This window comes from Rhinatrema bivittatum, chromosome 16 (genome assembly GCF_901001135.1).
Source record: "Rhinatrema bivittatum chromosome 16, aRhiBiv1.1, whole genome shotgun sequence".
In the NCBI taxonomy this organism is placed as follows: Eukaryota; Metazoa; Chordata; class Amphibia; order Gymnophiona; family Rhinatrematidae; genus Rhinatrema; species Rhinatrema bivittatum.
Genome location: NC_042630.1, coordinates 48755008 through 48899186, shown reverse-complemented (window position 1 = coordinate 48899186; position 144179 = coordinate 48755008). Strand labels below are relative to the sequence as shown.

Below are 144179 nucleotides of genomic sequence, written 5' to 3'. Positions count from 1 at the left end.
GAGCCTGAAGGTGAAATAAAACATTTGTTCTTGTTTTCTTTTCTCTTATATATGACATGTATCACCTTGAAAGAGCAAACCTTCCTTGATGGCAGCAAAATAGATGATAAACTTGTAGAGAGCGCACCATCAGTTTATACAAACTTGTCTTTAAAGCTGTAGAATTACTTTCTTGGCTCAGAAGAAACAGAATGGATCTAGCTACAAGGGCTTCATTTGTATTTTAAGCTATCAATAGAGCCAAAGAATCAGATGACTGCAAATTCACAGTTTGCACAATTGAAAAATGCTGGTTCTGAAGATTCCTGAGAGAAGGAAGACATTGGTATAGGCTTTGAATTAAAATATGAGCTCTTCACTCACTTTCTTGGTGAGTGGCTTCTGCATTATTGGAATGAAAAGGCTGATGAGTTGGGAATGCTTAAGTTGGTTGCTGAATCCATTTGGGATATGAACCCCATGATGCAAAGACTTCACTGTGCATCTTTTTTTTAGATTAATGTTTATTACACCTACAACCCCTGTGGATTATTCATTCTTTTGTGGATATCTGATGTAAAACATCATTAATAAAGTTGTTTGGTATAAGTTTTCTCTAATTTCTACAGTGCAGAGGTGATCCAGAGATAGGCAGCCAAAATAATGTGGGGTCTATTCCAGAATTCTTATGAAACAGGGCTTAAGAATCCAAATATGTGTAACCTAGCAGAGAGAAGGAACAGAGGAGATATGACAGAGACATTCAAATACCTGAAAGATAATAATAATACTATGGAAACACATATTTTTCAATGGAAAGGAAGTTTAAGGACAAGAGTTCATGATGAGTTTCCAAGATTTTAACCCCAGGATCAACATCAGGAAATATTTTTTATGTAAAGGGTTGTGGATGCATGGAATGATGATCTGCATTGGATGGTGTAGACTAAATAGTAACAGGATACAGAAGGGCTTACAGGTCTATCTAACAAGCTATGAGTTTATCACGTTCAGGTCAATGTAACAAGGTGCCCTCTCTAAAGGTTATGTGGCACTGGGAGGCGAGATCTTTGGAATGTGGTGGAGAAGAAAGGAAGACGATGACAAAATTTCTTTGGAAAGGAATCATATCCTGCAAGCAGTCCAATTCTATATGTAGAAACTGATGGAACAGCTCCCCTATGAGGAAAGGCTGAATATGTTAAGACTGTTCAGCTTGGAGAAGAGACAGCTGAGGGGGATATGATAGAGGTCTTTAAGATCATGTGAGGTCTTGAATGAGTAGATGTAAGAATATAAGAACATAAGAACATGCCATACTGGGTCAGACCAAGGGTCCATCGAGCCCAACATCCTGTTTCCAACAGTGGCCATTCCAGGCCATAAGAACCTGGCAAGTACCCAAAAACTAAGTCTATTCCATGTTACTGTTGCTAGTAATAGCAGTGGCTATTTTCTAATTCAACTTAATTAAGATCAGGTAATGGACGTCTCATCCAAGAACTTATCCAATCCTTTTTTAAACACAGCTACACTAACAGCACTAACCACATCCTCTGGCAACAAATTCCAGAGTTTAATTGTGTGTTCAGTGAAAAAGAACTTTCTTTGATTAATTTTAAATGTTACACATGCTAACTTCATAGAGGGCCCACTAGTCTTTCTATTATCTGAAAGAGTAAATAACCGATTCACATCTACTTGTTCTAGACCTCTCATGATTTTAAACACCTCTATCATATCCTCCCTCAGCCGTCTCTTCTCCAAGTTGAAAAGTCCTAACCTCTTTAGTCTTTCCTCAAAGGTGAGCTGTTCCATTCCCCTTATCATTTTGGTCGTCCTTCTCTGTACCTTCTCTATCGCAACTATATCTTTTTTGAGATGCGGCGACCAGAATTGTACACAGTATTCAAGGTGCGGTCTCACTATGGAGCGATACAGAGGCATTATGACATTTTCCGTTTTCTTCACAATTCCCTTTCTAATAATTCCCAACATTCTGTTGCTTTTTTGACTGCTGCAGCACACTGAACCGATGATTTCAATGTGTTATCCACTATGATGCCTAGATCTCTTTCTTGGGTGGTAGAACCTAATATGGAACCCAACATTGTGTAATTATAGCATCGGTTATTTTTCCCTATATGCATCACCTTGCACTTATCCACATTAAATTTCATCTACCATTTGGATGCCCAATTTTCCAGTCTCATAAGGCCTTCCTGCAATTTATCACAATCTGCTTGTGATTTAACTACTCTGAACAATTTTGTATCATCTGCAAATTTGATTACCTCATTCATCATATTTTTTTCCAGATCACTTATAAATATATTGAAAAGTAAGGGTCCCAATACAGATCCCTGAGGCACTCCACTGCCCACTCCCTTCCACTGAGAAAATTGTCCAATTAATCCTACTCTCTGTTTCCTGTCTTTTAGCCAGTTTGCAATCCACAAAAGGACATCGCCACCTATCCCATGACTTTTTACTTTTCCTAGAAGCCTCTCAAGAGGAACTTTGTCAAACACCTTCTGAAAATCCAAGTACACTACATCTACCAGTTCACCTTTATCCACATGTTTATTAACTCCTTCAAAAAAGTAAAGCAGATTTGTGAGGCAAGACTTGCCTTGGGTAAAGCCATGCTGACTTTGTTCCATTAAACCATGTATTTCTATATGTTCTGTGATTTTGATATTTAGAACACTTTCCACTATTTTTCCTGGCACTGAAGTCAGGCTAACTAGTCTGTACTTTTCCGGATCACCCCTGGAGCCCTATTTAAATATTGGGGTTAAATTAGCTATCCTCCAGTTTTCAGGTACAATGGATGATTTTAATGATAGGTTACAAATTTTTACTAATAGGTCTGAAATTTCATTTTTCAGTTCCTTTAGAACTCTGGGGAGTATACCATCCAGTCCAGATGATTTACTACTCTTCAGTTTGTCAATCAGGCCTACCACACCCTCTAGGTTCACCGTCATTTGGTTCAGTCCATCTGAATCATTACCCATGAAAAACTTCTCCAGTACGGGGACCTTCCCAACATCCTCTTCAGTAAACACCAAAGCAAATAAATCATTTAATCTTTCCACAATGGCCTTATCTTCTCTAAGTACCCCTTTAACCTCTCGATCATCTAACGGTCCAACTGACTCCCTCACAGGCCTTCTGCTTTGGATATATTTTTAAAAGTTTTTGCCTCTACGGCCAACTTGTTTTCAAATTCTCTCTTAGCCTGTCTTATCAATGTCTTATATTTAACTTGCTAATGCTTATGCATTATGCTATTTTCTTCTGTTGAATCCTTCTTCCAGTTTTTTAATGAAGATCTTAGCTTCTTTCACCTCCCCTTTTAACCATGCATTCCATGAAGTTAGCAAGTAGCACATTTAAGACTAATCAGAGAAAATTATTTTTCACTCAATGCACAATTAAGCTCTGGAATTTGTTTCCAGAAGATGTGGTTAGTGCAGTTAGTGTAGCTGGGTACAAAAAATGTTTTGAATAAGTTCTTGGAGGAGAAGTCCATTAACGGCTATTAATCAAGTTTACTTAGGGAATAGCCACTATTAATTTCATCAGTAACATGGGATCTTCTTGGTGTTTGGGTAATTGCCAGGTTCTTGTGGCCTGGTTTGGCCTCTGTTGGAAACAGGATTCTGGGCTTGATGGACCCTTGGTCTGACCCAGCATGGCAATTTCTTATGTTCTTATGTTCTTATGCTAGAGGTGGTAACACGTTTTTTTTCACTCCTGTCTTTACAAAGCATATTCTCTCAGTACTCTGCTGTTGCATATGTTTTGAGATCTTCTACAGCTTAGTGTCATGACTCAAATTGGCCATAATCTTTGATAAATTTAGGTCTTGTAAGATAATAATTCCCAGAATTTCCAGGAATTCTATGCCATTGGAATGTGCTGTTGCATTATCTGCTACAATGAATATGCACTTCTGTTTCATATTCTGCCTCAGACAATTTACATCTGCTTCAGTGCAGCCTCATACTGGTAATGTTAATCCATTTGCTGCTATTAATTTCACTCAGCTTGAATCCTCTAAATTATATTTTTTCTCAAAATGGTAATGAAAATGGGTAGCTATGATGGTAGTCCCATCTGAGCCCATGACCATATAACACTTTGTTTCCATGAGCCCAATTAAGATATCTATGATGGGGCTCTTTGCAAGCATTCACCATTTCTTCTTCTCTAAATCTGTCATTGGAGAGGCTTTCCCAATTGAAGCCTAACTGTGGAAGTCAATGGAACGTCCTCTATTTCTATACCAGCTGATGACTGTACTTGTGGGCTTGTACTTTTAAAGGTCTGTAGTGATGTTGGTTTATTCTGTAGCTGTTGATTTTTTTTTGTTTGTTTTCACCATCTCTTGCAAAGTGGCCGTGCACTTTGTACCTATATAACATGATTTTCCTCCTTTCATTCTGGGAAGGTAGAAATCTATATACTGGATAGCTTGGTCGCTGATTATTATATCTATCATTGAAATTCCTAGGAGCATAGCTTTCCCTATAAGTAGTGTATTGCATTTTCTGATAGCTATTCTATTGCTGCTGTCATTGTTGTTGTTCCCACATCTCATCTCTGAAATGGTACATTTGGCAGTCTATGGGTCCCCCCACCCCACAGACTGTCGGACTCACCAGCAGGCACGAGCCACTATCACCAGTTCCCGACACAGCCAAGTCACATTCCCATCTTGTGCAGCAGGACACCACACTGTGGCACAGCAGGATGCTGCCATCAGTCTTCACAGTGGGACACCACTATCACTCACACCCAGCTTCTTGAACGCACGCTCACACCCGATGTTCCTCCTCTTAAAGGACCTTTGGCAGGAAAATGCTGGTGGCACACTTGGATGAAATCATGGGGTTTACCTATAAAAGGCCTTGGCTGCATCACCTCTGTGCTTTGGCAACAGGTCTCCTGCAGCCTCTGTAGCATGAATTGCCTCAATGTCTTCATCTGGTCTTCAGTTGGTCTTCAGTTCCAGTGTCAGGTTCTTCAGTTCTCATGATTCTTGACTTATTTGTCAGTGCTTGTGGTCAGTCTTCAGCTCTTTGTTCTTCAGTGTGCCTTGCCTCCTTTGTTGCTCTTCATACTCCTGCCTGCCTATCATCCCATCTTCTCTTGGACAGATCCTTGGCTTGCTTCCTGGACTTCTCTTCATTTCTACCTGCCACTGACCACTGCCTGTTATTGGATCTTCCTTGATTGCCACCTGCCTCTGACCACAGCCTGTTACTGGACATTCCAGATTGCCATCTGCCGTGAGCTGAGATTGCCTCACACTTCGGTTCAACATGAGTTCATCCATGGATTGCCAGCCCTTCAGCGGAGGCCCCAACCCAAGACCTGCTGGCCCTGGCATCCAAGGGCTCAACATAAGTGTAATGTGTTCTGGTATAGGCAAAGCTCCTGTTGGTCCTTTTCCTCATGCCAGCTGATGGTGGGCACCTACAGGGCTCCTCCCTGTAGGTTGCTCCAACTCTACCTCAATCCAATGGTCCATGTCCAAAATATGAAGTATTTTATCTTGCACTTTACTTAGGCTCATCATCATTTGACTCAACTCTTCCACATTTAATGCTGGCTCTTCACTAGAGGCTCTCACTTCTACTTCATTTCTTTCACAAACCAACAATTTAGGAGCTATCTTTTCTGTGGTGTACCCTTCATTTTGGGCTGCCCACAGAATGGCCAGTCACATTACTTCTGAAAATGTCCTCGCCAGAATTTAAAATAAATATTTTTTTCATTTCCCACCTAAGACTGCTGTCTCTTAAGCCCATGGCAAACCTTTAGCAATTTATCTAGGTCTTGTATGCAAAAAGGATCTCTTGCCAATGCTCTATTTAATCCTTCTGCAAGCTATATGCGTATGTACAGAGATCTTTTCCTGGAGCATGTCTATTATCATGAAACTCTTACCCTTACATTTGCAGGTACTTGATACCAGTATACATCTTGTAGCTAAAATAAAAGTTCTTCCATGTTCCTTGCTCTGCCATATTTGACAGCATCTCTCACTTGTCCTAATAGATAGTGTTATGTTATGGATGTGAACCCTGGGCTGAGGTGAGAGATGTCTCCACCCACAGGGAGGAACTGTTATTATTTGTGATAATTGTGGGTGGATCCTTGGGCCGGTGGCAAATGACCATGCCCTCGAGTGAAGATCCCGAGAGGGGCCACCAGTCAGGCTCAGAGTTGGGAGACAGACACACACTAGATATTTTATTAAACTGATATAGTGAACCACCAGAGGTGGCAGTAGTGAACTGGAAGAGCCCAGCTGGGCTGTAGTCCCTCAGGCACTGGAACAGCGATCCCAGGATGGCTGAGCTGTAGAGAAACTGAGTACAGAAGTACACACAGTATGCAGAGTTCAGGAACAGAACCTTGATGGTAACACTCATACAATAGTCTCTTGAAGCACCCCAGAGGCTGGAATGAAGTAGGCCCTCGAGGAACGAGTTAGAGATGTGAATCAGAACTGGAATCTGTTCCGATTCCGGGTCCGCTTCACATCGTTAATTTTTTTTTGTGAGGCCCGATTGCATTTTTATTTATCGGCTGCGCCCGAGCCGATAAACAAAAAACCCACCCGACCCTTTAAAACTGACCCCTTAGCTTCAATATTATACTCCAATAACATAACGACGGCTTTACGAGTAATTTGTTGTCAATATCTGGTATTAGGCTAGGCTTATGACAACAGCCTTAATCCATTTTCAATATCCGCAGGGTCGTCATTCAACAGGAAAACGTCCAGCCAATTAGGAAGTTTAAGCTTTCACAACCTTAAATCCATCTCAAACTCAAGCTACAGCGTGCTTAGTCGAAAATGTAACACAACCATGCTTCCTGCGTATGACGCCACTACCGTAACCAGGTCTCCTCTCAGAAGTCTTAATCCATTTTCAATATCCGCAGGGTCGTCATTCAACAGGAAAACGTCCAGCCAGTTAGGAAGTTTAAGCTTTCACAACCTTAAAACCATCTCAATCTCAAGCTACAGCATGCTTAGTCGAAAATGTAACACAACCATGCTTCCTGCATATGACGCCACTGCCGTAACCAGGTCTCCTCTCAGAAGTCTTCTACTAAACCAGAGGAACTCAGGTTATTATACTGCCAAACAAATATTTTATATTCAATTTTATTTAACAATGATTTCAAACATACATGTTATATAAGTCTTCTGAGAGGAGACCTGGTTACGGCAGTGGCGTCAAAAGCAGGAAGCATGGTTGTGTTACATTTTCGACTAAGCGCGCTGTAGCTTCAGTTTGAGATGGATTTAAGGTTGTGAAAGCTTAAACTTCCTAATTGGCTGGACGTTTTCCTGTTGAATGTTGAATGTTGTCATAAGTCTAGCCTAATACCAGATATTGACAACAAATTACTCGCAAAGCTGTCGTTATGTTATTGGAGTATAATATTGAATGTGGAACCAGTTTCATTCGTGCTAAAGTCCAGTGCTTTGTGCGATTGTCATTTACACAACAAACATCATTGATACTAAAGATCTCTAATTGATGTATGGACGTTATTAAACCTGTGCCACGGAGATGCCAGTACAAATATATTATTCGTGGAAGATCATAACTTTTCCCTGAAGAAGCCATATGGGAGGGGCAAAATGGGTATCTCATCGGATACTACACTGTCCATAATAGCATACTGTTGATATAGTATTATAAAATTGTTTGTTGAAAAATTGTAGGTACTTGGTACCTGTTATAACACATTGTAACTAAATTGGTATATTTGTATGCAATATTCTGGTATATGTTTACATTATATGTGGAGGTATAAGGATTGTTAGTTTATATGATGCATTTTCATGAGAGTTTGTGGTGTGGGGTATGCAATGTATGATTGGTGTGTATGGAAGTGAGATGTGAGTATTTTAATGTGGGAATTTCTTGTAGCACATAGCGGAACTTATATAACATGTATGTTTGAAATCATTGTTAAATAAAATTGAATATATAATATTTGTTTAGCAGTATAATTTGCCGAGTTCCTCTGGTTTAGTAGTCAATTGTTCACACAACACATCTTTAAGATTCACGGTCTGCCCCAAGACATAGTGTCCGATCGAGGTTCTCAGTTCACCGCCCGGTATTGGAGAGCCCTATGTAAAAGATTCAATGTGCAACTCAGCTTATCATCTGCGTTCCACCCCCAGAGCAATGGGCAGATGGAACGCACCAACTGGACCCTGAAAATGTTCCTTCGATCTTTTGTCAATGAGAGACAAGATAATTGGACCAAGATTCTGCCATGGACAGAATTCTCATAAAACATATGCATTCTGCCACAGGAAGTTCGCCCTTCCTTATAGTCTATGGGAAACAGTTGTGACTGCCACTGCCTCTGCCTCTTCCTAGCGTACTACCCACGGTGCAACTTTCCACCAAGCAACTACAATCCCTGTGGATGTCCATCCAGAGAAAACTTGCCAAAGCAGCCAAGGCCACCAAAAGATGGGCAGATCAGCATCGGCAGCCAGCGCCTGTCTTTCTTCCTGGAGACCGAGTTTGGCTCAGCACAAGGAACCTCCAGCTTCGAATTCCGTCCCGAAGGTTGGCCCCAAGATACTGTGGGCCCTTCCGTATTGCTGAGCGTGTGGGATCAGTATCATATCGTTTACGCCTACCCTCTTCCATGCACATACATAATGTGTTTCCTGTCTCCTTGTTGAAGCCCCTTATTCTCTCCAGGAATCACCGTCGAGTTCCTGATTCCACAGATCCAGCTGTACCTGATGAACTGACTTATCGAGTTTGGGAGGTCCTAGACGTCCGGTTCCACCACCGACACTGGGAGTATCTGCTTGCCTGGGTGGGCTGTGGTCCCGAGGACAACACATGGGAACCTGCCCGGAACATCTTGGATAAAGAGCTTCTGCGACAATTTCATCATCAACACCCAGGTAAACCTGGGCCTGCTAAGAGGGAGCGTAAGAGGGGAGGTACTGTTGTGGCCCGGTCACGGCACTCGCGACCGGGACCTTACCTCTTAGCACTGGGCATCGGGTTCAGTCTTGCTGTGGGGGTCCACTGGGTCCCGGGCCTGTTCGGCGGCGTTTCCGCAGGGGCGACGCCATCGGGACGCCTAAGTCAGCCGCCCTTCTCCTGGGTGCGCTCGTGCGCAAAGAGCCTGAACTTATAGGCCCTTTCCCGCCACTCAATGCTCCGCCCGCTTCCATGATGTCAGAGCTGGTGGGTATGTATGGCCGGAAACCTGTCTTGGATAGACACCTTGCAACGAGGTTACCTTGGGGTTCCTAGTAGCTGTGTGCCTCAGAGTTCGCTAACTTCTGTTAGTCTCTCACTTCAGTTCCAGCCTGGTTCCTGCTTCTGAGTCTTGCTTCAGTTCCAGCCAGGTTGCTGCTTCTGTGTCTTGCTTCAGTTTCAGCCTGGTTCCTTCTTCTGTGCTTTGCTTCAGTTCCAGCCTGGTTCCTGCTCTGAGTCTCACTTCAGTTCTAGCCTGGTTCCTGCTTGTGAGATAACATTAAGGGTTTAAAAATGTACTGATTAGAGAAGAGAAGAGAAAGGGAGATTTGATTGAGACATTCAAGTACTTCACATGGTCAATATTCAAAGGTTTTGCCCGAATAGGAATTAGCAGAAAAAACTTTCCTGTTTTAATTTTCCTCTTCCTCTTCCTCACCACTGACCCGCTACATTTTATCTGGGTGAATCAAAACCAACACAAATTTAACCAGAGAAAAAAAAAAGGGGGCCCCATAGGATTCCCCAGAACATTATAAAATCTTGGCTAATATTCATTAGAAATAAGAATTTGGGAGGCTACCCAGAGAGAGTATTCTCCCACAAGGGAGATTGGCCAGAGGGCTGCTAATTGGAGGAATCTGTGCGAGGCTGGAATCACCTGTGCCCCGGCGTGCTCCGTAGTGGTTCCCACCCCCAATGATGTCATCAATCGGGGCCCGAGGACCCAATATAACCAGCGAGCCTGAGGGAATAACTTGGAGGCTACCCGGAGAGAGTATTCTCCCGCAAGGGAGTTCAGCCAGAGGACTGCTTTTTGGAGGAATTTGTGTGAGGCTGGTATCACCTGTGCCCTGGCGTGCTCCAGAGTGGTTCCTGCCCCTGATGATGTCATCAATCTGGACTTTTGGAACCGATATAACCAGCGAGCCTGTTGCACGCAGCCGCGCGCCAAAGTGGCATACCACTTATTGCAAATTTTTCCTTTTTATATATCTGAGTTATATGGGAAGAAAGAGGGAAACAAAGGTCTGGACATCATCTCCGGGTCCTGTAGTAATGAGAGGCCCAATGGATTCACATGTGGAGCAATAGGTGAGTCAGTCAATGAGAAACTCTATTCTTGATATCTCATTTTCTTCAGGGTCTCCAGAGAGTCCAGGCCAGCCACCATTAACCCACATTGTCACTGATATTCCTTTATTAGTGGATAATTCTCAATTGATGACTGTTAATCTACAATCTGATATAGGAAATTTGGATAGACAACAGACTGCCTTAAAGGAACTTGGGCCTCAAGGTTCCGAGTGTTTAGATCCTAAGAAAGTAACCTTAGCAGATATATGGACTCTGCTTTTTTTTGTAATACTTTTTATTCATATACAACTAGATATCTCAGAGGACAAGAGTAATACAAGAATAACATCAAACATATTACGTAATTGGTTGTCCACTATACAAGGTGGACGTATGTATCGATTGTCCTATCGTCATTTCAACCATCAAAGAGATATCTGAAAAACAACATAACAAGGTCTACAAATCCCAAATCCCAAAGTATTGTCTCCACCCGTAGTCCCTTCCCAACCCATCCCCCCACCGATCCCCTTGTCAGCACCTTAGTTTTTCAGGGTAAACATAACAGTATCCATAACAGTAAAACAAATCATAACCATAAGAATGTCATGACACCAAACCAGTGCACATGGTTATCCGTACCTCTATAGAAAATAATCATAATACCTTTACAGAGTAACATTGCTAATTGGAGATTTAATTTCAGCTATTGCTACTCGGAGTAACAGACTGGCGTAGATTCTGTGGCAGTGATTTCAAGAATGGTTGCCAGATAGTAGGAAACAACAGCTGTTTTTTCTTGGAAAGTAATGGGATAGATTTCTGTTCCAGGAGGTATAAATCCAACATGGCATCCAACCATTCCTTCAGTGACGGATCCGTAGGCAATATCCAGTGTCGGAGAATGACCCGTAAAGTGATTAATCGGCTTTTATGCAGTAGATGAGAGTGGAGACTCGTGAGTCTGCCAGGTCAAATAGGAATCCCCAATATGCAGAAGGATGCTCCCAATGTCACCGTACTATATTGAGCCCCACCAAGCCACTAGAGAATGGAGTCCCAAAACTTGCGTATATGATCACAAGTCCACAGACAGTGTATAAGAGTAGCATTGGGTTGATTACATTTATGGCAGGTGTGAGTTGTAGAAATTCCAGCCAAAAAGGCTTTCCTTGGCCAGATAATAAGGCTGTGCAGAATCCGAAACTGCAATTCACGCATATAAGAACTCCTTGCGATTATCCTGATGAAATTCCAGCTCCGTTTAACATCCAAAGTCGTAATAGTTTGAGAAAGACAAAGAGACCAGTGAGCAGCTACCGCTGCATTTAGCCGATATGAGGTTGTGTCATGTAGAAAGTGATAACAAGATGAAATGGAAATAATTTTCTTGGAACATAAATGAAGAAAACGTTGAAAAGGTCCATTAGTTAGACTGCTAGGTGAGGAAGAAGATATTTTCGTAAGGTAACTGCAAATTTGTAGATAAGACAAGTAATCAGCTGCTGTAAATTGCATATATTGACAACAATGAGTAAAAGAATACATCACAGCAGTTTGCAGGTTTATAAAAGGAGTCAAAGAATTACAGGAGGAGTCAGACCGGGATCGCTGCAATAGCCTACTACGTGATCCCGCGGGAAAGTCCGGGTTTCCCGTCAATGGAAGACAATAAGATACCCTCCAGGGTAATTTCAAGTGGTGTCTCAAAAAACGCCAACAACTTCTCATAGACCGAAGTAAAATATTGTGCCTCATATGAGCAGATATCAAGTGGCCCGGTGCATGTATCAAAAATGCCAAATGTGTAGGTTGCAACAACGCCGTTTCCAGCGAACTAAGAATTGGATTGTTTTCATACCCTAACCACTCTCGCAGGGTAGGAAGCAGACACGCCATATTATAAAAACGAAGGTTAGCCACTCCCAATCCTCCTTCCTGTTTAGGTACCATCAATTTAGTATAAAGCATCCTGGCCTTCTTTGCTCCCCAATAGAACCTACTAAACAGTGTTTGTAACGTTTTCACATCCTTAGTTGTCAAAAATACCGGAAGCATTTGTAAAACATACAACAGTTTAGGAAGTAAAATCATTTGTACCAGGGCTATTCTACCTGAAATTGAAAGAGGAAATGTGTTCCAACTTTCTACTTTAGACAGAAAAGTGTGAAGGAGAGGAGTAATGTAACAGGAATACCAATGTCGGGGGTCTTGATGAATCTTAATCCCCAGGTATTTTATAGTATCTGAGGCCCATAGCAAGGGGAAATCAGGCCACTGGGGTTTAAGAGTTCCAGTAATATCCAATGCTTCAGATTTAGTGAGATTCAATTTTAAACCAGAAAATGTCCCGAAGGTCTGGATAATGTGCAATAGAGCTGGTAAAGAGGACTTAGCATTGGACACCAACATTAACATGTCGTCTGCAAAAAGCATCATTTTCTGCTCTATTTTCCCAGTAATCACACCTGGTACATCCGCCGATCTTTTGATTGTATGAATAAGAGGCTCTAAGGAAAGAATATAGAGAAGGGGCGACAGGGGACAGCCTTGTCGGGTTCCCCTGCCCAAGGAGAATATGGATGAAGTAGAATTATTAAGGCAAATAAACGCCTTGGGGTCTTTGTAAAGTATCATAATGGCATTAAGAAACGAGCCAGTGATCCCAAACTTCTGTAAAGCAGTAAATAGATACGACCACGCTACCCGGTCGAACGCTTTTTCAGCGTCAAAGCTGACCAGTAAGGGATCCGGTGTGCCTTGATGTCGACAGCTATCCAATGCCACCAACAGTCTTCTAATGTTGGAAAGCGGTCGCCGTCCCTGCACAAACCCGGTCTGTTCAGGTGATATTAAGTCTGGCAATATAAATTTGAGTCTGTTTGCTAGAATTTTTGCAAAAATTTTCACATCTTGATTCAGGAGCGAAACTGGTCGGTAAGAACCAGGATCTGTGGGGTCCCGACCAGGCTTAGGTAGAATGGTAATAGCTGCCACCTTCATTGTGTCAGGTAGGATGTTATGGGAGATCATATGATTAAATAAGTCAGTGAGAGAAGGGACAATATGGGTCACTATTGATTTATAAAACATGGAATTTATACCATCCGGCCCTGGTGATTTGTGTAGTTTGAGATCTGCTATTACCTTTGTGATTTCAATGGAGGTAATAGGTCTATTCAAACGTTCCCGTTGCTGGCTCGAAATTTGGGGTAAGGATAGGTTCTCCAAGAATCTAGTCTGGTTATCTGTATTGGGCTCGTCAGCAGAGTATAGAGACCTGTAAAAATCCTGGAAAATCTGACCCATTTCAGGTGTGGAGACTGCCAGAGTGCCATCAGAGCGCTTAATTGAGGTTATATATTTAGATGTCTGTTTAGCTTTCGTTAAGCGGGCCAATAATCGCCCTGGTTTGTCGCCATGCTCAAACAATCTATGTTTAAAAGCAAACATACTGCCTGTCGCTTTTTTGTGGATTAAATCATTAAGAAGTTTCTGCGTTTGTCGGAACCTGTCACGCCACAGGATAGTATTATGCGTATTCCACTGCTTTTTACAATAAGCGAGTTTGGATTCCAAATCTAAGATTTGTTTGTTTTGATTCCGTTTGTATTGGATGACATACTTTAAAATGTCTCCTCGGATGACAGCTTTGGCAGCCTCCCAGAAGAGCTGTGGCTGATCCTTATGGATCCGATTAAACTCTTCATAATGTAGCCACCGTTTTTCCAAAAACTGCGCAAAATCTTTGTCTGTGGCTAACCACTCAGGCATTCTCCACTGAAAAAGGGAGGGTAAAGTTGATGCAGAACCCAACACACAACTAACTGGACAATGATCCAAAATCACTAGTGGACAAATTTCGGAACTATCTATCAAAGAAAACACAGGTTCAGAGAGCAATATATAATCTATTCTGGTCTTTGTAGAGTGTGCCCTAGCATAATGGGTATAATCCCGTTCCAGAGGGTGGAGGGCTCTCCAGCCATCCACTAAATGGAGATTAGAACACAAAAAAGGCAGACCTTTATCAGGACCCATATCCGAAATTGGGCTAGTGGAGCTCCTGTCTAGTGTGTAGTCTAGGAGACAGTTAAAGTCGCCTGCTACTATCAAAGACTGTGGACCAAATTCAAGTAGTTTAGTAACTAGGGTGGTGAAAAAGGAATGTTGATATTTATTAGGGCCATAAATCGATGCCAGTGTGATTAAGTTCCCAAAAAGATATCCCTGAATAATCACAATACGCCCCTCTTCATCCTTCCATTGAGATGTCAGTTGGAAAGGAACAGACTTATGAATCAGAATGGCCACGCCATTACGCTTATGTGTGCCTGAAGAGAAATACATTTGATTGAATCCTTTTTTATGATTAATCTTAATGTGTTCTTTGTCTAACATATGGGTTTCCTATAGGAATATGATATCTCCCTTAGACTTATGACAATGGGCTAGTACTTTTTCCCTCTTGATAGGCGAGCCCATGCCTGCTACATTTCAAGTCAAATACTTTATTTTAGGAGTCATGAGGTAAAGTCAGGCGGTGAGAATGCCCTCTGCTAATATGCAAAACAGTAGACCTAGGACTGAAGGGATACCGTACCAAAGAGGTAACACATCCTATCGGCCAAAGAGAAAGGAGCCCTTTGAATAGAAACAGGTGACAGAGCCCTAGTAAAAGTAAAAGCATAAGGGAAACTAAAATCATGTCATACTTCGAACTATCCAGCAATAAAAATAACATAAAAAACACACAAAAAACAATCCCCTCGATAAGGTGCTGACCCTCCCCCCCTTCCCTCCACCCCCTCCCAACCCTGCTTACATCCCCTACCCTCCCAGCAAAATCCAAGTCATGCTCTGTAGATAGAGCAGGAGCCATTATTGTGTGTGTTCCGGTGGCAGGCCCAAATTGTAGGTAAAATGCCAAGGTACAGTTCCATATCAAATGCCTTCAGGTCCCAGCATAACAAACAAAAACCGCTTATATAACCAGCAACTTGTAAAAGAAAAGTCGCTAAATCAGCATAAAGTGAAACCTTCGTCTGTGTCAATGAGTCCTGTAGTCTATCACTCTGGGTCATGGGGAAGAAGGCTTTGGACAAACTTTTGCGCATCCGGCAGAGATTCAAATACTTGAGCTTGCCCGTTGTTCCAAATACAGAGCTTTGCAGGGTATTGTAATGAAAATCGTATCTGCTTCTCAGCCAACCGCATACAGATAGGGCTAAATTCTTTTCGTTTGGCGGCTACGCATGCAGAGAAATCTTGGAAAATACACACCTGCGCATTCTGCATTTGCAAATTCGGTGTCTTGCGAGAAATTTGCCAAATTCACTGTTTGTCAGCATAATTAAAGATTCGGGCAATAACCACCCGAGGACGGCTACTTTGCCCCGAACGCGCCCCAAGGCGGTGGGCCCTCTCAATTTGTAATGACGTCAGCCCCTGGTCGTTTAAGGCCTCCGGAATCCATTTCACCAAATGGGCAGCTAAATCGCTATCAGCAACCGATTCGGGGACACCGATAAAGCGTAAGTTATTACGGCGTGAGCGGTTTTCAAGCTCGTCGAGCTTATCTTCATGAGAACGAATCAGTTGCTCCAACTTGTGGAGTTTACCTTCCGCCGCCAAGGCCCCGTCTTCAGTTGCAGACATTCGCAGCTCCAGATTGTCGACACGAGGAGGGAGTTCCAAAAGTGCTGCTTGCATGGAATTTAGTTGCTCCGAAATTTTGTCAAGTTTAATCGCCAAAGCTTCATTCACTGCAGAAGTCACCGCTGCTGTGAGCACCATCAAAGCCGACTCGTCAGTCAGTGCAGAGGGCCCTTTGTCTGTTCCGGCGGCCATCTTGTCCTCCGCAGATTTTGTTTTTTCTTTATCTTTTTTAGCCAGTTTAGCAGGCATGGTTGCTGGCGATTTATGCATATATCGATCGATATTCATAAGCCCCGTCTCTGTAGCTGGTCGTATGTCCAAAATTAGTGCGGATGAGGGTTGATATGGTTAGAGTCAGCGGCCTGCCACCTGGAGCAGAGCTAGATGCGACCAGCCCAGATCACCACATCATGTGACTCCCCTCTGGACTCTGCTTTTTAATATGGAACAATCTTTATCCTCTTCAACATCCCAGTTTAGCAAATTTTCAAGCGAAGTTAAGAATACTTTAGAAGATTATGGATCAAATTTAAATAATTTAGAAGTTTCTTCTAGATCTACTATATCTCAAATTAATTCTCTACAGGCATCTAGTACTGCTTTAATGAAAGTGTCACAAAAACAATTGAAGAATTTAGAGAATGAAATTTGGATGAGGAATCTTCGTTTTCTAAATTTCCCAGTATCAAGATTACTTTCAGCTACTGAATTTTTTAGAAAATATATAGGTGCAGTATTATCCATATCATCTGTGAAAGGAATGGCTACATCTAAAATATATTATAGACCTTGTCTTAAGGTGAGCTCATTAGGTCAGGAAGAGGAGATGGACATTTTGCAGGGGGATAGTCCTAATCTGACCTCCTTTTTGGAGGCCTCCATTGATGACATCCCCACAAGGTCTACACTCTTTGTATCATTTTGTAGTGAGCAGGATACAAATTTGCTGTTTCAAAAATATTTTAAAGATAAAGATATTTCCTTTTGTGGTCAAAAAATTCAGGTATTCCCTGATGTTTCCAGAAACACTCAAATGAGGAGGAAACAAAACCAGGAGTTTTATACCTAAAAAGGGGGGGGGGGGTTATTTTTAAAATTCCCCTGTAAATGTCTGGTTATATATCAGAAAAATAGTTTATTTTTCAAGACCCTACTCATTTAGAGACATTCCTTGTAGATAAAGAGACTTGTTAAGTGGTCTATAATGTGATGTGTGGGGTACGAATGGTAAATGACTTAACTTAACTGTTTCTCTGCTGTATCTGGATGAGTTAGCCAAATAACTTTAGGCCTGTCTCATAGTAGATCTAAAGTTATCAGCTTGCATTTGGCCAGATAACTTAAGTCTTAACTGGCTATTTTTTTTAATTCTTTATTTATCAATTTTTTTTTAAACATTACAATGCGAAAAAAAAAGTTTACATCAATATATCAGCAAACTTAAGTTCCACTTGAACAGTTATAAAGAAACAAAAGGGTCATAGTATACACAATATGGAACAAAATCTATATACCCTCATGACTATATTAGGAGAGATATTTGCAGCCTATTTCATTTTTGCTAACAGACATTTTTCTTATAATTCAGTCACCATCCGGGATACATATACAAAGTAACACAATAACTATTGACAGATAAAGGCCTCTCTAGTCTATTCAGCAGTGATTATAAGTGCATTACCCAAAGTAAATGTGCATGGAACCCAAATCTAATCCCGTTGTCTCCCTTTTAGGGTTGCAGCTGCCGCTTCATGCAAGTTTTCCCATTCCAGGATGCACAATGGAGCCAAATCCCCGCAGCCTTTGGCTGAACTGTTGCTTCCCACATGTTTCCTTGCACTTTCATTGCATTCTCTTGCCACTAGAGATCCTGAGTGTTTATCACATGCTACTTTGAGGTCTGTCACTGTCCTTGTCATTTAACCTTCTCTGGGAGGACGTTCCAGGCATCCAAAACCTGGCATCAATAGGCCTGTTAGTGGTAAAGCTTTTCGGGTAAAATCACCCGGATAACTTTACTCATATACTCAGCAGAATGCAGCCCGTTATGCTTTCTGCTGAGTATACCCAGATAAGTCCAAGATATCTGGATAAAGTTATCCAGATAATTTTAAGTCTGCTCTCTGCACGATCAGACTTTCCCAGATAGCTTAGCTGGATAACGCTGAATATTCATGCTACCCAGCTATCTGGATGTTATCCCTGCCCCAGACGCCCATGGTGAGTCTGATTGCCCTGATCAGCTGTCATATAGTCCTTGCCACTCCTTCTAATGTTCTTTTGCTCAGACACAGAGAAAAACCAATATTTCCTATTACCTTTTCCTTTTTCTACTAGTGCTTCACACCTCCCCACAACCAAAAAATCAATTAAAATGTTGCTAGGGCCAATCCAGTGACTCAGTGCAAAGAGTTGTGCAATGCCATTCAGAAGTCTTTGATTTAGTGCCTGGGTTAGATTTCTGCTCTATAAGTCTTCCTGGGCTGGTGACACTGCAGTACCTGGTGGTTTCCCAGCACCATGCAATAGTAACAACTAGTGATGGGCAAAGGGCCAATGACTGAAAGTCTAGAGAGATCCCTTTGGCATGACCTCTGGCTAAGGATTATTAAAAAATGTCTGGGCTATATGAGTTGGGAGAGGGATTTTAAATGGGGAAATGGTTGTGAATGAAGTCCAATTGTGTAGCAGCTCAGTAGAGTCAAATTATCATTTAAGCTGGAAGTCCAAGTAGTAGAAAGAAACCATTGGGACATGAAAAATGCTCCTTTACTTCCTACATTTGTTTGTGTGGATAGTGACCATGTCAAAAGGACCCTTTTTAGTTCTTACTTGGGAAGGATTTTTAAAAGTGTTTAGTGTCTCACAAATGATGGCTTTCTCCTGACGGCTTTTTTGAGTGCCACTTTTAACTCTTTGCTTCTCAAGCTATAAATCAGGGGGTTTAACAATGGGAGAATGATTACACACAATGTGGTAGGCAGCTTGCTTGAATTCACATAGTCCCCTCTCTTGGGCTGCATATAAACTCCCATCAAAGTCCCATATAAGAGAATGATGACTGTGAGGTGGGAGGAGCAGGTGGAGAAGGCCTTGCTTTTCCCCTCTGTAGAACGTATTTTTAGTATGGCAGAGATGATGAACACATAGGATGTCAGGGTGAGCAGAAAAGGGGTGATTGCTGCAAACACCCCTTCTGCTACACTCATAGTATCAATGACAGAGATATCTGTGCAAGAAAGTTCCACAACTGCTGAGAGTTCACAGAAGAAATGATTGATTTCATTGGAGTCACAGAAATAAAACTGGGATGGAATGAAATAGTATGGCAATGTCTCCAAGAAACCTGCTATCCATGAGATTCCTGCCAGGACAACACAGGCTCTCTTATTCATAATAATAGTGTAATGCAGGGGATTGCATATTGCAACATAACGGTCATACGCCATGGCAGTAAGAAGCCAAAATTCTACTGCAGATGAGGACAGAATACAATACATCTGTATAAAACATTCATTGAATGATATGGTATTACTCTGTGTCAGGAGGATTGCTAGTAATTTTGGCACAGTGACTGTCAGGGAAGAGATGTCTAGGACAGACAAGTTGGCCAAGAAGAAATACATGGGGGTGTGCAGGTGTTGATCAGCACATACTATGCAGATAACGAGGCGGTTCCCCAGCACGGCCATCAGGTAGAGGAGAGAGAAGAGAGGGAGCTGCAGCTCTGGGAACTCTGAGAACCCCAGAAGCAGGAATTCTGTTACTCCACTGTGATTTCCTGTTTCCTTGTGGTACTGAAAGAAGGAACAAAAGACAGAATGAGGGAAAATAAATGAGTGCTTAAGATGTTTAGCTAAAATGTATCCAATAGTCTAATACATATAAAGCTGCTCATACTTGTGTTTGCAAATCAGTCTGCCATTTAGAGTTAGACCTGCCTTTCTTGTCTTACTGAGAGGGATACAGATTTGTCTTGTTATGAACTCCTGCGCGCGGCGTTCCCCACTAGCAGGCTCCGCTTACCTCAGCTGTTGCCGGTGTTTCAGAGCGGCACGGAGCTGCCGACATTCTCTAATGCGGCATGAGGCTGCCCATCGCGCTGCCTGCATTCCTCGCGGCACAGAGCCATTGAAGTCAGGGTCTTCCCCCGCGGCACGGAGCCGCGGCCTTGTCTTCCTCTCACAGCCGGATGCCGCCCACCTTCCGCTGCCTTACCGCAGCCGGAGCCATGGACTTCTTTGCCATCTGCAACGCGGATGGAGCTGCCATCAACGTTCTTGCCATGTTCGCAGCTGGAGGCCGCAAGCCCTGGCCTGGATTAGTGGCTGGATCTGACCCCAGGGCTTCCCTCAGTGGCTGGTGTCGCTGCCGTCTTCGGGGCCTTCCTCCAGGCCCAGCCCTGCATCTCTGGCATCTGATGTCGGTTCAGGCCACTGTCTGTGGTCCGGCACAAGTTCCTGCTTCTTTCCTTAGGCACCGGCGCGCGCCTCTTCACTACTTTTAAAGGGCCAGCCACAGGAAGTGTTGCTGGCTCCACCCTTGGACTAACTTCCTGCACCAGCCCTATAAAAATGCTGCTCCGTCACTTAGTCTTCGCCTTGCATCAGAGTTACTTCACTCTGGAGGCTCCTGCCTGCCAGAGCTCCGTCAGGTCTTCTGTCTTCGTGGAGCTCCTTGTCTCGTCTTCTTGTCTTGCCATGTCTTCGTTGTCTGAGGTCCTCGTCCAGGTGTCCTGATGTCTCGTCATAGATCTTCTGCTTCCTGATGTTCCAGGTTCCTTGGTGTCCTGCTCCTGTGTTTTCACTGCTCCTGAGCCTTCTGTGCTGCCGGCCGTGGATCTCCGAGTGACACGTTTTGTCTGTGGAGATGCCAGCAGCAGACTTCGGTCCTGTGCTCTTGAGCCATCATATCTTGCCAGCCGTTGGTGGAGCTTTGGATGACATCGGCTCCATCGTCGGAGTCCTGCCTCGACTGGATCTTCTCCTGCGCTTGTCCCGTTCTCCATGTGGTCTGTGACCAGCCTCCTCGGGCTTTGTAGGGCAAGCAGTGGGACAGGGTGGTCCGCGACCAGCCCATTGGGTCCACCCGTGAAGGTGGGCTGAGTAGGGCATCCTGAGAGACAGTGCCAATGTCCACTTTCCTAGTTTCTCGTCTCATCTGGACTTCAAGTTCTTCGTCATGTCCGTGATGCCGTTGCATCAATCCAAGTCTTCATCTGTGATGCCATTGCATCAACCCATGTCTTTGTCTGTGATGCCGTTGCATCAGCCCAAGTTCTTCGTCTGTGATGCCGTTGCATCAACCCATGTCTTCATCTGTGATACCATCGCATCAATCCTAGTCTGCCATGTCTACGTGTCAAGGCCTCCGTCTGCCCTCATCCTCAGGCCGGCCTGCTTCTCTATGCCGATCCTAAGCGGCAGGTCCGAAAGGGCTCGGAACGGTCGGAGGACTGTTCACCTTCCAACATCATGTTGTTGGCTCTGGGAGTTTGCAGGCCTGGCAGAGGGTAAGACCATGTCCTGCCATACTGGGACACACCATCAACCCTCGGTTCAGGCACACTAAAACCCCAGGATTGCTCCATAGCACCCCAATTCTCAACAGAATGCAAGGCATTCCGAGGCCGACAGCTATGTAACAGGTCTCCTGTAGGATTTAGTCACTTCAGTCCCTAAATACATGGATAGCAAATGTTGCTTACCTGATGTAACAGGTGTTCTCACAGGACAGCAGGATGTTAGTCCTCACAAATGGGTGACATCGAGGATGGAGCCCAACCACGGAAAACTTCCGTGCTGGGCCTGCCCCTACTGGGCAGGCCCAGCACGGCACTAACCCTGCAGCCAGCAGGGGTCTCCCTTCAGTCTTGTTTCAAAGCTACAGGCAGTGCCGAAAATAAAATAAAAATGAACTCAACACCACGGGGTGGCGGGCGGGTTTCGTGAGGACTAACATCCTGCTGACCTGTGAGAACACCTGTTACATCAGGTAAGCAAGATTTGCTTTCTCACAGGACAAGCAGGATGGTTGTCCTCACAAATGGGTGAGTACCGAGCTGAGGATGTCCGGACATGCACCAAATGTATCCAACGGCGTGCAACAGGCACAACAACTGGGGTGAAATTTGATAGAGGACATCCGCACCCTACCGGGAGGTGGAAGGGTGTTGGTACATCATGCTGGAAAAAGGTTACACAAGACAGACTGGCCGAAGATGGAATCCTGTCTTTCAGCTTTATCCAGGCAGTAATGAGCTGTAAATGTATGGAGGGAACTCCAGGTGGCAGCCTTGCAGATGTCAGGAAGCGGCACCGATCGAAGGTGTGCTACTGAAGTCGCCATGGCCCTCACAGAGTGTGCTTTGACACGGTCTTGGAAAGGAATGCCAGCTTGCTGATAGCAAAATGAGATGCAGTCCGCCAACCAGGAGGAAAGAGCCTGCTTACCCACAGGTTGCCCTAACTTGTTAGGATGGAAAGAGACGAATAATTGAGTGCTCTTCCTGTGGGCTACTGTACGGTCTAGATAGAAAGCTAGAGCACGTTTACAGTCAAGGGTATGCAGAGTCTGTTCCCCGGAGTTGGAGTGGGGCCTGGGAAAGAAGATAGGTAGTATGATGGATTGGTTTATATGAAACTCCGAAACTACCTTAGGTAAGAATTTAGGGTGAGTGCGGAGTACCGCCCGGTCCTGCAGGAGTTTAGTGTAAGGCGTATAGGTAACTAGGGCCTGTAATTCACTAACCCTGTGAGCTGAAGTGATAGCCAAAAGGAATAACACTTTCCATGTGAGATATTTTAGGTCACAGGAGTGAAGAGGTTCAAAAGGAGGTTTCATAAGGCGACCAAGAACCAGATTAAGGTCCCAAGAAGGGGCCGGAGGGCGTAAAGGTGGCTTCAAATGGAGCAAGCCTTTAAGAAAGCGTGTTACAAGGGGTTGTACTGAAATAGGGATACCCCCGATACCTTTATGGAAGGCGGCTACCGCACTGACATGCATTCTAATGGAAGAGGTCTTTAGACCTGATTCTGATAGATGCCAGAGATAGTCCAAGAATTTAGAAATTGGACAGGAAAGGGAATCAAGGGACTGAGAAGTGCACCATGATGTATACCTTTTCCATTTGTAGGAATAAGATTTTCTTGTGGAAGGCTTTCGTGAAGCGATCAGGACACGAGAAACTGAATCCGAAAGGTTAAAAGGCTGAAGGACTAACCTTTCAACATCCATGCCGTCAGGGACAAGGCTTGGAGGTTGGGATGGAGGAGGCATCCATCGTTTTGAGTGATCAGATGCGGGTCCTTTCCCAGAGGAATGTGCCTGCGGATGGAGAGATCCTGAAGTATGGGAAACCACACTTGGCGTGGCCAGTGCGGTGCTATCAGGATCATAGTTCCCCTGTCCTGACGTAGATTCACGAGAGTCTTCGACAGAAGAGGAAGTGGAGGGAATGCATAAAGCAGACCGGTTGTCCACGTGAGGGAGAATGCATCCCTCGGCCGAGAGTGCTGGCTCCGAATGAGAGAGCAGTAATTGTCCACTTTGTGGTTCTGAGGGGACGCAAAGAGGTCTATATGGGGATAACCCCATTTGTGAAACAGAGAGGTCGCTACCAAGGGATCGAGCGACCACTCGTGTGGTTGGAAGACACGGCTCAGCTGGTCTGCCAATACATTGTCTGCTCCCAGCAAGTAGGTGGCCCTGAGGTACATGGAGTGGGAGAGGGCTTCCGCCCAAATCTGCGCAGCTTCCTGACACAGAAGGAAGGAGCCTGTGCCTCCCTGCTTGTTTATGTACCACATGGCCACCTGGTTGTCCATCTGAATTAAGATTGTGTGGTTTGATAGGCAATCTTGAAAAGTCCTGAGAGCATACCGGATTGCTCTCAGTTCCAGGAAATTTATCTGGTGTTTGGCTTCCTCTGGTGACCAGAACCCTTGAGTTTGTAAATTGTTTACATGGGCTCCCCAATCGATGTTGGAAGCGTCGGTGGTGAGGATTACCTGAGGGTCTGGTGGAAGAAAAGGCAAGCCCTGTAGGAGGTTAAATTGATTTGTCCACCAGGCAAGAGACAGATGGAGTGCATCGGTGATGCGAACAATGGAGGACAGAGGCTGAACAGCTTGGGCCCATTGCAATCTCAGAGTCCATTGCATGACTCTCATGGCCAGGCGGACCATGGGAGTCACATAAACTGAGGAGGCCATGTGTCCCAGCAGAATGAGGAATTGGCGAGCTGTTGCTGTGCGTTGAGACTGCAAATGGCAAGCTAGGGACACAAGGATTTGAACTCGTTGATGAGGAAGGAAGGCTTTGGCCTGTAAGGTGTCCAAGTCTGCCCCAATGAAGGATAAGGTTTGAGATGGGACTAAATAGGATTTCTCATAATTGACAAGAAACCCTAGAGAAAGTAGAGTTTGAATTGTCAGGGTCAGGGAGGACCGAGCGATTTGCTGGGTTGGGGCCCTTCCTTCCTGAGGAACGCTGCAACCACCACGAGGAATTTGGTGAAGACCCGTGGTGCGGATGCCAGGCCGAAAGGTAGCACTCGGTATTGGTAGTGATTTTGGCCTACTAAAAAACGGAGGTATTTGCGATGAGATTGAGTTATCGCAATGTGAGTGTAGGCGTCTTTTAGGTCTAGAGAGCAGAGCCAGTCCCCTCTTTGCAGCAGAGGGAGAAGCGAGCCCAAGGTTACCATCTTGAACTTCTCTCTGTAAAGGTACTTGTTGAGGGCCCGTAGGTCCAGGATTGGTCGAAGTCCTCCTGACTTTTTTGGGATCAGAAAGTACCTGGAGTAGAACCCTAGTCCTTGTTGTGAGAGAGGAACGGGTTCTATAGTGTTTGACTGGAGGAGAAGGGATACTTCCTGCTCTAGAAGAACAGAGTGATCGGTGAGTCTCCACGCCTGCCGGGGTGGGGAGTCCGAAGGGAGAGACAGGAAGTTGAGGTGGTAACCCTGTGCAATTATCGCTATCACCCATTGATCTGTGGTGATATGGTGCCATTTTTGTAGAAAATGGCCTAACCGACCTCCTACTGGTATGGTTGAAAGAGGGATGTGGCATCTGCTCTCTAATTGAAAGTCAAAAACCCAATGCAGGGCCAGGTTGTGGAGCTGCTGCGGGCTTTTTTTTTCGAGACTGGCGAGGCTGATTTCTATGGTAAGGCCTCGCAGGCTTAGACTTGGCTAGTGGGGGATAATACTTCCGTGGACAGAAGAATGACTTTTTTGAGTCCTTCTTAAATGGTTGTTTGGAAGGCAAGTCAGAAGGAATAGATGAGAGCTGTTTAAGTGTCTCATGATGATCCTTTAGTTCAGCAACAATTTGCTGAATTTGCTCACCAAATAAATTATCCCCTAGGCAGGGCAAATCAGAGAGCCTGTCCTGAACTTCCGGGCGAAGGTCAGACGACTTAAGCCAAACCCAGCGTCTGGCAGAGATGGCCGTAGCAGAAAGTCTAGTGGAAGTATCAAAGATGTCATAAGCTGTTCTTATTTCATGCTTCCCAGCTTCAAACCCTTTATTTAGTAGGGACTGAAGCTGTGGCTGGAACTGCTCTGGCAAGGCATCTGAGTACTCCTGCATTTGTTTTAGGATGACCCTATTGTATTGGGTCATATATAATTGATAAGAAGCTATTCTGGAAATCAGCATAGCTCCTTGGTATACTTTCCTACCTATACTATCTAGGAATTTATTTTCCTTAGTAGGAGGTATGGAAGAATGTGGCTTTATTCGTTTAGCTTTCTTTTGAGCTGATTCTACCACAACAGAGTGATGGTCTAATTGTGGTTTCTGAAAGCCAGGTGCTGACTGTACGAGATAGGTAGAGTCAGCTTTTTTGTTTACTGGAGCAATAGATCCAGGGGATTCCCAATTCTTTTTTAGAAGGTCCAGAAAAACCTGATGAATTGGAATAGAGGTGATGACTTTAGGGGCATCCAAGAATTGGAGCAACTCCATCATCTGGTGCCTGTCATCTTGTTCTGATTGAAGCTGAAAAGGGACCAACTCCAACATTTCCTTCACAAAATTTATGAAAGAGAGGTCCTCAGGAGGGGAACGCTTTCTACTCTCCACAGGAGAGGGTGGTGAAGGCAAATCATCGGTGTCAGTAGAGGTAAGGTATCATCACCCCAGGTGCATAAGGATCAGGTTGCTGACCTGTAGGACCATGAGGGGGCTGTGTACCTGAAGGCCCCGGTTGAGGCTCCGAGAAATTTGAAGGAATTACCGGGGACATCGAGAATGTTCTCGATGGAATCGGTGCCGGCATCGGTACTGGTGTCGGCACCGAAGGAATCGGTGTCGGCATCGAAGGATTCGGTGCCGACATCGAAATTATTGGTGGAGCTGATGTGCGTATCGCCCCCGAGGAAAGTATCGGTGGCGAGGGACGACAAGGCACCGATGGAACTACCCCCGAAGGGGGAATCCGGAACGGTGTTTCTCCACCTGATGAGATCGGTGACCCAGGCATTGCCGGTGGAAGGGCCCTTGTAAGCGCTTCCATCCGAGCAAGCAGCGGTGCCAGTGCTGCTGGAATCAGGTCGGTGGCCGGTTCCACTCTCTGTGCCGGGGTCGGTGCCGAAGGAGTCTGGAACCATAGCATCGCCTTGTCGATAGCCTCCTGGACCAGCCGGTCCAGTTCTGCCCGGAGACCTTGAGTAACAAGACCTGGCTCTACGGGAGAGGGAGGCGGAGGCTGAGCCGGAGGGACCACCGTCACCGGTGGAATCGCGGCTCCCAAACCCCGGAGGGGTGAGGGTTGCCTTGGTGTCTGCGAGACAGGAGTGGACGGTGCCACTTCTGGTCGAGACTTCTTCGAAGGCGGCTCAGACAGTACTGAGGTCGATGACTTTGATTCCTCGACGGTCCGAGACTTATGACGTCGATGGCGATGTTTCTCTTTCCGATCCCCTCGATCTTCGGGGGAAGGGACAGGAGTCGATGGCCGTGAAGCCGATGGCGGACGGTCACCGGGAGGCTGTCGATGACGATGAGACTTCGACGGTGCCGGCTCCGATGACGTAGATGCAATCGATGGCGTCGGAGTGTGAGCATGGAAGAGGAGTCCCATCTTCTCCATTCTGGCCTTGCGACCTTTTGGTGTCATTAGGGCACATTTGGTGCAAGTTAAGACATCATGCTCACTCCCTAAACACAAAACACAGACTCTATGTGGGTCTGTGATGGACATAGTACGCGTACAGTCCGGGCACTGACGGAACCCCGACGCCATGGCCATAGGCCAAAAATTTAGCCGCGGGACGGTCGACTGCCAACAGGCCTCGAGGTTCAAACTTGACGGTAGTCGACAAAAAACAACGGCAAAAACTTACTGAAGTACCGCGGAGGGGCAATTTTTTCTTCAAGAAAGTAGTTGAAGAGATTCCTGTCAGGAATGTGGTAAGAGCTCCTTAACCACGTGGCAACTGCTACGCGGAAAAAAGAAGACTGAAGGGAGACCCCTGCTGGCTGCAGGGTTAGTGCCGTGCTGGGCATGCCCAGTAGGGGCCAGTCAAAGTTCCTGAAACTTTGACAGAAGTTTTCCGTGGTTGGGCTCCATCCTCGATGTCACCCATTTGTGAGGACAACCATCCTGCTTGTCCTGTGAGAAAAATATTACCAAACATTGTCTCTGTTGTGATCAGTGAAGGTAATTGAACCTCTCTGTTTTCCATCTGCCTGATATGATAAGGGACACATTTTACTATTTTTGTCATTCTGCCATTCTAGATTATTACTTTAGTAAATGTGGGAAGAATTACTTACAAGGTCCATATTCAAAAGATTTATCTGGAAAAGTTTAGGACTGTGGTTTTAAATAAACCTCATGCCTGCCTAAAACTTTCCCAGATAACAAAAAGATGGTGGGGGTTTCCTAGGGGTCAGGGCTGTTATTTACCCAGGTAGCATTGGTATTTACCTCTACCCAGCTATATGTAGCCAGGTCCTGGTGGCAACTAAGTCTAAAATCATCCAGGAATATTTATGTAGATAACTTTAAACCTAACAGTCTATATTCATCATAAAATCAACTGAGGTATAGAAAGAAAAAAAAAACCCCTGACGAGCAGCCACAGGTCCCCCTACCTTCCCAACCCCCAAGAAATGAATACAATTTGCAGTAGATGATACCCTGCTCCTTCCTGTAAAATAATAATTAAAAGGTGTAGTGGGAGTTGATGGGAACCCTTCTCCCATCCTGGAAGAATGATTATAATTCATCGTTTGGGCTAATTCCTCTTCCCATCTTAAAACAAAATTACAGTTCTCAAATTTCCTCCCAATTCCCTAAAATTGGCTAAAAGGCCCAGCAGGAGGAGAAGTGTCTCTCACATCCTTCTACCTGACCACTGTACAGCGGTCATTCCACTGCAGCTGAGCAGACAGCTGTGAACAGAGCAATCCCTGTACAGGACCGAAGTGAGTGAGTGGCAGAGTTACCTGGATAACGTGTTCTGGATAACTTTAGCTGAGTATATTCAGTGAGAGATTTGCCCCACTGAATATTCAGCTACAGCTGTCTGTATAACTTTACAGGGATATCTTTGCTGATTGCTGGCTTACTGAGGAAATTCAGCCTTTTACACTCACCAGACTCATATTTCCACCTTGATGCTACTAAGGTAGTTGGCCAATGGCCATTGTTAGATAATCCATCCACAATAAGTCCATGGGCCTCCCTAGATTGATGTTGATTAGGAGAGATTTGCATTTCCTCTAAAATTATAAGAACATAAAATCTGTGTGTGTGTGTGTGTGTGTGCGTGCATATACGAATGTATATATGTGAGTGTATATGGTATATGTATAGATATCTATATATTTATTTAAATGTTTCTATGTTGGTACCGTCTAAGGTAGTAATATCACTCTTATCCCACTCTCGTCATCTTTTAGTTATGATGGAGATAAGTAGAAAGTTTACTTTTGTATCCTTCTTGAAAGGCTAAGCTTGATTACTGTCTCTGTGCCTGTTCTTTAATAGGAGATCGTGTGCTAGGCACTGTTCCCATAGACACAAAACAACAAAAACCCTTTGGTACTTCTCAACTTAAAATTGTTCAGCAGGACACAGATAAAGTTAAACAGCAGAAGTGAAAAAAGGATAAATATACACTATTTAGGATATAAACAGTAATTAATAAAATATTAATATAAAGAATAGAATAAAAATAATGAAAACAGATTCCTATACCAACTAAAATATATTTTACTGTAGTATTACAATACAATGAACATTTTAAAAATACAAATCATAAACAGACCATGGAGAATTCACATGGAAAAGGTCTATTCTCAGTGCTAATCTTTATTGAGCTCTTCAAGAGATCTGTTATCCCAGGCAACCTTAAGCTAAAAGTTTCTGTTTGTGACTGTAGCTGTAATTCATGTCCCTGACACCATAGTCAGATATTACCTCCTGCACAGAGAGGTTGATATGCAGCAGTGGTAGAGAAGATGTGACTGCATATCTTGTAGAAAAGCTAACTACACAAAACATTTGTGTGCATAAAGTTCTTCACCGAACATTAGCTGGCTAGCACTGACTATCGCCCCCACCCTTAACTGTGTTTCGCTATAACACAGCAGCCTGGCTACTTCTTTTTTCCAGGTAAATGCATATACACAGCAAATTTCTGAAGACAGGTTTTAGCTGGATATGGCAGGAAGGGAAGATGAAATAGGAAATGTTATCCAGTTAGAGATAAGCTGTTAAAAGCCATTTGAAACTACATAAATCTTCTGAATATTGCCCCCCCCCCCCCTACCCACAGATTTTATCCTAAAATCATTCAATGGAATTATAAATATCTAGTTTTTAAATCTCTGATTTTACGTTCTCATAGCATTATTACAAAGTCCTGTATATTAATCTATTCTCTCAAAAAATTGCTGTAACATCACGATTTTAACAACAACGATTCTAAATCACCTCAAGTGAGAAAAATTTTTTTTGAAGTACCAGACCTCATAAACCGGCATAATTAGTAATGCTAAATTAGCATGTATTGAATTTACCCACGTTTATAATCATAGGTCATAGATATATATTTTTTTTTATGCTGACACTGGATCCGTGTTTCGGCTCGTGCCTTCGTCGGGGGCCGAAATAGATGATACTAGGAGCGGCATGAGATGGCGGCGTCTGCCGCCATCTCATGCCGTAACATCGGCAGACGCCGCCATCTCATGCCGCTCCTAGTATCATCTATTTCGGCCCCCGACGAAGGCACGAGCCGAAACACGGATCAGCATAAAAAAATATATATATCTATGACCTATGATTATAAACGTGGGCAAATTCAATACATGCTAATTTAGCATTACTAATTATGCCGGTTTATAAGGTCTGGTACTTCAAAAAAAATTTTCTCACTTGAGGTGATTTAGAATCATTGTTGTTAAAATCGTGATGTTACAGCAATTTTTTGAGAGATCTATATTCCGCTGTTATCACTTTGTATAATTTTTGAAGAGAGTCTTTCTTTGGTATTAATCTATTCTTCCATGATTCATCCAAACTGACAAGAAACAGCAGCTCCTTCCCATTAGCAGCACATCTGGTAGGATAAAGGTTCTCAATGGCAGGATCACAAGGTCAATTAGAACTTACAAGAGTTTTCCATTAAGGCAGCTCTTAAAAGATTCAGTGTAACTAGAATTTGCTGGGTTCCTATTTTCAAAAGGAACGTCTGCACTGCTGAATTTACTTGATTTACATTTTACCTTTTAGCCACTTCAAATTGGATTACATTCAAGTGCTATAGATATTTCCTGGTCCTTAGAGGGCTCATAATATGTTTGTACCTGAGGCATTTCTTCTATGCCATCTGAACAAATGTTATAATCAATTGCTGGGATTTTTGAAGTATAATCTTAAATTACTGCTACCAATTTAGAAATTAGAAAAGGGATTTTCTTTAAGTGTCATGACCTTTATTTTTATAAGCACAAACCCTGTTTTCATAATTTTATTTTTTAGAGATGCATTGCATCAGTGTTAGAGTGGCAGAATTGTTAATGTGATCCAAAACTGTTCACAATTGACTGAGGGAGAAACTTAGAAATACAGAGTGGAAGGAAATGGATGCCACTTTATATTTCAGACATTCTGGCTCAGGTTCACACTGGGTCAATTGTTAGTCATTAAGATTTTGCCATTGTTCTTTTTTTGATTTTTGCTTTATTCCGATTTAAAACATTTTTAAAACAGAAAGTAAGCACATTAATACTAAATACCAATCCAACAGAAAACATACAATCAAGTAAACAAAGCATGAATACCTAACTCATATCACGAGAATCAAATATCCCAGCCAAATGTAACAGGAGTAGAGGACAAAATTATTATAACAATCAATACACTGCTTCCTGATGGGCTTCCCTAACCTACCCAGCTAACTTAATTCTTAGAAAGATTCAAGGTGCCCTGCGTCAGAAAAAACAAAGCTATTACATTGATAAGAAATTAAACATTTCCATGGGGATTTAAGGAAGAAGGTAGTTTAAATGACAGAAATTGTTTCCTTCGTATCTGAGTACAAGCTGAAACATCCGGAAAAACCTGTATTTTCTGGCTACAAAACTGAACACTTTTATAAGAAAACTATTTTGAAAAGACGAGCTCCTTATCCCTCTCTAAGCTAGAAGATACCAACAGAGTAGCTCTTAGAGAAATATCATCAATAGCTGCTTCTAAGAAAGCAGAGAGAGCAGCCTCATTAGCCTTACCTTCAACAGTAACATTCATTTTCGTTTTGGAAATACAATACACATTTGTTGAAACTACTGGGATTTTACCACTTGAATACCCCAACATATCTAACAAAAATCTCTTGAACATTTCAAATACGGATAACAAGCGACTCATAGGGAAATTTAAGAATCAGAGGGATTTCCTCCTCAAAGCATTCTCAACATTCTCTGAGCGATTATGAATTACTGAGTTATCTTTCATATGAGCAGTTCTAAACCCCTGACCATTTGACATCTCATTTTAACCTTTAATAGTTATTTTTCAGTTGCTGGATTCTGCCTTTCCAATCCTGATTCAGTTCCAGTTTTTAATGAGATGATGAGGTCAATTTGTGAACTTCTACCCCAACGTTAATATAAAATAAGGATACATTTCTATTTGATCAGCACTCTAGGATATAACTATGCTTCACATTGGACAATGAAAAGAATCATGCAAGAATTAATTTAGAACTATATCCAAGGTAAAATCAGTTACTAATGATGAAGTTGGGGTAGAACATCCTTCAGGCTTATAGCTGTACTAAAGAATAATAATACTACAAGTATATTCACAACAAAATAATTTGCAAACTATTTCTGTAGATACATCATATTAGAGAACATTAGTACACTCTAAAGTCAAGAAAGGTTTGATCTCATCACTTACTTTCTTGGTCAATGGTCCCAGCATCTCTGGCGTGAATAATCTGAAAAGCTAAGGGTTTTTAAAGTGGTTGACAGGTCCACACTGACCTTGTTAGTTCTTTTCTAAATCTTAATTCTAATTGTGTGCACATAACTCCTCTTGAGGTTTCCTAGGGTGACAAGACAATGGTCTGAGCCAGAGAAATGTTCGTGCATAGGCATAATCATATACAGATGGAAAAAGGAGGCAATGCTTCCTCTGTACAGGTCACTAGTGCAACCTCATTGGGAATATTCTGTGCAATCCTGGAGATACAATCAGAATAGAAGATCTAATAACATGGAGCTGAGTCCATGCTAAAGCCCTATGAGAGGAAATTCATCATACGCAGAAGGAAAAAGGAGGCAATGCTTCCTCTGTACAGGTCACTAGTGCAACCTCATTGGGAATATTCTGTACAGTCCTGGAGTTACAATCAGAATAGAAGATCTAATAACATGGAGCTGGGTCCATGCTAAACCCCTATGAGAGGAAATTCATCATACGCAGAAGGAAAAAGGAGGCAATGCTTCCTCTGTACAGATCACTAGTGCAACCTCATTGGGAATATTCTGTACAGTCCTGGAGTTACAATCAGAATAGAAGATCTAATAACATGGAGCTGGGTCCATGCTAAAGCCCTATGAGAGGAAATTCATCATACACAGAAGGAAAAAGGAGGCAATGTTTCCTCTGTACAGGTCACTAGTGCAACCTCATTGGGAATATTCTGTACAATCCTGGAGATACAATCAGAATAGAAGATCTAATAACATGGAGCTGGGTCCATGCTAAAACCCTATGAGTTGAAATTAAGATTTAAACGTATTCAGTGGAGGTACGAACAGAAATGCAGATCTGATAAAGACGTACCTCAAATGTATAAATAAAGCAGAAAAAGATACATTATTCAGAAGAAGGAAAACACTTTAGAACAAAAGGTCATGGTAAGTTTCTCCAAGGGTGTTGCTACAGAATTAATTTTTCACAGAAAAGGTAGTGGATGAATAAGACAACCTCCCAGCAGAGGTAGTAAATAAAAAATGAAATATAATTCAGGAAAGCGTGAGACAGGCACAGTGGATCCCTTGTTAGATATTTGAATAGAAAGCCAGAGATGAGCTGGGTTATGAAACACTGCATTAGGAAGTACATTTAGCAGACCAAATGGGTGATATGGTGCTTATCTTTCATCATATTCAGGGTTAGGGATGTGCATCTGTTTTGAACAAATGCAAAAAATGCAATAAGTGAGGCCATTTTTGTTTCATTCCAAATGAAATGGACTGAAAATAGCTGTCTACAAAAATACCTGAAAATTATTGGGTATTTTCATATTTGTGGTATTTTAAAAAAAAATGGGCCTCCAGTAGCCATGGGAGGCCTTTCCGAGCCAAAAATCTGGCTGGACTGGTGCTGAGGCCTAATTTGTGTCAGGGCCTGCCCCAGGCTGCCCAGCACTAAGGCTCATACATAGTCCAGAGTTCAAACATTGGGGTTGCTCTCCCTCCCTTCCCTCCTTTAAAAGTGTTGCTGCCATTGAGTCCCCACTTACCTCTGTCCCAGATCTTCCAAAATGGACAAACACAATACCCAGTCCCGCCCGGTCCAGAATGCTTTAAAAAATGGCAGCACTGGCCTGTAGGGTGACCCAAAGTGATGTCACTTTTGTTTCTTCCTCTGGGGCAGCGGCTCCATTTTGCTGTCTGGCTGTCCATCTGTCTGGCCGTACAGTAAAATGGGGCCGGCCACACTGGAGCAAGCCGCCAAACTGATGTTACTTCAGCACCATCCTCCAGGTAGATGCTGCCATTTTTAAACATCAAGGACTGCTCTGGAGCAATGGGAATCTCTGCTGCCTGTTCTGGAGAATCCAGGATGACAGCAAGTTAAGAGCCCAGAGTGGAAGCTCCCTGGCGCCTACAATTTTAAAGGGTGGGAATGAGAGAGGGTGCCCCAGACACCGGGCTGGTCCTGTGGAGGGCCTTGGCATCAATTCAGCTTGGGGCAGGCCTCATTTAGAAGAAACAATGTTTAGAAGAAATCTTTAGAAGAAACAATGTCAAAAGCAGCCTCACACCTGAAAGCAATACAAAATTTGCTGAACAATCTAAAATTATGCTTAAATATGAGCAAAACAGAATGTATATTAATTACAAGAAAAAACTTTGGTATAACTTCCACTCCACCCTTCCAATTTGACAACATTCAAATTCAACTCAAAGACAACCTTAAAGACCTGGGTTTCTGGCTAGATAATGAGCTAAATCTTAAAAAGCACATCACAACAAAAACAAGAGAAGGCTTTTACAAAATTCAAATACTCAAACACCTAAAACCGCTGCTTCATCCCCAGGATTTCAGAACCGTTCTTCAAGCCCTCATCTTCTCCAGTTTGGACTACTGCAACTCCCTTCTGATAGGCCTCCCTAATTCAACATTAAGACCTCTGCAGTTACTCCAAAACGCAGCTGCCAGAGTCCTGTCTGGTAAAAGAAAATCCGACCATATATCCCCAGTACTTTACAACTTACAATGGCTACCAGTTAAAAAAAAGAATAGAGTACAAAGTACTCACAATCCTACACAAATCAATTCACAAAGCTGACTACTCTGCCCTGGACAATATTATACATCTACACAAATCCTCACGTATAACAAGATCTACATATAAAGTTCAGCTGGATGTCCCTTCTTTACCTCAAGCCAAATTATCCTCCACTAGAAATAGAGCCATCTCTATCGTCGGCCCAAAATTATGGAACGCACTACCGCAACACCTCAATTCGCAAGAAAACTTTAAATCTTTTAAAAAAGATCTTAAAGATTGGCTACTCTCACAGTCTTACAATGGCTGCTCACCCAATGACAACTGAACATAATCTTTTTCATATCCACCTTCACGTTCCTTTTTATGCCAGCAATCCCCTCCTTCTGTCTTTCGTCCTGTCTTGCAGAAACCTTTTTTCTCTTTAACGGTTTCAACCATCTACTTCAAGTGCTGCTTACACTCATAACTATTGTTCAGTGTATTGTTCAATGTATTTATTGACTTTTTAAGTTAATGTTCTGATTCATTCTCTGTCACACTGTTATGAATTTAAATGTAACTGGTTTGTTATAATGTAAACCGGAGTGAAGGCTATGTCAGCTGTACCTCGGTATATAAACAAATGCTAAATAGATAAAAATAGATTTTTATTTTTTTAATATTCTTATATTCCACTACTTCCTTTACCTTGTTCAGTGTGGATGTCAAAGATTACATTAATAAATAATTTAAAAAACATAACATAACACATCATACTGTTTAAAAGTAGTGCCAATATTAATCATTTAAAAAGGAAATAAAAGATTTCAAGATATTTATTACAGATGTTCTTTAATATACAGATGTTTCAGAATACTTAGGTTGCATAGAATAAATTATATGCAGATTTTAAAAGCCATGCATGTCCCAAAGCCAGGAGATCCATGCACAAATTAGGCTGGCATACACCAAGTGGATTTTATAAGCCGCCCATGGATGCGCATATCTAGCACCACATGCACAAGGAAAGGGATTGGAAAAAGGGGCGGGAAGTGGGTATAGTCTGGGCGTGGGGGTAGGCGAGTCAGGGGAAGGCCAAAGATATGCATGAAAAAGCTTACGTGCACAGGCGAGCACCGGGGTCCCCTGCCGCATATATTTACTTCTGCTATAAAGGGCGTGTAAGTAATAAAATAAAAACAATTAGGTCAGGCAGCGGGGTTCTAAGGGTCAAGGCTAACAGGGGGGGAAAGGGTGGCTATAAAATTAGTGGGGTTTGCAAGTCCTATTCCTAAATTGGGCAAACTGGGAATGAACTGGAAAAAATACCTATTGTTGTCGGTGTGCGACCCTTATAAAATTTCCCTGAGATGCGGTAGACGCAGGATTTGCAAGTACATGTACATGTCCTTTTGAAACTGTGCACAGACTGCACACATGTACGCAGATCCAGGCTATTTTATAACATGCACACATATAGGCGCATATGAAAATGGATGTGCACCTGGACACGAGCCGGCAAACACACGTACATGTGGACCCACACAGCTATTTCAAAGTTATCATCAAAGAGTTCACATTTTGTAGTCGATACATCACTCAAGGTGTACTATATTGTTCCTCTCCCTATATTTTGCACTTGTTTCACTCCCAAAATGTTTGGCATGGGATTTAAATTATTATTTTAAAAGTGAAATGTGATGTGCCTGTTGCACCCGTCGGTCGCAGACGGCTGCACCCTCTCTGTCTCACCTCTTTTCTTTTTCTTTCCTTTCCTCTGGGTAAGATGGCTGCCTCCGCCTCACCTCGCCAACCCCTCCGGCGTCCCTGGACCAGCATCGGCGATTGCGTTCACCATTCTTACACTGAGGTCTCTTAGGGCACGCGCGCGTGCATCACCCTCCCTTTTGAATACATCATGGCGGGAATCTTGGGGGCATCCCCACTGCATGATGTCACTACCTCCGGGTACTTAGCCTCCAATCTCCAATCCAGCTACGAGTTAGCATGGATTCCGGTCCAGCTAATTTTGACTTCATTCAGAGGCATTCTGCTCTGAGCTCTCACTCCTACCTACCCTCCAGGGTTACACTGATTCCACAAGGACGCTCTAGGTACCTGCTCCTTGGGGGCCTTGCCGCTCCTACCTACCTTCCAAGGTTTCACTGTTCCAGCAAGGACGCTCAAGGCCCCCACTCCTCGGGGGTCTTGCTTCACTACACTCTATTCTCCAGGTTACTCTGCATCTACAAGGATGCCTAAGGTACCCGCTCCCCGAGGGCCTTGCCTCGCTCCTGCCTAGTTCCTGGGTCGACTTACTTCTACAAAGGACATCCTGGCACTGGTGCTCCGGCATGCCTCACCGCTACCTTCGCGCTGCGGAAGTCATCTCTCCAACAGCTTTACCAGCCTTGTTAGTACCCTCACTCTTCAGTCTCTCTCTGCCTTGTCTCACCACAGAACAGATTCTTGATGTACTTCGCTCCGCGGACCACTACCGGAACTACCACTGCTGGCTACATCATGTATGACTGAGTTCTTGGCCTACCCCACTCAATGGACCACTACCAGACCCTCACTTTCTAGCATCGGGTGATACCTCCTCTGCACTTATTACATCATAGTGCCTGGACTGAACTCTGTCATCTGAGACAACTCCTTGGCTGAAGAGAGCGGAGTGCTCCACAGGCATTGCTCTATTGCTGTATAATAAAGCTTCCATTCTCTCTGTGTTGATTACTCTAGAGCCAGTCTATTGCTATATTTTCCCCATGGGAGGAGTCATCAGTATAGCAACCAAAGGCCCACAACCATGTCAAAACCACAACAGTGCCACACAGCATCTTGCAGGTATTATTACAATCGGGCCGATACAGTAAAGTCTGCGGGAGAGCGGGCGAATGCCCGCTCTCCCAGCGCACGCAGAGGCCACTCTCCTGTGCGCACAATTCAGTATGCAAATTAGGTCCGGTGGTAGAAACAGGTAAAAAGAGGTGCTAGGGACACTAGCGCATCCCTAGCACCTCTTTAGGGACAGGAGCGGCAGCTGTCAGCGGGTTTGACAGCCAACGTTCAATTTTGCCGGCGTTGGATCTCGAGCCCACTGACAGCTACGGGTTCGGAAACCGGATGCCGGCAAAATTGAGTGTCCGGGTTTCAACCCGCGAGCCGCTGGCCTACTTCAATTTTTTTTTATTTTTTTTCACTTTTTTTAACCTTCAGGACCTCCGACTTAATATCGCTATGATATTAAGTCGGAGGGTGCACAGAAAAGCAGTTTTTACTGCTTTTCTTTGCACTTCCCCGGCACCGGCAGAAATTAGCGCCTACCTTTGGGTAGGCGCTACTTTCTTAAAGTAAAATGTGTGGCTTGGCTGCACATTTTACTTACTGAATCGCGTGGGAATACCTAATAGGGCCATCAACATGCATTTGCATGTTGCGGGCGCTATTAGGTTCGGGAGGGTTGGACGTGCATTTTCAACCCCTTACTGAATAAGGGGTAATGCTAGCGCGTCTAAAACGCACGTCCAATGGTGGGTTAACAGTGGGCTCCAGCGGAGTGCACTGTACTGTATCGGCTTGAATGTTAGGCTCTGGTTGTGCTGATTCTAGATGTAACATCTTCTAGCATCTACAGATACTGCTGTCCATCCAACTTCCAGAATTTTAAACTCAGAAGAACCTTCCATTAATATTGGTTCCATTTTAAAGGCCACGCCCTCTTCCATTAACAAATCATTGTTATTTGCATGATGCCAAATTTCTGGGTGTCCAGGAAAGTAGGATCCTTTCAGAAATAATCAAAAGCTGATATGGACTTTAGACACAGCCATGAGTGCAGAGCTCCACAGAATGGAATCCAGTACTCTATGACCTCTCCCACAGATGGATACATTTAGTTAAAATGCAAGAGCAGCACCAGAAAATTTGTTGAACCCTGGCTGTGTTTCCAATTACAGAGAAGGGAGCCCTTGGTCTGAAAACTGCATTGGCGTCACCTCTACATTTCCAGGCAGCATTCACTAAATTTTAACCAAGTTTATCCACACTTCCCTCCAATTATGTTTCTGAAGTGTCACCATTATATCCATTGGATTACACTGTCAGGTCGATATAGTACAGTGCGTTCCGGTGGAGCGCACTGTTAGCCGGCATTTGGATGCACGTTTTCGACGCGCTAGCTTTACTCCTTATTCAGTAAGGGGTAATAGCTTGTCGAAAACGTGCGTCCAACCCCCCCGAGACTAATAGCACCCACAACATGCAAATGCATGTTGATGGTGTTACGCTCCTGCCCACAAGAAGCATGGGCAGGCTCTTAACTTCACAGCTAGCCGGGCTGCTGACGCTGCTTGCTTCCTCCCTGAGTCAGCTGGGGCTGCCTCCGCAGCTGTTCCTGCCTTCTCCCGACGTGCTGCTGCGATCCCGGGCCCTTTAGTCAGCAGGCCGTCTCTGCTGGTGCCTGTTACAGCCTGGGTCCTTGCCTGGCTGGGAAGCCATCCCTGCAGCTTGCTACAGCTCTCTACTCTGCCTGCAGTCTTACCTTTTCTCCTGGGGCTGTCTTCACGACATGGAGCCGTTCCTGCAGTCAGCCCTTCTCCTGCTTCAGTTCTTGCAGCTCTCTGTTCTCTCTGCCGGTGTCTGCAGCCAGCCTTACCTCTCTCTGCTTTTCCTGCTTCTGCCTTGCAGCTGGGAGCTGCTCCACTGACCTGCCTTCACCCAGCTCCAGCCCAGGGCTACTCCACCGCTTCCCTGGCCTTCCACGTGGCTGAGGACGCCACCAGCTTCCTGCTCTTCTCTCCAGCTCCCTAGGGCGCGGGCGCGCGCCTCTCTGCTCCTCTTCTAGGGCCAGCCAGGTGTGGCTCCCTGCTGACCCCTCCCTGGGCGTTGTCCACCTCAGCTCTACAAAGGGATTCAACGTTCAGTCTGTCTTTGCCTTCGCAAGGAGTTGGTCACTCCTGAGATCCTTCGCTCCAGGAAGTCGTCCGTGTTCCAGCACTTCTGCAAGGTCCTGTGTTTCTTGTTACCTGTCGGAGCTCCTCGTCCAGTCCTGATGTCTGCTTGCCGTTCCAGTCCCAAGGTCTGTCTTTTGATCCAGTACTTGTGTTCCAGTCCTGCTGTTCCAGATGTCCATGTTCCAGCCCTGAGGTGTGTCTCCTGTTCCAGTATCTGTGTTCCAGTCCTGATGTTCCCGCTGTTCCATATGTCCTTGTTCCAGCACTGAGGTCTGTCTTAATCCTTGTTCCTGATCCTGATGCTTTAACCTGCCTTGTGCTGCCAGGAGTGCAGCGTATCCTTGCCTTGTGCTGCCAGGAGTGCAGCGAACCTGCTTCCTCTTTCCTGTGCTCTCCCGCTCTCTGCGTGGTCCGCGACCAGCCTTCCAGGGCTGAGTAGGGCACGCTTGAGGCAGGGTGGTCCGCGACTCAGTCCCGCGGGTGGTCTGAGTAGGGCGCCCTGAGGGATGGTGCCCATGTCTTCCTTCAGCCCTCGTTCCTGACTCCACCTCTGTGCATCCAGTACCTCGACCTGAGTCCACGTCTGAGCCTGTCCACGTCTATGCATCCTACACCTCATTCCTGAGTCCACGTCTTTGCCTGAGTCCACGTCTAAGGATCCTGCATCTATGCCTGAGTCCACGTCTATGGATCCTGCACCTCGTCCTGAGTCCACGTCTATGCCTGAGTCTACGTCGTTCCTGAGTCTCGTCTGAATCCATGTTCCAGTCATCGCTGTCCTAGCCTCATCCGGCCTGCCGCTTCGTGCCGTACTCTGCGGCAGGTCTGAAAGGGCTGGGAACGGTCAGAGGACTGTTCACAAGACCAACATTGCGTTGTTGGGTCTTCCGTAGCGTGCAGGTCCGGAGGAGGGCCTGTCTCCATGTCACTCCAGCCCTGCTCCCGTCCAGCCCATGCTCGGGCATGCCACGCCTCCCGCGGCACCTCTTCAGAGCCTCTGGGGTCGAGCCGTGGCCCAAGGACACACATCACCCAGGAGTGGGATCGCTCTCCAAGTTCTCCACAACAGATGGCCCTTTTAGTCATTCCCACGCGATACAGTAAGTAAAATGTGCAGCCAAGCCGCACATTTTACTTTAAGAAATTAGTGCCTACCCAAAGGTAGGCATTAATTTCTGCTGGCACAGAGGAAGTGCACAGAAAATTAGTAAAAACTGCTTTTCTGTGCACCCTCCGACTTAATATCATGGCGATATTAAGTCGGAGGTCCCAAAAGTTAAAAAAAAGTGAAAAATGTAAAAAAAAAATTTTTAATGGGCCCGCGGCTTGCGGGTTGAAAACCGGACGCTCAATTTTGCTGGCGTACGGTTTCCGAACCCGTGGCTGTCAGCGGGTTTGAGAACCGATGCCGGCAAAATTGAGCATCGGCTGTCAAACTCGCTGACAGCTGCCGATCCTGTCCAAAAAGAGGCGCTAGGGACACGCTAGTGTCCCTAGTGCTTCTTTTTACCACGGGCCCTAATTTAAATAAATTAATTTACTGAATCGCGCGCATAGGAGAGTGGCCTGTGCGCGTGCCGGGAGAGCAGGTGCTCGCCCGCTCTCCCGCGATTTTTACTGTATCGGCCCATGTGACATCAATGTTGATATCATCTTCTTCCTGAAGAGCCTGGCCATCAGGAATACCATGATATACCACATTGTTTATAGAAGTGCAAACAGATTTTGGGAAACCTCCATAGCATAAAGGTGATGCATAAGCATTATGAGCAATTATTTCCTGATGAACGAAAGTATCTATTTTTTCAGGTGTCATGCTAACCTTGAAACTCTTCAGAGCTTGGAGTAAAATATGACCCTAAGCTTCTCAAAAGCTGAGTTACAAGCCCTTCTCACTAAACCATCTATTTTTGAAACTAATACTATTCTAACAGATAATGACCAGTGATCTATGCTGAATAAATTACTTTGACGTTCAGTACGCACTTATCTCCATGCATATACACTGTTAGAATATTGCAGACAACAAAGGATTCCACGCAGCCTTCCTATCTTAAAAGAACCTGATTTGTACAAGGAAGATCCAGACTTTATACAGGACTGGAATGCCGTGTTAAACAAATGCAGTTTGAATCTGATGATCCTTATTATTAAAAATGCTCAGAAAAAAAGATGAAGAAAATCAAGCAGAAATAACCACTTCATGACACTCCTAGATTTAAATATACTCAAGGAACTAATTTACAGAACCAGCTGGTTCATTCTGAGTCCTCTATATATCAGCGTTCTATTGTAACAGGCTCACACAATGCATGTGGCTCCTGTTCAGTGTGTTCCATAATGATTCAGACATCTGCTTTATTTTTCTCTAGATTAAACTTTAGTTTGGTTTTGAAATCTAATACTGACTGCTTATCTACAGGTATCATTTATCTTTTACAATGCCCATGTAACCTTTGGTATGTTGGGAAGACCAAACGATCCTTGAAAACTTGCCTTATAGAACATCGCTCCTGTTTAAATAAAGGGCATTTGACTGCACCATTAGTTGCTCATTGTCTAGAGCAATCACACTCTTTTGATTCATTAAAAGCTTGTGTCTTACAGCAATTTCACCCGACAAGGCGAGGTGGTTTCAATGCTGTTTTGTTGCAGGCAGAACAGCGCTGGATTTATCGCTTGAATACAGTACATCCTGCCAGATTAAATACGGCTTTAGATCTTCATGTTTTTCTGTGAATGTGTTCCTTTGTTGTCTGTTGCCTAGGCGCTATGACAATTGTACGTCATGACGTCACTACGCCATTGAGACGTGGGCTATTTAACTTTGATAACCGGTTTTATGCGGTCTCTGTCCCACTTTTGGATAATCTTTGTGAGACTCAGCGTCCGAGAAGAAAAGGTCAGCTCTTCAAAAAAAGAAGCTAACTTACAACATTTTTTCATTACACATCTGATTGAATGTTAATGTTTATTATATTTACAGAATCCCTTGATAAATATTATGACTCGCCCCTGAGGAAGCCACATGCCTCATAGCGAAACACCGGCCATTATGTTGGTTTAAGAGTTAGTGATTTCTATACAGGACAGAAGGACACATTAAAATAATTTTCTATAAACACTATTTTGACATCTTTTCAAGCTTTTTGCTGGTTAAAGCCACAAATGATTATTAGACCGGACATTTCTTTTGAGGATAAGAACACGTCATCAGACTTGCTGATGCGGCAACTTAAAAAAAATTGAGTTTTTCTTTGAATATGAATATATTCTAATTTGGATGGTAGAGCTATACTTGAATATTTCAGTAGCAGTTTCCTTTTGTTTTTCAAATACTTGATTTACAGAACCGAAGTAGTGTTCTTTTTCTGTATTTTGTAAAATATGACAAGCCAGTCAACAAGCCTGATGAATCCCTTGAATCTGGTTTTCATTCTTCTATGTCGTCTGCGCAGTCTGCTACAATCACTGTTGTCACATAGTTTGGCTTCTTTATGAGGATCTAAGGAAACCATAACTGGCCAAACTATACTGTATGTAGAACGTCTTTGCCTCTGCAAAAAGAAATATCTTCTTTGTTGAATGTTTAAGTGCCTATATAAGCAGATATGGCTGACTTGTGAGGAGAAAACTCTCTGACAGTTAGTCATACTGCCCTACAAGTTTCCTAGCTGTTGGCTGATCAAGGTACTGCCTTGAAGAATGTGGAACAAGAAGCCTGAGGCTTTCACAGTTTGGAAGGCCTGTGAAAATACCCAAAAAGTAATGGCTATAGACTTCTAGCAGCAATGTAAGCGGTGCTGGGTAGGCTACAATGCCAGGCTGGCTCAGGCTAAGCCTAGGCACTGGTTAGGCCTTGACACCAGGCTGACTTGAGGAAGCCTCAGGGCTGGGTAGACAAGCCCCAGGTACTGGGCCAACTTGGGGCAGGCACTTGTATTAGTAGTGGACTGGTTCTGGGAAGGTGGGAAAAGTAAAAGTTGCAGGAAATAAATGTAGTCAGAATTCTTGCACAGCCTGATGTATTTCTGGCCAGAAGAAACTTTCTAGCAACCAGTGAAGCATTCCTTGGCCTCTCAAATGACCTGCAAGAGGGTGAGCATGGGCCAGCATTAACATCCCTTTTTAAAACATTTTCAGAACCAATAACTACCTTTGTATTCCTTGTCCCTCCAGCCCTCCTTGTACTCTATATAATAAATCATTCTCCACCTCAAAATAAGGATATGAAAACAGAGCACTTTCATTCAACTTTTCCTGGCCTCTCACAATGGTCCCTTCCCTAATTATTTTGCTGGTGATTTTTCCACAAAGCACCAATTTCAAAGCCTCCTATATCACTACTGGATTCTGCTCTGCCCCATCATGAACTTCCCTGTAATCTTTTACAGTGTTTGCAATCATATCACAAAAGTGATCATTCGCTAGTAGCAATGGGTTAAAGCACCAAATCTAATTTGGCAGACCTCCATGAAAGAGCTTTAGAGGAAGATGAACAAGACTATGTTTGTAGACTAAACTGATCAAAATATCGAAGGAACCTGACAGTCACATCAGAGTCCTTGCATAAAGAAAAAAAATCAATCCAGTTATAAGACTTATGCCACTGGGAGAAACACATGCAGTCCCTTCCTGTAGGTATTGACAACTACACCCTTTCACATTAACCTAGCTTATTCATTAGGACATGAAGGCCTTCTTCTTGTCCTCTAGCCTGACCATACCTAGAGGACCTATCACTCCCCAGGTCCTCTAGGTATTCCAGTCCCCTCCCCCCAAGGACATAAGATAATAAGTTGAAATTTTCCAAAGACACCCACAAGCTGCTTATTGTACACTCTCTGTCCCTCATTTGGGTCATATATGCCAGCAAAAGCAAATTGCTCCCCATGCAAAAACATTTTACGGCTAAAGTCAGCTATCTACTCAGATATTTGAAGTTGTAGAGATCAATGTATCAGCATGCACACCCCCCTGCTCTTCAAATTGTAGGAGTTAAAAAACAGCTGTCCTACCCATTCCTGCTGTAATTTAGCATGCTCCAGGTCATTTAGATACATCTCCTGCAAAATAGCTATTTTCACATTTCTCTTAAAATAATCTAATATACACTTATGTTTAAGGAAATGCCTATTCCTCTCACATTGAGGGAGGTTAGATTCATCTCAATTCCAGATATGAATCATTAAACATAACATCTTATATTTCATAGTGGATTAACTACATTGGATTCATAAAACATCTCATACTATAACTACATATTCCCCCAAATCAACAGATCCAGACATGTTTCATTGATTCTCATGATTGGGATTTGACTATTCTGGGCTATGAGTTATTAGAAAGGACAGAGAACACAGAAAAGGAGGAGTAGCTCTTTATGTCAAAAACAGTATCCAAACAACTGAATTGCAAGGGATGTGGGGTTGAGAAGAAGCATTGTGGACCATCCAAAAAAAAGAAGATGGTGCTTCCATTTTACTGGTGTGATCTAAGGGTCACCAATTCAAATGGAAGAGCTGGACAGAGAATGCATCAAATACATCTAAAATGAGGGAAAGAAGGGTGAAGTGTTGGAGATTTAATCTACAGGATATAGACTGGAGTATCCCTTCTACAGAATCTAAAATAAGTTACTCCCTCTTCCTAGCCCCCTCACCCGGAATCTCTCCTCATCCTCCCTCCCCCCCGCTCCCCTTAGCTCCACCTTATGCCAGCATCTTAGCTGCCTCTGCTACTTGTAAATAATACCTGCAATGCTTGATCTCAAGCTCTGCTCCCCCCCCTCCCAAGTCGCATTCTCCCTCCCAATGCACTTTCTTAACACAAGTTATGTGTAAGCCCATACGATGTTCCCATGAACTCTCCCCTTACCCCCCCTTATGCCAGCAACCATAGCTGCCTCTACTAATTGTAAATATTAACTGCAATGTTTGGTATTAAGCTCTGCTTCTCCGTTCCAAGTTGCTTTCTCCCTGTTCAATGTACTCTCCTGTTACAAGTTATATGTAAACTAATATGATGTTCCCACAAATACCAGTATAAAAAAAACTGTTAAATAAATGTGTAAGGACTAATAGAGGAATTGTGGCATAAGAGTGTCTGGTAATTTCTGATGGCGAAGCATTGTGACAAGCTGATAGCTAAAGCAGAAGCTGGGTTGCTTAGAAAAATGAATATCCAGTAAGAACAAGGTGATAATGCCCTTGTACAGGTTCTTGGTGAGGTATCACCTGGAGTACTGTGTTCAGTTCTGGATCCCACATCTCAAAAACATGATAGAGACAGGATGGAGGTGGTCCAGAGAGGCTAACAGATCTGAATATGTATAAACTTGAAGAGAGAAGGTGCAGGGGAGATATGACACAGACCTTTAAATAACTAAAATATTTTAATGATGCATGAATTTCAAACCTTTCCAATGGAAAGGAAACAATAGAACAAGGGTTCATGAAATGAAATTCCATAGGGGACAACGCAGAACCAATGTCACTGAGAGGGTGGTGGATGCCTGGAATGCCCTTCTGGAGGAGGTGGTGAGGAAGAAAACTGTCAAAGAATTCAAAGGAGCGTGGGATAAACACTGTGAATCTCTAAAGGCTAGAGGATGGAAATTAGAAAAGCGTGCAGGTGGATAACTTTCTGCTGTGGCGTTTATTATCCTTAGAGAATACATGGAGATTACTACATTTAACCAATAAACATTGGATCTTTTAATGCCACTGTAATGCTGCTCCCCAATCAGATGGCAGGAGGGAAAAGATAAATTAGATTTAAATGATAACTGATGGCCCCAACTTCTATGGTCTGGGATACTGATATAGAGACATAAGGTAAAAAGCACAGGACTGCTTCTATGGCCAAGTCCATAAGCAAAGCACGACAAGCAGCAGTGTCTGAATTTTCAAGAAAGCTCATTACCCAGTAAAAAAATGTTGCTAGCTGCAATTTTTATGGATCATCACAAGGATGTGTTGGAGTGGCATTTAGCCATTTACTACCCTTAAGAGAAATGTGAGATTAACCTACACAGACTTATAGTTACTACTTTAAGAATCTTGCTAGGCAGATTGGATGGATCTTTTGGTCCTCTACTGCTGTCATTTCAATGTTTCTATATATTTTTATCATAAAGAGGCATTCCTGTATTTCCAGTTTTGTTCTCTATTCCCTCGAGTCCTAACATTATATTTGTATTTGGATTACCTCCACACACTGAGCTGAGGATTGCAAAGTGTTTCCATGATGAACCCTAAGGTCAATGACCTTCTTCCCTGTTAACAAACTTGCCACAGTAGTATGAAATTCTTTTTTCAAAACCTCTGTATCTCTGGCATCACATCAATGCCTGAATGTTAAAAGAAATTGCAATGGGATGTTTATTTGGTTTAACTTTATCACAGTTTAAAAATAAATGCTGATTCTTGTTGAGAAATCTGGAAGGCTTTTATCATTAAATTGTATTAACTTTCATCATCCCCAGCGCTGGTATTCAGACATGTTTATTTAAGAGATTTCAAATAATTGCCAAAAACAAGAACAGCTTTCTTTTTCCCCTGTTTCATTTTCCTAAGATGCTGACATATCATGAGGATCACGTGAGTCATTTTGAATCACATGTCAAGTCCTTCCTCTCTAAACCTGTTCTGTTTAATAAGATGGTTGGGTCAATGAGAAGGATCATAAAGGGACACTTTATGTCTCTACCTGAGGATGAAAGAGTCCAGAAATAACCTAGATAGAGAATATCATCCTTACCTGAAGCTTACAATCATTGCAAAGATAAACATGAAAGCACATTTACAACGAAAGTAGTTTTAAATTATGTCTGAAAATTCATCATATTGGATAATATTAATATAGATTCTAATCTATAGTAAATAAAGGTCTGATACCATCATTTACTTGCTTAGTCAATGGTTTCTGCATCTCTGGCATGAATTGTCCGATGATCTTGGAGTATTTATGTTGGTTGATATGTTATTTTGGGATATGATCCCTGGACATACCAAATCTAGTAAACTGTCTTCTGAATTGTATTATACTTATTATTAGGGATGTGAATCATTTTTATAACGAATTGAAATATCGTACGATAATTCTTAATTTGTTATATATCGATTAAAACAAGAAACAAACACTTTTCTCCCCGAATTTTCATGAAAATCATTTTTTCGGTTAGTGAGCGCTAACTCCTGTTAGCGAGCACTAAGCCGAAAAACAATTTTTTACTAAAAAAAATAATGCCGATCCGGGGGGCCACACAAACCCGAAAGCACAAACGATCAGGCATCCGATGCAATCCATACTTATTGTGCCTATAGAACTGTCCACATTTTGTGAAAATTCATGGTTTTCCACATATGAAATGGTTTAATATACTATCTGTGTTCTATATAAGTGATATTCTATAAGCTTTATTGGCTTGTGTCTAGTATAATGCAGAATTAATTTTATTATTATTGGTATTTGTAATGCATTGAAAGATGTAAACAACACTTTACAAAGATGCATTAGAGACAAACAATGCTCCTTGTAGCTTTCAATCCAATGAAGACAAAGAGACAAAAGTTACAGACAAAAAAATAATAATACAAATAAGACTTAAAATAATGAGACCTTGATTGAGAAGAATTAAACTTGTTGAGTTATTGGTGGAATTAAGTAAGAGAAAGGCAATGTTAATAAAGATATATAGGGTAAAGCTTCTTTGGTGTATGCATAAGAAAATACCAGTGGGGTAGGTGCTTTCTGAGGAGAAGCTCAGAGGTCATTGCACTTAGTTGGTTATAGTCATTGAGAGGGAGGGAGGGACAGTCTCAGGATTTTTTCATTCTTTCTCTGCTTTTGAGATCTCTCATGGCTCTCTGATTAATATACTGCTTCATTCATAAAATAATGATTTAGAATCTCATCTTGAGGGGGTCTGACACATTTCATCTGCAGATCGATGGATAAACTCCATCTAGTCAATTATGATTATCAATCACTATTTCAAAGTTTAGTAATGATCAATAGGAAACGTTTGTGACCTCAGTCCAATTTCCAATGAAAGAGATCACTTTAATATTTAGTTACATGTAGTCCAGTAGGTAGAAACTTAAACTGTGCATGTGGAAATGAGTTAGATATCCCAGTCATGGAGCAACAGATTCTTTACAAAGGGGCACAAAAAACAAATTTTACAAACATTTTAATTGAAATATTCTATCACCCACACACTGAGGTAGATTTTAAAAGAATACGTGATCGTGTACTTTTGTTCGCGCACCAGGCGCAAACAAAAGTACGGTGGATTTTATAAGATACGTGCGTAGCCGCGCGTATCTTATAAAATCCTGGATCGGCGCGCGCAAGGCTGCCGATTTTGGGCAGCCTGCGTGCGCCGAGCCGTGCAGCCTGCTTCCATTCCCTCCCCTCACCTTCCCTTCCCCTACCTAACCCCCCCCCCCCCCCCCCGGCCCTATCTAAAACCCCCCTTACCTTTGTTCCTCGATTTACTCCTGCTAGAAGCAGACGTAAATCTACGCGCGCCAGTGGACTGCTGGTGCGCCGTCATCCAACCCAGAGGCTGGTTCGGAGGCCTCGACTACGCCCCGTTCCTGCCCCCAAAACACCGCATCCCGCCCCCGAAACGCCGCGTCATTTGGCCCCACCCCCAACACGCCCCGACACGCCCCCTTAAAAAAGCCCCGGGACTTACGCGCGTCCCGGGGCTCTGCGCGCGCTGGCGGCCTATGCAAAATAGGCAAGCCGGCGCGGGAGGGCCCTGCACGCGTAAATAAGCCCGGATTTATGCGCGCAGGGCATTTAAAATCCACCCACTATGCTTGAGGCAAGTAGTGGAGTATGTGACTGGTGGAATTCTTCTGCCAAGGTCTGAGAAAATTAAGTGAAATTGCAAAGCAGAGTCAGTGTAAAGCACTTTATCTCTGTTCACAGTGACATATTCATCTTGGTCACTGAGAATGTACTAAGCTTTAGACAGTATGTTCATTTATGTTCCATAAACATAGTTCTGCTCAATGTGAGTTTACATCATATTTGTCAATTATTTAATCAGAGCAGTGAGCTAGATAAAATGTAGTCAGCTGTTCTCTTCATGGGAAGTTTGGCTAAAAGTCAAGTAAACTAAGCAGGTATTTGGGCTATGTAGTCTCCATCTCAAAAGACCAAACTTAACGGATTCGTGCAAGATGCAGACATTGACAAAGAGAGGAAAGAAGAAACTTCTGATAGTGAAAAAACGTCATAACATGATCATTAAAAGATAATTATATTATTGAAAGCTGTAAGAGAACAGATTATCTTCCAATGCCCTTGCATATTATTTTTCATCACCTATATTGGTCTTTGGCCTTCCAATACACAGGGAAAGAAGAACGTATATTTTTTTAATAAAGCAGAGAATAGAGAAGAAGCGCATCTTTATTTTGTATGAGATCTAGGAGAATCCTAATAATAGAGATCCAACTTGATGTTGTATAGCTATTTCTATATATCTATATCCATTTCTAAAAATATTTATATTTTTATATACATATGACCACAGTGCTTAGATAAAGAGTTAAACAATTAACCACCAAGCAGTATTCCAACATAGAACCAGATGTGCAGTGAAAGGAAGAACCACAAGAAGGAGCAAGAATTGCTAAGTGTGCGTCCCAGATGCACATTTTTTTTGCATCTGGAGTTCATGCTAATAGTCTCAATCACATGCATTTGCATGTGATTAGCGCTATTAGACTCACTCCATGTTGGACGTGCGTTGTAGAGGGATTAATTAGTGCCTATACAACCTGCGTCCAACTGCAGGTTAAACATTACACTCGGCTGAGTGCACTGTATTGCATCGGCCCCAATAGATGATTATTTTTTTTATATTATGATAACAGTGAGTTTACCATTCAGACTTTATGGGATGCATTTAAAGCCATTTACAGAGGGGATATAATTAGCTATATGGAAAGAACATGTAAAGAAGTTAATAAAGATATCATATCTTTAGAAGCAGAAATGTCTTGATTTAAATAAGAACACATTAAAACAGATAATAACTGTCTCCTGCCATCCTTATCTGAGTTGAATTCTCAGTATAATAAAATGTTTAATCAGATGGCAGGAGCTCTAAATATTACTCAGAAAATAGTAAAAGTGGTCATCAACTTGTATGATATCTGAAATACAAACAGGAATAAAGGAAGACCTCAGCTATTAAATCAGATGGGACAACACTTTTGATAAATGATGAGAAAATCACTGGCTGCTTTAATAAATGTTATCATTCCCTATATTCCTCAGTTTACCTCAAGATCCTGGCTTGATTTCTGATTTTTTATCCAAATTATATCATCCAATTCACATGAATGTTGATCGAGAGTTATTAGATTCCCCTATCAGTTTAGATGAATCAGGAAGACTATCTTCTCACTCCAGTGTGGAAAGGCACTGGGCTTAAAATGACCTTTCTGTGGAATTTTATAGGGCTTCCCCGGAAAAAATCCTGACAAGATTATTAGATTATAATAATAATCTGATTTTGAACACTACCCCTTCCTCTCAATGAAGCACAAATGATAGTTTTTCCTATACCAGGCAGAGATGAACAACTGCTTACTAATTATAGTCCCATCTCGCTATTGAATATTGACTATAAAATCCTGGCAAAACCTCTGTCCCACAGATTGGGAATAATCAGATTCATAATAGGGCATTATATAACTGATAATGCTTGGACATTTCTTAACGTTATTAATATCACCCAAACTGCGGAATAACCCATTGTCACATTTTCTTTGGATGTAGAAATGTCTTTTGATTAAGTTGAATGAGACTACTTATTTGTTGTAATGCACTAGTTTGGGTTTGGGGATTCAAGTCTCAAGAAGATGCGGATGCTATATAATAATCCATGCTCCTATTTGCTGATCAATGAGGCTTTATATTATCAGTTAAGGATTCAGTGGGAAACTAGGCAAGGTTCCCAGCTTTCATCATTTCTTACTTTCCTCCCTATGATAAAACCCATTTCTAAAAAGGATTCCATACGGGCACAGTTAATGTAAACTCATGATCCAGGCTCTGGGATCCCAATACTGATTGACATGGTGAGGTGTTTTTGAAAATCTTGGGATATCAAATCAATTGGCATAAATCAGAAGTCATGACACTAAATGTATTCAGACACAGTGATGTGCATCAGTCGTACAACTTTAATTAAGTATCAGATGTTTAAAGTATTTGGACATTTACTTTTACTCCAGTATTGCTATTACAATTTCCAAATGTGAAAATCACATATACGACTTTCTCAGCAACAATACTACACACTGGTCTACTTTATATTTCTCTTGGGTGGGGCAGGCTGGATGCAATAAAATGATTTTGACCCCACAGATTTGCTGAGTATGATACCCATTCTCTTCTCCTCAAAACTTTACAAGATGGATGCAATTTTAGCTCACTTCAGGGCTGATGCAATTTATTGGGTGATAAGTGTGGGGGGATAAGTGTGGGGTGATAAGTGTGGGGTTGGGCACACATTTTTTGAGTGCAAAAGGAACGCCAATGCGATATCTGGATTAGCGCATCCATAATGCTCGTGCAAAATCTGTGCATAGGGAATAGCACCAATGGCATGCGACTCTTATTTAAATGTGACAATTATCTATTGGTTCCTGATACAGTAACATGCGCCAAAATTTTGTGCGTCCTTAGTGAGCTTTTTTACGTTCTAAATTTTGCACCTGCCTTACCCTGGCGTTATTGTGTTGGAGCTAGTGGTAGCTGGTGGTTCATGAAGATTTCCTGAGGGTTTCCTGCTATTTCGATGGAAACTGTTTACTTTCTGGTCATGCTAACCTTCTTGCATCTGCGAGTAAGAATTAGGACAGCCACATGGGCGATAGCAAATAACTCTGCCAATGACAGAAGACCAGAGGACCATGTGGTGGAGCACAAGCACCCTTATAAAATATTTATTAAAAGCGATGTCCTGTTCTGGGGCCATCATAAGATACCCTGGACTTCGACGTCAGTAATGTCAAAAGGACACCTAAATGTTGAATGTCCATTACTAGAACAATAAATGCCAAAGTCCTTTTGGGTTAATTACTGCTTTAAGAAAACTGTCCCATGTTGACTAGTAACTGGAATAAAAAGGCCCGAAGAGAAAAAATGTAATTGTCAGCCCAGAGACAGAACAACAGAGGCTGAGAACGGCATGAGAGTCAGAATGAATGCAAGATAAGAAGGTGCCAAGACAGAAGCCACAAGAACAAAAGAAGTACTGAGTAAGCATAATATATGATGTCTGATAGGCGCATGAAGGAAAAGTACAAGCAAATGTAGGGGATGAGAGAGGGGAGGGGGGGGGGGGAAATGTGCGAGCCATGTTTAACAGTGTATAAAAGACTAATACAAATTCAAAATGATGAGTAACTGGCATTGCTCAGAAAGCAGTTCATTCTGTAAACTGGGCTCCGTTTACTCCCTTAAGGAAACACAATCTTGTTTCCTTCGGTTTCCGTATCAACTTTTGTATGTATAAAAAAAAACAAAACCTGCCAGCTATTATAGATTTCTAAGCTACTTAATAAATGTTGTTTTGAAACTAAAAGGCTGTTTCATTGCTGGATTTGTGCCCTGTCTGGGGAGGAAACCAGGTAGGGTAAGTTTCAAGATTCAACAGTCCAAGTAATGTATGAAAGCCCGATGCCTCAGTCCTCAGGCATCTTTAACTGACAAGGGCATTTTATGAATCCTGAATTTTTGGGTTTGTTTAAAAATGTGTGTTTTTGGAACCTGCCTGCCACACAACTGTGATAAGCTGAGGATGTGGTTGTTCTGTATTAAAAAGACACCAGATGGACCCTTGGTCTGACTAGTATGGCATGTCTTATGTTCCTTATGTTGTTATGCTTTCAAGTGCATCCCAGAGCCATCTGTAGACCCTGCAGGCAGTGGGTTATTCGGCCATACACAATTCTCCTTGGATTACCTGAGTCAGAAGTGATGCGAAGATACCATCTCAGGCCTAGTGCAACTGAGACACTGTATGAAGACCTGCACAATGATATTGATCCAATCACCTCTTGCAACCATTTGGTCCTGGGTTGGTGAACTTCTGTGTATCTTGCATTTTTTCATGATAGGAAGTTTCCAGAATACAGTAGGACTGGTTTGTAGGATGAATCAGTCCTCAGTCTCGCAACACTTTGGACAAGTCTTGAGGGCTATAATGAAATGTATTTGACAGTGTATTTATTTCCCAGTGGACCTAGGCAACTGCAGGAGATTCGGCGTAAATTCTTTGAGTTAGCTGGGATGCCCAATGTATTGTGGTGGTGCACTAATAAGGAGGTGCTACAGACAATAGTGCATCCCTAGCGCCTCCTTATTAGCTGTAGAAGTGGCTGTCAGCATGTTCGACAACCATCGCTCTATTTTACCTGTGTTGGTTTTCGAATCCACTGATAGCTACGGGATAGTAAAACGAATGCGGATAAAATTGAGCGTCCATTTAAACTTTTTTTTTTTTACTTTTCTTTTTTTAAGTTTTGGTTCCTCTGACTTAATATTGCTAGGATATTAAGTTGGAGGGTTAATTTCTGAGCGTACAATGTGTGGCTTGGTCACACATTTTACTTTCAGTATTCCAGGGACTAACTAATAACCTCATCAAAATGCATTTGCATGTGATGAGTGCTATTAGTTTTTTTTTTTTGGGGGGGGGTGTTGTCTGTGCGTTTTCAATGCGCTAAACCCCTTACTGTATAAGGGGTAATAGACATGCGTTGAAAATGTGCAGCCAATTGCAGGTTAAACGGTACGCTCAGTTGAATGTGCCTTACTGTATTGGCTTGCTTGTATTTTATGTATTGCTAAATGCATCACTAAATTAAATATAGCCAGATCTGTGCCAGTCAGATCAACCCCAAATGTCCTCTAACAGTCCCTAGTTTAAACCTCATCTCTGACCTCAAAACTAACCAAAGCTTTTAAAAAATGGCTTATTTGGGCAGACTACCAAAAGCATTTAGTGGCTGATATTGTTGACTTCCTGGTTACAGCTTTTTTCAGGGCCATATTTAACTCCTTACTTCTTAAGCTATAAATCAAGGGGTTTAACAGTGGGAGAGTGACTATGTACAGTGCAGTAGACAGCTTGTTCGATTTCATGGAGTCCCCTGACTTGGGACGAAGATAGACTCCTATCATAGTCCCATATAAGAGGATGATGACTGTGAGATGAGAGGAGCAGGTGGAGAAGGCCTTGCTTTTTCCCTCTGTAGAACGGATTTTCAGGATGGAGGAGATGATAAAAATGTAAGATGTCAGGGTTAGAAGAAATGGGGCATAGACTGCAAACACTGATTCTACAAATGTCATAGTTAGAATAACAGAGGTATCTGAGCAGGAAAGTTCCAGCAGTGCTGTGACATCACAGAAGAAGTGATCAATTACATTGGAGCCACAGAAAGAAAACTGGGATATAACAATAGTATGAGGGACTGGCCCTAATAAACCTGTTACTCCTGAGACCATTGCCAGAAGAGCACAGACCCTTTTATTCATGACAATGGTGTAACGCAGGGGATTGCATATTGCAATGTAACGGTCATAAGCCATGGTAGTGAGAAGCAGAAATTCTATCTCAGTACAAGTCAAAAAACAATATAACTGTATAATGCATGCATTGAATGATATGGTGTTTGTTTTTGTCAGGAGGATTGACAGTAACTTTGGCACAGTAACCATCAAGGAAGAGATATCAAGGAGTGACAGATTGGCCAAGAAGAAATACATGGGGGTGTGCAGGTGTCGATCAGCGCATACTATGCAGATAATGAGGAGGTTTCCCAGCATGGCCATCAGGTAGAGGAGTGAGAAGAGAGTGAAGAGAGGGAGCTGCAGCTCTGGGAACTCTGGGAACCCCAGAATCAGGAATTCTGTCACTCCAGTGTCATTTTCCATGTTCTTGTTTTCATGCTACATGGATGCTGAAATAGACAACATCCTATAAAAAAAAAAAAGGCAAAATTAAGTTTACACTGAAAACAAAGAGAGAGAAAAATATTTTCCTATAAATGCTGAAATAAAACATTGGATCATCCAAGTAAATGAAGTCATTCATTATACACTAAACAAACATGACAATCAACTACGGAACATCCTACAGAAGAAGCAAAAAGGATCCATATATCCCTCAAACAGAAAACACAGCGCAGGAAGAATCTAAAAAACCAAAGAAAAAACGTGAGTACAATCACTCAAACATGACATACAAGATTCTGAATACTTACGCCAAATGCACGCTCCTATCATTCATTATATTTAATAGAGATGTGAATCGTGTGCCAGATCGTCTTAACGATCAGATTCGGCTGGGGGGGGGGGAAATCTGATCGTTAAGATATATGAATTGGAATAGTTTCCGATTCCAATTCACATCGCTAATTCTTTTTTTAGGGAGGCCCGCGCAGCTAAAAAAAAAAAAAAAAAAAAACACCCGACCCTTTAAATCGACCCCCCCCCCCAAAAAAAAACCTTTTAAAATTACCTGGTGGTCCAGGGGAGCCTCGGGGAGAGATTTCCCGTTCCCAGGCATCAGCTGTTCTAAAAAAAAAAAAAATGGCACCGATGCCCCTTTGCCCTTACCATGTGACAGGGTATCCGTGCCATTGGCCGGCCCCTGTCACATGGTAGGAGCACTGGATGGCCAGCGCCATCTTTAAAGATGGCGCTGGCTATCTTTACTCATCAGCCCCTATTATAGAGTATAGAATAATAGGGGCTGATGAGTAAAGATGGCGCCAGCCATCCAGTGCTCCTACCATGTGACAGGGGCCGGCCAATGGCATGGATACCCTGTCACATGGTAAGGGCAAAGGGGCATCAGCGCCATTTTTTTTAGAACAGCTGATGCCTGGGAACGGGAAATCTCTCCCCAAGGCCCCCCTGGATCTCTCCTCTCCCCGAGGCCCCCCTGGACCACCAGGTAATTTTAAAAGGTTTTGGGGGGGGGGTCGATTTAAAGGGTCGGGTGGGTTTTTTGTTTTGTTTTTTTTTTTTTTAATCGGGCCATCGGCGCCATTTTAATTAGTGGCAGCCAAAATGGCCCGAGAGCGGGGAGATCGCGCTGGGACTCCCCCCACTGGACCACCAGGTAACAACATTTTGGGGGGATTCGGGAGGGTGGGGGAGGGTAAGGAATTGGTTTTAAAGGGTCGGGTGGGTTTATGGTTTGTTTTGGTGTGCCGGTTTTCCCACCCTCCCCAAAATAATTCCCGTGCCCTATTTAACGATACAATACAAATGCCCCTGACGATAAATCGGGGGCAATTGTATTGTATCGTGCACTCTAATGATTTAGAACGATTTTAAAATTATCTGACGATAATTTTAATCGTTCAAAAACGATTCACATCCCTAATATTTAACGCTCAATCCATAGTAAAAGAAATGCCCATTCTCACAGACAGCAAACCAGATTTCATAGCAATCACAGAAACCTGGATTAAGAACACGGACAACGTTCTAATTAACCAAATTGAAGACCCAAACTACAAAACGTTTTCAATCCCCAGACCAAAAAAAAAAAAAAAAGAGGTGGGGGCCTCATGTTAATCATAAAAAAAACCCCTCCAGATGAAACAAATCATCTGCAAGATATGTTCCCCTTTCGAAATTGCAATATTCAACTCTCCTAAATTAGATCGAAGCTGCTCTCCAGTAATTGAATTCACCATTTCCAATTTAACACTTACCAAACCAGTCATCCTGGAAGATTTCAACTTACATATAGACACACGTCCCCTCACACCCACATGCAAAACAATAACAGATACACTAGCAATTATGGGAATAGAACAAATCAAGGAACCAACACACAAAGCAGGACACAACCTCAATTTAATTTTTATCAACACCAACACCTGGGATACACAAACAAAATTAACCAAAATCCCCTGGTCATATCACTCCCTCATCCAAGCCTCCCTCATGTTCAGCATGAAACCCAACAAAACAGAAAACAAATTTAGAACCATCACATACCGCCCACCGTTTGATATAGAAGAACTGCAACTAAACTTCCAAGAAGAAATCAAGAACATTGACTATTCAAATTCCAAAACAGCCACAAACTCATGGCTCAACATGACCAAAGCATTAGCAGACAGAATAAACCCCACCATCACAAAGGCAATAAAAAACCCTAAACACCTAAATTGCTGGTACAACGATAGCATAAGATCAGCCAAACGTGAACTCAGAAGAAAAGAGAGATCATGGCGCAGGAACAGAAAACATCTATTACTCAATGCCTACAGAACTCATCTAGCAATGTATAAAAAACGTATCCATAATGCAAAAAAGGAATTGTACGCCATCAAAATAAATCAATATCAGCATAACCCCAGAATGCTTTTCACAATCATACAAAACCTCACCAAACCAACAAATGATCCAGGAACACCTTCCAACACAAACAAAAGCAATGATTTCACTGAAGATATAATTGAAAAAAATAAAAAAAAAAAATAAACAACTCCAGCAACAACTCCATCACTCACACCCAAACCTGGAAACTGTTACAGAAAATAACGTCAACTTGGTCCAATTTCGACCCTACCTCCTCACTTAAAATCCAAAATATAATTTAAAAAAATGAATCCAGCAAACCATCCCATTGGCAGTATCCCTATTCAGACAATAAACCACTGGAAACCACAATTTCCAAAGCAATAACAAACATAGTGAACTTTTCCCACTGAAGGAAAATATCCTGAATGCCTAAAATCTGCAATCATCAACCCATTAATAAAAAAGAACAACCTAGACCCAGAGAACATTCAAAATTACAGACCCATATAAACTAGAACAAGGGGGAAAGTCGACAGCCACTCAGCAGTGCATGGTTTGGAGAAATGTATCCTTGAAGGACACTAATAAAACAGGAGAGTTAGGGCATCCCAAGAGAGAGGTTCCATTAAAAGCAAACATAGTCCATATGCCTATATGTAAAAAAAATCACCAAAGCTAATGATTTCCGAATTATCCCAAACAACTGAAAAGCAGGTTGTTAAAACAAACAAAAAACACACTTTGAAATGTCTGTATGCCAATGCCAGAAGTCTAAGAAGTAAGATGGGAGAGTTAGAGTATATAGCAGCAAATGATGAGATTGACATAATTGGCATCACAGAGACTTGGTGGAAGGAGGATAACCAATGGGACAGTGCTATACCAGGGTACAAATTATATCGCAATGATAGGGAGGATCAACTTGGTGGGGGTGTGGCACTTTATGTCCGGGAGGGTATAGAGTCCAACAGGATAAAGATCATACAAGAGACTAAATGCTCAGTAGAATCTTTATGGGTAAAAATCCCATGTGTGTTGGGTAAGAGTATAGTGATAGTAGTATACTACCGTCCACCTGGACAAAATGGTCAGACAGATGATGAAATGCTAAGAGAAATCAGGGAAGCAAACCAATGTGGCAGTGCAATAATAATGGGAGATTTCAATTACCCCAATATTGACTGGGTAAATGTAACATCAGGACTTGCTAGAGACATAAAGTTCCTAGATGTAATAAATGATTGCTTTATAGAGCAATTTGTTCAGGAACCAACAAGAGAGGGAATTATTTTAGATTTAATTCTTAGTGAAATGCAGGATTTGCTGAGAGAGGTAATGGTGGTGGGGCCACTTGGCAACAGTGATCATAATGGGCCTCATTTTCCAAGCACTTTACCGCGTGCGATAAATACGCAAATCGCGTTAACAGCTGTTAACGCGATTTGCGAATGCAAATTAGTCATTTGGTATTCAGGGGGCGGAGTTGGGGCGGAGCATATGTAAGCGGGAACCTGTGTATCGTGTGCGGCGAAACAGCCGCAGTGGTTAGCGCGGCTGCTATCGCGGCTGAGAGAGAGAGAGAGAGAGAGAGAGAGCGAGAGCGCCTTACTATAGTGCCTATGCCCTACATAGGTATTTTGAATCCTATGGGAGGGCTACCTACTAACTACCTACTAACTCGGGGTGGGGATTAGGTATGAGCGTCGGGGTTGGGGGCCACTTTTGCATTCCACATGAGACCTACGGACAGAACAGTGGTCTCTAGTGCAGATTTGCTGGCCGTCGGAGTGAGGACGCTCACTCCAAGAGGAGATTTGGGCAACATTCTCTCCACCTAGCATGTTGTTGCCCAGGTAGAGTGTCCATCAAGCTAGGTAGAGAGAACGTTGTTGTTGTCTTTGGATCATTAAAACCTTTCAAGTATCTGAAAGTCTGTATCATATCGCCTCTGCTCCTCCTCCGTGTCAAAAGCTTTGCTGAAATCCAAGTATATGATATCGAGCGCACTTCCTCGATCCAATTCCTTGGTTACCCAGTCAAAAAAGTCAATCAGATTTGTCTGACAGGATCTTCCCCTGGTGAATCCATGTTGCCTCTGGTCCATCAATTCTCCGGACTGTAGATAGTTCACTATTCTCTCTTTCAGCAGTGACTCCATTACTTTTCCCACCACCGAAGTGAGGCTGACCGGTCTGTAGTTGCCAGCCTCCTCCCTGTTCCCACTCTTGTGAAGCGGGACCACCACCGCTCTTCTCCAATCACTCGGCACCACTCCCGTTTCTAGGGATCTATTGAACAGGTCACACAGCGGAGCCGCCAGAACATCTCTGAGCTCCCTCAATATCCTTGGATGAATCCCATCAGGCCCCATGGCCTGATGGGATTCATGGAAAGGATGGAAAGGAATACGACGAGTGACGTTATCAAATTTGGGGATGATACAAAATTCTTCAGAGTAGTTAAATCACAAGAGGACTGTGTTACATTACAGGAGGACCTTGCAAGACTGGAAGATTGGGCATCCAAATGGAAGATGAAATTTAATGTGGACAAGTGCAAGTTGTTGCATATAGGGAAAAATAACCCTTGCTGTAGTTACACGATGTTAGGTTCCATATTAGGAGCTACCACCCAGGAAAAAGATCTAGGCATCATAGTGGATAATACTTTCAAATCGTCGGCTCAGTGTGCTGCAGCAGTCATAAAAAGCAAACAGAATGTTAGGAATTATTAGGAAGGGAATGGTTAATAAAACAGAAAATGTCATAATGCCTCTATATCGCTCCATGGTGAGACAGCACCTTGAATACTGTGTACAATTCTGGTCGCCGCATCTCAAAAAAGATATAGGTGTGATGGAGAAGGTACAGAGAAGGCAACCAAAATGATAAAGGGGATGGAACAGCTCACCTATGAGGAAAGGCTGAAGAGATTAGGGCTGTTCAGCTTGGAGAAGAGACGGCCGAGAGGGGATATGCTAAAGGTCTTTAAGATCATGAGAGGTGTTGAATGAGTAGATGTGACTCGGTTATTTACACTTTCGAATAATAGAAAGACTAGGGGGCATTCCATGAAGTTAGCAAGTAGCACATTTAAGACTAATTGGAGAAAATTATTTTTCACTCAACGCACAATAAAGCTCTGGAATTTGTTGCCAGGGGATGTGATTAGTGCATTTAGTGTAGCTGGGTTCAAAAAAGGTTTTTCATAAGTTCTTGGAGCAGAAGTCTAATAACGGCTATTAATCAAGTTTACTTATGGAATAGCCACTGCTATTGATTGCATCAGTAGCATGGGATCTTCTTAGTGTTTGGGTAATTGTCAGATTCTTGTGGCCTGGTTTGGCCTCTGTTGGAAACAGGATGCTAGGCTTGATGGACCCTTGGTCTGACCCAGCATGGCAATTTCTTATGTTCGTACCTTTCTTTGTGAAAATCATTGAGAAAATTGCCCACTCACAACTCTCTGAATACCTTGGCATGAATAACATACTCCACCCCTCTCAATTTGGATTCAGGAAAAACCTAAGCACAGAATCCCTGCTCCTCTCACTTAATGACACAGTACTCAGAGGATTTGATAAAGGACAAAGCTACCTATTAATACTCCTGGATCTATCAGCCGCTTTCGACACAGTGAATCATGCAATCTTATTAGACAGACTAGCGGACATTGGAGTCATGGATACCACATTAAAATGGTTTTCATCCTACCTCTCACAGAGAAACCTCCAAGTAATGTTCAATAACAGTCTCTCGAATAAAGTAATCCTCAACACTGGAGTACCTCAAGGATCTGCCTTATCAGCTACACTCTTTAACATCTACCTATTACCTATCTGTCACGCACTAGAACGCCTTGGTTTGACCCATTCTCTATACACTGACGATATACAAATATTGGTACCTATTCAGAACACTTTGGAAAATTCATGAGAAAACAACCATCTATCTCTCAGAAATCAAACAGCATCTAAATGACTTGAATCGACATAGAAAAAACAGAGTTAATTATCCTTGTCAAAAAAAAACAAACAAAAAACATCACCCCCTCATTACCACTTAAAACAGAAAACCCAAATACATTAATCTCACCTGTAACTCATACAAGAAATCTGGGAATCACCATAGACAAAAGAACTTTCATTCAAAAACCACATAGCCAACAAAGAGGAACTCACCCTTGCACTTGAAAAAGCAACCAAGAACCTTGACCTCTCCAATCCAGATACAGCCTTACAATCATGGAATAACATCACAACCACTATAGCTGACGAACTCTGTCCAACTGTACACAAAGAAATCCCCCTTTCAACGAGAGAAAAACAACCCTGGTATACCAACCAGTTAAAGAAGGCAAAGCAGGACCTCAGATCCAAGGAACGCATCTGGCGCAGACAACTCTCCTACTCATAAAGCTATATACAAACAGACCCTGCACAACTACCACCAAGCCACCCTCCAAGCCAAACGTGACTTCTATTCCTCCAAAATTCATTGCTACCAATTCAACCCCAAAGCCCTTTTCTCCTATGTTGCTGATCTTACTAAATCCCCCACTCCCATCTCCCACGAAGGAAATACAGACACAAAATGTGAAGAAATCGCAAGGTATTTCCAGACCAAAATCAACAGCATCCTTCAGCACCTCCCCTCCAAACCCTCCCCCTACCAGTAATACCAGGCACCTCCTTGAGTCCCTTGAACACACCTCCACCCTAGAGATAGAATCTATCCTAAAAAAGATGAGACCGGCCTCTCACATAGCAGACTCAATCCCCTCTAAATTCCTCCTCTCCATACCCACTACTATTGCTAAACCCATAGCAAACATAATTAACTGCTCACTAACCTCCGGCAAAGTCCCAGACCCCCTTAAACTAGCTGTAGTCAAACCCCTCCTAAAAAAAACCCACTCTTGATCCCACGACCCCAGCAAACTACAGACCCATTTCCAACCTCCCCCCCAACCTCCCCCTTCCCCTCCCCTATTACTTTCCCCTGCTAATTATTCTGATTGCATTGACGAACGCCCTTGTAAAAACTAACATGTACATATGTATATAATTCTCGTATTATCTACTCCTGTCCTTTGTTTACCCCCTCCCTGTTAAAAAATGTTATTATTGTAAAGCTTGTTGCTCAGTTATGTTACATTGTGAACCGAGGTGATGTTTTGCAAACGTGCCTCGGTATATAAAAACCCGTAAATAAATAAATAAATAAATATCCAAGATCCTCTAGAAGGTAGTCAACATCCAACTCACTGACTTCCTTGAGGACCACAACATCCTACACCCCTCGCAATTCGGCTTCCGTAAAGGTCATAATACTGAAAATCTACTTTTAGCTATCTCTGACATTCTCCTCATCGGCATGGACCAGGGGAAATCATACCTCCTGGCCATCCTAGACATCTCTGCCGCCTTTGACACTGTTAACCACCAAATCCTACTTTCCAGGCTAGCAGAAATAGGCGTCACTGGCACTGCTCTATCTTGGTTCTCCTCCTATCTTAACCACAGAGAATACGTTGTACAAATCGATAAAAGTACCTCTTCACATATCCCACTCACACAAGGCGTCCCCCAAGGATCCTCCCTCTCTTCCACACTCTTCAACATCTATCTTCTCCCCCTCTGTCAACTTCTCTCCGACCTAGGGCTGACTTTCTTCCTGTATGCTGATGATGTCCAAATCATCATCCCCATTCAAACTACACTCAAGGCATCCTTCAATACTGGGAATCCTGCCTCTCCACCATCAACTCCCTTTTGGCCAATCTCCACCTGGCACTCAATGCAGATAAAACTGAAATCCTCGTCATCTCCAATCAACCAGAGCACACTTCCCGCCCCACTGCTCCCGCCCCCACCATAACCCACTCACCTACATCTAATGTAAGAGACCTAGGAATCCTACTTGATCAGCACCTCAATTTCAAGCCACACATCAAGTCCCTAATAAAAGGAGGCTTCTACAAACTTCACATACTTAAAAAACTGAAACCACTCCTTCATGCACATGATTTCCGTTTAGTCCTGCAGTCCACTATCCTTTCCAAACTAGATTACTGCAATTCCCTTCTGTTAGGCCTCCCTGCTTCTACGATCAAACCCCTACAAATCCTTCAAAATGCGATGGCAAGAATTACCACCAATACCCGTAAGACTGAACACATAACCCCCATACTAAAGGACCTGCACTGGCTTCCCATACCATACCGCATTAAATATAAAACCCTCACCATCCTGCACAACGCCCTTAATAAAAACAATCCCGCCTGGCTTAAAGACATGCCATACTTCTGTACCTCCAATCGACCCACTAGAAATGCCCTCGCAGGCACCCTACACACCCCACCTCTCAAAACCGCACACCTCTCCAACACCAGAGAAAGAGCGTTTACCATAGCCGGCCCCACCCTTTGGAATTCACTTCCCCATTACCTACGACTTGAGCCCTCCTTACAGTCTTTCAAAAAAGGCATCAAGACCTGGCTGTTCAGGCAAGCCTACCCAGATACCAATCAAACCTAGCCCACTCCCTATCCCTTCCATCACCGTCCTCCCTCCTTTTCACCCCCCAACCACCCCTTACCCCCCCAACCCACTCTCCCTGCCCCCTTAATTTCCCCCCCTCCCACTTCTTCCCCCCCACATCTGCCTCCCTCTCCCCCCCCTTTTTTGAATTTATCACTGCCAAAGCCTTAACCCTAACAATTAATCATGCTATTGATCTATTGTAAATAAGTACCTCGCCTTAACTTATAATTGTAAAACACAGTTACAATTATGTTCATTTTATTATATTTATCAAGTTGATTGCTCCTCTCTCTCCTTCTGCCCTATCCTTTCTTGCTGCTCTTCCCCTGCCCACCTCTCACCATTTTCTTGCCTGCTCCCCTTCTCCCCCAGCCTTGTTCATTGTATTTTCTACCTGCTTCAGTTATTTGTAAACCGGCATGATATGCCCTATGAATGTCGGTATATTAAAAGTTTCATAAAATAAATAAAATTAAGGAAGGATACCACAAACTATTAATGCTCAGACGTCTCAAACCTTTCCTTGCACAGAATGATTTCAGAACAGTCCTACAACTACTCATTTTCTCCAACCTAGACTACTTCAACGCTTTACTCCTTGGACTACCACCCATTCTCTACAGATCTTACAGAACACTGCCGCCAGAATTCTGACTGGATCAAAAAAACATGGACACATTACACCAACCCTCATCTCCTTACACTGGCTCCCAATAAAATACCATATAGAATACAAAGTACTTACAATCCTACATAAAATAATCCAAGGACAGCAACACAACTGGCTAAGCAAATACATCGTAAGCCATGCACCAAAATGGAACCTATGCTCAATCAACAAAGGCCTCCTCAAAATCCCTCATGCCAGAACCTCAAAACTAAAAACAACACGAGAGCGAGCCATATCCATAGCCAGCCCCACACTATGGAACTCAATACCAATAGAAATAAGAAATCAACCAAACATCAATACTTTCAAAAAAGTCCTGAAAACCTGGCTTTTCACCAGAGCCTACTCAAGCCATCTCAAGCAACTAAACCAACAATCAACCACGCAACCCAGCAACAAGAAAAAGCCTTCATCCACCAAACAACCATATAACCTCCACCAGCTAAACAACGAAGACAATGTGTAACTAACCACAATCACTACCCCCAGCATATAGCAAACAACATTTTCTTGTACAAATTAACACTACCATTTGTATGAACACTGCTATGATAGTATACTATTAACACGTAATAACTATTGTATATGACCTCAACTAACATTTTAAACCTTAAACTTCCCTTCCTGTTGACTTTTATGCTGTTTGGATAATTATAGTAATGTTTATTTCACAAGCACTGTAAACCGTTCTGATGGCGAAACATGTTAAATAAATAAATAAATAGATAAAAATAATTAATGAGAAAGGAATTGGCATTGAAGAAGTTGAAACTCTCTGTCTGACATAGCAAAGGATACACTTTGGCCCGGATTTTAAAAGGCCAACACGGTCTGGGCCTAATTTAGAAAGGCCCGGCCAGGCACATAAAACCCCGGGACACACATATGTCCCGGGGGCTTCGAAAAAGGGGCAGGGAGGGGGCGGGGGTGGGGTGGGGTCAGAGCCGGCACTGTGCCAGGGGATTATGTGCCGGCGTTGCACGCAACCTGCACTTGCCCGGAGGCAGGCATAGAAGGTAAAACAAAGGTTTGGGGGCATCGATGTGTGCATATTGCACTATTGTATACCCCCTAGCGCGCCAAAGCCCGATTTTATAACATGCACGTAGGTAATAAAATCTACCCCTTTATCTATTGCCTGAATCCTGCAACAGATCTGATGTTGCGGCTCCGGGTCAGCCCCGGCCGCTCTGCCTACCTCCGCGGGCTTCCGGGTCTCCTCGGCCCTCCCCGGGCCTCCGGGGGCTCTTGCCGCCGCACTCCCGGCGTTCCCACGCGGCGCCCGGGCCTGCCCCTGCTTCTACCACGCTGCCTCTGCGCCGCCGGAGCAGCCGGCGTCTCGCCGCGGCTGGCTCCGCCCCCTAGGGGCACGCGCGCGTCTCGGCCCGAGATTTAAAGGGCCAGGGCGCGGGAAACTTGGCTTCTCCTCCGGTGACGTCAGACGCTGCAGGGCTACTTAAGCCCTGCAGCTGCGCTCCTCCAGTGCCTTGCAACGAGGTTCCCAGGTTCTCCTGACTCCAGTTGCTGCATCCTGAGCTCCCGTGCGCTTCCTGATCCTTGATCCTGGTTCGGCTGACGGTGATTCCTGGCTCTTGACCCCTGGACTGGCTTACGACGTTCCCTGGCTTCTGACCCCGGTTCGGCTTACGGTGATCCTCTGGCTTCTGACCCCGGACCGGCTTACGTTGACGCTTTGGCTCCTGACCTCGGACTGGCTTACGGTAATCCCTTGGTTCCTGACTCTGGACTGGCGAGCGACGACCCTTCGACAATTGACCTTGGACTTCATTCCCGTCTCGGCCCTCGCGGGTCCGCCTAAGTCCCAGCGGCCGGGTCCCTACAGGCTCCTCCTGGGGGGACTCCGGCTTCCAGGGTGAATCTCCTAAGTCCCAGCGGCTGAACTCCTACGAGCTCCTCTCGGGGGAGGATCGGCTTCCAGGGCGAAGATCCTCCCACTACTGGACTGGCTCCGTCGTCTCCACCTTCCTCGCCAAAGCCCTTGGTCGCATAGGGCTTCCAGAGCTCCTCCTTTGGCCAGTTCCGAGCCTGTCTTTGCCGCCTCCCGGTCGGGGCCACTGCTGCCACCATCTACAGCAACTTCTCCTCTGGTTCCGATCGGCCCAAGGGTCCACGAATCCAACATCTGAGGTCCATTTGGCATCTGTATTGAAACTCCTCTCTTCCCCCTGCCCTTTCTTTCGCCTTCCTCATTATCCTTCTCCCCTTAGTTTAGTTTATTTATCTTTCAAAAAATAAATCAAAGTGGTTCCTTTCTTCCTTCTCTGCCCCTTCCCCACCTGCTCCCAACTTCCTCTCATCCATATCAGCCCTCCATCCCCTTATTACTGTTTTCTTACCCCTTTTTACTATTTACTTAATCCTTCTTCTCCTTCACTCGTCCATCGCCTCTGTTAGATCTCACCCTTCAATCCTTCCCCTTTCTCTTGAATAAAGTTTCCCACACAAATGCGCTCTCTGTCACATGTCACATGTACTCTCCCTCTCCCTTCCAAGTCATCCCCAATATGTTTTCTCCTTTCCCCCACTTCCCAATCTCTGGAATCTTCCCCTTTGCCTTCCCATTCTGATTCACATTTTCCACCCCCCTCCAGCCTGACATGAGAAAGCCCTCCTGTCACCCTCTTACTTTCTGCTGTAGTGACTTTATACAGCAGGAGAGGTATTTGGGGCTGACTGTGGGTCCCAAGAGATCTGGCACCACAGGCTGTAGCATCCATTACATCAGTTTGCCAAGGGGATATCAAGGGATGCCATAGTTTGAGATGTTCCCAAGTACCTGCCCCCACAAGGTGCCTGGAAGCACCAACAAGTATTGCTGGTAGAAACCTATCAACACACAGCCCACTCAGCACTAGGGATGTGAAAAAGGGACGGATTCATCCAATTCAGTATTCGTCGGGACCAAAATATGTTGCATTCATTTTCATAGGGGGAAACCCAATTCGTCCATTAGTTGAATTCGGTATTCGTTTTCCATTAAAGTTGAAAAAACAAACAAAAAAAAACCCCCTTCTCAACCCTTTAAATTTAATTAACTATAACCCCCCACCCTCCTGACCCCCCAAGATAAGCCAAAAGTCCCTGGTGGTCCAGTGGGGGTCCTGGAGTGACCTCTTGCACTCGGGCCATCGGCTGCCAGTATTCAAAATGGCGCCAATAGCCTTTTCCCTTACTATGTCACAGGGGCTACTGGTGACATTGGTCGGCCCCTGTCACATGGTAGGAGCAATGGACGGCCAGTGCCATCTTGTGCTCCTACCATGTGACAAGGGCCGACCAATGGCACCGGTAGCCCCTGTGACATAGTAAGGGCAAAGGCCATCCGTGCCATTTTGAATACCGGCAGCCGATGGCCCGAGTGCAGGAGATCACTCCAGGACCCCCGCTGGACCACCAGGGACTTTTAGCAAGTCTTGGGGGGGTCAGGAGGGTGGCGGTTTTATTCGTTAATGATACATTGCATTTGTGGGGGTTCACCATACATTTCAGGAACCCATGAATGCAATGAATAGGGACCTATACGTTGTGGATTGTGCATTTGTTCAAAACGAATGCACATCCCTACTCAGCACAGCAGCTTCTTTCTCTGATCCACACTGCTATTGAATAGGTCTACCTTAGCTGGATAGTTTATCCAAATAAGGCTGAATGTTGCTACTTAACTAGATAATGTATCTGGCTAAGTAGCACCACCTTGATCCTCCCGTTGCCCACCCACAACTTATCTGGCTAATCAGAGAGCCAGATAAGTGATGTGTCCTTATAAACGGGATATTCAGAAGCTGCTAGGTTGCTGGATGAGTCCTACATATCTAGCTACCTGGGGTTTGAATATCAACCTCCAGGACTCTCTGGGTCATAGTGGGATTTTTGCATGATTACAGATACAAAGTGCAATATAATCTAGAACACCCTAACATCCAAGATCCATTTGTATTTTTTTTAAAAAACATCAACAGCTTCAAATATTTGTTTTAATCCTTTTACAGCACTTAAAAAATGAGCACGACTTAAAAAATTATATACATTGTTTATATCATCAAATATGCAGATATACTCTGTCCATAAATTAATTCTTGAAATAAGAGAGAGTTATAGCTATTGATGAACAATAAATGTTTCAATATATTGTGTTCCAACTGAAAAAAAAAGCTTTCTGTCCTCCCTTTTTTCATTGCTGTGAAAAGATATAAAAACATTGGGCCTCATTTTCTAAAGTATCCCAGGCCTGCGATACTTTAGAAAACGGCGCTAATGGGGGGGCAGGGGTGGAAGCAGGGGGGGCGGCCCTATGCTAGCCGTCAGCGATCGCACCGCCGCGGTGTGATCGCTGCCGGTTTCGCACCCAATAGCGCCACCATAGAAAGTGTAGCTATTGGGCATGAAATAGGGCGCGAAATAGGACACGAAAAGGCACCTACATTTTCGCCGTCTGCGGCGTCTTCGCGGAGTCAGCCCGGTGACGCCCCGACTCCTCCCCGATTTAAGTAGCGCAGGCTATCGCAGGCTTGCGCTGACAGTGCAAGCCTGCGATAGCCTTGGTAAATAAGGCCCATTGTTGGAAGCTGTTGATGTTTTACATGCAAATCATGTCAGTCTTTGGATGCAGGTTGGCAGTTGATGATTAAAGCAAGTTAGAATCATTATCATCGTGTGGTAATGTTCAAATATATGCAACCTGCCTCCTTGTCCATTTATATATTCATTCAATTAATTTTTTGAGGGTGTTTTTTCATTTTTGTTCGGTTTGCAATTTAAAAATCTTAAAAATTAATTTGAAAAGGTACATATGGTTCTTGGATGTTAAGGTGTTCTATATTATGTCACTTTGAGATAACACCTTTTTAGTGGTAATTTTGTGTGCTATGGATAAAAAGTGACACAATCACTGGGGCGGATTTTCAGAGCCCTGCTCGCGTAAATCCGCCCAAAACCGGGCGGATTTACGCGAGCAGGGCCCTGCGCGCCGGGAAGCCTATTTTACATAGGCCTCCCGGCGCGCGCAGAGCCCCGGGACTCGCGTAAGTCCCGGGGTTCTCGGAGGGGGGCGTGTCGGGGGCGGGCCCGGTCGTCGCGGCGTTCCGGGGGCGTGTCGGCAGCGTTTTGGGGGCGGGTACGGGGGCGTGGCTACGGCCCGGGGGCGTGGCCGCGCCCTCCGTACCCGCCCCCAGGTCGCGGCCCGGCGCGCAGCAGGCCCGCTGGCGCGCGGGGATTTACGTCTCCCTCCGGGAGGCGTAAATCCCCTGACAAAGGTAAGGGGGGGGTGTAGACAGGGCCGGGTGGGTGGGTTAGGTAGGGGAAGGGAGGGTAAGGTGAGGGGAGGGCAAAGGAAAGTTCCCTCCGAGGCCGCTCCGATTTCGGAGCGGCCTTGGAGGGAACGGGGGGAGGCAGCGCGGCTCGGCGCGCGCAGGCTATACAAAATAGATAGCCTTGCGCGCGCCGATCCGGGATTTTAGTGGATACGCGCGGCTCCGCGCGTATCTACTAAAATCCAGCGTACTTTTGCTTGAGTCTGATGCGCAAGCAAAAGTAGGCTGATCGCGCTTCTTTTAAAATCTACCCCACTGTGTTACACACTTGCGCATATAGGGGCGGATTTTCAGAGCCCTGCTCGCGTAAATCCGCCCAAAACCGGGCGGATTTACGCGAGCAGGGCCCTGCGCGCCGGGAAGCCTATTTTACATAGGCCTCCCGGCGCGCGCAGAGCCCCGGGACTCGCGTAAGTCCCGGGGTTCTCGGAGGGGGGCGTGCCCGGTCGTCGCGGTGTTCCGGGGGCGTGTCGGCAGCGTTTTGGGGGCGGGTACGGGGGCGTGGCTACGGCCCGGGGGCGTGGCCGCGCCCTCCGTACCCGCCCCCAGGTCGCGGCCCGGCGCGCGGGGATTTACGTCTCCCTCCGGGAGGCGTAAATCCCCCGACAAAGGTAACGGGGGGGTGTAGACAGGGCCGGGTGGGTGGGTTAGGTAGGGGAAGGGAGGGTAAGGTGAGGGGAGGGCAAAGGAAAGTTCCCTCCGAGGCCGCTCTGATTTCGGAGCGGCCTTGGAGGGAACGGGGGGAGGCAGCGCGGCTCGGCGCGCGCAGGCTATACAAAATCAATAGCCTTGCGCGCGCCGATCCAGGATTTTAGTGGATACGCGCGGCTCCGCGCGTATCTACTAAAATCCAGCGTACTTTTGCTTGAGTCTGATGCGCAAGCAAAAGTAGGCTGATCGCGCTTCTTTTAAAATCTACCCCATACTGTAAAGTTATTCTGATTTTTCATATTTATACAAGTTTTTCTTGTTGAAAAGTGCACACAGTTAAAATAAAAGAAATTAAAATAGATTACCTTTATTTTCTGCTTCTTAAAGGAAGCATTTTCTTAAAGCATAAGTATTAAAATATTTTCAATAATTCAGTTGGCATGCTCATTAAGCAGACGATAAAGGCATTTCTCCAGGTTAAAAGGTGCTTTACACACTGAAATGTGCTCTTTGATTACCTGCTCAACCTGTTTGTAGAATGTGAGTATTTTCATCTGCATGTTGCGGAGGTGTTCCCAGGGAATGGGGAGAGGGCAGAGAATGGAACAACCTGTGTTGCTTTGTGCCAAAAAGAAATTACACATAGATGGGCAGATTTTCAAAGGCTACGCGCGTAACCTGAGGAAATCTGCCCCTGCGCGCGCCGAGCCTATTTTGCATAGGCTCGGTGGCACATGCAAGACCCGGGAAGCGCGTATGTCCCAGGGCTTGCAAAAAGGGGCAGTTTGGGGGTATGGCAGCGGTCCGGGGCAGTCCGCGGGCGTCGCCGAGTGCCCCGACACAGCGGCCTGTGTCGGGGCCTGCCGCGCCAGCAGACATTCGGCACGCGCAAGTTACGACTGCCCGGAGGCAGACGTAACTTCCTGGATAAAGGTTAGGAGGGGGATTTATGTAAGGCTGGGGGGTGGGTTAGATAGGGGAAGGGAGGCAGAAGGAAAGTTCCCTCCGAGGCCACTCCGATTTCGGAGCTGCCTCAGAGGGAATGGGCAGCACGTGCATTGCTCGGCGTGCGCAAGATGCACAAATGTGCACCCCCTTGCACGCGCCGACCCCAGATTTTAAAAGATACATGCGGCCACGTGCTTATCTATTGAAATCCGGCATACTTTTGTTAGTGCCTGGTGCGCGAACAAAAGTACGCACTCGTGCTTTTTTTTTTAAATGTACCCCAGAGAAAGCAGGTGAACATTTTTGTGTGTAATTTTTACTTTGGCAATAATTGAAGCAAAATTACCGGCCTAGTTTTGCTTTGATTACTGGAGCAAATCAAACGGGGAAAAGTAACAATGGAGTGTGTCCCCATTTGATTATTTACTTCTTAGACCCTAGACTCTGTTTGCAAAAATTGTATTTAGTGAAATGATATAATCACAGATTTTAAAATGTCCTCTTGTTGATCTGTTCCTATCATCCTGAAATTATGTAAAGCATAATTTACTGATGTGCTAAATAAACTTCATTGGATCCCCATGCAGGCATCACGTAGATGCATGGAAGGCAGGAATACCGCAAGCAGCTGAAGAGCAAAGCATCATCAGAGCTGCACGCAGGAGCCACACTGATACATGGAAAGTGGGAAGACTGCTTGGGCATCTGAAGAGAAGTGTAAGGGATCCCCATTTTAGAAATAACACGCTGAATTCAATAGATCTGCAAGTATGTAGCATAACATCAATAGGAAGTGGAAAACTGAAAACAAGATTCATTCTGGGATCAAAAAGGTAATCAAGCAAAGTGTTAAAGCTTCTCGGGAAGTTATTTGCATTTTGCTGGCTGATTTCCCACAATGGTGATGTGGACACTGCAAGGACACATTCAGGTGAATATTTAAAAAGATGGTGGCATGAGGATTTCTCATGGAGAGCGAAGCATAAATTCACACTACAAATTAAAGTTTTAGATCATCTGCTGTTAGTTCATGCTATTTAGATTCTTTGGGCATTATTTATTTAGAAGACTGTTGGACTTTCAGCTTTTAAATGTATGGCCTGAAATATTGCTCAGCAATGCATGCATCTGACCTCCTGAATTTATGTAGGAACCAGTGTACGAAACTGCACAAAGGACTCTCCAGTGTTACTGATTCATTAAACAGCACACTCTCTTCCTCAATAGCCACAAAGCTGACTGGATAGAGCATTCAGGCAACACCGAAGCTCAAAGCCAGCCTGACCTCTTAAACAGGTTTTCAGGATATCTCTAATGCATATGAATGAGATTTATTTGCATGCCCTACCTATGTATGCAACTATTTTGCATGCATATTCAATACAAATATCCTGAAAACTAGAGATGTGCTTCGGGTAAAGGTTTTGTGTCGGCTTCGTTTCAGGGCCCCCTCCCTGTGGGAATATCATTTTTCCCGTGGTTCAGGTTTTTTTTTTTTTTTTCGGGGGCCCAATTTTTGGGTTAGCGCTCGTTAACAGGGAGTTAGCGTGCGCTAACTCAAAAATGAATAATTTTCTGAAATTTTGGAAAAAATTCAATCTTTTTTTTGGTTCTCCCGAACCATTCTGAATTAGGAAATTTCAATGAAATTGCCTAATTCATGGAAAACGAATGCACATCCCTACTGAAAACTCTATTGCCTGGGAAGGGGTGAGGACTGGTTTGAGCACCCCTGTCTTAAACATGGAAATGTGATGGCAGAAAAAGACCATATGGCAACTATTTAAAAAATGACTTTAGTGGGGCTGAGATGCAAAACCTTTGAATCACTTCAGCCTGCTCTGAGTCCAAAGCATTATTCATTGCACCACAGAGATCCAAGAAGTCACTAAATTCCTCTGTGCAAAAGGATCCTTTCCCTTTCTGTGTCTTTGGCATCACTTCTTTGATTGATTGTTAAATTAAATTGTAATTAGTGCAGTGGAACATTTGCCTATTGATTTGAGCATCACATTTAAATGAACTCCAATTCTAGTTCCAGTCCTCTCCCCTCCACCTAGCTTCCCTTCCCCCTTTCCCTATATGTTAAGTTACAGTTCTATTCTATATATTGGAATTCCTCATCACTGCTTTGATGGCAGCAAGGCAGAAGATCCTGGCTGCAAATGGATCAACGACCCCCAGGCTCTCTCCTGGAAAGTAGCAGGAGTCATGGAAGGCACTGCAGGACAGACACTGCACCTCTCATATGTCAAGCCTTGGGTTCCATCTATGAGGGTCATTTTCAAAGCAATTTACCCAGCTAAAAGCAATTTAAACAGATACCATAAGTTGGCTTTCTGAAATATTCCCCCTCAGAGTGCTGCTGAAAAACATGCGTGGGATCCAGGGGCATCCTCAGGGCAGAGGACATTTTGAAAAGTTTGTGGTTTTTACACATCTCCCTTACCCAAAGAAAAAGCAAGGGATGTTTTAGAAAATTATCCTAAAGTACACAGGCTAAAAGCAGCTGCCTACCTTACAACAGTGCTGGCTGTTTGCAAATTATCCATGTATGTGCATGAGGCTGGGATCCACATAGGGAATTATCATTCAGGAAGTCACTTTGGAAGATACATTGAATTCCTCAGCTCAGATAATGATCAATGATGTTCAGAAAAGCAAATAGAATCTTAGGGATTATTCTGAAAGGATTTGTGGCGAAAACTGAGAATACCCAAATGCTTCTGTTTAAATTTATAATGTGACCAAATCTTGAGTATTGTGTGCAGCTTTGCTCACCAAATCTCCAAAATGATAAAGCAGAAGAGGTAAAAAGGCGCAGAGAAGGACAATAAAAATGATAAAGGGGATGCAATTGCTCCCTATCAGGAAAGGCTGAACAGGTTAGGGATCTTCAGCTCAGAAAACAGATGAGAGGGAATATGAAAAAAGGATTATTAAATCATGTGTTTTGTGGAACAGATTAATAGGGAACATGTATTTATCTTTTTAAAACAATGCTAGAACTAGGGGATGCTCCTCAAAACTAAATTGAAGCAGATTTAATGCAAATTCTTATTTTTTGAATCAATGCACAATTAAACTGTGAAATTTGTTGCTGAAGGACTGTTCAAGGCTCGTAGCCTAACCAGGGTATAAAAAAGGTTTGGACAAATTCCTTGATTGTTGGTTCATTAACAATTAATTATTAGCCATCTAGACTTGGGGTTCACCACCTCTTATTTTTGGAGTCAGCAGCATGGTGTGGATTATCCCCATTAGGATCTACCGAGTAATTCTAAATGACCCAGACTGGACATTCTCTAAGAAAGGCTGCTGGGTTTGATCCAGCTTTACACCTCCTATGCTTTTATGTTCATCCCGTAGTGTGCATCTTCCTGCTATGCAGGCTCCACACTAAATCCTCCTACATGGACAATCTTCTGCTACTTTGCAGTTTGTCTTTCTATCAGCAATAATCATGTTCACATACAAATGCTAATTAATAATTCTAATTTAGAAATCTGGTAAGGTTGATGCTTTACAATTTATTTCTTTTCTTTTTAAAAACACAATCTCAGTTTTTATAGTTGATTTTTCAGAAGGTTTGAAATCTTTGCATAGCCGTCGAGCCACTTCCCTTCTGTATTTCTAAGCTGTTGCTATTCTTTTGCTCATGTTCTGTCAAGGACTTGCTTGATCAGATTTTTAGCCATCCTGAATCACAGTTCAGATCCTGCCACTCTAATCCTTACTCAATTCTAATGTTTATTGGGGTGCAGGTGTCAATGCATGTGGTTCCACCCCATAGACATTAAATAAAAAAGGAGAAGTTGCTTGCTTTGTGGTGGATGGGATCTGAGGGGGACACATTTATTTTTGATGGTGAAACAGTCCAGGAATTATCCAGTTACTGTAGAGCATCCTCATTTCAGGTATAATTGTAACAAAGAGTAAAATGACAAGCACATTCGGTATAAGAAGCATTTGCAAACTATATCTGAGAATAAATCAAATTGGAGAGCATGAAGTATAGATCCGAGTCTATAGTAAGGAACGTTCTGATCCATCACTTACCTTTCTGGCCAGTGGCTTCTGCATCTCTGGTATGAGGAGCCTGATGAGTGAGGAGTGTTTAAGTTCATTGATTTTCCCATTTGGGATATGATCCCTGGATGTGCACTCCTTGTTAATTATCTTCCAAATCTTTTGACAAATTATGGTCCATTTGAGAAGAATGTCATTATAAACGACAGCATTTGAGTTCCTGTTCTACACACATAGTCCATTCCCTCTCGAGCCTGGAAAGGTGTGCTCCATGGAGTAAACTATTTTCAAAGGCATGCTTTGTATTATAAGGGCTATTTTCAAAAACCTTTGCAAATAGCTATTCACCCAAGTAAAAAGGGCATTTTGAAGATCATCAACTCTGTAAGCAGGTGCATGTGGCACAACACATTTACTTTCACCTGCATTGAGTGGAAGCAATTCCATGTAGAGAGTTAAATAAGGGGGGCAATACCACATGTATTTTTGCATTTTCAAAATTAGGCACTTTTTAATCAGGGAAAATATATTCACATAAAAAAGGTGATATTTCCTATGGTTACTTTTTCTTTGGGGAATTTCTAAAGGACATTATTGGATAATCCATGGGGAAAAGTACCAGTGGACTTTATTACTAGCTACACAGATTTGAAGACTGTCCCATCTATATGTCAGTCTGTCTATGTATATTTCTATTTTGTGTGTCTACTCTGTTCCTAATCAATGGCAGGGGGAAAAGGGGGAAATGTGGAAAACAGGATTTACATTCAGACAACATCCAACAAGGCATTGGTTGTGTCTGTGCAGTCTGGGTAAACAAGCATCGGGGTAACTTGCTTGATGCAGCAGTTACTACCCTTAACCATTAAGCCTTATGCTCACCTTTGATGCAACGCCAACATTACTCTCTGCATCAATGACAGCAGGGGGTGGCAGGAAATTTGAATCAAACAGTTACCAACAAGGGCCCTGATATTGGTGGTCGGTGAAACAGATAAGTATGGGAAAATAAGTGTGAAAGCTTGCTGGGCAGACTGGATGGGCCATTTGGTCCTCTTCTGCGGTCATTTCTATGTTTCTATGATTGTTTCTGAGCATTCTTAGCACTCAAAGTCTGACCAATCATGACTGCTGTTTGAAAATAAAATATAAAAGTAGACAAGTGGTGTATTCAGAAGACTGTTCTTCCCTCTGTGTGACTTATTTTGGTTTATAGAGACTTCATATGGTCCAGATCTGCTGAAGAATTAAATCCAAGAGTAAATGGAAGACAGAAAAGAAGAGTCATATAGTGGGAATAAGGATGGTAGGTAGTTGTCAGTTGAAAGCTGAGCTGTTTAGAGATATATGGATAGCTTCTGTAGATATTTGATGGTTTAATGCTCATTAGCCTTCATTTTGCCTTGTTCTAGAGATGAATGCTAGAAGACTGAATTAATAGGGTAATGAATTAATCCAAGTGAAGTGGCATAGCCTACAAGCTACTAAATCCCAGTCAAAAAGTAAGTCTCAGCCATATACAGCCCTACAGTTTGCCTTTCAGTACATTTTCCCTCCTAATATTTTGGAAAATACATTTTCAGCAGAAACACAAAGAATCGATGTAGACCAGATTAAGCAAGACTCAGTTATACCCATCTATGCTTACATTGTTACTTCCCTTCCCGGTGATTTCTTTCTACCTCCCGTCTCTTCTGTCTTCGCCTCTTCCTCTCTTTTTCAAGTTTTATTTTTTGTCTTTTTTCTCTATTGTGGGCTTTCAGTAAATTCTTGTATCAGTGGAAGGGAGTGGGCATTGGAGTGCCTCAGGGATCTGTATTGGGACCCGTACTTTTAAATATATTTATAAATGATCTGGAAAGAAATACGAGTGAGGTAATCAAATTTTCAGATGATACAGAATTATTCAGAGCAGTTAAATCACAAGCAGATTATGATAAATTGCAGGAAGACCTTGTGAGACTGGAAAATTGGGCATCAAAATGGCAGATGAAATTTAATGTGGATAAGTGCAAGGTGATGCATATAGGGAAAAAGAACCCATGCTATAGTTACACCATGTTAGGTTCCATATTAGGAGCTACCACACCAGAAAGAGATCTAGGAGTCATAGTGGATAACTCATTGAAATCCTCGGTCAGTGTGCTGTGGCAGTCAAAAAATCAAACAGAATGATGGGAATTATTAGAAAGGGAACGGTGAATAAAACAGAAAATGTCATAATACCTCTGTATCGCTCCATGGTGAGACTGCACCTTGAATACTGTGTACAATTCTGGTCATCACACCTCAAAAAAAGATATAGTTGTGATGGAGAAGGTACAGAGAAGAGCGACAAAATGATAAAGGGGATGGAACAGCTCCCCTATGAGGAAAGACTAAAGAGGTTAGGATTTTTCAGCTTGGAGAAGAGACAGCTGAGAGGGGATATGATAGAGGTGTTTAAAATCATGAGAGGTCTAGAACAGGTAAATGTGATTCAGTTATTTACTCTTTCGGATAATAGAAGGACTAGGGGGCACTCCATGAAGTTATCATGTGGAAAACTTAAAACTAATTTGAGAAAGTTATTTTTCACTCAATGCACAATTAAACTCTGGAATTTGTTGCCAGGGGATGTGCTTAGTGCTAAGTGGGATTTGTTTCACACAGATATCCACAGTGGGCAAACAGGAAATGCCAATGTCAGAGCATCAGGGTCTTAGTATTGGGATCCTTGGTAGTGACCATATGGTCCGCATATTGTTGAATTTATGACCACATGACAACATTCCTAATGCAACACGGTCAGAGGCATGGACCAGGGCCACATAACCTGATGATAGGTATGATTCTTAGGACAAGGAAGGGGGCATCCAGAGGCTCAGTTGTTATACATATAGCAGGTCTTACCTTCTTCTTGAAAGCACGTGGATAGGGAGATCCCACCAAGCCCTTACTGTTGAAGAAGATGTTAGCGGGTTGGTCAAGAAAGATGGGGCCGGCCAATGATATATGACTTCCAATGGCACACGACCTGCTGGGACTCTGAGTATTCTTGATATCCATCCATGCCTCTGACTTCAAAACCAACCTGTTTCACCTTACGATCTTGCTGGCCCTTTTTGGAGCTTTACATGTGAGGGAATTGGTCATATTCAACAAGTATGGTCCGGGCACCTGTGGCATACTTTTGCGGAACATGACACCTATACCTCTAACGCCCTGCATTAAGATACACAGGTCAAAAACCGATCAAGCAGGAAAGGAGGAAATCCTCTTTTTGAAGTGAATTGAGACATGCAGTTCTTGTCCTGTCTGCAATATGAAGTATTTAGCAGTTCGATCCTCTGGCAGTGTACACTTCTTGGTGCATGCAGACTAGGTTCCATTGACCACATATCAGTTTTCCACTGTGCTCAGAATGGTAATAACAGGAATGGGCCTCAACAGGAAATTTACCACACACTCTTTTAGGAGTGGAGTGGCCACAAATGCCACACAAGCAGGCCTTCGCATGGACTCCATGCAGCGGATAGGAAGATGGAGATCAGCAGCAGTCAATACATATGTCAGGATGGACTGGGTGAGTACACCTACTCATAATTCTTAATTGTATTTTGCAGATCCGCACTGAGCTCAACTGAATGCTTGGGTTATAGGACACTCTTTTGTATATTGGGCTGCTAGGAGAGCACGCAATCGCCTCTATGGACCGCACTTGAGATTGGCACCTCGTGGGCTGGTTGGGACATGGATGGGCAAGCCAGGTATGCATTTAGATCATTTGTTTGCAAGAAGGTCAACCGTCAGATCGGTATATGGACCTGCAAGTTTGGTGGTCGCCAGATAAAGTACAAATGGTTGGGTGTCCAATGTCAAGGTTTGCTTAGGTCAGACAGAGTCCATCTTTTAGACATTGGCTATGATATGTTCAACAATGCCTTACAGGAGTTTTTGAAGGGATAATTGTTGGGGATTGATGTCAGCCGCAGCTTGATTTTGGTGATGGGCATGAGGTAAGGGTGTGCCCTACCTCATGCCTATGGCAGTTACCCAGGTTGGTAAGGGACTTTTAGACATGGTGCAGGTGGGCATCAACAATGGACTGGTGCCTTGAGTGGCACAAGGCGGGGAATTCTGTACCCCTCAGGTCAGAGGCCCCCTTGCTTGGGGTAAAGGCGGGGGGGGGGGGTCAAGTTTTGTTGCTGCCTTGCTTAGTTATTATGGAGGGCAGCGGAGGTGAGGGTGTAACCTGGTCTTTGGCAAATGACATATCAGCTTAGGTACCAGTATGTCTAGGGTATGTCTTTATTGTTAGTAAAGCTGCGGCCTTTTTATCCAATATCTGTGTTTGCTGTTATTCAATTGAATTAATGAATGTACGCATGTATGGCTATAGGTCAATCAGAGGTGATGGGGGCGGTCGGAGATTGGGGAGTGGGAGGGCCATAGACAGGACAACAATATAGTCATGGCTACTACAGTTACATTCTCTATTATCTGTGACTAAGCAATGACTTAGTTATAACATGCCTAGAAATATTTCTTAGCTGAAATTTGAAAATAGTTGTAGCAAAATGAGGTCATACTTTCTGGGTTAACCTCTGCTAACTTGACTCACGGGTACCTCAGTTTAATATAGTAGTGGTCTGAGGTCGTGCATCATGATTTGCTTGGCTTAATTAACTTAGGCATCCCAGAAATGTTAACGTATTGCAAAGTAAGGGTCTTAAAATCCCTTTCAGTATGACTTAAGATAAATACATTTGTCATAGCCTTTAGGTTTTAAAACCAGAAGGGGCTCATTGAAGGAAGAGGTTGTGCTAGTAGTATTGCTCAGGTCTCCTGGAGGCATTAAGTGAGCCCATTCTAGTATGGTAAATTGATGGATTTTCCCATGCTGAGTCGAGAGCCAGCCTGATGAGATGTAACTTCAACTTTCTCCTTGAAATTGCTCAATTTTTCCATACAGTTCCAGCACTATGGGTCTCTCAATATATACATAGGGTCTCCTGACATTGTTTACAAGAAGGGAGGGGTCACATAAGCTATTATGCAAGGACTTAAGGCATACAGACATCCAAGTGCTAATTCACCAAGGATTTCATAGTATTATACTCCAAATAAAGGTCAGCTCACATTTTACGGAGCACATCATTTTAGTGCGACGGAAGTAAGTGCAGTTTAGTGTTCCTGCCCATCCCTGCCCCTTTCAACATAGTCAAAAGTATGTTCATTGAAATCATTGTGTGCACTTTTGGTCACATTGAGAAAGCTGAGAATTTTTTTTTTTTTTAAGTTCAATACTTTTTATTGATAAACAAAGATTACAACAGTAGAAGAAAGGAAAATTGGAATCAGTCTATACAACAATACACTAAGGATATCCAAACAGCCACTGTTGCACAATAAATGGAATGCACTATACCAAAGGAGGAGTATAAGTTAGGAAGATGACACAAAACTGTATGGGGTAGATTTTACAAATTTGCGCACATGCGTACTTTTGTTCGCGCACCGGGCGCAAACAATAGTACGCAGGATTTTAATAGATACGCGTGTAGCCGCGCATATCTGTTAAAATCCTGGATCGGCATGTGCAAGGCTGTGCAAAATTGGCAGCCTGCACGCGCTGAGCTGCGCAGCTTGCCTCCGTTCCCTCCGAGGCAGCTCCGAAATCAGAGCGGCCTCGGAAGGAACTTTCCTTCCACCCCCCCGCACCGTCCCCTCCCTTCCCCCCCCCAGCCCTACCTAACACCCCCTTACCTTTGTTGCACAAGTTAGGCTCCACCCCCAAATGATGCGCTGCCACGACATGCCCCCGACACGCCCCCCCCCCCGCAGGAAAGTCCCGGGACTTGCGCGCGCCACCAAGCCTACTCAATATAGGCTCGGCGTGAGCAGGGGAAACTTCGGGCAGGTTTTCGGGGGGGTACGCTCGTATCTTACGCGCGTACCCCTTTGAAAATCTGGCTCTATATCGGGCCCTGCATTTTCAACCAAGATCCAATTCTATTATTTTTAGCTGCAGCTATCTTTTCATCTCTATAATATAAACAAACAGTGTTCCATCAAAATAGGACATAACTGTAATCTTAAAAGGAATCAACATGCACCCATAAATGCACATAATGGTGCATTTTTATAGGGTGCGTTTAATCTTAAATGGTGGCTTGAGTAAATGTCCCATGCATATTTTCACTAGGGCTTTAGTGGCTTTCACACATAGGCAGATTTTAAAGCATGCCTGAGTGAGGGAAAAAACAGTCGATATCGAGGTCGTCAAGACTCCCCTGGTTCTTCATCATGCAAGCCCCCCACTTGACCCCAAACCCTCACATTGTGCTAAAATCCCTAAAACTCAAGATCTCCAGACTTGCTCCTCTTCAGGACCAGAAGTAAATTTAGTGGATAACATGCTAATGCATACCTTGGTCAGCTTTTGTAAAATTAGGAGTTATGCTCGGAAGTCTTGTCCTTGCTCTGGAAGGCCCATGATCTGCCCCCTTATTCTATATATGCTCACAGATATGTACTTGCATACTTTGCAGCTTCTTAAACTTTACATTGCTTGTGCACGGCCCACATATGTATATGGCCATTTTTGCATGTGCAATGGGGTAGCTACACGGAGCGCACACATGTACACCCGATTTTATAACTTGCGCGCGCAAGGGGGTGCACAGTTGTGCATCTTGCCCGCGCCGAGCCCACGCCATACTCCTCCATTCCCTCCCAGGCCACTCTGCCTTCCCTTACCCTACCTCCCCCGCTCCCTTCCCTTACCTCCCCTGCCATTTCCCCTCTACCTTTGTCGGTTTATTTTTGTTTTTTCTTTTTTTATTACAAAACTTACTTCAGCCCTGGGGCTGAAGTAAGTTGCGCGTGATGGCCGATTGCCGGCACGTGATCCCCGGCACAGCAGCAAATATGGCTGCTGTGCCGGGAGACTGACCCCGCCCCTACCCCTGGACCACCCACTCCCTGCCACTTTACTAAAGCCCCAGGACTTACCCACGTCCTGGGACTTTACGCTCATCGCCGGGCCCTTTTAAAAGAGGCCCGGCGAGCATAACCTTTTGAAAATCTGGCCCAATGCTTTTAAAATCTACCTCTGTGTAAGGAGCAAATCTTAGTTAGCTAAAATCTTCTTCAAAGCAATTGTTAGAAGAAAGTCCAAAAGTCTATTGTGTACAGGAAGTGAGACAGGAAGTCCCACAGATTTCAGAATCACAATACAATAGGAAATTGAAAATGGCAGCTGGAAATATTGGGAAATTCTTTTCCAAATCTCATCCCAATACTGTCTAACCGGCAGACAAGCATAAAGCTTATGAAAAATAGTCGCATTATAGAACAGGACCAGCCTTTATGAGAGTCTATGAGACCAGCTTTGAATAATTTCCATAGGGGTAGATTTTCTAAATTTACGCGATGGCGTACTTTTGTTCACGCAGCACGCGCAAACAAAAGTACGCTGGATTTTATAAGATACGCTCGTAGCTGCGCGTATCTTATAAAATCCGGGGTCGGCGCGCGCAAGGGGGTGCACATTTGTGCAACCTGCATGCACTGAGCCCAGCACGCGCTGCCTGTTCCCTCCAAGGACGCTCCGATTTCGGAGTGGCCTTGGAGGGAACTTTCCTTCTCCCTCCCCCCACCTTCCCCTCCCTAACCCCCCCCCCCCCCCCCCGGCCCTATCTAAACCCCCCCCCCTTACCTTTGTTCCACGATTTACGCCTGCTAAAAGCAGACGTAAATCTACGTGCGCCAGCGGGCTGCTGGCGCATGATCACCCGGGCCAGCGCCATGCCCCCGGTCCTGCCCCCGAAACGCCACGTCATTTTAGAAGCGCCCTGACACGCCCCCTCTCCGCCCCTTTTAGAAAGCCCCGGGACTTACGCGTGTCTCGGGGCTCTGCGCGCGCCGGCGGCCTATGCAAAATAGGCGCGCTAGCACGTGAGGGCCCTGCGCACATAAATCCGGCTGGATTTGCGCGCGCAGGGCATTTAAAATCCGCCCGATAGTGTCCATAATGACCTAAGGGCAACAAAATACATGGATTGGGTATTGGGGGAAGATAGCGAGATTCCTAATGTGGACAACCAATATCATTGCCAATGGTTCCCGACTGAACCAATTTGCAGTTTAAATTTCCAGCATTTAATCAATTCAACACTATGGGAAAATCTATGATGTTTAAAAAGTTTATATGTTAGAGATCCCCTAAAGGTTCTGACAACAACAAACATATTTAGAGAAACTTATATTAATGGAGCCATCTTAATCTTTGTAATCGAGGGGGGAGTATCAAAAGCTAAGATCACAAATGAGAGTATGTTGCCATTTTCCCAAATCAGATATAAAACACACATACCATGTTGTTGCCAAATTTTCCAATAGTCAACTCTTTATATTGAAACATTGCAGCATGAACAATAAATATAGGATAAGCAATATACACAAAACATTAAGAAAATAACAGAGGGATCATTAAAATAATAAAATCTACATCATAGAAACTAAGATGGCGGCATACTGCAGCTACCTTTTTATATTGTTAATATAAACATTCCGTGTTCCACCAAGGTGGAATATTAAGAAAAAATGATTTTTTTTTCCCAATTTAGAAGGATCATTTTTACTGCTAAAGGAAGTAAAAAATCAATAATTTTGCTGTATGGGCTGGTAGCTGCAGATACACAGAGATTGATTTAAAAATAACTATTTTATATGATAAAGGAGAGGTTATTAATAATATCTGATACATTTTCTCCCAAACCCTTTGTCAAAAATAATATGTTGATTCACAATGAAATAAAATATGAGGAGTGTTGCCTTAGATACAGTACATGATGGCAATAGTACGTTGGTGAAAATTCAGCCCTGTACCAGGACCAGAGTTTCCAGACTGATGTGCTAGAAAAATCATAGACTGAATAACAATGGAAGAAAGAGGTATCCATAAGGTTTTATCCCCAATAATGTTCCCAAGGAAAATTCTCTTCAAGTGAGAGTTCCTAAGCCCTGGCTTTTTCTAAACCAATGCATTGAGAACATGTAGATTTCTTCAAATGTTTATAAATGTGAGATGAAACATGCCCCGCCAGAGATAATGGGGTAGATTTTAAAAGAAGCATGTTATAAAATCGGGGGTCGGTGCGCGCAAAGGGGTGCACAATTATGCACCTTGAGCCTGCCAAGCCATGCTGCCTTCCCCCGTTCCCTTCCCCTAACCTGACTTTTCCACCCCTTCCCCTACTATAGCCCCCTCCTCCCCAAATTTTTAATTTACCTTTTGTGCCTGCCTCTGCTGCTGTGCCTGAAGCTTCTGACCCCGCTCCCACTCCCTTCCTGCCCCTTTAGTAAAGCCCCGAGACTTACACGCATCCCAGGGCTTTACTAATTTCAATATTGTAAAAAGTAGTCCCTTTCCACATGTTCAAAAGCCTTCTCAGCATCTAATGAAATGGCAATGAAAAGATCAGATTTATTCTGTGCTACCCATAACATATTATGAAAAAGGCAAGCACTGTCAGTGATATATTGACCTTTCATGAAAACGATTGATCCAAATGGATGTTTACCAATTACCAACTTCATGTGAAAGGTCAAAAGTTTTGCAAAAAATATATAATCAACATTCAAGAAAGAAATTGGTAAATTAGTCACTAACAAGGAATCGCAATGAGGCTTAGGGAAATCTACAATTTTAGCATCATTGAAATGGCAGGTATAAGGGAGGTGGACCCTTGAGCTGAGACAAGGTTGTTGCCACGCCCAAGGGGAGGTCCCTGGTGGTTGTCGTCATTGGGAGGTAGTTCCAGGAAAGAGAACCCAACAGAACCTTCACCTGTACTAGCCCACATTTCCCGCTGGTTGAGCCTTTGGATGCCGGAGCCGACAGGACTTAGGCACGGGTCTCTCAGATGACAGTACCAAGGGTTGAGACAGGCAGCAGGCTAAACAAGATGGAGCAAAATCTATCTAAAGCACACCACTCAATACAGCGAACTGATCCAACTAAACCTCAACAATCTAGAGCAGAAATGCTCTGTCGCTGTCAGTACTAAACTTATAAAATGATAATGTGGTATTTAAAGTGTTTTAATAAAGTGTATCCCTACACAATGAGTGGTATTGGTTTTATGTTAATGTCTACAAATCATTTATCTAAATAATAATTATCTTTCTTCCTGGCGATCCAGAGAGGAAGATCGCCTCGTGGCAGAGACAACCAGGACAGCATGAATTGCTGACAAAAGAGTTTCGGACTCCGTGAGGTTGGTTTGAGCAGTCACCTAAGCCCCTGAGGAAAGGCTTCAACGTCTGAAACATGCAACGTTCATGTCGGGACCATTCTTGAAAAGAAGGACACACCAACCATTACCGGGGAAGTCTGATTTTTTACTCTTTATTTACATCATTTTGGAGTCTCACAGAATTTTCACTGCAGAATACGCATTTAATAACACCACACTGCCACGGAAGAGTCCACAGGTTTTTTTGGGGGACAACACAAAGTTATAATTCTCCAAAAACCAAAAAAAGTTCACAAGGAGGAGGAGGAAGGTTGATGATTATAACACCACTGAGTTGTGGTGCTGGGCACCTACACGATATATGAAACCTTTCTCTGACTCCATAATTATTATTTAGATAAATGATTTGTAGACATTAACATAAAACCAATACCACTCATTGTGTAGGGATACACTTTATTAAAACACTTTAAATACCACATTATCATTTTATAAGTTTAGTACTGACAGCGACAGAGCATTTCTGCTCTAGATTGTTTAGGTTTAAACAAGATGGAGGCCATGCCGAGGTCAGGGCAGGCAGTGGACAAGAAGATATGAAGAACCAGTCTGAAGATCAGGGCAGGTGGCGGACAAGCAGAAACCAGGAGACAAACAGGTTTGGAGCCAGAAGATCAATCCAAGGAAGCAGGGATGAGGAAGAACTGGATGGAGGCAGGAACTGGAAATAGGACTGGGGCTGGAGCTGGAGCAGGATCTGGAGCAGAAGGCAGGAGAACCACAGGAACGTGGGATCAGGAAGCAGACAGCACATAATCATCAGGAGCTGGACCTATTGCTGAGGCGAATAGGAAGTGGCAAGGCAGGGTATTTATACCTGTCTTGCTTGATGTCATCATCCTGTGCCATGAGGAACTTTCCTGTTGTTGGCCCTTTAAATCTAGCCCAGGCTCTTGTGTGTGTGCCCAGGCAACACTCAGACATCGGCAGCATTGGAAGCACTGCGAGCAGGCCACAAGAGCAGAAAGCCGCATTGGGACGTGACTGCGGAGAGGAGCAAAATTCCTGCCCACAGAGGTAAGGGGACCTGGCCCAACTCCCTGAGGGCTGGGGCATCTAACAGTAGCCCCCTTCTAGGCCCCCTCCTAGAAAGTTTGGGTTTCCCTCGATGGGAGGCATGGAAGTGCCGGAGTAAGTTCTTATCTAATATATTGGAGGCAGGCTCCCGGGTGTTTTTGTCAGGCCCGAAGTCCTCTCAAGCAATCAGATATTCTCATTGTCTGCAACAGCATCTCATTTCTAAGATCTCCTTCAATTGGTATATTTGCTCCTCCGCAGCCAGCTGCTGAGGTTCCAGGGGTCTTTGATGAGGCCGGGTCAGTACCAGCGGTTTGAGGAGAGACACATGGAATGAATTATGTATCTTCACAGATGATGGAAGTCTTAGAAAGTAGGTGACTAGGCCAAGATGCACTTGATGGAAAAAGGGCCAATGTATCACATGGCCAGTTGCATAGAGGGTACCAGCAGGCAGATGCGGTGAGTGCTTAGCCACACTCAGTCCCCAGGGTTGAAGAGAGGCGCCGGTCTCTGGTGTTTGTTGGACATTCTCTTAGCCTAGCTCACCGCTTCATGGAGGGTCTTTTGAGTAAGAGTCCAGAAGGCCAGCAGCTGCTGGTTGGAGAGTTGTGCTGTGGAGAAGGAACTGAAAGTGGGGTAGGAAGTCGTGGGCAGTGGTTGTCTCTCATAGACAATTGAAAATGGATAGGAGCCGTTCATAGAATGAATGTGAGAATTAAAGGAGAACTCCGCCCAGGGGAGAAGAGCGGACTAGGTGTCCTGCCTGTCATTCACAAATGAGCAGAGGAATACCTTCAGAATGCAATTAATGCATTCCGCTTAACCATTGCCCTGAGGATGGCAGGCAATGGTGAGATCAAGGTGAATCCCAAACTTCTTGCTGTTGTGGGTTTGACATGGTTGTGGGTTCTTGGTTGCTATATTGATGACTCCTCCCACGGGGAGGGGCCCCATGGGGAAAATACAGCAATAGGCAGGCTCTACAGTAAGCAACACAGAGAGAATGGAAGCTTTATTAGACAGCAATAGAGCAATGCCCATGGAGCGGGCAGCCCTCTTCAACCAAAGAGTTGTCCCAGATGGCAGTGTTCAGTCCCGGCACTGATGTAGTAAGTGCAGAGGAGGTATCAACCTATGCTGGAAAGTGAGGGGTCCGGTAGTGGTCTGTGGAGTAGGGTAGGCCGAGAAACCAGTCACAGATGACTTAGCCAGCAGTGGTAGATCCGGCAGTGGTCCACGGAGTGGAGTACTCTGAGAATCTGTTCTGTGTTGAGACAAGGCAGAGAGAGACTGAAGAATGAGGATACTCACAAGGCTGGTAATGTTGTTGGAGAGATGACCGCCGCAACGGGAAGGTAGCATGGAGGCAAGGCCGGAGCAACGGTGCCAGGATGTCCTTTTAGAAGCAGGTCGACCCAGGAAATAGGCAGGAGCGAGGCAAGGCCCTCGGGGAGCGAGTACCTTAGGCGTCCTTGTAGATACAGAGTAACCTGGAGAGGGAGCAAGAACGAAGCAAGACCCCCGAAGAGCGGGTGTCTTGAGCATCCTTGCTGGAAAAGCGAAACCCCGGAGGGTAAGTAGGTGCGACAAGGCCCCCAAGGAGTGAGTACCTAGAGCAGCCTATGAAAGTCAGCGTAACCCCGGAGGGTCGGTAGGAGCGAGAACTCAGAGTGGACACTTCTGAGAGAGGCGAAATTAGTTAGACCGGAATCCTTGCTAACTCATAGCTGAATTGGAGATTGGAGGTTAAATACCTGGAGGTAGTGACGTCATGCGGTGGGGACGCCCCCAAGGTTCCCCCCATGACGTATTCAAAAGGGAGGGCCATGTGTGTGCATGTGCCTAAGTGACCTCAGTGTAAGAATGGCGAATGCAATCGCCCATGCCAGTCCGGGGACGCCGGAGAGGTCGACGAGGTGAGGCGGAGGCAGCCATCTTGCCCAGAGGAGAGGAAAGGAAAAGAAAGGAGGTGAGACAGAGAGGGTGCAGCAGTCTGCGACTGACGGGCGCAACAGTACCCCCCTTTATAGGGCCCCCTCCAGGCCCCCTTCCAGGGGGTTTGGGTTTCCGAGGATGCATCTGATGTAAACAACGGATCATGTTTTGTCGATAATGTTGACAAGTGGTTCCCATGAATTCTCCTCAGGTCTGTATCCCTCCCAGAAGATAAGATACTCCCAAGTCTTGCCTTTCTTGCGAACATCCAATATGTCATCAACCTTGTATTCAATGTCCTCTTCAGTTTTCAGTGTTGCTGGTTCGGGAGTCTTTTTGGAAAACTCAGAGTACTAGCAGAGCCACATGAAAGGTGTTATGTATTTTCATGGATGGAGGTAGTTTTAGGCTGTATGTCAAATTTCCCAACCGTCGGAGTATGGCAAAGGGTCCAACGTAGTGAGGTTGCAAAATTAGCTGAAGGTAGCTTGAGGCGAAGAAATTTTGAACTCAACCAGACCTTGTCTCTGGCTTGAAATTGAGGTGCATTCCTATGATGAGCATCGTAGGTTTTCTTAGATTTTTGGCCTGCTTTGAGTAGTAGCGCCTTGGTCTGTTTCCAGAGATGTTGTAACTCTGCTGCAGTGGCTTGAGCTGCTGGTGAGGCCACAGACAGTGGTAGCGGCAAAGGAGGTAGTGGTTGACAGCCATATATGACTTGGAAAGGGAAGGACCCCTTAGCTGTGGCAGGATGTGAGTTTATAGCAAACTCTGCTGATGCTAGCAATTCTGCCCAGTCGCTCTCTGTCTTGTGTTCACATAAAATTGTAAGAACTGTTTAAGCATCCTGTTCATTCTTTCAGTTTGTCCATTGGATTGAGGGTGATAGGCAGAAGTTAGATCCAGTGAAATGTGAAATTTTTGACAAAGCGCTCTCCAGAATTTTGTGGTAAATTGGACACCCCTGTCAGATAGGATGTGCTTGGGCATCCCATGGAGGTGAAAATTGTGTTTGACAAAAAGCTTCGCTAATTCAGCAGTGGATGGTAAGCCTGGCAGGGCCACAAAATGTGCCATATTTGAGAAGCGATCGATGGTTACCCAGATTGTATTGTTTCTACAAGAGGGTGGTAGATCTACTACGGTCGCGATGTGTGTCCAGGGTTCCACAGGAACTGGCAGAAGTTGTAGGAGACCCCAGGGGCATCCGACAAGTGGCTTCTGTCTTGCACAGGAAGACATATAAGCTTGTACGTCCTCCTTCATTGTAGGCCACCAATAGCAACGTTGAAGTATGGCGACTGTGCGGCTTTGCCCAGGATGGCCAGCCAGACGGGAGTCATGTGCCCATTTTAATAGTTTTCTTCTCAGGCTCCGAGCCACTACTGTTTTACTGGGGAGAACTGTATGAGTGGTCACCAGAACCACTTTCTCGGGAATGATGTGGAGATGTTCATCGGGTACTTCATCTGGAGAAAATGAATGTGAAAGGGCATCTGCTTGGACATTGTCTGCTGAACGGTATTTGAGCAGGAAGTCAAATCTATTAAAAAACAGTCACCACCTGGCCTGTCGGTGGTTAAGTCGCTGTGCATGTCGAAGATACTCCAAGTTTTTGTGATCAGTATATACTAGAATTTGATGTTGAGCACCCTCTAGCCATGGGCGCCACTCCTCAAAGGCCAATTTAATAATGAGCAGTTCTTTATCTCCTATTCTATAATTTTTTTCAGCAGGATAAAAACGTCTCGAGAAGAATGAGCAAGGATGGAGATCATTGGAATCACTGAACTGGCTTAACACTGCTCCCACGCTGATGTCACAGGCATCGACCTAGACGATGAAGGTTGGAGTGGCGAAGACAATGCTTTTTTTTGGAAGGCTTTGAGTTTGAAAGGCCACCACAGCCTCCAGAGACCATTGAGAAGCATTGGCTCCTTTTCTTGTCATGGCCGTGAACGGAACCGTCAAGGTGGAATAATTCTTGTTAAATGAACGGTAGTAATTTGTGAAGCCAAGAAAGCTACCTAACACCTTCAACCCTGTGGGTTGAAGCCACTCTTGGATACTTTTCGTCTTTTGGGGATCCATCTGAAAACCCTCCTTGGAGATGAAGTAGCTTAGGAAAGGTACGGATTCTTGATGAAAAGCGCACTTCGAGCTTCGCGTACAGATGGTTTTCTTGTAACCTTTGCAGTACATTTTTTACATCCTCTTGGTATGTCTGAAGATCCTGTGAGAAGATCAGGATGTCATCTAAATATACCACTACGCACTGATACAGAAGATCTCGCAGGATATCCTTCATCATATTTTGAAACACCGCTGGTGCATTGCACAAGCCGAAGGATATGACAAGATACTCAAAGTGTCCGTCACTGGTGTTAAAGGCTGTTTTCCACTCATCCCCACAATGGATTCGGATCAGGTTGTAGGCCCCCTTGAGATCTAACTTGGAGAAGATCTTGGCCCCTGAAGTCTGTCGAATAATTCTGTTATCAGCAGTAGAGGATAACGATCCTTGATGGTGATCTCGTTGAGACCTCTGTAATCAATACAAGGGCGAAGGGAGCCATCTTTTTTCCCAATGAAGAAAAACTCCTTGGCAGCTGGGGATTCTAAGTTTAAAATTTATTATGTTACAAGGTACAGGATCCCCCAGTTCCCTAGCATCAGAGTTCAAGAACCTCGCTATATACGCTCTCCCTTTCCCCTTATGAGAGCAAAGAATCAGAATTTAACCCTGGTTTAGGCTATAGTACAGGGAACCTTACATTTACTGTCTTACATTTATAGTTTGTAACAAGTTTGTATGTTGCTCATAGTAGCTAGTTTTGTTAGAAGACTGTAGTTTCTCAGCCCCTGTCTCTTATTTCGGGAAAGAATCTATATGGTGGGATGAGGTGAAATATGCAGTTAGTTTCTTTCTCTTTGAACGGAGTGGATGTTTGAAATTGATTATATACTGAGTTCTGAGATGAGATAAAATTCCTTTTTACTTTTATTTTTCTTGACTTTCTTCACTTTCCTGTGCAGAGACTCACTCAGATGGTTTGGTAGCTCTAAAATGACATTATTTTTGCATTTGAACATAAAGCATACTGAATACTTCCCCACAGGATGGGCTGTCACTTGTTTCAGTGCACGTGTTTTATCCTACACACACATTATCTGAATTTGTCTGTAATTCTAAATGTTTATTCCTGATTGAAGAGAGAATTGCAAGAGTTGTTAGGTTTCCTTAATTCTTAACAAAACCACCCTATTAGCTATTACAGGTGTCATTCCATTAGTTACAGGGATTCCTTTTTCCCAATTTATGGTACAAAAATTTATTGTTTATGAATTTGAATATGCTTTTAACAAAACTATTAATGAATTATCACAGCTATATGTAGAACCAAATGATTATTTGTTATTATCCCAAGATGGAGTAATTGCTATTGTAAAAGGACAAGGTTGTGTTTCCATTGATGATAATTTTGAATTAGTAATGGATTTGGTCTACTTGGTGGGAACAACTGGTAAATTGGCTCACATTTCTAGGGGAAATTGGCTGTGGTTTCTTGTGGTTTGCTCTGGTCTTTCTTATGGTTGTGAAAGTAGTGTGAATGTGTTTGCCTACCTGTTTATTGTTTTATGGGCCTAAACAACATCTCATATCACTATGAACACAGTCAACATTCAGAGGTCAAGTATTACACAGAACCTCTATGCTTCCCTTGATACAGCTACTTCCCTGGACAGAAACCTCCTCAGGATGAGTCATGTTGACATTGACGGGTAAGATCAGAATACGCTTTCTGACAACCTAAGACAGTCGCATGGCCCTGAGTGCGTGATGATTGTCTACAATCATCAAGAGGGAAATGAAGAATTAGGTGAAATTACTGCTTTAAGAAAATTGCCCCATGTTGACTAGTAACTGAAATAAAAAGGCCTGAAGAGAAACAAATATACTTGTTAGTAAAATGTTATTGTCAGCCCAGAGACAGAATGGCTGGAGGCTGGGAACAGCATGGGAGTGCAGGGCAAATGTGAGATAAGAAAGTTATGACAAACAAGAGAAAGCGCTGCGTGAGCAGAATGTGTGAAGTCTGAGATGCGCATGAAGGGAAAGTTACAAGCTGATGTAAGTGATGAGCAAAGGCAGGAGGGGAAATTATGCGAGCCATGTTTATCAGTGTATAAAAGGGTAATGCAAATTTAAAACAATAAGTAAACTGCATTGCATGAGAAGCAGAATATTTTTGTAATCAGCTACGTTTACTTCCTGAAGGGAAAAACAATCTTCTCGTTCCCTTCGGTTTCCGCTAGTTGCTATTTATCATTCACTATTTGCTGTCTTGGTTTATTGTATGCATGCATGAAATGAACAAAGCCTGTCAGCTTTTATAAGATCTTTAAGCTACTTAATAAATGTTATGAAATTAAAAGTGTGTTTCGTCACTGGCTATCTCTCAAGAGAGAAACCAAGCAGGGTAAGTTCAGGGTTTTAACATTTTTACAATCCCGTTCAACAATTTAGAGGGTCTAATGAACTGTTTTTGAAAGTTTTCTTGAATATAGGCTGACATAGCCTTGGTCTCTGCTACTGAGAGGGGATATACCCTTCCCTTGGGAGGCTCTGAGTTGGGGTTCAGATTGATTGCACAATCAAAAAATCCTATGAGGTGGTAATACGTCTGCCGCATGTTTGGAGAAAACATCCTGGAAAGATGCGTATTGAGGTAGTAGGCCAGGTAATGATGATATGGTGGGCACAGGAGTGACCTTCAAAAGATATTGGTCATGATAGCCAGGACCCCATTGTGACAATTCAAGAGTTGCCCAGTTAAACTGATACATGTGATCCTGTAGCCAGGGTAGTTCGAGCACCACTGGGTGAATAGCCTTCTCAAGAAGAAGAAAAGAGATGGTCTCTTAGTGTAAAGCCCCGGATGTGAAGGCATATGGGCTGTGATGTAAGGGAGACTTCTCCTAGAAGTGGTTCTCCTTGGATTGACGATAGCAGCAATGGCGTAGCTGTGGGAGTGGTAGGAATTCGCAGATGTGCCACCAGGTGTTTTAAAATAAAATTCTCTCCGGCCCCAGAGTCTATAAGGGCAAGTGTCTGAAACTCAAGGCTTTCGTAGATGAGTGAGACAGGAAGCGATAATGGAGGAGAGGGTGTAGTTAGGCCTAGGAAGAGTTCTCCTGGGGATCCTAGGTCTGCATGTTTCCTGGACAGATAGGGCAAGTCTGGACAGTATGGCCGGAGTGGCCGCAGTACATGCATAGGCCCATGCATTTACGGTAATGCCTCTCTTTTGAGGTTATGTGATTATGGCCTAACTGTATTGGCTCATCCTCTTCACTGTGGGGTAGGAGCTGTGTGCAAAGGCTTAGGATGGGTACCTCCCGAGACATGTTTCTTGGGACTCTTAGCCTCCTGGGTATGATCCCAAATAAGGCGATCAATTCTTCCAGCCAATTCGATGAGAGATTCCAGGGTGTCAGGCAAATCGCAAGCCACTAATTCATCCTTCAGTCGAGAGGTGAGACCCTCCAAGAAAATAGCCCACAGACATCCCAAGTCCCAATGGAGTTCAGACGGTAAAGTTTTAAATTCAATCACATAGTCTGGTAAAGGCTAGTTCCCTTGCTGAAGGTGCAGCAGAGTAGACCCTGCAATGGTGCGAAACGTCCCTTATCGCGTGTGATCCGCTTGGAAAATGCCCCCCTTAGCCGGGATAACTTTTCTATCTGGACTGTGAATACGGACAATGTAAGTACTGAAAGATTTTGAAACTTCCTCATGATAAAGCTATGTAAATCTATGTAAATGTTAGCTATGGATCCTACTGCCACTATGTAAACTGGTGTGATACTATGTAAACTGGTGTGATAACACTAGTTGAACATCGGTGTAGAAAAACAAAAATAAATAAATGTCATATTCCCAATATTATTAGGAGCGCTGCAGTATTAACCATCAGAGTCCATGTGAGCCTCACATTGATAAACATGAAGCATGAATACAACACAGAGAGCTGAAGAGTGGATCTTTATCCATGTACCATGCACTATTAAACAGATATAATTATTTATTTATTTGTATACCGTCAATCTGGTAGACAATCTTGGCGGTTTACAGAAATAAAAATGCAAGTATACAAACCATAAAACATCAAATAAAATACAATAATAGTAATACAACATTGAGCCCACCTGTGGCATAGTTTTCCTGCTGCTCTTTGCAATTGTAATAGTTAAATCAATCTCGACTGTTCTATTTACCTACTGCCTACTAAAGATACAGATAAACACGAAGAAAGCATGGACAGCCAAAGAGTGAATTCAATGAAAACAAGTTTAACCACTGAAAGTATTAAAGCTGCATATAATTCAGGTAAAATAATCTGTAGTTGTGGAAAGTGATGTCCCCCACTGAGAGGATTTGTAAATTTTTCTACTTTTTCTTCTACACATTTCATTTTCGGAAGTAATTTGTAGATTTTGGTTTTGTTTAAACAGAAGGCATGTTGCACATTTTTATATTTTTCTGTTTTCTTTTTTAAGTTGGCAAATGATGAATTAATCTAATTCAAGCAGATCATTCATACTTCAGGATTATAGTCACACCAAAGAATAGCATGATGAGCTCCTTCAGAAGCAGAGGATTTACACAAAACATCTGAGGTTATATTAAAATGAAGACCATTAGTACAGAGAGGCCAGGTCTGATCCCATTACTTACTTTCTTGGCCAATAGTTTCTGCATCTCTGGCATGAAGAGCCTGGTGAGCCAGGAGTATTTATGTTTGATAACACTGGGGAACAATGTTTAACTTAATTCCTGTTGAGTTCGATTTTTCAGCTATTTTAGACTTAAATAGGCATGCTGATTTCAAAACTGCAATTAGTTTTTTCTCTACAGCCTATCTTAGGCCTGGATTTATCAAAATGCACTAAATATCACATGCAATAGGAAAAGGGGCGTGTTTTATGGTAATAGGCTGTTTATCGCAAAGTACGCCTCCAAGATCTGACCTCAAACCTGGTGATCCAAACATTCTACAAGAGCCACTTGACAGAAAGAACATGATTTTTGGGATGAAGGGAGGGTATCCTGTACCTTAAAAAGTTGACGTGATAGAGAAAAACTGGGGTCATTTTTGGATTCAGACGTCAAACGTTAGTCAAAAACAAGTGTCAGATCTAACTCAACAAAAATTGTGTTCCCCAGTGAATTGGTCCATTTGGAACCTGATCCCTGAACACAGAGCTCTTGTTAATTATCTTCTGAATCTTAAGACTATTAGTTTATAAATGACTAGGGTTCAGCTTCCTAGACTTACAAAATTTAGGGTAATCCATCCATTTATCATCTGGCAAAGGAAAAATGTCTGAGTTCATAAATGTTATCCCATCCTCTAAATCTCATAAACCTCGACAATATGTGACACTGTCTACTCTCACCATAGCTACATAAAACAGTGCAATATATTCTTTGTGCAATCTGCAAGCATATCCCCAGGTTTCTGGTGATTCTGGGATTGTACTAAGGGCCAGAAAGTCTGGATTTTATGATGAAATACCCTGTTCTCTGCAGAATCAGTCAAGCAGACAGGGCCAGGAAGAACTGGAAATAAAAATAATAATGACCCATGCATTTGCAAACAGTGGTTTTTTACATTTTATAAGTAAATATATAAATAAATAAATGCATCTATATCCCTGCCTCAAACCACATTGATCCTGGAAGGAGGGCAGGTGCAATATGGCACAGGTCCCATCATCCTCCTTCTCCTATCCTGCCCCAGTCCAAACCACAACTTCATCTGCAGGAAGCAGAAGAAGAGGGAGGATGTGATCTGAGGTGCTATGCTGGAACAGTTCTATCAAGTCAAGACTGGAGAAGATGCAGGGGAGAAAGAAAAGGAATTAGAATATGAAGAGAGATGGCATCACAGTCGGGTGAGAGAGATCATATTTGGGGGATAGTAATAGAATAAGTGGTGGAATAGGAATGAATCTGTAGAGTGAGGAGATTGGAGGAGCTGGAGAGTATGAATGAGGGGGGATAGGAGGTTCTGTGGGGTAAGAGTGAGAGGAAAACAGGATGTGAGGGATAGGAGGAAGTCTAAACAGTGATTTAGGAGACTGGAGGAGCTGTGAAGTGTTTAAGAGGAGGTTGGAGGGAATGGATTAGTAGGGATGTGAGGTATATGAATGAGAGAAGGGATCAACATGAGGAGGAATGGAGTCAGTGAATCATTTAACCCTCTCCAAAACCCCCTCTTTACATATGACATGTCATACTGAGTCAGACCAAGGGTCCATCAAGCCCACTATCCTGTTTCCAACAGTGGCCAATCCAAGTCACTAGTACCTGGCAAGTACCTAAACCTCAAATAGATCCTATACTACTATTCCTTATTGATTAATAGCAGTTTATGGACTTCTCTAGAAACTTATCCAAACCTTTTTTAAACCCAGTTACACTAACTGCCATAACCAAATCCTTCGACAATGAATTCCAGAGCTTAATTATGCATTGAGTGAAAAATATTTTCTCTGATCTGTTTTAAATGAGCTACTTGCTAACTTCATGGAGAACCCCCTAGTCCTTTTATTGTCAGACAGTAAAAATTATCAAAGGTAGCAGAAATTGCAAGAGAAAATAGAGTAACATTAAAAAAATATAGGTAGAGGAAGACAGGTGGAATTATCCAAAAAACTGGAAGACAGGGAGGGCAGTTAGATAAGCAAAGACCAAAAAGAGAGAACAACATTGCCTAATCAATAAAAATAAGAGATAAAGTCTTTGGATATATAGGAGAAAGATGAAATACAAATGGAAGAATGTGTAAATATTTCCAGAATAAGGAAAGTGATACAGACTTAAATCAAGAAATGTAATGAATAAATGAGACATGAGGAAGAGGATAAGAAGGAATAAGATCAAGGTCCTAGTATGGTAAAGCCCAGAATATATAATGAGCTCAAGAATGTGCTGGCTAAACCCTTCAACTTGTCCTTGAGGATGGAAGAGTGTATGAGGGATCAGACAAGCATAGATGTAGTTCTGCTGCAAACACTGGAAACAAGCAAGAGATAGGCAACTGCAGGCTCATCATTAATATAAAACTTTACTGTGCACAACTGTGAAAATAATAGTAAAGAAAAAAATAATGCAGATCTGTGGATCAGGAAGATTACAGGAAACCCAGCAATGATGATTCACTAGGAGACTATGTTTTCATACACACTTGGTTGAGTTCTTTATTGAGACAGCAAAAGCAATGGATTGAGAATGTACAATAGATATTGCCTATCTTTAGTAAGGTTTTTTACACTAGAGGGCATGGGATTAGTGGAGAAAGTTTTAAATTGGATGGGAAATGTATCAAATAACTGAATTCAGAAAGGGAAGTAAAAATGTTGATTTTGATCACTGCAAGGGTCTGTGCTAGAACTTGTTATTCTCAATATATTTTGTGGCATTGCAAGCCACTTGACTTAAAACAGAACTTGTTTGGAGATGAAACAGAAATCCAGAAAAAAGTAGGTATGCTGAAAGGAAGAGAAAACAATGAAGAGGGAGGAGGAATAGCCTAGTGGTTAGAGCAGTGGGCTATGAACCAGGGTTTGAGTCCTGCTGTCCATTGCCTCAAGTACAAACATAGATTGTAAGCCCTCTGGGAATAGAGAAATACCTACAGTACCTGAATGTAAACTGGTATGATATCTCAATTGAGATCAAATGTTGGTATATAAAAATAATAAATATGGGATGCCAAGCAACTTTCTTAGGCTAGAGGCTCAGGACCCAACCTTTCTTCATGCAATGTAAACATTATTTCTTCCATTCAATCAGCAAACACAGTATTAGACTGCCTGTCCCCTTCCAGCAGTATACTCATATCTAGACATTTAGTAGACCTGCCAATCTTATTCCAGCAGTGTCATTCACTGTATACAGGAGCTCCTCTCCTGGAAACTCCAGAGCCTCCTGAACCTAGCTAGGATCAGTCTGGTATCCTTCCCTAGCAGGGTCCCACCCACAGAGCTCTCTCTCTCTCTATAGGATTTAAGGTGGCCCAGGCCATCTAGCCTGGTTTCACACAGGTTAAGGAGGGGTAGTAAGGCCAGTCCTTCACATACCCTCCCTCTCAGCTTAAACCCATGGGGTAAGTGTACTTGCTCACCCTGGATCCCATCCAGGGAAGTGGCTTCACTCTCCAATAGAATCCCCCTGGCCTTCTGCCAGGTAAACACTTGGGTGGAGCTATAGGGTCGTGCTCTCCCCTTCATGCTAGGAATACCCCAGATCCCACCGACATTACCATGACCCACTATACCATTTGCTCAGTATTCACCTGCAGTCCTTCAATTGAGTTCTTTCCCAGCTCTGGGTTCCAATGCAGTGTCTCCAACTGCAGTGACTCTTTCTGGAATTTCAACAGCACTCCTCTCTAGTACCTCCGCATACCATCCTCAGGCCAGCCCACGCTGCTTCCAAGTGGCCACAATGTACTGACCCTTTCTGTGATCCCTTTATCCTCAGGCCAGGCTGTAAAGTTCCACCCTTATCTCTCATGTGTCTCAGTTACACTCCCAGCCTGCTCCATCAGCTGACTCTCATTTTTTTCTGTAAGTCAGGCTTCTCTTCTGACACCTGTTCCAGTGGTGTACACCCTGGTTCCATGCCAGGTTTTCCTATTACACCACCACCCACAGTCATTTCCCCATCTTCAGCATCATTGCTGCTTTTATAATCCTCTGCATCTGTGTTCACTTGCATTGTATCAAGTTCTGATGTTCCTCTTGGCATTTTGGCACTTGATATCAGTGTTGTTGCTTTGCATTCTCTCAAAGTAGATTTCAAGACAATCTGGCTTCTCCTAACACAGTTTTGCCCTTGCCTCTGTCCTTCCAAGTGATTTTGAAGCATCACTAGAAATGCTTGCTCATTCCCGCGTGCATCTTGAGGGCCACCTCCTGTTCAAGCTTACAGCCACTCTGGCAGCTTCCTTTCTCTTTTCAGAGGCCATGCCCTGTGCAAACATGGTATCTGTATAACTGTTTCTTTCCTTTTTTCTCAAAGGTAAAACAGAAAAAAGCTTGCTTTACTAGCATTAACTTGCTCACTTTTTTATTTCGATCTATCTCCTTGGTCTGTTTAATTCTCATCTTAACGTTTTCTGTGTGTTCTTCTTTGACCCACGCTACTACACTTCTTTAGTGCTCTGGTACAAAAACCTGCCTTGCATAGAGAAAAAATGCCTGAACTGACACCATATGTGGGATGACCGAGAACTTTCTTATTCTGGACACACAAACCCTCAGTACTCCAGCCTTCCTTAATTCAATTTAAAGATAATTTCTCCCATGCAATCAGCAAACACAATATTAGTCTGCCTGTCCTCTTCTAGCAGTGTCTGCCTTCCTCTAGCAGGGTACTCACCCGTAGACATTTAGTAGGCTGTCTGCCTTCCTCTAGCAGGGTACTCATCCATAGACATTTAGTAGACTGTCTACCTTGTACTAGCAGGGTACTCACCCATAGCCATTTAGTAGACTGTCTACCTTGTACTAGCAGGGTACTCACCCATAGCCATTTAGTAGACTGTCTACCTTGTACTAGCAGGGTACTCATCCATAGACATTTAGTAGACGGTCTGCCTTGTACTAGCAGGGTACTCATCCATAGACATTTAGTAGACGGTCTGCCTTGTACTAGCAGTGTACTCATCCATAGACATTTAGTAGACGGTCTGCCTTGTACTAGCAGTGTACTCATCCATAGACATTTAGTAGATTTTCTACCTTCCTCTAGCAGGGTATTCATCCATAGACATTTAGTAGACTGTCTGCCTTCTTATAGCAGGGTACTCATCCATAGACATTTAGTAGACTGTCTGCCTTCTTATAGCAGGGTACTCATCCATAGACATTTAGTAGACTGTCTGCCTTCTTATAGCAGTGTACTTCACAATACCTTAATGCAGAGCTGTTCAAAGGAGATCTTCTCCTGGAGACCCTAGATCATCCTAAACCTAACTAGGCTCTAGGTATGTGAATCGTGTCCTCGATCGTCTTAACGATCGATTTCGGCTGGGAGGGGGAGGGAATCGTATTGTTGCCGTTTGGGGGGGTAAAATATCGTGAAAAATCGAAAAATCGAAAAATCGCAAAACCGGCACATTAAAACTCCCTAAAACCCACCCCCGACCCTTTAAATTAAATCCCCCACCCTCCCGAACCCCCCCCAAATGAGTTAAATAACCTGCGGGTCCAGCAGCGGTCCGGAACGGGCTCCTGCTCCTCAATCTTGTTGTCTTCAGCCGGCGCCATTTTCCAAAATGGCGGCGAAAAATGGCGGCGGCCATAGACGAACACGATTGGACGGCAGGAGGTCCTTCCGGACCCCCGCTGGACTTTTGGCAAGTCTCGTGGGGGTCAGGAGGCCCCCCACAAGCTGGCCAAAAGTTCCTGGAGGTCCAGCGGGGGTCAGGGAGCGATTTCCCGCCGCGAATCGTTTTCGTACGGAAAATGGCGCCGGCAGGAGATCGACTGCAGGAGGTCGTTCAGCGAGGGTTCCGGCGCCTCGCTGAACGACCTCCTGCAGTCGATCTCCTGCCGGCGCCATTTTCCGTACGAAAACGATTCGCGGCGGGAAATCGCTCCCTGACCCCCGCTGGACCTCCAGGAACTTTTGGCCAGCTTGTGGGGGGCCTCCTGACCCCACGAGACTTGCCAAAAGTCCAGCGGGGGTCCGGAAGGACCTCCTGCCGTCCAATCGTGTTCGTCTATGGCCGCCGCCATTTTTCGCCGCCATTTTGGAAAATGGCGCCGGCTGAAGACAACAAGATTGAGGAGCAGGAGCCCGTTCCGGACCGCTGCCGTTCCGGACCGCTGCTGGACCCGCAGGTTATTTAACTCATTTGGGGGGGGTTCGGGAGGGTGGGGGATTTAATTTAAAGGGTCGGGGGTGGGTTTTAGGGGGTTTTAGTGTGCCGGCTCACGATTCTAACGATTTATAACGATAAATCGTTAGAATCTCTATTGTATTGTGTTCCATAACGGTTTAAGACGATATTAAAATTATCGGACGATAATTTTAATCGTCCTAAAACGATTCACATCCCTACTAGGCTCTGTCTTTAATCCTTGCCCAGCAGGATCCTGCCCACAGAGCTATCTCTCTACAGGATTTAAGGTGGACCGGTCATCAAACCTGGTCCCATACAGGTTAAGGAGAGTTAATAAGTCCACTCCTTCACAAGGGATTTGAAAAAACTGGGAGAAAGTTCAAGGTTTCTCACAATACATTTCAGTGTTAAACAGTGTAAAATCATGCAGTTGAGGAACAAAATCCACAAGATACATATCACTTAGAAGGGTAAAAATTGGACACTGTTATGCGAGCAAAAGATCTTGGAGAAATCTCAGATGATCTACAGCTATCAAGTGAATGATAACCAAAAGTAACTGTGATCGGGGGAATAATCCAATGTAGGTTAAAGGGTTCTAATTAGTCTGATGTTCTAGTGCACCAGGGAGTGAAACATAATTTTGGCTCGGTTGACCATACTTCTCTGGGTCTGTACAGACTTGGAATAAGTTCAGGGAAACAATCTCTTATAGCCCCACAAATGCAAAACTTTGTAATAAATGCAAGCTACTCAATTAGCAGTGATTCTGAAAACAGTCTTCTTTCATTTACTGGAAAAGTATATAAAGAGTCCAGCTTTGAAGAAACTTAAAAGTAAATGCATTTCAATGGAACAGCTCCCCTATGAGGAAAGACTAAAGAGGTTAGGACTTTTCAGCTTGGAGAAGAGACGACTGAGGGGGGATATGATAGAGGTCTTTAAAATCATGAGAGGTCTAGAACGGGTAGATGTGAATCGGTTATTTACTCTTTCGGATAGTAGAAAGACTAGGGGGCACTCCATGAAGTTAGCATGGGGCACATTTAAAACTAATCGGAGAAAGTTCTTTTTTACTCAACGCACAATTAAACTCTGGAATTTGTTGCCAGAGGACGTGGTTAGTGCAGTCAGTATAGCTGTGTTTAAAAAAAGGATTGGATAAGTCCTTTAAGGAGAAGTCCATTACCTGCTATTGTATTAAGTTCACTTAAGGGTAGATTTTAAAAAATTGCGCAAACAAAAGTACGCTGGATTTTATACTTAGCCGCATGTATCTTATAAAATCCGGGGTCGGCGCACGCTGCCTGTTCCCTCCGAGGCCGTTCCGATTTTGGAGCGGCCTCGGAGGGAACTTTCCTTCGTCCTCCCCCCACCTTCCCCTCCCTTCCCCTACCTAACCCACCCCCCCGGCCCTATCTAAACCCCCCCTTACCTTTATTCCACGATTTACGCCTGCGAAAAGCAGACGTAAATCTGCACGCGTCGGCCGGCTGCCCCGCACCGTGTTCCGGTCCCAGGGGCTGGTCCGGAGGCCGCGGTCACTCCCCTGGGCCAAAACCACACCCATATTGCCGCCCCCGAAACGCTGCGTCATTCGGCCATGCCCCCAACACAATCCCTCCCGCCCCTTTTAAAAAACCCCAGGACTTACGCGCGTCCCGGGGCTCTGCGCGCGCCGGCGGCCTATGCAAAATAGGCGCGCCAGTGCGTGAGGGCCCTGCGCGCATAAATCCGCCCGGATTTACGCGTGCAGGGCATTTAAAATTTGCCCCTTAGAGAATAGCCATTGCCATTAGCATGGGATAGACTTAGTTTTTGGGTACTTGCCAGGTTCTTATGACCTGGATTGGCCACTGTTGGAAACAGGATGCTGGGCTTGATGGAGCCTTGGTCTGACCCAGTATGGCATTTTCTTATGTTCTTATGTTTTTAATCCATGCTTTGAGAGTCAGAGCAGCAGTGAAATATTATTTCATAAGGTCAACGTTTTGGGTTAAAGCTTTGCAGTCCCACCCTCCCTCTGGTCTGAACTCTACCCGGTCGATTTAGCCTTGCATCACTTGCACCCACCCCCTCCCCCAAAGGCAGGCCATTTTCTCTTCTGCTGCAACCAGAGCCAATCTATCCAGGTAAATAGCAATTCTTTGTAAAGAAAACAAAGCACTTTAAGTTAAGCCTTAGCAATTTTGAATTCCCAGTATTTAAACAAAATCTGAAGTGTTCTGCAGTGACCCCCCCCCTCCTCCTCCCCCTCTCCTCCTGTCCATATCCTTTCCTGCACAGATTCCTCTCCATTCCCCTCTCCCTGTCCTGAGCACAGTCTCCCACTCCCTGCCTAGTATCCCCCTGCTTCCCTCAGACCTGTCTCTGGGGTTCCCAGTGCCCTGGGCAGTCCTTGGGAGCGAGGATGGCCGTGAGGAGGTGGGGAGCCTCCATGATGACACGACTGGCCAGCTGAGCCAGCAGCTGCATAGTGATGGAGGGCTCGTGCCCCCACAGTGACAGCGAGCAGCTCCTACCCCCAGCCTCCTGATGAGTGGCATCAAAGCCCCGCCCCCTTCCAGGTCTTGCACCCTGTGTGGTGCCCACTCCTCCTCTCCCCTTCCCTGTCCAGCTTTCTTCTGACCCTCTCAGAGCATGAGAGAGGGAGCGAGTGTGTGAGAAAATGAATGAGTGTGTACATGAAAAAGAGGGAAAAGATTATGTGATCCCTTCCACCCCTAATAACCCACCACATTCTCAGAATGACTGAAAATCAAAAAAAGTTGCCAGGTATGTAGAGCAGGGGATTGTTCAATTCCTTATTAGTTTTAATTTCTTGATGTGTCTGCTGTTTTGAAATATCATATGGGTGTCTGGCAAATTTTAAACCTTTTTATAATACCTTTTAATTATTGGATATTCTATTCATTGGCTGATTTGAAATATTTATTTATTTATTTTATTATTTATTTTATTTAAAGTCTCTTATATACCGATGTCCGTTCGCACATCGCATCAGTTCACAAAGAACAATAACTTTTGGGCGGAGCCCTTACATAGAACAGATATAAATAGTTAAATTACATATAAATAGAGATAACACTAAAAATGGGGATGGGTGATATTGGGTAGAGAAAACAATATAAATGATTCAATGATACAAAAATCGATACAAGGAACTATAAATTATATAAAATAATTATGTACATAATTCGCAATATTACATTGTACAAAGTAAGAGACATACCATATTCCGTTTTCATACCGTATTCATAGACGTAGATCGCAAATATATATTACAGATGAGATTTATGTGATGGGGGGTGACATGGGGTAGGCTTGCTGGAAGAGCCATGTTTTCAGTTTTTTTTTTTTTAATTTGGGTGTGTATGTTTCCAGGCGAATATCATGAGGCAAGGAGTTCCAAATGGTGGGTCCGGCTAGAGAGAAAGCCCTGCTTATGGTGGAGGAGAGTTTGAAAGATTTGATGGATTGGGCACGTAAAGTTCCTTGTAGGGCTGGGCGGGTGGGTCTATTGGAGGTACGAGGAAGGAGAGGGGGGTTGATCCAATTGAGGTTTCAGTATTATGATTGCTATTTTATATTTCTTGATTTTGTTGTGTTATGAGAACATAAGAACATAAGAAAATGCCATACTGGGTCAGACCAAGGGTCCATCAAGCCCAGCATCCTGTTTCCAACAGTGGCCAATCCAGGCCATAAGAACCTGGCAAGTACCCAAAAACTAAGTCTATTCCATGTAACCATTGTTAATGGCAGTGGCTATTCTCTAAGTGAACTTAATAGCAGGTAATGGACTTCTCCTCCAAGAACTTATCCAATCCTTTTTTAAACACAGCTATACTAACTGCACTAACTACATCCTCTGGCAACAAATTCCAGAGTTTAATTGTGCGTTGAGTAAAAAAGAACTTTCTCCGATTAGTTTTGAATGTGCCCCATGCTAACTTCATGGAGTGCCCCCTAGTCTTTCTACTCTCCGAAAGAGTAAATAACCGATTCACATCTACCCGTTCTAGACCTCTCATGATTTTAAACATCTCTATCATATCCCCCCTCAGTTGTCTCTTCTCCAAGCTGAAAAGTCCTAACCTCTTTAGTCTTTCCTCATAGGATTGGTGACATCATATTCTGTGTTGCTAAGGCATCAGATATGGTGATGTCACAGTGGAGGATGTTGCTTGGAGACCAGAAAGTCAAGAGATTATAGGCAACTGTCCTCAGTGCTGAGCTGGGCAAGCAGGGGAGCAGGGGCTATGGAGGATTAGGGTCACCAACTGTCCTCAGTGCTGAGCTGGGCAAGCAGGGGAGCAGGGGCTATGGAGGATTAGGGTCACCAACTGGTGCCATTGTTTCAGAACAGGTTAATTCGGTGTTTGATTTTACCTCACCCGTTTTCCCAAGAAAAGCAGGATCACAAATCCCACACTGGATCAAGCTGTCCTGATGAAAGAGAGGCAGTGGATAACCCCCTGTGCTCAGGGTATTGAATCAGAGCAGACATCCTTGTGCAATGCTGCCAGAGGGGGTGGCTGAAGCCCCTGACACTTGGAGGACCTGAAGAAACATTGAATGCAGCAGGAGAGCAGCTGAGAACAGAGCAGCAGGAGCAGCCAATGAAGGTACGAGTTTTCCAGTTCTCATATATGGAAACACCATTGGTTTTATGGAGGGTAATTCTCAAAGCCATTTGCTGGGTAAGAAAACTGTCATATCTGAAGGGTTCCCCCTTCCTCTGCCAGGCTAAAGGTACCTGCTAGGGGTGTGCATTCGGATTGACCGCATTAGTAAAACGCAACTCATATTTTTTTTTTACTTAAAAAATTGATTCGACATAAACGATCGGATTTCCCACATATCGAACATAGATATGTTCGATATGTGGGAAATCGCGATTGTTGAGCCAAAATAAAAATATAAACCCCCTCACCCTCCTTAATCCCCCCCCCCGACTTACCACAACCCCCTGGTGATGGAGCGAGGAGTGAGGACGTCATTTCTGCAATCCTTGGCGAGAAGCATGTGACGTCGGCGGCACGTGATTCCCGGCTCGTTCGGCCCAAAAAGAACTTTTGGCCAGCTTGGGGGGGTCAGGAGGCCCCCCCAAGCTGGCCAAAAGTTCTTTTTGGGCCGAACGAGCCGTCCGGCGCGAACTCGCCGGGAATCACGTGACGCCGCGTCACTCGACGTGCCACCGACGTCACATGCTTCTCGCCAAGGATTGCAGAAATGACGTCCTCACTCCTCGCTCGATCACCAGGGAGTTGTGGTAAGTCTGGGGGGGGGATTAAGGAGGGTGAGGGGGTTTAAATTTTTTTTTTGCACATATGTACATATACCCAACTCATTGGATTTTTTTTATGTCCATATTGGCCGCAAGTGGGACCCCCTTTCGGACATAAAAAATATGAACATAAAATTTTGCTCTGCACATCCCTAGTACCTGCAGGTTTCCATAGCTCACACAGACTGTGACCTGGGTTAGGTAGAAGTGTTCCCTGGTTGGGGGAAGGGATGGGTATTTAGGTCAGGAGAAGGAAACAGTGCATGTATCAGTGATTACACAGACTATTTTCAGCCTCCTAGGCTGTCAGGGATATCAGAGGCTGCCCCGTAGGGAATCTACGTAGCTGGAGAGGCAAGGCTGACGTTAATGGTGCAGAGCAAGGGCTGGGCAGGAGCCAGGAGCACAGGAACTAAATAGAAGAGTAAGGGCACTGGAAATAAGAATACTAAGATGGAACTCTAAATTATTATTTCTAAGTTATTATTTGTAATCCTATTAGGACCATTCTGTGTAATGCTATTTCACTTAGGTTTATTATTTGTAAATTGCAAATAATTGTAGGTTTATTATTTGTAATTGCATTTTATTAAGATAAAACATATAGAATATAATTTGATTCTGTATGTTTTAATTGTACACCATTATGAAGTTACAATGGAAATCGCTTATACGGTATAAACATTACTATAACCATTACAACACAGGAACATTGGAAAAAAGGTCAGAATCTGCAGTCAATGAGAAACTGCCTCCACAGGACAGAGGCCAAGAAGGTTAATTGGACCAGCACATTCTTCCTTCTGAGCATGTTGAGACACCCAGATTTTGGCATTGCTGGTCCAATCAGATTGTTGCACAGGCATGTCTAGCTCTGAGAGAATAAAAATGCTAGGACTCTAGAAATGCAGCCTCTGCAGGTCTGGAGTAGGTTAACCACCTGAAATTCCCAGAGCCATAGGTTCAAACAACTTTGATCCTGATACAATGCTCCCCTTTCCAAAGTGTGACTTCTAGACACACCCAAAGATCTCCAATGTCCCAGTATGGAGAGGTACAGATAGGTCTTCTCCAGCCATGGAGCCAGGTTTTTCCAACCTGGAATCAGGGCTTGGTCAGTGATTTAGAGCTGGAGTGAGGGCTGGAGAAATTACAGACTTGGTGACAACTGGAGTGAGGTCAGGTGCAGCTGGAGTCTTGGGTACAACTGGAGCAAGAGATGGAACTATGTAGTGAGTTGATGCTGGATTCACCAATGCAGAAACAGGTATTTAATTCATACTGACAACTAGCATTGGATTCACCAGTGCTAGAGCTAGAACTAAAACTAGAGACAGCTGGAGCCTGATTCATGGACATGAGAACTGGAGCTGAAGGTATAGAGAAAGCCAGAGTTGGACTCATGGATGCAGGAACTGGAGCTGAAACAGTAGAGAGAGCCAGAGCTGGATATTTGGATACAGGAACAGAAGATGAAACTGTATAGTCAGCAAGTATTGACTTTGTCTGTGCAGAGGCAGGCACTGGAGCTGTAGAGACAATTCACATTGCCTTCACTGGTGCAAAGACAAGAACTGAAGATGCATCTGATACACACTTCATTGCTGCAAAATCAGTGACTGGAGCTATCAAGATTGCTAGTGCTTACTTTACCAGTAGGGATAGGAAGTGCAGTTAAAGCAGCTGACAAGGAGTTCATTGGTGCAAGAGGAGGCACTTGAGCTATTAAGATGGCTGACTTTAGCAGTGTAAGGACTGGAAATGCTGAGATGGATGTGGCATCTTTGAATTTGCTAGCCTGGCCTGAAGTGGAATACTTACTAGAGCAGTTGACATGGCCTGGAATGGAAGCAAAGCAGCTGACTCAGCCTGGAGTAGTTTCACTTTTGCAAGAGCTACAGTTCTGAAAATAGCCAGTACTATACTGGACAGCTGACACTGGATTAGATGTAAAATAGCAATGCAGGATCACTGAACCTAAGTAGCAAAGCAAGTAGCAAGGCAGGAATTCTGGAACTAGATTGGGAGCAGGAGTGGCCTGGATGGTTTGTGCAGGATTGGATGGAGCCAGATTGGCCTGGACCCCTGTATCTGGATTGGGTGGAGCCAGAGTGGCCTGGACAGCAGGCATTGGATTGGAGTGGCCTGGTCATAAGTCTTGGGCATAGCCTAGAGTAGAGACTTTGATGCTATATGTGCAAATTGGTCTGGAGCATTGATTGCTGTGGGTGTATCCTGGAGTCCAGTCATTGGTACACAGACTGAGGTGGCTAGGACCATCTGAAAATGAATTTCTGGCTTTGCTTACGTGGTCTGGAATATATTCTTTGGGCATGTTGATGCAACCAAGATTGGAATCTCCTCAGTTGCTGGAGCAGCCTGGAGTGGACCAGTTTTCACAGTGGAAAAAGGTAAACAGTGATGTGCTTCAGGACCATGCTTTTTAATATATTTATAAATAATCTGGAAAGAGGTATGACAAGTGAGCTGATCAGACTTGTAGTTGACAGAATTATTCAGAGTAGTTAAATCACAAGCAGATTGTGAAAAATTGCAGGAGGACCTTGTGAGACTGGAAGATTGTGTGTCCATATGGCAGATGAAACATAATGCAGACAAGTGCAAGGTGATGCACATAGGGGTATAAAAAAAACCCCACACATGCTGCAGTTACACAATTTTAGGTTTCATTTTAGGAGTTTTCACCCAGGAAAAAGATCTGGGAGAGATAGTTGACATTATATTGAAACTGTAGGCTCAGTGTGCTATGGTGGTGGAAAAAAACCCCAGAATGTTAGAAATTATTAGGAAGGCAATGGCAAATAAGAACATAAGAAATTGCCATGCTGGGTCAGACCAAGGGTCCATCAAGCTCAGCATCCTGTTTCCAACAGAGGCCAATCCAGGCCACAAGAACCTGGCAATTACCCAAACACCAAGAAGATCCCATGCTACTGATGCAATTAATAGCAGTGACTATTCCCTAAGTAAACTTGATTAATAGCCGTTAATGGACTTCTCTTCCAAGAACTTATCCAAACCTTTTATGAACCCAGCTACACTAACTGCACTAACCACATCCCCCGGCAACAAATTCTAGAGCTTTATTGTGCGTTGAATTTTTCTCTGATTAGTCTTAAATGTGCTATTTGTTAACTTCATAGAATGCCCCCTAGTCCTTCTATTGTTTGAAAGAGTAAATAACCGATTCACATGTACTCATTCAACACCTCTCATGATCTTAAAGACGTCTAACATATCCCCCTTAGCCATCTCTTCTCCAAGCTGAACAGCCATAACCTCTTCAGTCTTTCCTCATAGGGGAACTATTCCATCCCCTTTACCATTTTGGTTGCCCTTCTCTGTACCTTCTCCAAATAAAATGAAGGATGTTAATAATACCTCTGTATTGTTCAATAGTTAGACTGCACCTTGAATACTGTGTGCAATTCTGGTCACCACATCTCAAAAAATATATAGTTGCACTGGAGAAAGTAAGGAGAAGGGTGACAAAAATGAAGGGGATGGGACGTCTCCCCTATGAGGAAAGGCTAAAGAGGTTAGGGCTATTAAGCTTGGAGAAGAGATGGCTGAGGGGGAATATGTCATGAAGGACTTGAACAGGTAAATGTGAAACTATTATTTATTCCTTCAGATAATGCAAGGACTAATGGGCACTCAATGAAGTTATCAAGTAGCACATTTAAAACAAATTGGAGAAAATTATTTTCATTCAATGCACAATCAAGCTCTGGAATTCATTGCTAGAGGATGTGCTTCAGGTAACTAGTGTAGATGGGTTTAAGAAACATTTGGATAAGTTTCTGGAGGAGAAGTTCATAAAATGCTTTTAGTTAATAAGGACTAGCCACTGCTTCTTTCCAGCTGGCCCGTGGGCGGTGCCTGGCTAGAAAAGGGAGAGCACAGTATCTGCGGCCCCCATTTCCGCTAGACACCGCCGGCCAGGTTTCGTTTCCCTCCACCCTCCCACTACGTTTAAAGTGGGAGATGGTACTTTAGGAACCTGTCACAGCCCTTGGCGTTGCGGCGCAGTGACCAGCAAAGCGAAACCCCCCCCCCCCCCTATGCGTTACAAAGGGCACAGGCAGGGGGCCAGCGGGCCCAGGAGCACAGGAACAGGCAACTCTGACTGGGTCAGCGGCCCGACAGGTCCAGCACAGACCCTCGACACTTCGACGGCCATGAGGGGAGAGTGAGAGGAGGATTACTGAGGCGCTTAGTCCAATCGACCCTGACTTCTACGGTCAGGTCACCGGCAATGACACTGTGACTTCGACAGTCAGGTGTCAGTGGCAGATGCCTGGCTTCTACGGCCAGGGGGTGTACACGACATCAGCGGAATTATGGACTTGGCAGCGGGGGCAGTAATAGGGGCCGGCCAATGGCACTGATAGACCCTGTCACATGGTAAGGGCAAAGGGCAACCAGCGCCATTTTGATTAGTAGCAGCCGACGGCCAGAGAGGAGGACAAAGCTTCCGGGACCCCCGCTAAACAACCTGGGACTTTAAGCAAGTTTTATTTTTTATTTTTTTTTGGGGGGGGGGGGGGGTTGTAAATAATTAGATCTGAAGGGTTGGGGTGGGTTTGGGGTTTTTTTTTTTCCTTTGTACCCTCTCTCTCCACCCCCCAAAAAAATGATAAGAAAACCACACAACATTTTGTGGGGTATTCCTATCATTTTCAGGGTCCCCCGATACATGATGAGTTTTGAAATATTGTACAATATTTCAATTCGTTGAAAAATGAATGCACATCCCTAGTGAATATACGTAGCATTTCTACTGTCCACATTGTGTTTGTGAACCCTACAGCACATTCCTCTGACCTCTCTGAAGTGCAGTTGTCTGGGCTCTCTGCATTGTCTTCCTCTGGTTCCTCTGCAGCACAACACTCTGGGCTCCTGGTAATACTCCTCCCTTAGGTCTCTGCAATGCCTCTGACTGGCTTCTCTGTAGCTCCTCTTCCTGTATTCTCTGCATTTTCTCCAACTGGCTCCTTTGCAGTGCCTCTTTCTGGGCTTTCGACAGCACCTCTCTCGGTACCTATGCAGAGCCTTCCTCAAGCCAATCCATGCTGCTTCCAATCAGTCACTCAGTACTGCACTCTTCTGCATGGCCTTTGATGCCTTTATCCTCAGTCTAGGCTGTAAGGCTTCACACTGAGCTCTCACATCCTGTTTCTTCAGATGTCTCATTTTCTTTTTGCAAATCAGGTTTCTCTTTTGCCTCCTGTTCTGGTGGTGCACTCCATAGTTTCATGCCAGTTTTTCCTGTTGCATCATCCACAGGCTTTTCTCTATCTTCATTATTACTGTTCCTTTTCTAATCCTCTGCATCTGTGTTCACTTCTATTGCATTAAGTTCTGACTGCACTCTTGTCATATTGGCTCTTCAGAGCAGTGCTGTTGCTTTGCATTGTTTAAAGTAGATGTCCAGACAATCTGGCATCTGCTAGCATAGTTTTGCACTTGTCTCTGTCCTTTCAAGAGCCTTTGACCCATCACTAGATGTGCTTGTTTCTGGAGATCCACATCCTCTTCAAGCACACAGCAACTCAGGTACTTTACCTTCACTTTTCAGGGACCACACTCTGTCCAAACACAGTCTCTGTTCAACTATTTCTCTTCTCTATTTTTTTCCTCAAAGGTAAAAAGGTTAAAAAAAAATCCTTCTTTCCCAGCTTTAACGTATTTACTTTTTTTCTCTCTATGTAAGGTGGAGCTAATCTCCTTGGCCTGATTTATTACTATCTTAACTCCCTAAAGTCCCTCAAGGACTTCTCTCTGCTTTAGCCAAAAAACATGTTTTTCTGTTGTCTCTTCTTTGAGTCCATTGCTTTACTTCTTCAGAGCTCTAGTACACACTGCAGCACTGTTTTGTCTTCAAACTGTTTCTTTGGCAGGTCACACATACAAAAAAGACATTTGTTTTTCTGATTCCTCCTGTTGGAGACTTGGGCTCTCTGTGTGGCCTCAAACTGACACCATATGTGGGATGAGCGAGCAACTTTGTTAGGCTGAAGACACAGACGCTCAGGATTTGAGCATTTATTCATGCAATTCAAACTTTGTTTCTTTCATTCAATCAGCAAACATTATTAGCCTGCCTGTCCTCTTCTAGCAGTGCACTCATACATAGACATTTAGAGGTCTACCTACCTTCTTCTAGCAGGGTACTTCACAATACCTTAATGAACAGCTGTATGTGAGAGCTCCTCTCCTGGAAACTTGCATAGACTCAGTCTCTTATCCTGCCAGAGCAGGGTCCTGCCCCAGAGCTCTCACTCTCTGTAGGATTTAAGGTGCACCAGGCATCTAGCCTGGTCTTGCACAGGTAAAGGAAGGATTGTAAAGTCACTCCTTCACAAGAGATTTGAAAAAACTGTAAGAAATGTCAAGGGTTCTCCACATTAATTTCAGTTCTAAGGAATGCAATATCCAGCACTTGAGGAACAAAATCCATAAGCTGCAAATCATTTAGAAGGGTAAAAGTGGACAAGAGATCTTGGAGAAATCTCAGATCTGTTGATATCCAGTGAATGGAAACCAAATGTAGCTGTGTATGTAACTATAGATTTGGAATAAGTTCAGGGAAGAATCTATTATACTCCAACAAATATGAAACTGTGTAATGCATCCATGGTATTCATATAACTGTGATTCTTCTAAAAGTATTTTATTTACCGGAAAAATATGTAAAATGTCTGGTTCTGAAGAAACATTAAAGTAAATGCATTTCAATCCAAGCTTTGAGTCAGTCAGAGCAGCAGGAAAATATTATTTCATAAGGACATGATTTTTCATTAAGCTGTGCAGCGCCTTCCTCCCTTCCTCTGGTCTCATCTCTAACCTGAATGCTGGCAGCCCCCTCCACCTTGTCTGTTGATGAGCTTCCTAGTTTCCTAGGGAGCATGGGTGATCATGGGGGGAGGGGATTCTGGGAAGGCAGGACTGGCCAGCTGAGTCAGCAGCTGCAGAGGGAGGAAGGAGGGGGCTCATGAGACTACAGAGATTGCATGCAGCGCCGGGGGTATCAAAGCCCCTTCCCCCTCCAGCCCTTCTACCCTGTGAGGTTACCCTTGCCTATTCACAGTGCTAGCTCCCTCTCTCCCTCCTCCCTGTCCAGCATCTTTCTGATGTAAGCATGTGTGTGAGAAAATGAATGTGTGAGTATAGGAGAAAGAGGAAAACAATTGTGTGACCCCCTTCCACCCACTAATCCACAACATTCTCAGGGTGACTGAAAATCAAAAGGTCCCAGGGATGAAAGCAGGGGATTTTTTTTAAATCCTTTTTAGTTTAATTATTGGGTGTTTTATGATGTGTCTGCTGTTCTGAAATATTTTATGAGTGTTTGGAAAATGTAAATGATTTGATATGAATTTTTAATTATTAGATATTCTATTCATTGGCTGTTTGGAAATATTTATTTGTAAGTGTAGCACCCCCTCAAGTATTATGCTGCCAAGGGAGAGGGGCTGCACAAGAAGAATAACCCCCACCTGCACCCGTGGGTATGAGTATCAGAGTAGGGGGTTGCGGGTTACGTTAGCATCTCTGGGATAAATGATCCAAATGCCCCAACCCATCTCTTCTAGGGGTCTCTGTGGTTCTCACCCCATACCTGGGAACAGTGCACAGCACAAAAATCACTACTTTACTGTATACATTAACTTCTTTAACTATTAACAGATACACAGAACACTATACAAATGATAAAGCAGAAGAAGGGAAAATAATTATTAATAGCACGCATCCATAAGCCTAACAATCACAATTTGGCCAAATATTGTTCTGATAAATTAAGCAACCTGCCCACTAAACCAGGGCTATGAGTAACTTGAATTTTCAGTAGCAGACTGTGGATTCTCCTGTTCAGACTGCCCTCTGGCAACCCTTATGGTTACCCAAGACCTTAAGGGTAAATGTCATACCAGTGCACAAAATAAATGGTATACTGTTACTTTCATTAGTCCCCAGTCCAAGGAGTGTATACACCAAAAAAAGGAAAATCACAAGAACAGTGGGCCCGAATATCAGTAAGAAAGTGGTTGTTAAATCTTAATCAATGCAGGCTGTATAAGTTGAGAAAGTATTGGCATTCTCTGGGAAAACTCCAGTCTTATAGAGGCTCCAACACAGAGGAAACAAGAGAAAGTCTGGGCAGGTCTCTACTTGGTAGCAAACAGCAGGGGTTTATCTTGCAGCTCCCTGATGCAACCGTCTGGGGCCCAGAAAGACAGCAGGAATTGGTGTACTGCTGCTGAGCAAATGAGGATTACTTAGCTGGACTAGGTCCTGCAGGAAGGGGACATCAATTCTCAGCTCCTGGACACTCCTTCTGCTGTGCTCTGTCTCCTGGTAGCCATGGGTGAAGGGTAAGGAGGGATCCTAGCCCAAGCACAGCTTTCTGCTTTCCTTCCCCTGCTGATCCCTCTCTCTGATCTCACATGCAGCCTCAGGCCTTTTTTTCTTGCTCCTCACTGATTGGTCTGACATTCTCGCCTCTCTCTGGGTAGTAACCTGGCTCCCCATTGGCTCAGTTTAGGAACTGAAAGGTGCCTTTTTTTCTTGCTCCTCACTGATTGGTCTGACATTCTCACCTCTCTCCGGGTAGTAAGCTGGCTCACCATTGGCTCAGTTTAGTAACTGAAAGGTGCCTTTTTTTCTTGCTCCTCACTGATTGGTCTGACATTCTCACCTCTCTCCGGGTAGTAAGCTGGCTCACCATTGGCTCAGTTTAGTAACTGAAAGGTGCCTTTTTTTCTTGCTCCTCACTGATTGGTCTGACATTCTCGCCTCTCTCTGGGTAGTAAGCTGGCTCCCCATTGGCTCAGTTTAGTAACTGAACCCCCTGTGCCTCTTGTAATCTGATAACAGCTGCTTTTTGCAACAGCACAAGTCTCATGCTGGATTTAAACTGAAACAGTTTTATTATGACATCTCTCTGCTCCACAGGGAAATTAACAGTACCCTCACTGTAAATCTGGAATACAGTTGTCACCAGTCTAGTTATTTTCTTTTGTCCTTTTATTTTTTCTGTCCCTCGGTTACACCCTACCTCCCTGCACCAGGTAAGGTCTGGGGGGAAGGGACCCAAATCAGGCAGTCCAGCCACATAAGGTTTCAGTATTATGGGAGCTGTTTTATATTGCTTGATTTTGTTGTGTTGTGAGGATTGGTGACATCATAATCTATGTTGCTAAGGCATCAGATATGGTGATGTCACAGTGGAGGATGTTGCTTGGAGACCAGAAAGTCAAGAGATTATAGGCAACTGTCCTCAGTGCTGAGCTGGGCAAGCAGGGGAGCAGGGGCTATGGAGGATTAGGGTCACCAACTGTCCTCAGTGCTGAGCTGGGCAAGCAGGGGAGCAGGGGCTATGGAGGATTAGGGTCACCAACTGTCCTCAGTGCTGAGCTGGACAAGCAGGTGAGCAGGGGCTATGGAGGATTAGGGTCACCAACTGTCCTCAGTGCTGAGCTGGACAAGCAGGTGAGCAGGGGCTATGGAGGATTAGGGTCACCAACTGGTGCCATTTATTCAGAACAGGTCAACCCATTGCTTTATTTTACCTCACCCGTTTTCCCAAGAAAAGCAGGACCACAAATCCCACACTGGATCAAGCTGTGCTCAGGGTATTGAATCAGAGCAGACATCCTTGTGCAATGCTGCCAGAGGGGATGGCCGAAGCCCCTGAGACTTGGAGGACCTGAAGAAACATTGAATGCAGCAGGAGAGCAGCTGAGAACAGAGCAGCAGGAGCAGCCAATGAAGGTACGAGTTTTCCAGTTCTCATATATGGAAACACCATTGGTTTTATGGAGGGTAATTCCCAAAGCCATTTGCTGGGTAAGAAAACTGTCATATCTGAAGGTTTCCCCCTTCCTCTGCCAGGCTAGAAGTACCTGCAGGTTTCCAGAGCACACAGACTTGTACCTGGGTTAGGTAGAAGTGTTCCCTGGTTGGGGAAAGGGATGGGTATTTAGGTCAGGAGAAGGAAACAGTGCATGTATAATTGATTACACCTACTATGTTCAGCCTCCTAGGCTGTCAGGGATATCAGGGCTTGGCAAACAGAGGCTTCCCCAGACAGAAGGTGAATAGCTGGAGAGGCAAAGATGAGAACAATGGTAGAGACCAAGGGCTGGACAGGAGCCAGGAGCAAAGGAATAAATAAAAGAGCAGAAGTACTGGAACATGCTACTAAAAGCAGTGGGTATTTTCCAAGTCATCTGAAGTTCTCTTCCACCATTTTAAATTTAAAAATCTAAAACAAGTAGATGTTGACATTCATGTTTATGGACATTCTGTGATCACCGATTTGTGTGCATCTTAAAATATCTCAAATTTACCTGTACCAGATTTTTCCTTAGTGTCTATTGTCTGTATATGCAGGGGTCTTTATTTTTATTTCAAATCCAGTAACTGGTAGCCAAATGTAAGTGGTGTATGGGGGAATAATCCCATGTAGATTAAAGGATTCTAATTATTCAGAGGTTGATCAGACCTTCCAGTGCACCGGGGGGTGAAGCATTATCTTGGCTCACCTGGCCATACGTCTCTGGGTCTGGCTGAAACTCTCTATGTAAATACAGATTTGGAATAAGTTCAGAGATAAAATCTCTCAAACTCTCACCAGTATCAAACTTTGTATTAAATCCTTACTATTCAATTAGCAGTAATTGAGAAAAAAAGTCTTCTGTTATTTACTGGAAAAGTATGCGAAATGTCCAGGTTTGAAGAACTACAAAGTAAATGCATTTCAGTCCATGAATTGAGACAGAGCAACACTGAAATATTATTTCATAATTTGGGGTTAAAGCTGTGCAGTGTCTTCCTTCCTCCAGCTTCCTTTGCTGGCAGCCCCTCCCCCTTTGATTGTTGCTGGGCTGTCCAGTGCTCTGGGCAGTCCTGGGGGGTATGGCTGGCCGGGGGGGGGGGGGGGGTGCTCCTGGGATATCATGAGTGGCCAACTGAGCCAGAAGCTACATAGGGATGAAGGAGGGCTCATGCCACTACAGTGATTGAGAGTAGCACTAGCACCCAGGCACCTAATGAGAGGTACCATAAGCCTTCACTTCTTGCAAGGAATGAACCATAAGAAGTGAAGTAAGAATGCATTGGATCAAAACCATAAATATCCTATTGCCTCGAAATAGCTTAACAGCGAAACGCTAGCTAACGTCGGCATTTGATCTATAATACGAGTAGTTGCGTGGAGAGACCTCTGGTATGAAGAGTCCCATACGTTTCATGCACTGAATTTTCATGCAGGCTATCGAGTGAGATTGGTTTCAAGTCAACAGCCAACAGTCTTTTGAGACCTCAAGATAAGTTTTGGTTTTTCAAAAAAGTTTGAGCTATTTTGAGCCTAAAAAAATGTGAACTTATTAGAAAGCTTTGCATGATTTCAGATGAGGAAGTTTTATGGAAAATATTTCATTTGGATATCACAGGAAGAATTAAACAGTGATTTTAATAAAAAAGAAAAAAATATATAAACAGAAATAAACATATTAATAAAGGCACTTGGGCAGGTCTTCTAAACACCGATGATTGAGCAACCCGTAAATGTGTATAAGTTTTGTACAAAACTTACACTTGTGTTCTGAGGTCTTTTTTTCCTCCTTAAAGGGGTATTACATACTTTTAATTATGGCAGAATAAATTTGGGTGTAAGGGATCTTCTATTTGAATGTTTCTATACTTTATACGTCCTGGTTGTTTTTGAATTATGAGGATTGATGACATCATATTCTGTGTTGCTAAGGCATCAGATATGGTGATGTCACAGTGGAGGATGTTGCTTGGAGACCAGAAAGTCAAGAGATTATAGGCAACTGTCCTCAGTGCTGAGCTGGGCAAGCAGGGGAGCAGGGGCTATGGAGGATTAGGGTCACCAACTGCCCTCAGTGCTGAGCTGGGCAAGCAGGGGAGCAGGGGCTATGGAGGATTAGGGTCACCAACTGTCCTCAGTGCTGAGCTGGGCAAGCAGGGGAGCAGGGGCTATGGAGAATTAGGGTCACCAACTGTCCTCAGTGCTGAGCTGGGCAAGCAGGGGAGCAGGGGCTATGGAGGATTAGGGTCACCAACTGTCCTCAGTGCTGAGCTGGACAAGCAGGTGAGCAGGGGCTATGGAGGATTAGGGTCACCAACTGTCCTCAATGCTGAGCTGGGCAAGCAGGGGAGCAGGGGCTATGGAGAATTAGGGTCACCAACTGCCCTCAGTGCTGAGCTGGACAAGCAGGTGAGCAGGGGCTATGGAGGATTAGGGTCACCAACTGGTGCCATTTATTCAGAACAGGTCAACCCATTGCTTTATTTTACCTCACCCGTTTTCCCAAGAAAAGCAGGACCACAAATCCCACACTGGATCAAGCTGTCCTGATGAAAGAGTGGCAGTGGATAACCCCCTGTGCTCAGGGTATTGAATCAGAGCAGACATCCTTGTGCAATGCTGCCAGAGGGGATGGCCGAAGCCCTGAGACTTGGAGGACCTGAAGAAACATTGAATGCAGCAGGAGAGCAGCTGAGAACAGAGCAGCAGGAGCAGCCAATGAAGGTACGAGTTTTCCAGTTCTCATATATGGAAACACCATTGGTTTTATGGAGGGTAATTCTCAAAGCCATTTGCTGGGTAAGAAAACTGTCATGTCTGAAGGTTTCCCCCTTCCTCTGCCAGGCTAAAGGTACCTGCAGGTTTCCAGAGCACACAGACTGTGACCTGGGTTAGGTAGAAGTGTTCCCTGGTTGGGGGAAGGGATGGGTATTTAGGTCAGGAGAAGGAAACTGTGCATGTAAAATTGATTACACCTACCATGTTCAGCCTCCTAGGCTGTCAGGGATAGCAGGGCTTTGCAAACAGAGGCTTCCCCAGACAGAAGGTGAATAGCTGGAGGGGCAAGGATGAGAACAATGGTAGAGACCAAGGGCTGGACAGGAGCCAGGAGCACAGGAATAAATAAAAGAGCAGAAGCACTGGAACATGCTACTAAAAGCAGTGGGTATTTTCCAAGTCATCTGAAGGTCTCTTCCTATATTTTAAATTTCAAAATCTAAAACAAGCAGATGTTGACATTCATGTTTATGGACATTCTGTGATCACCGATTTGTGTGCATCTTAAAATATCTCAAATTTACCTGTACCAGATTTTTCCTTGGTGACTATTGTCTGTATATGCAGGGGTCTTTATTTTTATTTCAAATCCAGTAACTGGTAGCCAAATGTAAGTGGTGTATGGGGGAATAATCCCCTGTAGATTAAAGGATTCTAATTATTCAGAGGTTGATCAGACCTTCCAGTGCACCGGGGGTGAAGCATTATCTTGGCTCACCTGGCCATACGTCTCTGGGTCTGGCTGAAACTCTCTTTGTAAATACAGATTTGGAATAAGTTCAGAGATAAAATCTCTCAAACTCTCACCAGTATCAAACTTTGTATTAAATCCTTACTATTCAATTAGCAGTGATTGAGAAAAAAAGTCTTCTTTTATTTACTGGAAAAGTATGCGAAAAGTCCAGGTTTGAAGAACTACAAAGTAAATGCATTTCAATCCATGAATTGAGACAGTCAGAGCAACACTGAAATATTATTTCATAATTTGGGGTTAAAGCTGTGCAGTGTCTTCCTTCCTCCAGCTTCCTTTGCTGGCAGCCCCTCCCCCTTTGATTGTTGCTGGGCTGTCCAGTGCTCTGGGCAGTCCTGGGGGGTATGACTGGCCGGGGGGGGGGGGGGGTGCTCCTGGGATATCATGAGTGGCCAACTGAGCCAGAAGCTACATAGGGATGAAGGAGGGCTCATGCCACTACAGTGATTGAGAGTAGCACTAGCACCCAGGCACCTGATGAGGGGTACCATAAGCCTTCACTTCTTGCAAGGAATGAACCATAAGAAGTGAAGTAAGAATGCATTGGATCAAAACCATAAATATCCTATTGCCTCGAAATAGCTTAACAGCGAAACGCTAGCTAACGTCGGCATTTGATCTATAATACGAGTAGTTGCGTGGAGAGACCTCTGGTATGAAGAGTCCCAAACGTTTCATGCACTGTATTTTCATGCAGGCTATCGAGTGAGATTGGTTTCAAGTCAACAGCCAACAGTCTTTTGAGACCTCAAGATAAGTTTTGGTTTTTCAAAAAAGTTTGAGCTATTTTGAGCCTAAAAAAATGTGAACTTATTAGAAAGCTTTGCATGATTTCAGATGAGGAAGTTTTATGGAAAATATTTCATTTGGATATCACAGGAAGAATTAAACAGTGATTTTAATAACAAAGAAAAAAATATATAAACAGAAAGAAACATATTAATAAAGGCACTTGGGCATGTTTTCTAAACACCGATGATTGAGCAACCCGTAAATGTGTATAAGTTTTGTACAAAACTTACACTTGGGTTCTGAGGTCTTTTTTTCCTCCTTAAAGGGGCATTACATACTTTTAATTATGGCAGAATAAATTTGGGTGTAAGGGATCTTCTATTTGAATATTTCTATACTTTATACGTCCTGGTTGTTTTTGAATTATGAGGATTGGTGACATCATATTCTGTGTTGCTAAGGCATCAGATATGGTGATGTCACAGTGGAGGATGTTGCTTGGAGACCAGAAAGTCAAGAGATTATAGGCAACTGTCCTCAGTGCTGAGCTGGGCAAGCAGGGGAGCAGGGGCTATGGAGGATTAGGGTCACCAACTGTCCTCAGTGCTGAGCTGGGCAAGCAGGGGAGCAGGGGCTATGGAGAATTAGGGTCACCAACTGTCCTCAGTGCTGAGCTGGGCAAGCAGGGGAGCAGGGGCTATGGAGGATTAGGGTCACCAACTGTCCTCAATGCTGAGCTGGGCAAGCAGGGGAGCAGGGGCTATGGAGAATTAGGGTCACCAACTGGTGCCATTTATTCAGAACAGGTCAACCCATTGCTTTATTTTACCTCACCCGTTTTCCCAAGAAAAGCAGGACCACAAATCCCACACTGGATCAAGCTGTCCTGATGAAAGAGAGGCAGTGGATAACCCCCTGTGCTCAGGGTATTGAATCAGAGCAGACATCCTTGTGCAATGCTGCCAGAGGGGATGGCCGAAGCCCTGAGACTTGGAGGACCTGAAGAAACATTGAATGCAGCAGGAGAGCAGCTGAGAACAGAGCAGCAGGAGCAGCCAATGAAGGTACGAGTTTTCCAGTTCTCATATATGGAAACACCATTGGTTTTATGGAGGGTAATTCTCAAAGCCATTTGCTGGGTAAGAAAACTGTCATATCTGAAGGGTTCCCCCTTCCTCTGCCAGGCTAAAGGTACCTGCAGGTTTCCATAGCTCACACAGACTTGTACCTGGGTTAGGTAGAAGTGATCCCTGGTTGGGGGAAGGGGTGGGTATTTAGGTCAGGAGAAGGAAACTGTGCATGTATAATTGATTACACCTACCATGTTCAGCCTCCTAGGCTGTCGGGGATATCAGGGCTTGGCAAACAGAGGCTTCCCCAGACAGAAGGTGAATAGCTGGAGGGGCAAGGATGAGAACAATGGTAGAGACCCAGAGCTGGACAGGAGCCAGGAGCACAGGAATAAATAAAAGAGCAGAAGTACTGGAACATGCTACTAAAAGCAGTGGGTATTTTCCAAGTCATTTGAAGGTCTCTTCCTATATTTTAAATTTCAAAATCTAAAACAAGCAGATGTTGACATTCATGTTTATGGACATTCTGTGATCACCGATTTGTGTGCATCTTAAAATATCTCAAATTTACCTGTACCAGATTTTTCCTTGCTGATTATTGTCTGTATATGCAGGGGTCTTTATTTCTATTTCAAATCCAGTAACTGGTAGCCAAATGTAAGTGGTGTATGGGGGAATAATCCCATGTAGATTAAAGGATTCTAATTATTCAGAGGTTGATCAGACGTTCCAGTGCACAGGGGGGTGAAGCATTATCTTGGCTCGCCTGGCCATACGTCTCTGGGTCTGGCTGAAACTCTCTATGTAAATACAGATTTGGAATAAGTTCAGAGATAAAATCTCTCAAACTCTCACCAGTATCAAACTTTGTATTAAATCCTTACTATTCAATTAGCAGTGATTGAGGAAAAAAGTCTTCTTTTATTTGCTGGAAAAGTATGCGAAAAGTCCAGGTTTGAAGAACTACAAAGTAAATGTATTTCAATCCATGAATTGAGACAGAGCAACACTGAAATATTATTTCATAATTTGGGGTTAAAGCTGTGCAGTGTCTTCCTTCCTCCAGCTTCCTTTGCTGGCAGCCCCTCCCCCTTTGATTGTTGCTGGGCTGTCCAGTGCTCTGGGCAGTCCTGGGGGGTATGACTGGCCGGGGGGGGGGGGGGGGGGCTCCTGGGATATCATGAGTGGCCAACTGAGCCAGAAGCTACATAGGGATGAAGGAGGGCTCATGCCACTACAGTGATTGAGAGTAGCACTAGCACCCAGGCACCTAATGAGAGGTACCATAAGCCTTCACTTCTTGCAAGGAATGAACCATAAGAAGTGAAGTAAGAATGCATTGGATCAAAACCATAAATATCCTATTGCCTCGAAATAGCTTAACAGCGAAACGCTAGCTAACGTCTGCATTTGATCTATAATACGAGTAGTTGCGTGGAGAGACCTCTGGTATGAAGAGTCCCAAACGTTTCATGCACTGTATTTTCATGCAGGCTATCGAGTGAGATTGGTTTCAAGTCAACAGCCAACAGTCTTTTGAGACCTCAAGATAAGTTTTGGTTTTTCAAAAACGTTTGAGCTATTTTGAGCCTAAAAAAATGTGAACTTATCAGAAAGCTTTGCATGATTTCAGATGAGGAAGTTTTATGGAAAATATTTCATTTGGATATCACAGGAAGAATTAAACAGTGATTTTAATAACAAAGAAAAAAATATATAAACAGAAAGAAACATATTAATAAAGGCACTTGGGCAGGTTTTCTAAACACCGATGATTGAGCTACCCCATAAATGTGTATAAGTTTTGTACAAAACTTACACTTGGGTTCTGAGGTCTTTTTTTCCTCCTTAAAGGGGCATTACATACTTTTAATTATGGCAGAATAAATTTGGGTGTAAGGGATCTTCTATTTGAATATTTCTATACTTTATACGTCCTGGTTGTTTTTGAATTATGAGGATTGATGACATCATATTCTGTGTTGCTAAGGCATCAGATATGGTGATGTCACAGTGGAGGATGTTGCTTGGAGACCAGAAAGTCAAGAGATTATAGGCAACTGTCCTCAGTGCTGAGCTGGGCAAGCAGGGGAGCAGGGGCTATGGAGGATTAGGGTCACCAACTGTCCTCAGTGCTGAGCTGGGCAAGCAGGAGAGCAGGGGCTATGGAGGATTAGGGTCACCAACTGTCCTCAGTGCTGAGCTGGGCAAGCAGGGGAGCAGGGGGCTATGGAGGATTAGGGTCACCAACTGTCCTCAGTGCTGAGCTGGGCAAGCAGGTGAGCAGGGGCTATGGAGGATTAGGGTCACCAACTGTCCTCAGTGCTGAGCTGGGCAAGCAGGAGAGCAGGGGGCTATGGAGGATTAGGGTCACCAACTGTCCTCAGTGCTGAGCTGGGCAAGCAGGGGAGCAGGGGCTATGGAGGATTAGGGTCACCAACTGTCCTCAGTGCTGAGCTGGGCAAGCAGGGGAGCAGGGACTATGGAGGATTAGGGTCACCAACTGTCCTCAGTGCTGAGCTGCGGGAGCAGGGGAGCAGGGGCTATGGAGAATTAGGGTCACCAACTGTCCTCACTGCTGAGCTGGGCAAGCAGGGGAGCAGGGACTATGGAGGATTAGGGTCACCAACTGTCCTCAGTGCTGAGCTGGGGGAGCAGGGGAGCAGGGGCTATGGAGAATTAGGGTCACCAACTGTCCTCAGTGCTGAGCTGGGGGAGCAGGGGAGCAGGGGCTATGGAGAATTAGGGTCACCAACTGTCCTCAGTGCTGAGCTGCGGGAGCAGGGGAGCAGGGGCTATGGAGAATTAGGGTCACCAACTGCCCTCAGTGCTGAGCTGGGCAAACAGGTGAGCAGGGGCACTAGGGAGGATTAGGGTCACCAACTGTCCTCAGTGCTGAGCTGGGGGAGCAGGGGAGCAGGGGCTATGGAGAATTAGGGTCACCAACTGTCCTCAGTGCTGAGCCGGGCAAACAGGTGAGCAGGGGCACTAGGGAGGATTAGGGTCACCAACTGTCCTCAATGCTGAGCTGGGCAAGCAGGGGAGCAGGGGCACTAGGGAGGATTAGGGTCACCAACTGTCCTCAGTGCTGAGCTGGGCAAGCAGGGGAGTAGGGGCTATGGAGGATTAGGGTCACCAACTGTCCTCAATGCTGAGCTGGGCAAGCAGGGGAGCAGGGGCACTAGGGAGGATTAGGGTCACCAACTGTCCTCAGTGCTGAGCTGGGCAAGCAGGGGAGCAGGGGCTATGGAGGATTAGGGTCACCAACTGTCCTCAATGCTGAGCTGGGCAAGCAGGGGAGCAGGGACTATGGAGGATTAGGGTCACCAACTGTCCTCAGTGCTGAGCTGGGCAAGCAGGGGAGCAGGGACTATGGAGGATTAGGGTCACCAACTGTCCTCAGTGCTGAGCTGGGGGAGCAGGGGAGCAGGGGCTATGGAGAATTAGGGTCACCAACTGTCCTCAGTGCTGAGCCGGGCAAACAGGTGAGCAGGGGCACTAGGGAGGATTAGGGTCACCAACTGTCCTCAATGCTGAGCTGGGCAAGCAGGGGAGCAGGGGCACTAGGGAGGATTAGGGTCACCAACTGTCCTCAGTGCTGAGCTGGGCAAGCAGGGGAGTAGGGGCTATGGAGGATTAGGGTCACCAACTGTCCTCAATGCTGAGCCGGGCAAGCAGGTGAGCAGGGGCACTAGGGAGGATTAGGGTCACCAACTGTCCTCAGTGCTGAGCTGGGCAAGCAGGGGAGCAGGGGCTATGGAGGATTAGGGTCACCAACTGTCCTCAGTGCTGAGCTGGGCAAGCAGGTAAGCAGGGGCTATGGAGGATTAGGGTCACCAACTGGTGCCATTGTTTCAGAACAGATGAAGCCAGTGCTTTATTTTACCTCACTGATTTTCCCAAGAAAAGCAGGACCACAAATCCCACACTGGATCAAGCTGTCCTGATGAAAGAGAGGCAGTGGATAACCCCCTGTGCTCAGGGTATTGAATCAGAGCAGACATCCTTGTGCAATGCTGCCAGAGGGGATGGCCGAAGCCCCTGAGACTTGGAGGACCTGAAGAAACATTGAATGCAGCAGGAGAGCAGCTGAGAACAGAGCAGCAGGAGCAGCCAATGAAGGTACGAGTTTTCCAGTTCTCATATATGGAAACACCATTGGTCTTATGGAGGGTAATTCTCAAAGCCATTTGCTGGGTAAGAAAACTGTCAGGTCTGAAGGTTTCCCCCTTCCTCTGCCAGGCTAAAGGTACCTGCAGGTTTCCAGAGCACACAGACTGTGACCTGGGTTAGGTAGAAGTGTTCCCTGGTTGGGGGAAGGGATGGGTATTTAGGTAAGGAGAAGGAAACAGTGTATGTATCAGTGATTACACAGACTATTTTCAGCCTCCTAGGCTGTCGGGGATATCAGGGCTTGGCAATCAGAGGCTTCCCCAGACAGAAGGTGAATAGCTGGAGAGGCAAGGATGAGAACAATGGTAGAGACCCAGAGCTGGACAGGAGCCAGGAGCACAGGAATAAATAAAAGAGCAGAAGCACTGGAACAGGATTAATAGGCAGGAACAATGGAAACAAGAATACCAGACTGGAATACTAAGTTAACTTATTATCTTTAATATTATTAATATTCTCTTTAAAAGTATTGTATTTACTTTTCTGATGGTGATATTATGGGGTGTAAATGTATTTTTTTTTATATTATTTTAGGATGATAGGATTGTAGTTTTCAGGTTCTTAGCAATGGTTACTAGGTGTGTGCAATCCTTTTTTTTTAGATGAGTAACACTTTTTAAAACCAATTTTTCTGTGCCAGTATTAGCATTGCATTTCAGTAAAGAGTACACAGAAAATAATCATATGAGTGACCATGTCGCTCACATGCTTAGCATAGAGGGAACTGGGCTCCTAGGCTGTCAGGGATATCAGGGCTGGGCAATCAGAGGCTTCCCCAGACAGAAGGTGAATAGCTGGAGAGGCAAGGATGAGAACAATGGTAGAGACCCAGAGCTGGACAGGAGCCAGGAGCACAGGAATAAATAAAAGAGCAGAAGTACTGGAAGGCAGTGGGTATTTTCTAAGTCATCTGAAGTCCTCTTCCTCCATTTTAAACTTCAAATTCTAAAACAAGCAGATGTTGACATTCATGTTTATGGACATTCTGTGATCACCGATTTTCAAATTTACCTGTACCAGATTTTTCCTTGGTGACTATTGTCTGTATATGCAGGGGTCTTTATTTCTATTTCAAATCCAGTAACTGGTAGCCAAATGTAAGTGGTGTATGGGGAATAATCCCATGTAGATTAAAGGATTCTAATTATTCAGAGGTTGATCAGACCTTCCAGTGGACCGGGGGTGAAGCATTATCTTGGCTCACCTGGCCATACGTCTCTGGGTCTGGCTGAAACTCTCTTTGTAAATACAGATTTGGAATAAGTTCAGAGATAAAACCTCTCAAACTCTCACCAGTATCAAACTTTGTATTAAATCCTTACTATTCAATTAGCAGTGATTGAAGAACTACAAAGTAACTGCATTTCAATCCATGAATTGAGACAGTCAGAGCAACACTGAAATATTATTTCATCATTTTGGGTTAAAGCTGTGCAGTGTCTTCCTCTCTCCAGCTTGCATTGCTGGCAGCCCCTCCCCCCTGCCCAGTGAGCTCCTCTCTGCTCTGTCCAGCGTCCCCAGACTCTCTCAAAGCATGTGGGAGAGGGGGCATGTGTGTGAGAAAATCAATGTGTGAGTATATGATAAAGAGGAAAAAGATTGTGTGACCCCTTCCACCCCTAATAATCCATGACATTCTCTGAGTGACTGAAAATATAAAAGTTCCAAATATAGAGAACAGGGGATAATAAAGAAAAATAATAAGGTTTTAAATTAAGTGTCATTTGATGTGTCAGCTGTTTGGAAATATTTATTTGTAAGGTTTCAGTATTATGGGAGCTGTTTTATATTTCTTGATTTTGTTGTGTTATGAGGATTGGTGACATCATAATCTATGTTGCTAAGGCATCAGATATGGTGATGTCACAGTGGAGGATGTTGCTTGGAGACCAGAAAGTCAAGAGATTATAGGCAACTGTCCTCAGTGCTGAGCTGGGCAAGCAGGGGAGCAGGGGCTATGGAGGATTAGGGTCACCAACTGACCTCAGTGCTGAGCTGGGCAAGCAGGGGAGCAGGGGCTATGGAGGATTAGGGTCACCAACTACCCTCAGTGCTGAGCTGGGCAAGCAGGTGAGCAGGGGCTATGGAGGATTAGGGCCACCAACTGCCCTCAGTGCTGAGCTGGGCAAGCAGGTGAGCAGGGGCTATGGAGGATTAGGGCCACCAACTGCCCTCAGTGCTGAGCTGGGCAAGCAGGTGAGCAGGGGCTATGGAGGATTAGGGTCACCAACTGCCCTCAGTGCTGAGCTGGGCAAGCAGGTGAGCAGGGGCACTATGGAGGATTAGGGTCACCAACTGCCCTCAATGCTGAGCTGGGCAAGCAGGTGAGCAGGGGCACTATGGAGGATTAGGGTCACCAACTGTCCTCAGTGCTGAGCTGGGCAAGCAGGGGAGCAGGGGCACTATGGAGGATTAGGGTCACCAACTGTCCTCAGTGCTGAGCTGGGCAAGCAGGGGAGCAGGGGCTATGGAGGATTAGGGTCACCAACTGCCCTCAGTGCTGAGCTGGGCAAGCAGGGGAGCAAGGGCTATGGAGGATTAGGGTCACCAACTGTCCTCAGTGCTGAGCTGGGCAAGCAGGTGAGCAGGGGCTATGGAGGATTAGGGTCACCAACTGCCCTCAATGCTGAGCTGGGCAAGCAGGTGAGCAGGGGCACTATGGAGGATTAGGGTCACCAACTGCCCTCAATGCTGAGCTGGGCAAGCAGGGGAGCAGGGGCACTATGGAGGATTAGGGTCACCAACTGCCCTCAGTGCTGAGCTGGGCAAGCAGGGGAGCAGGGGCACTATGGAGGATTAGGGTCACCAACTGGTGCTATTGTTTTAGAACAGATTTACACAGCACTTTATTTTACCTCACTGATTTTCCCAAGAAAAGTAGGACTACAAATCCAACACTGGATCAAGCTGTCCTGATGAAAGAAAGGCATTGGCTAACCCTATTGGGGATGCCCTACTTGTGCTCAGGGTGTTGATGCAGAGCAGACATCCTTGTGCAATGCTGCCAGAGGGGATGGTCGAAGCCCCTGAGACTTGGAGGACCTGAAGAAACATTGAATGCAGCAGGAGAGCAGCTGAGAACACAGCAGCAGAAGCAGCCAATGAAGGTACGAGTTTTCTAGTTCTCTTATATGAAAACACCATTGGTCTTGTGAAGGGCAATTTACAAAGCCATTTGCTGGTTGAAAGAAACAAGCAAACACATCCTTCTTGAAAGGAAGGAGAGTGAACAGATGTTTAGTGAAACAGTATAAGTATAAGTTTTATTCACGGACTTGCAAGTGCAGGTATCATACAGAATTAGGCACACCCCCATTGCCTGAAGCAGAACATTTTATACACTTTTTCTTGCTTATGCAAGCCTCCTTTTTCCCCTCCCTTTTCCCTTTTGTATGTGCAAATTCCCTTAGCCAATAAGGTACTGTTCATGATGCCTTTGTCTACGTGCAGTTTCTAAGTTAAGGTTTTCTATGTAACAATTTTTGCTGAAGCCAGGTATGGGGAGGGATACAGTCTTAGCTCTGCTTGCCTCCTTCCAACTGCTAAAGAAGCAACATTCCTCTCTTTCTGACAATCCCTTGTTCACATGCTCCCTTCTCTGTCTGTACTATATGTGCTACTCTAAGTAGATTGTGGTTTCTAATTTGTTCTTATGCATTATTTTTGCAAGTAAAGAAGTGGGGGAAAGAGGCAGAGGGGTTGCTGGGTTTCTCTTGTAAGTTTTTTGCATGCAGCTAAGCCAGTTTCTAGCAATTTGCAGTTTCTCATGTAAACCATTTTATAAGAAGCAAAGAAAATAAAACAAAAGAAAGAAGAGGAATACACTATCCCTGTCTTAACCATTGAAGAAGCTACACAATCCTTCATAGGATGCTTCTAGAGCCTCAAGCATTTCCTGGGCCCTCTGATGCCTCCGTTTCATCTATTAATTGCATTGCATCATCATATGGAGGGGGTTCTAGCAGCCTATTCTTAGTAATTGCTTTTTCAATCAGTCTTTGCCCCAGTCCTCGCACACATGGGATAATACAACACCCTCGTGCCACTAATACTCCCGCTGCTACTATTTAGGAGGTGATTATTGATACTGCTAAATCCTTCCACCTTCCAAACCTTGATTTCAACCACTCCATGAGTAAGGTATCTATCCAAGAGTTTTCTGCTAGAGTAGTGAGACCTTGCAAGGCTCTTGTGATTATACCCAATAATACCTTCCCAGATGGAACAAAGGTGCAGCATTCTTCCCCTAGCATTACATATATTTCTGCTAACATCATGTCTAAGAACATCCTATTTTCACAGGCCATTCTACTAGTAGCATCTAATTGTTCTGCAATCCCTTTCACTGCATCTCAGGTATAGTTGTTGAATCTCTGCTGATTATAATAGATATATGTATCCTATCTACATTTTTTTATCTTGGATTCCATCCCTGCTGCTATCCTGTTCCGGGCTTTCACTCATCAGTGACTCCTCTTGGCACTCTTATAGAGTAAGTATACCCTTTCATCAAAGGATGTCCTAAAACGTCTCTTCGCATTCTTTTGTGCTCTATTTTCTCCCTTTTAAATGCCAGGGTGAATGGAATTGCCAATTGTACAATTGCACAAGTGCCAGTCCAATTAGTGGGCAGTGTAGGTCTTATTACTCTTCTTCCTCAGTACTACCACAGGTCAGCTCTCGCTACTCTCAAGCCTGAGTAATTTCCAACCTCCAGTAATTCCGTCACATTCCAGGTTGCAATACAGGTGTCCATTTCTCCCACTTCCTGGTCAAACTCTGACCCCTGCCATGAGAGGCAGGCAGTGTGGTTCCCACGACCTGGAGAAAATATTGGAAGCACCTGCTGCCCCTTGTTTGGCTTCAGAGCCAGGAATAGGAGGGCTAGAGACTTACAGGTGACATTGTACCAAGCCATTTCATCTTGATATAATGCCAGGATGCACTCAAGTCCTTCTGGATTGTCATTCCAACCAAAAGGAAATGGCACTATCTGTGTGGTGGGTCTACCAGAAGCACACGCATAATAGTTGCTCTTATTCAGAGTTTTTACTCTATTTTTTATGCATTCCACCAGGCATTTACCTCCCCATATCCTGTTTCTGTCTCAAGGATCATTCTTAAATCATTCACAGCTATCAGCTTTACTACATTAGGGTCATTCAAGGAAGGCTTGAAAGGCTGAGGTGGGCAGGCATAACTGTGGAAACTAACCTTGGGGCAGGTGAATTCTTAACAAGTATTCCAATACATCAGTCAGTTGGGTCTTTCCCTGTGGTGGATTTCCCTATCCCAAATTATCTTTCATTCATTGACTTCTGGACCCTTTTTCCATTAATCTCTTCATACAAATAGGTCATTTTGTTAGTTATGTATACTGAGTTACAGGTTTTAATTTGAAAATTTGAATCAAAGAGCCCCTTAAACATGAAGATCAGGGGCGGGGAGCTGGTTTGTGCCATCCAATCATTTGGTTCAGTCATCCAGAAGACATTAGACCAATAGGGGCAATCCCCTTTAGGGCTCAAATATTTATCTCCTGCATAGTGATGTTGTTTTTCTAGTCCCCCCCTCCTCCCCCGCAATTTATTAGTGTGCAGGTGTCTATTTTTATAACCTGGGGCCTGGTTGTATTCTCATATCCTCAACATATACCTTAAATAGTGTGTGTGTTGCCTTATTCCCCCCCCCCCCCCCCCAAGTAATTCCCCACCTGTAGGTCAGGATAGTAAATCCTGGCACCCACCCAAGCAGAATCATTCCCCACAGAGTAACCCACAACGTCTTATTTTTCCCTCCTGCACAATGTTTCTCTATGCATCCAGAAAATGAAGATCAATCCTATGATCATCAATAGTACCAATATCCCAATTTCTAATTCCTATGTCCACATGGGAGCTGAGGGCTAAAGCAAATTTCTCAAGGAAAAGGCCACCTTATGGGCCCCAAGGCAGGGATCTCAGAGTTGCTTATGCAAACTAGCTCAAACAAACAATTTGAGAATTCTCTCTTCCCTTTTCCTTAAATACCACGGGTACTTCCTGCCTCCTAGGTCCTCATAAGTGATATACCAGAATGTTACCAATTCCCCAGTGGTAGGTCTAGTTAATGATACATCCCCTTTCTCAACTCTTATCCCCTTTAATCCACAGAAATCCCCCTCCCACACGATGAATGTTCCTGGCCTCGTAGTCCATATATCTAATAATGGTTCACACAGTATTATTATTATTATTATTATTATTAATAAAGGCTTTTATATACCGACTTTCTTGATACAAATCAAATCAACTTGGTTTACATCGAACAAGCAGTAACTATAACCAACCAATAACAAGAGACAACAGCAAGTATATTAAACCTGGTCACTGGGTCCCAAATAGGGTGTCATCAGGGCCAGGATCCCAGCCCAAATGAATGTACAAAGTATAACTGTTCATGCAAACTTCTTTAGTCTTTTCTAGTGATTCTTATCTTAAGCAGATTGTCTGTGTTAGTCACTTTCCATTGGGAAGGGTCTGCCAGCAGCTCCACAGGTCCCTTGACTCGAGAATGGTGAATCCACCCTGTCTCAGCTGTCTGCACTGCTGTTTCTGTGGTGAGAAGGATTTGAAACTGTCCTTCCCACTTTGGCTGTAGCTTAGGCTCCTTCCACAGTTTTATCAACACCCAGTCTCCAGGCTGGAACCTGTGTACCACAAAGTCCAGTGGAGGGGTTTGAGCCAACAGTCCCTTTTCTCTTAAATAAAATAAAGAAGAAGACAGTGCCTGTATATAATTCTTTAGAAATAGGTCCTTTGTTTCGAACACTGGTATTTCTCTAGCCCAACACCCCCTCTCCCCCCCCCCCCCCCATATAGGGCAGGCCAAACATCATCTGATAGGGGTATACTCCCAGCTCCTTCCTGGGGTGAGTTATTACCCGAAGCAATGCCAGGGATAAGCACTTAGAAACCAGGATGCCCTGCATTCTAACATAAATTTGGAAATTTGTTGTTATCTCAGGACAAGTAGGATGATAGTCCTCACATATGGGTGACATCACTGGATGGAGCCCTATCACGGAAAACTTTGTCAAAGCTTCTAGAAACTTTTGACTGGCACACTGAGCATGCCCAGCATGCCATTATCCCTCGAGCCACAGGGGTCTCCTTTCAGTATCTATTTTTCCGTGCTGCAGTTAGCCTCATGGTTAGGAGCCCTGTGTGATTCTTCACACAATTTTCCTCACGGAAAAAGTATTAAAATTTCCTCAAAAAACTATCCCCTCATAGGGGTATCCCACTTTAATTCCATTTCTCCAATCGGTGAATAAAACATTAGTGTGGTCGATACCATTTTCACCGTCCCTTCTGTGCCTGAAGGCTGTCGACGGCTGTCCGGCCTTAACTTTTTGTCATCATGACAACTGGGTTTAAAAAGTGCCCAAATTACCCTCGTACGATGTTGATCACTGACCCCCATGACGAATGCATACTATGCCTGGGAGCAGGACATAATGTTTCATCTTGTCCTCAATGCACCGAAATGACAGCTAAAGGCAGATGGGCCCACCTGGAAAAAATGGAAAGCCTGTCCAAAATATCGTTACTTCCTTAGACATTGATGCATTCTTCACCGGCAGGAGTATCTAAAAAAGTGGTAATAAAGACCCGCTGGATACTTGAAGATAGTGGTGACTGCCTGTCTCTGACTCCAAAGTCGTCGACCAAATCTACCTTGGCACTAGAGAAAAAGAGAACCAAGCACTGAGAAAAAACAAACATTGGCATTGACGGGATTCCATACCCAGTGCTGGCTCGGTTTCTGGAGTGGTTTCGATGGCCATCGAGCTGCCCCCAAATAGGACTAGGTTAGAGGAGCCGTTTTCACCCTCGACACCACAAAGTCCAAGGCGATCCCCACCGATATCGGTGCTGGTTACTGTGCCACCACAGGGACCTGTGGAAGAGCCAGTTGCACCTACTCTTCCACCCCCTATAGCTGCTCTGTCTTCATCAGCTATACGGGAGGAACTGGATGGATTTATCCACTAGACAGTCATCGATGCCCTTTGAGAACTACATCCACCAGTGCCAGTTCTCACACCACCACCAATGCTGGAGACATCGATTCTCACACCTCTGCTCAGACTCGATACATTGATCTGTGCCCTACCGACGCAACCCGCGCCATTGATGCTGAAGGCACTGACCAAGCATCTGAAACAGATACTGATTCCAGGATCTTTTGATGAAGAAGGCATGGACTCTGACCCACAGTCACCGATGCCTGAGCCAATGCTGGGACTGTCAGGACTCTCGGGACCGAGCCGTCTGACTCTTCCATCGATTCCACATCCATTACCATCGATGCCACCGAAGTATCAGCTAAAACCATCGAAGGATCCATCGATGACTTTACATCCTTCACTGTCTTCATCCCTCCTTCTAGTCCTCAATCACACACCTTGTCAGATACCTGGGAAGATGTAGATACTGAGTCTTCTACAGAAGATATCTTATCAGACCCATCTCCACCAGAGGAAAGGAGAAAGTCACCATCTGAGGACATCTCCCTCTCAAAATTCATAAAGGAAATGTCAGACACAATTCATTTTCAATTATTAACAGAAGATGACACCAGACACAGGACTTTGGTGGTCCTCCAATTTGTGGATGCCTCCAAAGAGATAGTGACTATACCAGTACATGAAGTCCTAGTTGACCTCAAACATCGACTTTGGGAACATCCCTGCTCTGTTCCACCGGTAAACAGACAAACTAATGCTACATACTTGGTGCAGCATATACCTGGGTTCCAAAAACTTCAACTCCCACATCAATCTGTTATGGTAGTCAGCACAAAAAAGATCAAAGAAAATCCGTCCACATTCATCTACACCTCCTGGCAAAGAGCAAATGTTTATGGACAATTTAGGACGTAAAATGTTCCAAGGCTCCATGCTCTTATCAAGAATTGCCTCATACCATTTGTACATGATGCAATACCAGAGAAATTTGTGGAAGCAGATTCAAGAACTATCAGAAACTCTTCCACAACAGCATCAGGACACCCTCAGCGTCATCATACATATAAAGGTCTTGAGGCTGGGAAGCACGAGGTACATGCAGCCTACGACTCGTTCGAGACATCCTCCAGAATGGCAGCGACTGGCATTAATGCCAGAAGATGGGCATGGTTGAAGGCTTCCGACCTCAGGCCTGAGGTCCAAGAAAAAGTTAGCTGACCTTCCTTGCACTGGTGAAAACCTATTCGGAGAAAAAGTGCAAGATGCAGTTGCGCAACGTAAAGATCATAACGAAACTCTGCGCCAACTATCCATAATCACTGCAGAAACTCCATCTTCTGCAAGACACCAATCTAGGAAAGACACAAGAAAGCCATTCTATTGACCACACAGGTATTATCCACCAGCTCCTCATGGGAGAACAACGAATCCATCCCAAAGATGTCATCCCAGGCATCTAAAAGCATCCAGACCTCAGCCTCCCCCACAGACAGGACAAGCATCTGGGTTTTGAAAAACTCCCAAGGAACAGCAGCCTTTCCAGAAACCCAAATTAAAATTTACCAGTTGGAGGCCAGGTTTCTTATTTTATACCTAATTGGACAAACATCAAAGATCAATAGGTACTATCCATTATAACCCAAGGTTACCATCTGGATTTTCACACGGTACCCAAAGATCCCCCCCAAATTCCCTCTGGGTACACAAAGATCATGCCACTCTTCTAGAAAAAGAATAATCCACCCTCCTGGGAGCCAGGGCTGTGAAACCTGTTCTCTGACCTCAGCAGGGCAGACTATTCTACTCCTGCTATTTCCTCATTCCAAAGAAAACAGGAGGCTTCCGCCCCATCTTAGACCTCTGAAATCAACAAATTTCTATGAAAAGAAAAATTCAGGATAGTGTCCTTAGGCACCATGCTTCCCCTTCTTCAAACAGGAGATTGGCTCCGATCTCTGGATCTGCAAGACGCTTACACTCACATTCCAATATTCCCACCTCATTGCAAGTACCTGCATTTACTAGTGAGTCATCAACACTTTCAATACCAGGTTCTGCCCTTCGGACTTGCCTCGGCATATTTACAAAGTGCCTAGCAGTAGCTGCGGCCCATCTATGCAAGAAAAACACACGTTTTTCCTTATCTTGACGACTGGCTCATCAAGAACCAGTCGAAACAAGGAGCTCTCGACTCTCTCAAGCTCACAATCTGCTTCACTTGGGATTTCTTATCAACTACCAAAAATTCCACCTCACACCATCTCGCGTTCTACAATTCATTGTAGCAGAATTGAACACCAATGTATAAAAGGCCTTCCTACCAAAAGACTGTGCAGACACACTCTCCGGACTAGCAAGATCTCTGCATGCAAAGAAAACAGCTTCAGCCTATCAGTTCCCAACAATGCTGGGCCACATGACTTCCATGGTCCTTGTCACCCCTATGGCCAAATAAGCCATGAGAATAAACGCAATGAACTGAGATCACAGTGGCTCCAAGTTTTTCAACCACTGTAGTCTCCAATTCAAATAGCCCCCCAGTTACGTTCATCTCTCCTCTGCTGGCCGAACACGAACAACTTGCTAACAGGTCTACCGTTCTAATAACCAGTTGCACAAGTAATCTTAACTACAGATGCATTCATCGTTAGGTTGGGGAGCATATATAGAAAATCTTCAGACTCAAGGTACTTGGACAAAACTCAAAGCAACATTTTAAATCAACTTCCTGGAGCTTCGAGCTATACGTTATGCTCTATGGGGTAGATTTTTTAAAGAATTTACGTGCATAGGGGGGTTATGCGCGCTGGGCCTATTTTCAAAAGGCCTGGCGGCACGCATAAAGCCCCCGGACGCACGTATGTCCTGGGGATTTTCTGAATGGGCGGGCAGGGGGTGGGACGGGGTGGTCCAGGAGGTGTGGCAAAGGACTCCGGCACAAAACTCGGCTGGCAGGCTTAATTTCATAATCAAAAGTACGGGTGGGGTTCTTTAGGGCTGGGGGGCGGGACATGGAGGGGAAGGAACGGGGAAAGCCAGCTGATCTCTCAGAGGGCAAGGTGCACTAGTGTGCACCCCCTTGTGCGCGCTGACCCCTGATTTTATAACATGCGCGTGGCTGCGTGCGCATCTTATAAAATCGGGCGCACATTTGTGCGCGCCGGGTAGCCCACACAAATGTAGGTCATGCACGTACCTTTTAAAATCTGCTCCTATATGCATTCAAGGACTGCCTTTCACACAAGACTGTTCTCATACAAACAGACAACACAGTTGCTCTGTGGTACAGGCTCTTATCTCCTTTGCCAAGAAGCCGCGCAGATTTGGGACTGGGCCCTGACACATTCCATGTTTCTCTGGGCCACTTATCTAGCAGGGATACACAATATAGTTACAGATCACCTCAGTCATCAGTTCCAGCCCCACGAGTGGTCCCTGGATCTGGTGTAATGACCAGAATCTTTCAACACTGGGGGTCAACCAACGATAGGACTCTTTGCCTCCAAACTGAATCACAAAGTGGACAGATTCTGCTTCCTACACAAGCAGAGAAACCAGTTAGCCATGGCAAGTGGATTTTCACTCCCTTCTCCTCCACCTCCTTCCTCATATTTTAACTTGGTCTCGGATGCTCTTAAACCTTGCCCGCCTAGGAATTACAGTAATTACATCTGGTATCATTAGGATATGATACTTTTTAACATTACCATGCCATAACTTACTCCATCAGTTACACTTACTCACACCTTCAAAAAAAAAAAAGAAGTTTACAGTAGTAACTCCCTGTTCAAAAAAAACAAAGCTCTTCGTAAAAAGGAAGAACTCATTCAATTCTATATTTATTCCCTGTATTGACAACAGATTTCAATGCACTGTAAATAAAATTAAACTTTTTTTCTTAGTATCTTTTAATTCCTCACCAGTCTGTTTTTAAACTGAAAGATTAATTCATTGAATGGCATTTTCTCCTCCTTTAGTGTCTTCACCTGGAATCACTTTCCTGCATCCCCCAGTCACCCTTCCTTTTCCTCTCTGCTGCTAATCCCTTAACTGCCTTGTCCTTTCAAGTTCTAAACTTTAGAACTGTGGCCCCTGTATCTATTAAGAAAACTATTTCCTCCTTTCCTGGTCCTACCTTTAAATGTATCAAGGGCTCTCGGTAGGACCTTAAAACTAGCAGCCCCTGACTCCTCTATTCATCTGCACTCTCAACCACTGAGAACATTTTCTCTTCTTTCTGTATCTGAGGACATTCTCTCTTAAAGTGTCCTTCATGTCCACATTCCAAACATCCTGCTTGATTAGGGTTCCAGCTCCTCGGAACCCAGGGCTTAAAGTGTCCTTCATGTCCACGTTCCAAACATCCTGCTTGATTAGGGTTCCAGCTCCTCGGAACCCAGGGCTTAAAGTGTCCTTCATGTCCACGTTCCAAACATCCTGCTTGATTAGGGTTCCAGCTCCTCAGAAACCAGGGCTTAAAGTGTCCTACATGTCCACGTTCCAAACATCCTGCTTGATTAGGGTTCCAGCTCCTCGGAACCCAGGGCTTAAAGTGTCCTTCATGTCCACGTTCCAAACATCCTGCTTGATTAGGGTTCCAGCTCCTCGGAACCCAGGGCTTAAAGTGTCCTTCATGTCCACGTTCCAAACATCCTGCTTGATTAGGGTTCCAGCTCCTCGGAACCCAGGGCTTAAGTGTCCTTCATGTCCACGTTCCAAACATCCTGCTTGATTAGGGTTCCAGCTCCTCGGAACCCAGGGCTTAAAGTGTCCTTCATGTCCACGTTCCAAACATCCTGCTTGATTAGGGTTCCAGCTCCTCGGAACCCAGGGCTTAAAGTGTCCTTCATGTCCACGTTCCAAACATCCTGCTTGATTAGGGTTCCAGCTCCTCGGAACCCAGGGCTTAAAGTGTCCTTCATGTCCACGTTCCAAACATCCTGCTTGATTAGGGTTCCAGCTCCTCGGAACCCAGGGCTTAAAGTGTCCTTCATGTCCACATTCCAAACATCCTGCTTGATTAGGGTTCCAGCTCCTCGGAACCCAGGGCTTAAAGTGTCCTTCATGTCCACATTCCAAACATCCTGCTTGATTAGGGTTCCAGCTCCTCGGAACCCAGGGCTTAAAGTGTCCTTCATGTCCACATTCCAAACTTCCTGCTTGATTAGGGTTCCAGCTCCTCGGAACCCAGGGCTTAAAGTGTCCTTCATGTCCACATTCCAAACATCCTGCTTGATTAGGGTTCCAGCTCCTCGGAACCCAGGGCTTAAAGTGTCCTTCATGTCCACATTCCAAACATCCTGCTTGATTAGGGTTCCAGCTCCTCGGAACCCAGGGCTTAAAGTGTCCTTCATGTCCACATTCCAAACATCCTGCTTGATTAGGGTTCCAGCTCCTCGGAACCCAGGGCTTAAAGTGTCCTTCATGTCCACATTCCAAACATCCTGCTTGATTTGGGTTCCAGCTCCTCGGAACCCAGGGCTTAAAGTGTCCTTCATGTCCACATTCCAAACATCCTGCTTGATTAGGGTTCCAGCTCCTCGGAACCCAGGGCTTAAAGTGTCCTTCATGTCCACATTCCAAACATCCTGCTTGATTAGGGTTCCAGCTCCTCGGAACCCAGGGCTTAAAGTGTCCTTCATGTCCACATTCCAAACATCCTGCTTGATTTGGGTTCCAGCTCCTCGGAACCCAGGGCTTAAAGTGTCCTACATGTCCACATTCCAAACATCCTGCTTGATTTGGGTTCCAGCTCCTCGGAACCCAGGGCTTAAAGTGTCCTACATGTCCACATTCCAAACATCCTGCTTGATTAGGGTTCCAGCTCCTACCTCTCTGCCCTCAGCTCTTTCCTCTATCCCTTTCTCTGCCACGTTCTCTTTCCATTTCCTCATACCTGCCGCACTAATCAGAGCCTTTCTTCTCCCGTAAATAGGATACCGAGTATTCACATCTCTTTTGTCCATGTAAATATATTAGGGCCCAGAAACTGATCCACTAAACTGCTGGGATCATCTAACAGGGATTACATTTCCCTTTTAAAGTTTCTCACTTCCCTACTAGTGAGAGGACAACTCACACATCCAATATTACCACCCCCAAAAGACACCTCCCTCAGTGGATACAGGGGGTCCAGTTTCTCCGATCTTTTATCTTTTCTCCTAGCTTCAGGACCCAGATATTGGATATTGCTCTGTATCCTTTATTAATTATTTGAATTCCTTATCTAATCCTGAGGCTCCGTGCCAGGGCTTTTGTTCCTCTCACCGTCGTTCCCCCCTGTCCTGTTTTTTCTCTGTCCCAAGCTACTCTGAGATCATCAGGCTCTCCATGAACCCCTTTAACTATTTACTTACCTGGGTGATCGTCCGATCCCTCGGCACCGGCGGGAGAAGGGGAGGGGCACTAAGATATACCGGCACTGGATCAAAAGGCGGCAAGCGATCCAGGGGGTCCCATTTCTTTCCCTCCATTTCCCAGGGAGGGTCATTTTTAGGAACTGCCTTAGGCTCTGATATTTTTATGAGCATCATTGTTTCCCTGCCACCTGTCCCAACAGGCAGCATATTACGCCTCTTCCTGAGAAAACGGTGTTTTCCTGGTTGCATCCATATTTAATGTCTGACATAACCAATTCTCATCCGCCCCATATTTTGGCCACCACCTCTGCTGGCTTTATACTCTGTCTGGGCCACTCAAACAACCATATTTTATCATTTTCTTTTTATCTTTATTTCTTGTACAAGATCTGTCCTCCCAGGTCCTTAACATCCTCCCTAAAGGACGATCTTGAGGAATGTCTGAGGGGTCTTTCCAAGTCCGCCCTCCTTTCTTTTTATCCCTGGCCATCTTATTTACCATTGTGGTTTATCTGGAATTCACCTTTCTTTCCTTTCGCTTCATCCGTTTCTGGCCGTACTCCACACTCACTTCGTGTCCAGGTCACGTCTCATTCACACACACAAGGCAATACTTTAATAGTCCATTTTTCTTATCTTGGTCCGTGCATGGAGTGGCCTGCTTACAGCTGTGCCTACTTAGTCTCTGAGACTGATTCACTAAGTTCACTTGTCAGTCGAGACACCAACCCCTGGTGGTGAGTCAAGGACTGTTGCAGTCAACAGGATGCATCTTCCTTTCTTCAGTCACTGGTCCCCAGTGTCTGTGAGGAGGTGGATCCTGGATGAGCCCCCATCTGAAAGAAACAAGCAAACAAATCCTTCTTGGGAGGAAGGAGAGTGAGCACATGTTTAGTGAAAGAGTCTAACTTTTATTCATACAGAACTAGGCCCACCCCCACGGGCTAAAGCAGAACATTTTATACACTTTTTCTTGCTTATGCAAGCCCCCTTTTTCCCCTCCCTTTTCCCTTGTGTATGTGCAAATTTCTTTACCCAATAAGATACTGTTCATGATGCCTTTGTCTACGTGCAGCTTCTAAGTTAGGGTTTTCTATCTAAAGGTCCTTGTAAAAGCCAGGTATGGGGAGGGATACAGCCTTAGCTCTGCTTGCCTCCTTCCATCTGCTAAAGAAGCAACCTTCCTCTCTTTCTGACAATCCCTTGTTCACATGCTCCCTCCTCTGTCTGTACTATCAGGCCGATATAGTAAAGTGCGTTCCCGTGGAGCACACTGTTAGCCCTCGTTTGGATGCGCGTTTTCAACGCGTTATTTTTACCCCTTACACAGTAAGGGGTAATAGCGCTTTGAAAACGCGTGGCCAAGCCCCCTGAAACTAATAGCGCTCATCACATGCAAATGCATGTTGATGGGCCTATTAGTTATTCCCACGCGATTCAGAAAGTAAAATGTGCGGCTTGGCTGCACATTTTACTCTCAGAAATTAATGCCTGCCCAAAGGCAGGTGCTAATTTCGGCTGGCACCGGGGAAGTGTACAGAAAAGCAGAAAACTGATTTTCTGTACACCCTCTGACTTAATATCATAGCGATATTACAGGCCAATACAGAAAAAACACGCAGGAGAGCCGGCAAGCGCCCGCTCCCCTGACGTGTGCACAGGCCACTCTTCTGGGTGCGCGATTCGGGAAGGCCGGGTATGTAAATTAGGGCCCGTGGTAAGAGGCACTAGGGACACTAGTGCTTCCCTAGCGCCTCCTTTTTGACAGAAGCGGCGCCTGTCAGCAGGTTTGACAGCCAACACTCAATTTTACTGGCATCAGTTCTCAAACTCGCTGATAGCTACGGGTTCGGAAAACAGACGCTGGCTAAATTGAGTGTCCATCTTCCAACCTGTGGGCAGATTTAATTTTTAATTTTTTTTTACTTTTTGTTTTTGGGGCCTCCAACTTAATATCGCTATGATATTAAGTTGGAGGGTGTACGAAAAAGCAGTTTTTTCTGCTTTTCTGTACACTTCCCTGATGCCGGCCGAAATTAGCACCTGCCTTGGCTGCACATTTTGCTTTCTGAATTGCGCAGGAATAACTAATAGACCCATCGACATGCATTTGCATGTTGCAGGCGCTATTAGTTTCAGGGGGGCTGGCCGCGCATTTTTGACGCGCTATTACCCCTTACTGTATAGGGGGTAAAAATAGCGCATCGAAAATGCGCGTCCAAACGTGGGCTAACACTGCGCTCCACCGGAGTGCACTTTACTGTATCGGCCTGTTAAGTTGGAGGCCCCAAAAATAAAAAAAACCCAAAACATTTTAAATCTGCCCGCTGCCCGCGGGTTAGAAGACAGATGCTCAATTTAGCCAGCGTCCATTTTCCGAACTCGTAGCTATCAGCGGGTTCGAGAACCGACCCCCGTAAAATTGAGTATTGGCTGTCAAACCCGCTGACAGCCGCCGCTTCTGTCAAAAAGGAGGCGCTAGAGTCGTGCTAGTGTCCCTAGCGCCTTTT

General features: G+C 44.2%; 1 pseudogene; it reads right to left on the bottom strand.

Moving 5' to 3' along the window:
• Window positions 1-38573: 38573 nt before the first annotated feature.
• LOC115077639 lies at window positions 38574-139945 on the bottom strand (annotated as a pseudogene).
• Window positions 139946-144179: the final 4234 nt, after the last annotated feature.